Source organism: Electrophorus electricus, chromosome 1 (genome assembly GCF_013358815.1).
Source record: "Electrophorus electricus isolate fEleEle1 chromosome 1, fEleEle1.pri, whole genome shotgun sequence".
In the NCBI taxonomy this organism is placed as follows: domain Eukaryota; kingdom Metazoa; phylum Chordata; class Actinopteri; order Gymnotiformes; family Gymnotidae; genus Electrophorus; species Electrophorus electricus.
This window is the reverse complement of record NC_049535.1, coordinates 7171060-7292449: the sequence shown is the minus strand read 5'-3', so window position 1 is coordinate 7292449 and position 121390 is coordinate 7171060. Positions and strand designations below refer to the sequence as shown.

General features: G+C 38.7%; 7 protein-coding genes across 9 annotated transcripts; 1 reads left to right on the top strand and 6 right to left on the bottom strand.

The window, feature by feature from the left end:
- Window positions 1-1838: 1838 nt before the first annotated feature.
- On the bottom strand, window positions 1839-8773 carry slc35c1 (solute carrier family 35 member C1). Of its 3 annotated transcripts, none has more exons than XM_027023917.2 (3): window positions 8069-8349; window positions 7461-7972; window positions 1839-4512 (listed from the first exon to the last, which is right to left on the bottom strand). In XM_027023917.2, coding segments are annotated over exons 1-3 (1086 nt in total). In that variant the 5' UTR covers window positions 8071-8349; the 3' UTR covers window positions 1839-3940. The 3 variants fall into 3 exon arrangements, with proteins under 3 accessions (XP_026879718.2, XP_026879717.2, XP_026879719.2); XM_027023918.2 differs by lacking the exon at window positions 8069-8349 and adding an exon at window positions 8696-8773 and having other exon boundaries at window positions 1840-4512; XM_027023916.2 differs by having other exon boundaries at window positions 7461-8349.
- Window positions 8774-17321: 8548 nt separating this feature from the next.
- tollip (toll interacting protein) lies at window positions 17322-23757 on the top strand. The gene is made up of 6 exons (XM_027023926.2): window positions 17322-17441; window positions 18399-18548; window positions 19178-19360; window positions 19465-19617; window positions 19903-19993; window positions 21562-23757. The coding sequence occupies exons 1-6, from the start codon at window positions 17409-17411 to the stop codon at window positions 21780-21782; spliced, it is 831 nt and encodes a 276-aa protein (XP_026879727.1). The 5' UTR covers window positions 17322-17408; the 3' UTR covers window positions 21783-23757.
- Window positions 23758-24257: 500 nt separating this feature from the next.
- On the bottom strand, window positions 24258-57261 carry LOC113586059 (mucin-5AC-like). The gene is made up of 40 exons (XM_035533674.1): window positions 57258-57261; window positions 56538-56793; window positions 56099-56213; window positions 55851-55941; window positions 55651-55757; window positions 55276-55489; window positions 54976-55098; window positions 54615-54735; window positions 54360-54498; window positions 53906-54013; window positions 53669-53738; window positions 53307-53447; window positions 52373-52537; window positions 52152-52246; window positions 51928-52054; window positions 50798-51053; window positions 50652-50701; window positions 50292-50392; window positions 49987-50138; window positions 49760-49898; window positions 49319-49429; window positions 49048-49227; window positions 48720-48959; window positions 48459-48615; window positions 48224-48352; window positions 47598-47745; window positions 42797-43002; window positions 28845-42643; window positions 28250-28348; window positions 27952-28123; window positions 27588-27826; window positions 27186-27369; window positions 26869-27064; window positions 26296-26468; window positions 25862-25931; window positions 25574-25695; window positions 25411-25442; window positions 25075-25243; window positions 24735-24855; window positions 24258-24435 (listed from the first exon to the last, which is right to left on the bottom strand). Exons 1-40 carry the CDS (start codon window positions 57259-57261, stop codon window positions 24258-24260), a joined length of 19299 nt encoding a protein of 6432 aa, XP_035389567.1.
- Window positions 57262-62081: 4820 nt separating this feature from the next.
- LOC113586058 (intestinal mucin-like protein) lies at window positions 62082-69887 on the bottom strand. The gene is made up of 15 exons (XM_035533628.1): window positions 69740-69887; window positions 68949-69132; window positions 68602-68780; window positions 68445-68514; window positions 68186-68316; window positions 67999-68033; window positions 67740-67908; window positions 67212-67310; window positions 67077-67117; window positions 66514-66636; window positions 66221-66316; window positions 63974-64102; window positions 63629-63668; window positions 63381-63504; window positions 62082-62467 (listed from the first exon to the last, which is right to left on the bottom strand). Exons 1-15 carry the CDS (start codon window positions 69885-69887, stop codon window positions 62248-62250), a joined length of 1788 nt encoding a protein of 595 aa, XP_035389521.1. The 3' UTR covers window positions 62082-62247.
- Window positions 69888-77436: 7549 nt separating this feature from the next.
- LOC118242190 (mucin-2-like) lies at window positions 77437-78184 on the bottom strand (the record flags this gene model as incomplete). The annotated part of the gene is made up of 1 exon (XM_035531238.1): window positions 77437-78184. A coding segment is annotated over exon 1 (636 nt), but the record flags the coding sequence as incomplete, so codon positions are not given.
- Window positions 78185-85629: 7445 nt separating this feature from the next.
- LOC118242426 (mucin-2-like) lies at window positions 85630-87125 on the bottom strand. Its single transcript, XM_035533593.1, has 2 exons — window positions 86081-87125; window positions 85630-85635 (listed from the first exon to the last, which is right to left on the bottom strand). Exons 1-2 carry the CDS (start codon window positions 87011-87013, stop codon window positions 85630-85632), a joined length of 939 nt encoding a protein of 312 aa, XP_035389486.1. The 5' UTR covers window positions 87014-87125.
- A 7418-nt stretch (window positions 87126-94543) lies between these two features.
- On the bottom strand, window positions 94544-108053 carry LOC113586057 (mucin-5B-like). Its single transcript, XM_035533582.1, has 27 exons — window positions 108035-108053; window positions 107669-107722; window positions 106789-107050; window positions 106555-106669; window positions 105276-105366; window positions 104680-104798; window positions 104348-104564; window positions 103949-104077; window positions 103339-103456; window positions 103104-103242; window positions 101149-101259; window positions 100727-100796; window positions 100312-100449; window positions 99962-100126; window positions 99746-99840; window positions 99484-99610; window positions 99082-99334; window positions 98926-98978; window positions 98031-98131; window positions 97724-97875; window positions 97406-97544; window positions 97149-97259; window positions 96868-97047; window positions 96503-96742; window positions 96237-96393; window positions 96017-96145; window positions 94544-94710 (listed from the first exon to the last, which is right to left on the bottom strand). The coding sequence occupies exons 1-27, from the start codon at window positions 108051-108053 to the stop codon at window positions 94544-94546; spliced, it is 3651 nt and encodes a 1216-aa protein (XP_035389475.1).
- Between the last annotated feature and the right edge of the window lie 13337 nt (window positions 108054-121390).

Below are 121390 nucleotides of genomic sequence, written 5' to 3'. Positions count from 1 at the left end.
AGCGTTCCATTAGCAGCTTTCTTGCCATACAGATGGGTGTTTCAAATTGGGGCCCCCCAGTTCTTCTTAGTAAATGCTGACACATTTCTTTAATCATAACTGCATCTTACAATGCAGTAAATCTGTAGTCATGCTTCTCCTGTTTATGGCCTGTTTTGATTAACTAAGTTCCTTGAATAAATTGCTTTGCTGTCAAGAAAGGATCAAGTTCTGTGACCATAATCAACTGTAGTCCTTTTTTAAACACCATTAATATTAGATTTCTTTTAAGCTGTTATGTGCATCTTTATATATGGTCATGGAAGATCAAATTCATTAATAAATGCATAAAATCTCTGTGTGTAGTGTGTGTACATTCTGGGGCTCACAAGACAGTGAGGGAAGAGAACACAGAATTTGAAACACATAGACGGCTATTAAAACACTCAAGAAATAGGATTTGTTGGATATTTAACCAACATTTGCCAGATAACTGTCAGGAGAACATCTTTTAAAACCTTAAACTGCATAAAAGGGTTTGCCAAGTTATTGATATGAAATGCATAAAACCTGAAAAAAAAGAATGATGAAGAAAATGCCAATCATTGTGAGATGTAAATAATCAAACAAATCCTCCTCAAATATGTTATGACCCTCTGTCCTTGTTTCCTGTCCCAGCAGGAAGTGCAGAGTGGTATTAGTGGGGCAGCTGTCTCTGGAACCAAACCACCAGGTACGTCTGCAATGGTTATGACTGCAATTTGACTTTAATAAGTGCTAATTTGCAAAACTACCCATCAGACTGGGGGTGTACATTTAGAGTCTTATTTTAAACACACACACACACACACACACACACACACACACATCCCAATTATTTTCTTCCACATGGGTTTTAAACAATTACTTACATTTCCATCAGTGGGCTATTTACAGGGGTTTAGTTCACCATTGATGATAAAAGTGATTATAAAGATATTTTAATTAAGTTATCAATGTATAGGAAACATTTGTATTATAATGTCAAATACTGGTGTACTACAAAATTAAACCCAAATTAAGAAATATTTAACTGTCAAGAATATACAGTAGAAGAGAAGCCAAAAACCATTTCATGAAAATAAATCAGTGCAGTTATATCATATCAACAGCATTAGTCAAAAGATTTGATGGTAAGGTATCTTATGAGTGAGAATATTAAAAGGAAGCCACAGGTTAAAGTGAGTGTCAAATAACATGTGCTGGAAATGGCATTGAAAGAAAATCTTCATCTTGAGATTTGTAGCATCTTTGAGTCTTCAGGCTTGTGGGTCTCCACATGAAGAACCTGGGAGTTCTACTACACCTACAATGGATAGTTTTTGTCAGCTAGGAAAACTAACAAGCGAGTAAGCCTGTAGACTGCAGGACATGGTTAGAAGAATCAGGCAGAAATGCTGTTTAAACAGAAGGAGCATTAATGTCTACGATTGCTCAGCATTTCCTGACTCTATCAAAATTAAATTGCTGGTATCTAGCAGGCCACCAGGGGGCTATGAAGATCACATGACATAGACATACATCACCATATAGAGCTTCAGTGTCACAGACACGATTTGGCTATGCAAACTATGAAAAAAAAAAAAAAAAAAAAAAAAGTCTAATTAAATTAGAGTACTTCCATCCCATTCCCACTATGCAAAAATAAATTTAAACCCCATACAAACTTCCACCCTATGTAAACCTGACTGAGGGGTTGGCCTCTTGCTCCAGTAATGACTCTTAGGGGAAAACAGTGGAACAGAAATGCATTTTACTTGTGGTTCTGTGTTCTGGCACTTAGACCCTTGAGGCATACAATAAAAAAAACTATAAATTTAAAACTGTCACATTTGTCCTATATACTTTTGAGAATGTAATTTCTTTTTGGAATAATGACACTTTGTCCTTACACTTTGACACTTTGTGAACAGATACAGAGACAATATAATGCCAAATAAATTAGCACAGCGGACAAGAGAGCTCATCTTTTATTGAAAAAAAAGATAGAAACATAATGAAATAGCCCAGATAGTTAAGAATAAACAATATCAAATTTAACGTGTTTTTTAATAAATATGTTTTCTTGGGTAGGATTGGTGTCGAAACCAGAGTGCGCTGCAAAAACCTGCACTGTCAAGCAATTCAAGCTATATGGTTAGGTCACGCTTGCCACCTAGTGGCAGTAAATATGAATTATTTATATATCTGCTGGTAACTGGGCTTAATTTAGACGCATATTGGAACAGCAATGCTGATCCCAAGTCTTTTGAGTTTCTTTATAAATACCAGACCTGACAATGCTTTAATGATGAACATTCTTAAACATCATGTGTATACATACATTGGAAAGGGGCCTAACCACTAAAGGTGTACCAAAAGAAAGTCAAAGATTTGTAATTTTGTTTAGCAACAACAACAACAAAAAAACCCCACACAAAATTCAGTTAAAGGGCAGTATAATTTAAATTATGATAAAATTAATGTAGTTGTAGATATGCAGATGTGAACAACACTACATTAGTAGTACTAATCAATATGATGACAAGCAGGAGCAGTTTGATGAACAGTGAAGAAATACCAGTAGAGAACTTTAAAACGCATTATGTTGATTGGTACCACTGGTAATATGTCTCCTTAGACCCACCCACATGGTGAGAGTGGGCTATTTGTCCTTTAACAGTCTGATGAATGGGTGCCAGTGGGGAAGCCATGGAGATTAATCAAAACTACATTTCAGGTTGTTTGTTGTTCACTGTTCCCTTTTGATTAATATAATGCTCAAACTTTAGTTACTGTGACAATGCTAACATGACAAAGGTTGTGAGCTTCAAATTGCCCTGTTGAAGAACATTCACTTTGTGTCCCATAATTCTGCTACTGGCCATAAAGACTCCAGAGAGACTTTTTGCACACTCTCACACGAACTAGAAAGACTACCTGCACAAAGAACACAACCCCACAACACACAAAAGGAAAAAAAACTCAAGTAAAAAAATCTTCACCTTACAGAGCATAAAACACAAATCAATCATACTTCTACTACAAACTGAAACCTGACATTCATGTGTAGTGTAGACACTACTTCAGTTGCAGAACTGGTACTACAAAAATCTAATAATCTTGGAAAAGGCAACACAACCCTAATAAAGAAGGTCAGCCATGTGGAGAGTTCAAACTCACGGCTGGAATTATTGCATTTTCCTTCACCACTTCAGACTGAGAAGTGTAATTGTACTGGCCCATCATAAATCTACCACCGCTCGAGGCCAGTCTGATATATTAGTGAATAATCTAACACTTACAATGAGGGACAAGGCCTCATAAATAAGATGATCATATGAAAGTACTTAAAAACAGTGTCCCACGGTCATAGGTGCTGTCTATACGATGTGCCTCCTACTTATTTAAGCTTTTAATTACTTCAAGCTGATTTACTTAAAGGAAGGCCTGCTCCTCTATATTGTTCACAGGTAAACACTTAAGCATCTGGTAGTTATGGCCCTAAACTCCAGATTACAGTTGTTTGCTTCTCAATTCACTGTCTAGCATGTGCACATTACCATTCTTTAGAAGGACAATATAAGCACATTAAGCTTTTCTGCTCAGTTGTTCTTCCATGTAAAATCTGAAAAGGACATTTAAATCTGTTAAGAAAATATATTCCTGAAGGCATGTTTAAAAGTGTTCACATAAGTAAGATGCATTTCATCATCTTTAAATTATGGTACAAATAAACATACACACACACAGTACACAAAGTCACACAAATATGCAGTATAACATCTATATAAACTATAAACTTTTTTCCATAAATCACCATTATAAAAACATTATAAACATAATGTTCTTCCCCAATATTCCCAGTAATAAAGTTAATTTCAGAACATCATCCCAGTAACATAGGCATTTATATCCGATCTCAGTTTGAAACATTTCTTCTTCATACCCCTGAGTCTTCTCTACTTTGCTTCTCTTCTGTTGATGATGAGTCCTCAGGAATCTGTGTCTTCTTCATCTCCAGGCCTTTGACCCAAGTGTAGGCAAATGACCCACCGAGGACCATCAGGTTGCTAGTCCACCACAGCAGGCTCTTGCTAGTGGCATAATATGCAACAGCCAGCACAGTCTGAGCACAGGCTTTGGCTGTGCCCGACACATTGTGTGTCAACGGACTGGTGTACTTGATCTGGAGACCTGTTACATAGCCAATAGCAAAGCCAAACATGCCACCTATGACCATCATGCCCCAGAAATGCAAATCCCCCAGACGGGAGAACCCAGCAACATGGCCCAGCTCTCCGAAAAGGACGAGGAGTGGTATAAATAGGACACAGGCGTTCAGGTTGTTGTAGTAAGAGAGCTTCCAAATGCTGCCATCCACCACTGGCATCACCTTCTTAGTGTAGATGGCATTCAGGGAGACGCAGGCACTGGCAATAACACCGAAAATGACTCCAGACCAGGAGAGGGAGCCTGCTTCACCCTCCTGATCCACTCCAAGCCAGAAACCTCCTGGAGAAGAAGAAGCAGACCGGCTTACAGTTATGCTAATGAAATGATGAAGTTCCTCCTTCCTCCTTCTCTGCTTTTCTAAATTCTCGCACCTGAGCAGTTGCTCAGGTTTCTGCTGCATGCCATGTTTCCTCCTGCTGCTCATGAATATAAACTAATAATCAATCACCACTCTGGCAATGTGGCCTAATTAAATGCTTTCCACGAATCACCTGACCCGAGCTGCCGTTGTATCTACTCTATCATGTCCCTATGCTCCAATGCTCTTAGCCTTCAATGCCCTCTCTTCCCCCCCCCCCACTTTTGTGACTAGTGAAGCCACATTATCACCACATCCTTAGACCCTAACAAAATCACCATGTGACTTGCATTAGCACATTTATATTCTTTAACTAAGCTTGCCAGCAGCCACTCCAGTATCCCTCTCCCATCCCATGCCATGCCACTCTACTTCAACAGCATGGCTCATCTAGTCATTTCCCTATAGCCTTATACACCATCCTTATATACCATCCTCATAAACTGTCAGTAGCCACCTTATACCAGGCAGCAAGCAAAACCGTAGACAACAACTTCAATATGCCTGGCAAAAATTACATATTAATGCTATTAACAGCCTTCAACATCTCCTTCAGCCCCAAAACTTGCTCTTTACCATTCAATGCTGCACCATACCTTCTGCCTAAACCCTTAAATGTTTTTTATAGTATGAAAGCTAATCAATTCTCCCTCCATCAAAAAACCTTCCTACACAAGCGTTCCTTTCACAACTAATACACTTCTAGACTTACTGGGTTTAACCTTTATCCTTGCCCACCTAAGATAATCATTTAACTTCTCTATGATCTGCCAGCTACATGGCACAGTAAGTTGCCCATGCCATTATGTCTACCATGAATCTCCTGATTGGAGGGAGCCAGGTACCATCCTGCAGCCTCTCTTCACCTAAAGCCCATTTAGAAGCCCTAATGATCATCTCCATCATAAAAGCTGATGGTCAAAAATTCAACTTGCCATTATGCCTATTTTCATACTAATTGCTGCCAGGATGTAATATACACCTCTGTATTAAAATAAAACTGAATATCTTCAAAATAAACCTCAACTGTAATCCTATGTGGTACCTGGAAAAACTCAAATGTTTTCCCTAAGAGATCATGAGGTACAGAGCCAAATGCATTAGCCAAGTCTAAGAATACCAAGAATACATCGGTAGGTCTCTCAACTCCTTCTTTGCTGTCTGAATCTGATGTCAGATCACACCAATATGCTCCAAACAACTTGCAAAGCGTGACATCTCTGCCTTTTTCACTGATGTGTCAAATTGCATTAGTCAACCCCTTTTTTTAATTCAAGTAAACTGTGAAGTATATAGGACATGATTTTAAAAATATTTTAACAATGGCATCAGCACACTGTGTATTAGGTCCCTGAGAAAACCTGTTTGAAAAACTGCTTTCCTAACTTGAGTCTTATCTGTGTTTACATTGACCTCCTGTTAGTCACTTCATGAGACACTCCGTATCACCCCATTACTCCACCCCATCTCTGTCTGTTTGGCAAAGAAAACATAGAAAAATTCGGTAAACATTGTGCACCACCAGGTGTGGATTAAAGCACGCTGTGCTGCCAAAAATCCATCATGACGAAAAATGAACTAAAGAAAGTTAACACTAGAAGTGTCTTTCCAAAATGGAGAGAATTACATGAGAGAAAACAGAGAGAATACATGCAAAGGGGATGAAGTTGGATGCATATTAAGTGACGTTCATCCTGGCTCAGGACAAAAATTTGTATAATGCATTGGACTGTTTGAATGACAGACATTACATAATGAATCATAGATCTTCACCACTTACATATATTACTGTGAAGCATTTTCAGAGAAATATATGCAAGGATGGCCAACTGCAACAAACACCTTTGCAGCTAACAAAGTGAACTAGCTAACAAAAGCAATGACTGATAAACCCATGGGAGCTGATTATAAAGAAATGCTGGAAATATATAGTATAAGTCCATACATTCATCCTCTGTATTTAAATATGAAGTGTTTATTGATAAACAGCCTACCTCATCGTTTAAAAGCAAAGTAATGACAACTTTGGTAATACTAGTAAATCATAAACTGAGCTCCACTGGACACCGAAGATCTTAGAGGCACACTATGTTCATCTGCAGGAATGGAAGGCAAATGCAAAGAGTAAAAATATCTTTCTAAGGAGAACTGTAAACATTCATTCATTGAATATTTATTTATTCATTAAACCACATTCCATTTCCCTGTATCTCTCCTCACCCATGGACAGAGCAGTTATAAAAAGCATATCAGGCAATGAAATACCATGTATGACTATGCATGTGACAAACTTGAACAGTTTTGTTGTGCTCCCTCCCCCTTTGCGCTTAACCTGACAGCAAGTTATACCTTGGACAGAATGTGACATTTCATCATAAGACATCAAGACCTAAAACTCCAGTAGAAGTTAGAGACGATATTCATAACATTTAGCTGGTGGTGCTAAAAATACTACTGGCCTGACATTTTCCCATGACATATATAAATTGCTTCTAAGTTTTGTGGACATGGTCAATGCCAGAGAAAGCATGTTGCAAGGATAACATTATTTTAAATAACAATCCTTGCAAAATACATTTTGCATTGTATTGCTGGGTATCAAAGTTATTGTTGGGTTGCTGCTTGCAGAAAAAAAAAATTGTCAGTACTAAGTTAAGGGTACACTGATCATCTCAAATCAGAGTAAAACAATAGAGTGTTGGACTTTAAGATGTAGGCCTATTCATATCAGCTGTCAGGAAGTAGTGGTCCTCATGTGATATATGAACTTGAGTTTAGGAGTCATTCTACAACATGAAGATTAATGTCCCCGAGGGAGGGTTAAGTGGGTATTCTACAGATCACATACTTAGAAAGTAATATAACTTACCTAAAATGACTCCACAACACAAGAGTGCGTAAAGAGAAGTAGTCTGCTTGAGAATAACGTAAGACAATAAAACGTTAAAAACCGTGCTAAGTGAGCGTCCAACTGTGTAGAAGGCGACTCCCACGTTCTTCAGGCACAGGTTGTTAAACGTGATCATTGCAATAAATACGACAGACAGCGGTAGAATCTCTCGGGAAACTTTTAGATCCAGTTTTATGGACGGGAAATCCACGTAGCCTGGCCACAATTTCGAGAAAATGTTCATAAGCCAACAGAGACAGACGCTTATGACACACTGGAAGAATGTTACAAAAAGTGGGGCATCTAGCTCCTTGCTGTCCAGCAGATAATTATTGATAAACACCATGGTAATTGAAACAAACCAGTAGAGCGCCACTACCAGCGCAATCTTTATAGCGCGTAGGATAAACGGCTCTCCTTTTATATCTTGGTCCATTGCGTCTGTATCAGTCAGCGCCATTCTTAAAATTCTTGATCTCTTCAGCTGTGTCCTGTTCATTGTTAAAGAGACAACAGAAAGAACGAAAAGCGTAAAGACCAAGTGAAAGTCCTTAGATATGTAATATTACGAAGTAACTATAGCTCACATCCAATGTATCCGAAACCCGTATCAGTGAACTGATGACACAAAAATGTGTTCGAGAAAAGAAGTCTGCGCAAATCATTACATAGTCCAAAAATGTATTATACGTAAAATGAAGTAGGAGAATAGTACATAGTCACAGTATTTATTTCCTACAATTAATCATTTATAGATCGGCACCTAATACTAATAACAATATTAAGCGTTATTTGTGTAGCACTTTTAGGTGCTATCCTAAAATTCACGCTAGAAGTAAAATAAAATAAAGAAATCTGCGCTGCTTGAACGAACCCTAAAACAGTGCATGACGATTTCCGGGTCTAAAAGCGTGACCTCTTAAAGTGGTAGCGTTAGTTTGCCTGTTAGGCTACTCATTGCGATCGCATTTGCTATTGAACACAATAGTTACACAGAATATACTACAATAAAATCCAGAATAATGAGAATAGAAAAGAGCAATAAAGCCAGTTACATTAAGTCATATGATCAGGACTATAGGCTTAGATGTGCCGTTAGTAGCGTATAAAGAAAAACAGCCCTGTGTAATTCAACCATGCTTATATTGGAGATCTTCACAAGATATAATTTGAAGCAAGATCATTTCGAAGAGGTACATCAACTTATATATTACCTTAATGAATTATTCACTCATCGATGGCGCGCGTTGTTGACTACTCCAAGTCAAAACGAGGAAGTAAGTTTATTTTCTTAACTCCTCCTTCACACACCAGTCAGGTAGGCTAACCACTGCTTCCATTAGAGACTGACTTTCCTGAATAGCCAGGTATGTAAAATTCTCTCTGCACAAATATGTAAGCCTATTGTATACTGACGTGTTGCCTGTCTGTTTCACAATACAGCAGTATTGATTGGATGTGGTTGTGTAAATTTATGCATATCCTGTATGACTCCCAGTCACGTTTAAGATGCCCTCTTTTACAACTTGGGTTTACTTATTAAAACATGACTATGACAACAGAAACACATATATCATCTTGGTATCCATGTTGAAAGGTCATGAAGACTTCAATGAGTTCTTAAGGGTTACGGAGCTGTCGTAAGTAGCATGCATAGTAATAAAAAATTTATTTCACCAGGACAGTGACAGAAAAAGAAAAACGTGTAGGCCATCTGTGGAATGGAGACAGGGAAATGACAAAAGGGGGTGTGTGCAATGTAATATGGCCGGTTATGTCAGCACGCATTGTAAAGAGGACCATGCTCCCCAGGGCATGGCTAGCCAGATCCACACTACAGTCGACTGGCTGATAACCAAATGCTCAAAAGTTTGATCATTGCCCTGAATTTCCAAGTACTTATGAAGTACTTAAGGTTATATTAAGCAGCCAAGAAAGGTTTGTCTTTCTCTCCCAAGATGATCAAAGTGCCTTATTGAAATTGGCTTCAAGATCAGTATTTTTTAATGAATTTTACTTACAACCTGTTTAATTGGAAATATGTATTAATCATAGGGCCTTATATTTAGTACATTTAGAGGCTAAAGCCCTTCTGTTCTTCAGTTCTTTAAATCAGTGGTCAGTTTCTGACCATAGAAGCAGTGTTGGCTGGATATTCTTGTGTGACAGAACTCTCGCCCCAGTACAAACATGAAAATATTCTGGTATGATGAATATCAGTTACATTTTGCATCTAAACATGAATGCATAGTGTTATTATAACTCAAATAATCAAGTATCAAGAAAATATAATTTATTTCTTGTAGACACAACTTTAAACTACTTTCCTTGAAACTACTCAGTGCAATTACTTCTGTTGGACAAAACCTGATACCACCCCGGATAAGTCTTCATAGCCTGCAAATTTTGCATCAGTGGCATCTCAGGGAATGTGAAACATTACAAAATTGACTTTCATCTGTCTAAATACATGCCAACTGATATGTTTATCTTATGATATTGCTTTAAATTGTTCTTTGGCTGAATAATATTAACATTTCACTGTTGTGTTCTATTTTGTTTCCGTATTCAATGGTTTATATGTACCCAAAGCCCTTAAAAGTGTTTTGGTGCAAAATGCCCCTTTCTAGAGAAATGTAACAAATCATAATTGTTCACAATTTTAATAGGCCTATGATGGCCAAAGCATTTAATAGCTCTAAAAGCTATATTTTGTTAAGTTGTTACACAGAATGGTTATGAATACTTTGCTTGATGCCTGGCACAATGTATTTGCATTAGTTTTGTTATAAGGATTCGGCCAAAAATGTATTGAATGTATAATTTATTACTCATGGATTATGTCCATGTTTGCTCTCAACAGCACGTTCCCAAATGAGATTAATGCATGCAAGCACACATGCTTTTTTAGCCTGTAGGTACAGCCTTTCAACATGGCTAACCCCAGCAATGAAGTGTCTTTAAATATATCCAATAGTGGCCCATTGTCACTGCCTGTGGGAGTGTCACCAAACATCCAAGGTGGCCAAGTCTGCCACCTGGAACAAAGTTGCCTGGCAACTATGTTCTCAGTAATGGACCTGGCACTTGACTTCAATAGAAGATTGTGATTCCAGCAACTCTTGGCAGGAATTATGAAAACTAAAACCTCAAAGTAATGTAGCCAGAAAATACAGTTTTGTGCTGTCACAGTCAGGTAACTTGAAACTTTAAGAAAAAATGCAATTTGAATTAAAACTGGGAGTACATCTACTACTAGGTGATGAGTCAAAAAGAGGGTATGTCATGACGTATAATAATATATAAATAATATATAATATAATAATAACAATAATAATAATACATAATATCTATTATATAATATGTAGATATATGCAAATGTGCAAAACATAATAACATAACTATGCAACATGTTTAAGATTATTTAAATGAATACAGTAGGCCTACATGGTGCTTGAATGTTGCATAGCAGTGCTACTACACTGGGCAGAGGACGAAGCAGCTGGCACTTCAGCGGTTATGAAGACTGTAATGAAGTCAGATTCTTAAACAATTCTGTGAATGTTTCCAGGCTCAAATGATTCTCAATTTTACATGGATTAGCAATGAAAATTAATAAAACCAACATCACGCAAGCCTCCAGTACTGCCTTGCTGGAAGTTTCTATCAGTTAGTCTGACTCTCCTCATAATCCGTGATAGAACTAAGTTGGCCATAGTCAGAGTTTAACGGTTGCCTACACTTAGACAGCGTGGCCTAATCTTGTGTGCACATCACAGTGGAGAAATGAGCACATTCTTTTACCGTAACATCTGTTAAGTGCACGTTGTACTATGAAACAATACTTGGTGCTGTCTCAGAAAAGCTCAGTGTACATTATCTTTACCTTCATATCCATGTGCAATTCAAGCTGATTAACATTACAAGGTGTGATTACATTTTTACTAGCAGAAAGTATACTTTTACTAGCTAAAAATGTATTCTTACTTGTAAAAAATAAATTATTACTAGTAAATATTTAATTTTTGATATAAAAAATATAATTTTCACTAGTAATAAATGTAAATGTTCCGTTCCAAGGGTGAAGAGTATATAAGGAGTGAGGTATAGGAAGAGGCGCTCCCAGGGGCACTGGCAGATTTTTTTTTTTGTAGTTTTCTTTTGAAACATTGTTTTATTTGTCTTTCTCTGGCATGATACCCTTGAGGAAGGTGTGATGGAGACTGTCACTCTCTGAAGGGGATGTTGGTGTGATGATGACTGTCATTTAGGAAGGTTAAATGGGTGCTCTGACTTTGTGTCCCTGGTGTGAACAGATGGAGTGGCAGGCTGGCCAGGTGCCTAAACAGTCTCTAGGTCTTTGATTAACTGTGTTTATCGCTGATACAGTAGTCCTACAGTAGTGGTTAGCTAATTAACAGGCTTCTCTTTCTTTGTTAGATTTCTCTCCCACTCTCTCTCTCTGTCTGTTTATCTCCCGCTCCCTCATCCTGTCTTTTCACAGGGATTATGAGGGTCAGGGATGAACCAGTACAGTTACAAGCTAGTCTCCTCTATCTTTACTGAGGCCAATCACAAATGAAAGAAGCAGCCAGACAACTTCTGGCCAGCAGCTCAGACAATGACCTGGATTCTGTCTTTCCTAAGAAGGAGCTCCCCAAGAAGAACCAGGGCCAGTAGGCTGCCACAGGAGACACCAGCCCCATCACACATAATCGTCTTGCCACTGGAGCATGGGAAAAATGGAGAAATGACACAGAAGAGCCAGCAGGAGCACAGAAACTGCCCACACAGTCATCACCCTCCCCAAAACAATCCATATCTCACCCAACCTCAACTACCTCGGCTTCCTCCAAGAACTCCATCTCTGACCCCCCCTTCCCAGATGGAAAAGCCTACCTCAGATCTGGGCACCATGAGCTCTGGAGCATCCTTGCCCAGGAGCAGGCCCAGGAGATGTGGCAAAGTACCCCCTGCTGTTCTGAAGCTGCCTCCAGCAGAGCCTGCGGGAACATCAGCCACTGCAAAGGTAAGCTCTATTGCCTCAGACTCCTCCAACACCTTCCTGACAGGGGTGGAGTCGAGCACGCCCAGTCCACAAGTGTGGTCAGTGGCTCATCAGTGAAGGATGACCCATGGAGACAAACAGTGAGAGCGAGTTCCCTCTGTCTTCAACAGCAGGGGTGCTGCCAGTCTTGCCCTGGTCTGCCTGCCTGGCAAGGCTGAGCCTACTAAAGAAGTGGACAGCAATGGCCAAAAGAAAGAAAGATATCGCCTCCTGCCATGGCATAAGATGATGGTGTGGCATGGTTAGGAGGTTAGAATAGGTTCAAGTCACATGGTTAGGGACAGAGACTGACATATTCTGGGGAGCCCAGGTGACTCACTTACCTGGGGCTCGATTTGATTCACCTGTGAGCTATAAAGAATCACAGGAACAAGAATGATTCAAGGTTTTTGGCATGTGGGGAGATATGGGCTTTTTCTTTTTTCCTCCGAGTACATCTGGAATTTCTTTCCTGGTGACTGTTTTATATGGTATTTGCATCCACTAATTAGAAAATGTAAAAATGAAATAAAACTGAACAGATTAGTCAGGTAGCGAGAAAAGCGGTGGTGCTGTCCCTCTTTGGCAACCTGAAGACCTGGAAGATGTTGGGGCAGGGAAGTCAATGCTGACTTCTCTGTGACTTCCGTGACTCATGTGACAGACTGACTTTCATGTACTTACCTCACGTAAGGATAGTATTCACATTACGAGCTGGCCAATGTATTTAGTTGCTAGAGACCAGTAGCTGTATTATTAGGAAGGAAAGGGGTTCGTAACAGACATGTACAGGAGACGTTCTCAGACAGTGAGTCATCCACTGAGGGTGGGGCTAGCTGTGGGGGGTGGGGCCATGTCGGACTGAACCGAACCATCTCTCTCGTTTTCTGGAGGCGATGAAGAAAGGATGATCCAGCAGCAGCCTGAGCTCTACCTCCTCGTTCCCCAGTGAATCAGAACACAGCAAGCCAGTGAGTTGCCTCAAAATTACAGAGAGCCTCAATTCGTACCACCAGTCATCTACTGATGACATGTTCGAGACTAGATTGTGTGCAAGTATTGGCGGGGAGGAGTTTTTGGGCCACCATGCAGTCCAGTGGGTCAGAGGTCAAGGCAGGCGGTGGGGCCTGAACCTGGGCACCCTGGGCACTGACACATACCCACACAAACTGTCAGGGGCACACGTTCGTTCCCAATTCTACCAATGCCTATAAACAACTGCAGTCGTCTGTGAGCGAGTGTACATGTGAGCATGCATGAGGGCAAAAGTGAGTTTGTGTATGTCTGTGTGGATTAGAGAAACTGAGAAATTTTGTAGTGTTTTCGTATTTTTTTCTGGAGCTGTGTGTGTGTGTGTGTCTCTCTCTCTCTCTCTCTCTCTCTCTCTCTCTCTCTCTCGCTCTCATATATATATATATATATATACATACGTGTGTGTGTGCATATACAAAAAGAATGTGATACAATTTACTGAAGCTATCAGGCATTCTTTTTATGAGTCTATATGTCATATATATATATATATATATATATATATATATATATATATATATATATATATATATATATATATATATATATATATACACACACACACACACACACACACACACACACACACACACACACACACACACACACACACACACACAGAGCTCAGGAAAAAAATTAGACCACTCCAATTTTTTTCTTAAATCAGCATCTCCACATGTACAGCAGCCATTCCATTCAAGTGTTTGTTGAATTCCTTCACAGACATATCTCATTCTACTTAATGAAATGTTGTTTAGGTGATCACCTGAACAAAATCCTATTCTAACAAGCAACAGAATAAAAACCACTGTTGCTGTCATCACTATTCTCTTGTTATAGAACCAGCTGGATGGGAAAAGCAGTGCTACGACTACCCAAAAAGTAAGTGTAGTCAAAATACAGCTACAGACCATGCCAAACGAGTTGATAAGAGAAGGGTTCAATTGTAGCTTTACTGGCAAATGGATACAGTGAGCGTTAGGTTGCTTCCATCTTGAACATTTGAATAACTGCAGTTCACAAGAACAAGGTTAAGCAGCAAACACATGGGACAACAACAGCTACAAACTGGCAGAGGTAGAAACTGACTCTCTACTGTCTGTGATGATCGCCACCTCATTCAAATGTTACTTAACAACTAAGATGATGTCGAGTGACCTACAAAAAGAATGGCATGCGGCAGCTGGGGTGAATTGCACAGCATTGACAGTTTGAAACAGGCTTCTGAGGCAGGGCTGAAGTTGTGCAAAGCTAGAAAAAAGCCCTTCATCAATGAGAAGCAAAAAAGAGCCAGACTGAAGTTTGTGAAAGATTATAAGGATTGGACTGTGGAGGACTGCAGTAAGGTCATCTTCTCTGATGAGTGCAGTTTTCAGCTTTGTCCAACACCTGGTTGTATAATGGTTAGATGGAGACCTAGAGAGGCCTACTAGCCAGAGTGTCTCGCACCCACTGTGAAATTTGGTGCTGGATCGGTGATGATCTTGGGGTGTTTCAGCAAGGCTGGAATTGGGCAGATTTGACTTTGTGAAGGACACATGAATCAAGCCACTTACAAAACTCTTCTGGAAGAAAAATTGCTTCTTTTTGCTCTGACAATTTTCCCCAACTCTGAATGTTTTTTTCAACAGGACAATGCTCCATGTCACACAACCAGGTCAAAGTGTGCATGAGGGACCACCAGATCAAGACCCTATCATGGACAGCCCAATCTCCAGCCCTGAACCCCATTGAAAACCTCTGGAATGTGTTCAAGAGGAAGATGGATGCCATCAAACAAAGCCAAGCTTCTGAAATTTCTGTGCCAGGAGTGGCATAAAGTTACCCAACAGCAATGTGAAAGACTGGTGGAAAGCATGCCAAGACACATGATTAAAAATCAGGGTTATTCTACCTAATATTGATTTCTTGACTCATCCTAAGTTGAAATATTAATACTATGTTGTTTATAAATGAATATGAGATTGTTTAGTCATTTTCATTAAAATAAAATGCTCTAAAATACAATATTCTATCTTGGATTTGGAAAAAATGTTGCCACTAGTTTACAGAATAAAACAAAACTGCTCAGCCTGGTCAAACACATACCCATCAATTGTAAAACTAGAGAAACTGATCATTTTGTAGTGATGTCTTATTTTTTTCTAGAGCTGTGTGTGTAATTGATAACGAGTAAAGTGTATCGGATGTGTGCACCATTAACAGTCTTTCCCAGGTAACCACTACCAGTTCTTTGGTGAATATGGCACTGTTAGGGACACTCAGTAGAGCCAAGCTGCCCTTTGAGTTATTAATGGCCTTCTACCAGTGCAATACAGAGCATACTGCATATTGGTATAGTATGCCAATAACACATCAGAAGAAAAGAACGCTTTGTCAGTGGCAACACCCAGAAAAGTATTTGGCTCCAACTTCTACCCTTGTATCATCTGTATACAATTTTGCCATTTGGCAGATGTTGCAGGACCATTTATAACGGCACCTCCATCTTTTTTTATCCAGGACCATGACTCTGCTGAATCATTTATTCAGTCATCTTCTAAACTACTTAATCCAGTTCAGGGTCAGGGCAGCACAGCACAGCAAGCCGGGCACACTTCCATGCACTCATTTACACTGGACCATAGGCATTGGGGATATGTCCACATCTCTTTCTGAAGATTTTGTCTGCTTTTAAAAATGTACTCTGAAAATATTTTATATAATAGCTTGCCGCAGACATCTGTCCAACTAGTTTGTGAAAATGACAGTATCAGATAATGTTTGTGCTTATATTTTGTCACACAATGCCAAGATAATAAACACAGCACAACTGACATTTTCTGAAATTAAACAAATTGTACTACAAAACAATTGTACTATAAATAGTTATGTTAGTGCTGATTTCTTGTATTGTTCAGTGCTGATAGGCTTTACAACGCAGCCATAAATCCTTTCCTGAACCTTTTCAGTAAACGCATGTGCCTGAAGACCTGATTTCTTAAAGAGAACATGAATCTGAGGGGCAGCTGTATTGAATGCAATAACTGGTTCCTAACACTTTTCAAAGCAAAGTTATACCCATGCACTGGGCCAATTTAGAGATGCCAATTGACCTATCTTGCACATCTTTGGAACCAGATTATTAGGAAGAAATCCATGCAAACACAGAGAGAACATGTAAACTCCATGCAGGCAGCAGCCAGGCCAGAATTGAACCCAGATCACTGTAACTGTGAGGCATATATTGAATTGAGCTTCAAATAATTTATCTTGAACCACTGTAAGATGTAAAGTGGTGAATAATTCATACACAAAAATATTTGTATGTGCTGGACATCGTTGGTAGTTGGGAACAGCGCTAGCTCAGTGGCTAAGGTACTTACCCAGTAATGGGAAACTTGCTAGTTGAAGCCCCACCACCAATTTAACACTGTTGGACCCCTGAGCAAAGCCCGTATTCCTCAATTGCTCATGTTGTATTCAGTCATAATTGTAAGTTGCTTTGGTTAAAATAACATCAGTGATAGTTATATGCTATCTGCTGTTTGCATTCTACACAAGGCCTCTGGGTCTGTTTTCTTCATCTAGCATTTGATCGATAACCTGCGACTGTGACTGTTTCCTGTGACTAAATTTGCAGGTCATTTCATCTGAGAGACCAAGCCGGGTTTAGCACAGGGCGGCACTACCCCTTTCTTGTGAAATCTTCCCGTGCAAAGGTATGTGCTACAAAAAGGATACAGTAGGTGGCAGTAAGTTTCTGGTTTGCAACTCTATGCTGTAACCATAAAAGAGAAGGAACATCACAACACTTAATAAATTGGTTCACTCCTTCGAGAATTCTCCTTTTTACATTGTTAAGTAAGATGGCTACAACAATCAGCACTCAGCGAGGACAGGTTAGTAGCTATGCTTTAGATTTACACAAATCAGAGGTAGAGCGAACGTCAAGTCTGCTTATTTATATGAAGAGCAGCTTCTAGGTAGCTAGTTAGGTAACCTAAGTTAGCTAGCGCTAGCTAGTTAGCTACCCAGTAACGCTAGTACCCTACCAGTCAGACTAATAGCTAGCTACCAAACTATAAGCTAACTAACTATATTAGCTAATTAGCTATCATTCTAGCTAACTGTCTTACGTTGGTTTTTGTTGTGCATGTAAAGACTTCACTGATAATCTTTGTTAAAAATGTCAAAATTGAGTTGTTTTAATTTGTCGTGTTTATGGCAAGTCTCACTGTCTAACGCTCTTCCGTGTTTAACGAGCTAACCTAGCTAGCTGAATGTTTGGCCAGCTGGCTATATGACATTTAGCTAGCTAGGTTAGCTTAGCGAACTTGCTAGTTACCCGATGCGGCGTTCGGAGACTCGATTAGGTTAGTTAGCTAGTAGTTAAATACCTAGTTAGCTACATAGCTAGGTAGTTACTTGGGTTAGTTAGTTGGACACTGAGACTGAACTGTGAGCAAATCTAACATTAACTGTTGGGTAAAATAGTAACTATTACACGGTTGATCACCCTGTTGCACAAAACTGTGTTTATTATCCGAAAGGATTTAGACTTCAGTGTTCTATTCGGGGTTTTTTGGTGTTTTGTCTCAGCGATTATATTTTACATGCAACTTCACAGCATTTTTTAATCATAGGTTAGCTAGCCAAGTACGTGTAACACATTACACGTCGTGGGTGTTGCCAAAGAGGCTGTGTTATAGCTCTGAAAAGGGTCTTAGTTGCTTGTCTGTATTATTTTTGTTGACCTAAGGGAAGAGGTACTAGCATCAAACAAATTGGGAAAGAAACAGTACTCCAAATGTCTATATTTTAAGCACAAGTGAGTCCTTCTCACTTCCTGTGTTCAGGTGTACATTGGTGAGTTGCCTCAGGACTTCCTAAGGATCACTCCCACCCAACAACAGCAGCAGGTGCAGATGGATGCTCAGGCAGCACAGCAGTTGCAGTATGGAGGCTCAATTGGAACAGTTGGCAGACTGAGCATCACTGTGGTCCAGGTACTTCAGCAGCAGTGTATACAAACAATGGTGGTTCTGGGAACTTAAAAGATTAAACCATGAATTAGTGTATTTTTCATAGTTCAGGATTTCACTGAAATTTGTTCCCATTTCATCTCAAATCAGTGGTGTTCAAATAGAAAACATCAGGAATGTTGATCAGACTTTTTCATAATGTTGCAAATGCATTGTTCAAGTCAAATTTTAAAATTATTAACTGTACTGTTTTTAACATTTGTCTGCGTCAGTTATTTGGGGTTACATGCATGGTGATATTTCATGTTCCTGGCTTATTTACTAAAATACTCATGATTAGAGATATCTGCTGTGATGGAGATTGTTTTAATGACATTCATCTCCACCTGGACTATAAATTGTGCCATTTAAATCATATACTCGTTGCCTGAAACTGTCCATAAGTGTAAACTCAAAAATGTATTGATTTTTGTCATGGCGATATGTTGTTCATTCTTGTCATGACTCATCACATTTTTATTGTTAGCTACACTTTAGCCAGCATGTATTCAGTCTGTTTGAAAAGGGCAAATGATGAGTCAGACCTTTTGATAAGAAGTTAAACATAACATCTGTGGATTTAGTTATTGAATTCCTTCTCCTTTCTTAACCAGGCAAAGCTTGCCAAAAACTATGGCATGACGCGCATGGACCCTTATTGTAGGATTCGACTTGGGTATGCTGTGTATGAGACTCCCACTGCTCACAACGGTGCAAAGAATCCCCGCTGGAACAAAATTATCCAATGCACTGTCCCACCTGGAGTGGACTCCTTCTACTTAGAGATTTTTGATGAGGTTAGGGTCCTTATAGACAAACAAACTGAATACAACACTAGAAAGGGTCTGTGTTTACAGAGGCCTACACTATGCCTAAACAGCTATTGTGTTTTGGTTTTCAGAGGGCGTTTTCTATGGACGACCGCATTGCATGGACACATGTGACCATCCCTGAGAGCTTGAGGGAGGGCAGCGTGGTGGACGAATGGTTTAGCCTAAGCGGCAGACAGGGGGATGATAAGGAGGGCATGATCAATCTTGTCATGTCCTACACTGTGAGTCTGAGCTTCATCTTACCCTCATTCTTAAACTGACCGAGAGGCTTACACCCCTGTCACAGTGATGGCCACTTGGAACAGCTTGGACAAAAACATTCTGCAAGCATGACCTTGAAAAATAACATGCATACATTTCTGCTGACTAAAGAGTTAAATTTATAGGAAAGCCTGATGAATTACAGCTGTCATGAATGTGTCCTGAACAAAAAACGTTTCTTTCATAAGATCAAGGATTCTCTTACCTTCAATTTCTTGTGCTCCTTTGTTCCTTCTTTGCCAAAGTCTCTGCCAGCAGGGATGATGATGGCATCACAGCCTGTGGTCCTAATGCCTACCGTGTACCAGCAGGGTGTTGGCTATGTGCCCATTGCAGGTGTGTATATTTTCTCAATGCACACTCTGTTTACTTTATTCATGCTGTAATTATATAACCTGTCTATAATTTGGGTATAACGTGTCACAACATTGTCACAAACTTCAGCAACAGCAACAGCCACAGTTAACATGGTTATTCATTGTGAGGCACTCAGCCTACAAGGGTCAACACACATGGGCACAATGTGAAGTCCCCAACCTGCAGCCCTGGGGGGAAATTTTAGTGAACTATTCGACAATGTGGGGAAAACTATGGAGACAGCCGGACAACCCCCACCTTGGCACAGTTCACCCAGGAAAGTGTAATGAGGGAGGGCAGCCAGAATAATAAGGAGCCTGAGCTTAGTGCTCTGCAGCACACAGCCCAGTCCCATGGGTTTCAGTTATCTTGGATCAATAGATGAAGCAAAGGAAAATGGAAACATTAAGACTACATTCACCTTACAAGGCACATTGTTCATTTCCAATTTCTTTGCTCAGATCGGGATTTGTCTAACTGGACTGCTCATATTAATAAGTGCAAGTGACCTGTGTCCATCTGCAATGTGAACACATATCTCTCTTTCTTGAAACAGCACACATGTGCACATTTATGCATTTTGCAAGTCATCTATGTCACGAACAACAAAAAACATTTGTGAGATGACTCATTATATTAAAATGGGCATGCTAGTAGCTTATGTATTGCATCAAATTTTGCTCTGGTTCACAGCTACCAGTTCATCTGCTGTACTTGATCAAGTCAAGAAGGTCGGGGGAACGACACTATAAGGCTAGCTTTAACTATTTTTAAGACTGGGGTGATAGAAATCAGACAAACACTGTCTGAGAAGTGTAATTGTAGGAGGATCTTGTTTGCATGTCATAGAATTAGTTTGATGCATTAGCTCAACAGTAGATGTGGTATGTGAGTAAACATGGAATGTCGTGAGCAGGAAGCAAAAGATAAGTCCTTCAAGTCATATGTCAGAGGGTCAAGTTTGGGCTTAAGGGCCAAGATGATCATTGGGTGCAAATATATATAGAGGTAAGGCTAACAAGGAGCCAGGGTGCAAACACTGAAATGGGAATTAATGAAATGGGAATTAATACCTAAAATAAGCATGTTCACTATCTTGTATTCACCATGTTGTTCACTATGTTGGCAGCACATCTAGCTGAGCAGTAAGAACACCAAAAAAACAACAACCCCGGATCGAATCGGCACCAATGCGTGCTGCAAGTGAGCAGTCATGGAGGGTGGGGGGTGATGGCATAGTGGTGGTGATTGCTGGTAGAATGGGTGTGATTCAGACAACAGAGTTGGAGAATCTGCAAGAACAGTCCCTGATAGAGATGGCATGGATAAGCGTTGTGTGTTTGAACAGTCGTTCCGAACAATGAAGGCACACAATATTTTCAGGAGGAAGCAAGACAGTCACAGGCTAAACTGTACAGTGAAAAATGGTAGACACACATGCATTGTATTCTCTCACTGAATGTAATGGAATAACCCACAAATGTATAAATCTAAAGTATGATTCTTCAAGCACTCATAATCTCTCCTGCCTGTAATTGCTGCTGCAGGTGTACCAGGTGTCTATAACCAGGGTGTGGTGCCCATGGGGATGCCTGCAGTTCCTACTGCCATACCTCACAATACCCCCTGTAGCGAGGAGGATCTGAAGGCCCTTCATGACATGTTCCCCAACCTGGATAAGGAAGTGATCCGCACAGTGTTGGAGGCTCAACAGGGTAACAAGGACGCTGCCATTAACTCCCTCTTGCAGATGGCTGAGGAGGTGTAACCTCCTGGCTGTCCCAGACTGGAGAGATCTAGAAAACCAACATTTGTCCACCACACCATCATCTTGTAAACATGTACCCCAGTCCACAGGCTATGCTTTACGGTTCCCAAAATGCATTGCTTGTCCCCAAAGTCAGGACAGTGGACAGCTTCCCCCAGTGTGATTATATAACTTTTTATTTGCCATTTGTGAGTTAGATAGTATGTAGGTTTCTGCGTTTTGGCCGCATGTGTCTGCGGATTTGGCCATGTTTTCACTGAACCCTCCAGTCTGTCTTGTATATGTCTGTCCTGTATATGTCTGTTTTGTGTTTAAAATGTGCTTTTATCTGTATAAATATAGCTATATATATTTAAAGGACTATAATTTATTTTGAGGATGATTAAAATTATATTAAAAGCTGTCACATTTTAGAGATGGCATGGGCAGTGGGAAATTTTAAAATGATACAGACAATGATTTAACAGTTCAATGTTAGAACTTTTTTCAAATGGCCATCATATTATATGCTGGTTGTTCACCTAATATTGCTTTAAAGGTATGCATTTATATATTGCTCTACCTAGATTCACAACTATATTACTATACACACCCTCTGACACATTCAGTAGTATCGGTAATTAAACTTTAGTGTAAACACTGCTTTCGATTTATAAACAAGCACCAAGTCCTGTACCCAACAGATACATAATTTCATCTTAACTTAAGATCATCTCAGAATCCTGTTAGATATTCACACTTGGATCCATATAGTTTATAGCATCAATTAAAATGTTCAACATACTCATGTGACATTATATCTTTATCTTAATTTAGAGAGTTGGATATGGGATTACAGGTGGTGGTCTGAACAAATGTAGCCAGAGTTGTCTCATAGGAGGTGTCCTATGAACCTATGAAGGTGCGTTCAAGTGAGATGGCTTAATTTAAGGCTGTCTGAACTTAACCATGATTTAAGCCCACGGCTACCTTTAATTCTGGATTTAGCTAGTGCTTATGTTAAAAACCTGCCAAAATAATTTGGAAATCCTGATTTTTGTGTGTTTATCTATTTTTATTAACCAAAATTCTTCTGCTCAGCTTTTACCTATACCAACAGTCCCAGGTATACAAGCTAGACACTGTTTAGTGATAATGTTGCTTGTGGTGGTCAATGTCAGAGTACATTTATTTCTATGGCTTGTTTACATATGTGAAATTGATTTCTTGCAAAATGCCAAAGGTGATAAAATTATTGTGTGAAGAAAAATTCTATAATAATTCCATGTTGATTTCTATAAATGTTTATTTTAAAGGAGGATTTTGATTTCAGAAATGATTCCATGTTCTTTGGAAGTTATGTAAGACAGCAAAAACATTGTCTCTCTGAAATGCAACTCACTACACACATCTTATGTCCAAGTGGTGACCGTGGCCATATTAATGAAAAACAGAATGCAAATCTTGTTTTGATATTTCTCTCTCTCTCTCTCTCTCTCTCTCTCTCTCTCTCTCTCTCTCTCTCTCTCTCACACACACACACACATGCACCCTTTTTTTTAATTATTACACAAGAGTAATTTGTAGTAATTGACTTGGTAGTCCAACTAAATTAAACTTTCAAGGTGATGGATATGGATTTTTATCCATCTATATTCTCACTGAAATGCATTGTAGTATGGGACATTTAGAGCTGTTTACTATTTTCCTAATGTCACATGCAGTTGTCCTCAACTATGGGTTGTTAAGTGGTCACATCAATACAACGGCCTGGTGCCTCGGACCATAAGCAAAATTACAATATATTTAGCAACCCCTGATGAAGGTACTCACTTGCATTAACAAGTAATTATGTAATGTTGGCTCGGGTCAAAGAAATGTTGTTAGGCTGTTCAGCACTTTACTCTTTCAGAGCCAGAAATGTATGATTTTACTTCTCTAAGTTTCTGTTGAACAGTACACATGAGAATAAATAAAATAAACTTCTTGGATGTGGTGTGCTGTGTAAGCATGTAATCACTCAGATGTCATAGTAGTCTCTACATCATTTAGGTTTAAGAATGTTTTCATGTAAATGTAACATTTTATTTCATGCTATTCATCATTTGCATGCATTTTAGGTAATGAGTTCAATTGCCCTTGCAATGTTTTAAGTACAATGCAGTTAATGCTCATATATGAAAAAGAAAATTGCTAATTGAAAGTACAGTACCAAGTATGCTTTAAATTGCAGCAGTTTATTATGAAGTAAAAGACAATGAAGAAGTTACTCTCATGCACATACATTGCCAAAAATAATGATCATGTTAAAATATTTATTTTCTTAATTTTACCACTATTACATGCACTTTCAGGGAAAGATTAATAAGCCCACAGCAATTCTCAAGAAAATCTAGGAAATGCAAATCTTCAAAATTATACCAATGTCTGCCATTGATAAGAATGAGCAGCTTGCTTTAGTTGGTGTTATAAGTGAACTCAGCTTACTGTCTCATATCACTTGTAGGACATGTCAACACATTCTGTGTTTGTGCAGCCACAGGACTCAATATAGGTATATATGTGATTTGTCTTTGATCCATTGGGGCAAATCATCTCCACTTCCTTTTGACTTATGGCCTGCTCTTGACAGCAAGAGCAAGAGTGCATAAGAGAATTGGCCTTTGCAGAGTATCTGAAATAAGACACAAGATATGGCTCAATCAAAAATATAAGTGAAACTATAATGCACCCTCTAAGCTAATAGAGCTGGATTCTTCCTAATATGAACTTTGATGATGCAGTCTGAAGTCACTCTTTATGCCTCCTTGTTTGCCCATCAATGCATGCATGAGCCTGTGTTTCCTTTGACCTCTTGTAGATGGATATAAACTCCTGAACTAATATGGGTGCCAACTAACTTAGCATGACCTGCATGGGTTTTTTCTTGTATGAGAACACTGGGCCAAACCTGATTTGTATTTTTATACTTACATGGAGAATGTTTCACATGAGCCTGCACAGGAAGTGATTTCCACAGGCACAGTGCTGGTGCAACCATTGCTTACCAGGACGGTGGTGTTCTTCTGAATGTTACAGCCACTTGATGGCATATCTGGAGTGCAGTAAAAGAGAACATTGGTCTTTACCAATTAAATTCTTAGTGACAAAATGGAATGTATAGCCTACTTTCAAAAAATGATTTGATTTCTGCAGCCATTTGTTATAGGTTATAGGATAAATTTGGTTCTTAGGTTGTTTGACCAAACAGTGGTGAAATGAGACCACTGGTCTTTAGATCATTCGTTCAGAAATGGGTCTTCAGATTACTCACAGCATTCATGACTTATGCAGCATCCATCTGATTTGTTGACAAGAACTTCTCCAGGATTATCACATACAGGGGTGGACACAGTGGGGCAGGTAACAGACCAACACTGGATGCTCAGAGTTTCATTGTCACACTCACACATTTGGCATCCATTCTGCCATTTTTCATTTGGCTAAAAGGGCAGTGAAATGTCAGCAGTGCTTGAAAAGAAGCTGTCAAGTTTATTTGTAGCATGTCTCACGAAGTCGACATATAAAAAGTACATAATAGAGGAGAAAACATTCCAAATAGATTTAAACAAACCATCAAATAAGCAGAACTAAGTATAAGAATACTCACCATTTTGGGGCTCCCATCAGAGCCTGTGCAAGCTAGAAGACAAACACCTATTATTTTTGTGGAAAATATGGAAACTGGCACCCCAGTAAAGTCAACAAAGAACTATGAACCCCAACTCTTGTGATCCTGCAAAGCTATAGAGTGCCAGAGTTAGATGTTTTACCGCATGATGTGACACAGACATCCGAGTTTGTGTTGAATAGGGTAGTTCCTGGTTGACAGAAGCATCCCTCATGCATTACTGTGTTGTTTGTCTGAATTTGGACCTGGTATTGGCTGTTATACCTGAAACAATAATACACATACTTAAAAAAGTTTCTTCCTTAAGAGTATTTATAATCCAATAACAACTGATGCTAAAAGAAGTTTTTAAAAAAAATAAATACTGCCAAAATGGAATGACCATTTCTAAATATTTGTTCACTTTGGAGTGGGTGGACATAGACATTACTGTGCATTGCAGGTTGGTTGTACAGCTGGTCCACAGGCTTGGTAGACCTTATTCAGAGGACATTTAACCTCTGTAAAATATCAGTAACAATGATTCATCACCAGCAGTTACAACTGTTCACTATCCACATTTAAACATTAATTAATTTTAATTAGTAATAGGCAGTAATATACACTATTCTAACTAATAAAGTAGTGTAGATTTAGTAATTTGGAGTGCTCATAATAGACACTCTAAACAAACAAACCAAGCTACAGTATGGCAGTGTGCAGTATGTAATGACATGTAAATATGTTTTTGTAGTTTTCCTTTGATATGTAATAACAAACTTTTTTGCGACATAAATAGAGCTAATAAAGGTGTTATGAATAAGCTACCTGATAACGGACTTCTCATTTTACCAAGAGGTACAGAGATGCAGGCTGTCCACTCACCACATGTCTCATTTGTGTACTTCCTCCAGTCCACACAGAAGCCCTTGTTAGCACATGCTGATGCGTAGGCCTGCAGGCTGGTGCAGCCCGAGGCTGCTGTCGTGCACTCATCATGCCTGCAGCTTTCTACATACGACTCTGGAGGAACAGCCTCACGGCACTGCTCAAACACTCTAAAATGTAGACAAAAGGAGACATTTTAAAGGAGCTGCTCATAATCTACACACATGGCACGGTTGGTGTAGTGTAGTAGGTAACACTATACCAACACTTCCTCTAACATGAATAACTGGGCTTCAATTGCCCATCTGGGCAAGTGTGCCCTCCTGTACCAATAAGAGTCCTTGGGCAAGACTCCTAACACCACACTTGCCTGTCTCTGTAACATTACTGAAATTTTAAGTTGCTCTTGAAAACAGTGTCTACCAAACACACCAAATGTAACAGAAATGTTACATGGATGCAATAATTAAACAAAGAGTTCTCCTGGTTACAGATGCATGCTATCCCACTATATTGTGCCATAGTTACAAAGACAGAATAGGATTACAGTAGCATATTTCTATTACTCACTGGCTATAGATGAGCTCACAGATTGATGGCCTGCATGGGGAGGGTGTGCTCTTGGTGTATGTAGTAGTTGGAGATGGGGTGGTGGGCTGTATACATGGCTTATTGGAATCCAGCCAGTTGGGAGCTGTTTGGGAGCAGAGCGCGATCTTACCAGAGGGTAACTGGCAGTCATTCTCTTGGTCGTTATCACATGTACCTGGGCAAAATAATGAATGATTAAAATGGTGTCTTTTGATGAGTCATCACATTGTTAATAAAACCTTCACTTTCCAAATAGATTTTAATTTGACTAAGCATAAGGGAGAGAATTCACTCACCACACAGACCCTCTGTTTTGCTGTAGAAGAGTGAGAATGGCAAATCAATGTTAAATGTGGAACCAGCATAGGTAACTTGAGCCTCTATCTGTGGAATCATCACCATGACTTCCATCCCTGTACTTGTGATGATGAAATTACCATTTTTGAATGCAGGATAGATTTGCTTGTTGTCCACCATTACCTATGATGTTTTAGAAAAACGTCATGAAATAAGAGTCATAATAATATAATGATCTAGATGGCAGCTGGTGGAACTATTCCCAGTAACAAGACATTTCTTAAAACTGTAACAAAAATACATTTCCTGGGGACTGGCTTCACAGACAAGCCTTAAGGATTAAAATGCAGGGCCAGTGGAGAAAATTTAGTGTATAAAGTATAGAGGAGAGACTTATTTACCACATTGGTTATGCCACCTGTAGTCATTTTTTGGGTGAGAACAACCTCTTGACCTTCGTATGTAATGATCAGGCTCTGTGGACAGAATGAGCTTCCAGTGCTGCAGGGCTGTCTGTCAAGGACTATTTTCAAATTTGCACTAACTCCTTTAACCAAAATGTATGAACAACTATCACTGAATGAGTAGTTTTTTCCATCAAATGTTACATAATGAGAACCACCCCATCCAGTACAAGTGCCTGCAGAAAAACATATAGTATATTCATATCACTTGAATTTGAATAACACTTGAAAAGCAGCATGAACATTCACACACAAATATAACATAATTATATACATATACTTTGTAAAAGTTTTAACTTACATTCACATTCATATCTGTAGCAGCAGCCAGTCTCATTATATATTTTTTGAGGGGGTTGGCCATTTTCACATTTTATGGGTCCAAGTGTTCCACAAATGGTTGGGGTGTGGATAACTTTGCCATCAGTACATGTGGCTGTAGTGCAATTCTCCAGTTTCCAGGATTCACCATTCTGTCATTTTAGAATAAAAACGGATAGTAACAGACAAAGCTGCAATATCTATATAATTTTTTCTGTAACATGTCAACATATCAGTTTTTAGATTTATTTGAAAATAAAAGTTGAACATTGGGGTACCTTTCTTGGTGGATTAAGACTGGCACAATCTGGGCCTAGAGATGTAAGCAGTGATCCTGTGACAGTGGCTGAAGTACTCTTAAATGTTGTGGTGGATGTCTGAGGGGATGGTGTTGTTGAACAAGAATATGACCTCTTCTCAACAACACATGCATCACTGCAGTATGCAGTAAAGCACCATCCAGAGCCATCTGATATGTTGTAAATTATTTGCCCTATAATAAAAAAATATATATACACATACATGTGTGTGTAGATAGATAGATAGATCAGATGTATATTTAGAAATATATATATATATATATATATATATATATATATATATATATATATATATATATATATATATATATATATATATATATATATGTGTGTGTGTGTGTGTGTGTGTGTGTAGAGGATTCGAACTCCTACCTGGTTGAACATCTGTGCCATTTATGAAGCAACATACTCTCTTAGTTGACATGAAAGGTAATGTAATAGTGATATTTGACAGTGTTTGAGGTATAGTTGCGATACTAGTCTCAGTTGTAGGTGCAGATGTGGAGGCTGTACTAAATTTTGTAACAGGAGTTGTTGAGACAGCAGACGTTACTATCACTTGGGGCTCAGTTTTTAAAGGTACAGTACTTCCAGTTATAACTTCATGTGTTGTCATTGAAGTTTCAGCAGTTCTTGCTGCAGCAGTGGTTTCTGTTGGTGGTGTTGTTGTTTCTAAAGCTCTGGTGGTGAATTCAGGAGTTCCGGGTGTTGTCTGTGTCACAGTCGTTGGTTTGGAGCCCGTGGAAATGGATGGTGTAGACGCCATACTGGGAGCCGTTGTTTCTGTTGATGCTGGAAGAGATGTGGTGATCTCAGGAGCACCGGTAGTATATGATGTTTGAACTCCTATTGTTGCAGCAGTGGTTTCTTTTGGTGGTGTTTCTAATCTTGGAGTGGTGAATTCAGGTGGTGTTGGTGGTACTGCTGTAGATTTCGTAATGATGGAACTCTGAGAGGTGGTTACTTCTGGTGTCTCGGGTGTTGTCTTTACAGCACCAGTGATCAAATGTGTTGTTTGTTCTGATAATGTGGATGGTTCTATTGCTGGGGTTTTTGATATTTCAGCTGTGGTTGTTGTAATAACAACTGTTGTTGATGGTACTACAGTAGATTCGGTGATGGTGGAAGGCTGAGTCGCAGTTATTACTGGTGTCTCTGTTGATTTTTCAGCAGCAGTGCTTGGCTGTGTTGGTTTTTCTGCGGATGTGGTACTCTCTTGGGCAGTAGGACTTGTGGCTTTAGTGCTTGTTTCAACAGATGTTACAACATGTACTGTGATAGGCTGTGGTGTTGTCTGTGTCACAGTCGTTGGTATGGAGCCCGTGGAAATGGATGGTGTAGACGCCAAACCCGGAGCCGCTGTTTCTGTTGATGCTGGAAGAGATGTGGTGATCTCAGGAGCACCGGTAGTAGATGATGTTTGAACTCCTATTGTTGCAGCAGTGGTTTCTTTTGGTGGTGTTTCTAATCTTGGTGTGGTGAATTCAGGTGGTGTTGGTGGTACTGCTGTAGATTTGGTAATGATGGAACTCTGAGAGGTGGTTACTTCTGGTGTCTCGGGTGTTGTCTTTACAGCACCAGTGATCAAATGTGTTGTTTGTTCTGATAATGTGGATGGTTCTTTTCCTGGGGTTTTTGATATTTCAGATGTGGTTGTTGTAATAACAACTGTTGTTGATGGTACTACAGTAGATTCGGTGATGGTGGAAGGCTGAGTCGCAGTTATTACTGGTGTCTCTGTTGATTTTTCAGCAGCAGTGCTTGGCTGTGTTGGTTTTTCTGCAGATGTGGTAGTCTCTTGAGCAGTAGGACTTGTGGCTTTAGTGCTTGTTTCAACAGATGTTACAACATTTGTTGTGATAGGCTGTGGTGTTGTCTGTGTCACAGTCGTTGGTATGGAGCCCGTGGAAATGGATGGTGTAGACGCCATACTGGGAGCCGTTGTTTCTGTTGATGCTGAAAGAGATGTGGTGATCTCAGGAGCACCGGTAGTAGATGATGTTTCAACTCTTCTTGTTGCAGCAGTAGTTTCTTTTGGTGGTGTTTCTAATCTTGGAGTGGGGAATTCAGGTGGTGTTGGTGGTACTGCTGTAGATTTGGTAATGATGGAACTCTGAGAGGTGGTTACTTCTGGTGTCTCGGGTGTTGTCTTTGCAGCACCAGTGATCAAATGTGTTGTTTGTTCTGATAGTGTGGATGGTTCTTTTCCTGGGGTTTTTGATATTTCAGCTGTGGTTGTTGTAATAACAACTGTTGTTGATGGTACTACAGTAGATTCGGTGATGGTGGAAGGCTGAGTCGCAGTTATTACTGGTGTCTCTTTTGATTTTTCAGCAGCAGTGCTTGGCTGTGTTGGTTTTTCTGCAGATGTGGTAGTCTCTTGAGCAGTAGGACTTGTGGCTTTAGTGCTTGTTTCAACAGATGTTACAACATTTGTTGTGATAGGCTGTGGTGTTGTCTGTGTCACAGTCGTTGGTATGGAGCCCGTGGAAATGGATGGTGTAGACGCCAAACCGGGAGTCGCTGTTTCTGTTGATGCTGGAAGAGATGTGGTGATCTCAGGAGCACCGGTAGTAGATGATGTTTGAACTCCTATTGTTGCAGCAGTGGTTTCTTTTGGTGGTGTTTCTAATCTTGGAGTGGTGAATTCAGGTGGTGTTGGTGGTACTGCTGTAGATTTGGTAATGATGGAACTCTGAGAGGTGGTTACTTCTGGTGTCTCGGGTGTTGTCTTTACAACACCAGTGATCAAATGTGTTGTTTGTTCTGATAGTGTGGATGGTTCTTTTCCTGGGGTTTTTGATATTTCAGCTGTGGTTGTTGTAATAACAACTGTTGTTGATGGTACTACAGTAGATTCGGTGATGGTGGAAGGCTGAGTCGCAGTTATTACTGGTGTCTCTTTTGATTTTTCAGCAGCAGTGCTTGGCTGTGTTGGTTTTTCTGCGGATGTGGTAGTCTCTTGAGCAGTAGGACTTGTGGCTTTAGTGCTTGTTTCAACAGATGTTACAACATTTGTTGTGATAGGCTGTGATGTTGTCTGTGTCACAGTCGTTGGTATGGAGCCCGTGGAAATGGATGGTGTAGACGCCAAACCGGGAGTCGCTGTTTCTGTTGATGCTGGAAGAGATGTGGTGATCTCAGGAGCACCGGTAGTAGATGATGTTTGAACTCCTATTGTTGCAGCAGTGGTTTCTTTTGGTGGTGTTTCTAATCTTGGTGTGGTGAATTCAGGTGGTGTTGGTGGTACTGCTGTAGATTTGGTAATGATGGAACTCTGAGAGGTGGTTACTTCTGGTGTCTCGGGTGTTGTCTTTACAGCACCAGTGATCAAATGTGTTGTTTGTTCTGATAATGTGGATGGTTCTTTTCCTGGGGTTTTTGATATTTCAGATGTGGTTGTTGTAATAACAACTGTTGTTGATGGTACTACAGTAGATTCGGTGATGGTGGAAGGCTGAGTCGCAGTTATTACTGGTGTCTCTGTTGATTTTTCAGCAGCAGTGCTTGGCTGTGTTGGTTTTTCTGCAGATGTGGTAGTCTCTTGAGCAGTAGGACTTGTGGCTTTAGTGCTTGTTTCAACAGATGTTACAACATTTGTTGTGATAGGCTGTGGTGTTGTCTGTGTCACAGTCGTTGGTATGGAGCCCGTGGAAATGGATGGTGTAGACGCCATACTGGGAGCCGTTGTTTCTGTTGATGCTGAAAGAGATGTGGTGATCTCAGGAGCACCGGTAGTAGATGATGTTTCAACTCTTCTTGTTGCAGCAGTAGTTTCTTTTGGTGGTGTTTCTAATCTTGGAGTGGGGAATTCAGGTGGTGTTGGTGGTACTGCTGTAGATTTGGTAATGATGGAACTCTGAGAGGTGGTTACTTCTGGTGTCTCGGGTGTTGTCTTTGCAGCACCAGTGATCAAATGTGTTGTTTGTTCTGATAGTGTGGATGGTTCTTTTCCTGGGGTTTTTGATATTTCAGCTGTGGTTGTTGTAATAACAACTGTTGTTGATGGTACTACAGTAGATTCGGTGATGGTGGAAGGCTGAGTCGCAGTTATTACTGGTGTCTCTTTTGATTTTTCAGCAGCAGTGCTTGGCTGTGTTGGTTTTTCTGCAGATGTGGTAGTCTCTTGAGCAGTAGGACTTGTGGCTTTAGTGCTTGTTTCAACAGATGTTACAACATTTGTTGTGATAGGCTGTGGTGTTGTCTGTGTCACAGTCGTTGGTATGGAGCCCGTGGAAATGGATGGTGTAGACGCCAAACCGGGAGTCGCTGTTTCTGTTGATGCTGGAAGAGATGTGGTGATCTCAGGAGCACCGGTAGTAGATGATGTTTGAACTCCTATTGTTGCAGCAGTGGTTTCTTTTGGTGGTGTTTCTAATCTTGGAGTGGTGAATTCAGGTGGTGTTGGTGGTACTGCTGTAGATTTGGTAATGATGGAACTCTGAGAGGTGGTTACTTCTGGTGTCTCGGGTGTTGTCTTTACAACACCAGTGATCAAATGTGTTGTTTGTTCTGATAGTGTGGATGGTTCTTTTCCTGGGGTTTTTGATATTTCAGCTGTGGTTGTTGTAATAACAACTGTTGTTGATGGTACTACAGTAGATTCGGTGATGGTGGAAGGCTGAGTCGCAGTTATTACTGGTGTCTCTTTTGATTTTTCAGCAGCAGTGCTTGGCTGTGTTGGTTTTTCTGCGGATGTGGTAGTCTCTTGAGCAGTAGGACTTGTGGCTTTAGTGCTTGTTTCAACAGATGTTACAACATTTGTTGTGATAGGCTGTGATGTTGTCTGTGTCACAGTCGTTGGTATGGAGCCCGTGGAAATGGATGGTGTAGACGCCAAACCGGGAGTCGCTGTTTCTGTTGATGCTGGAAGAGATGTGGTGATCTCAGGAGCACCGGTAGTAGATGATGTTTGAACTCCTATTGTTGCAGCAGTGGTTTCTTTTGGTGGTGTTTCTAATCTTGGAGTGGTGAATTCAGGTGGTGTTGGTGGTACTGCTGTAGATTTGGTAATGATGGAACTCTGAGAGGTGGTTACTTCTGGTGTCTCGGGTGTTGTCTTTACAACACCAGTGATCAAATGTGTTGTTTGTTCTGATAGTGTGGATGGTTCTTTTCCTGGGGTTTTTGATATTTCAGCTGTGGTTGTTGTAATAACAACTGTTGTTGATGGTACTACAGTAGATTCGGTGATGGTGGAAGGCTGAGTCGCAGTTATTACTGGTGTCTCTTTTGATTTTTCAGCAGCAGTGCTTGGCTGTGTTGGTTTTTCTGCGGATGTGGTAGTCTCTTGAGCAGTAGGACTTGTGGCTTTAGTGCTTGTTTCAACAGATGTTACAACATTTGTTGTGATAGGCTGTGGTGTTGTCTGTGTCACAGTCGTTGGTATGGAGCCCGTGGAAATGGATGGTGTAGACGCCAAACCGGGAGTCGCTGTTTCTGTTGATGCTAGAAGAGATGTGGTGATCTCAGGAGCACCGGTAGTAGATGATGTTTGAACTCCTATTGTTGCAGCAGTGGTTTCTTTTGGTGGTGTTTCTAATCTTGGAGTGGTGAATTCAGGTGGTGTTGGTGGTACTGCTGTAGATTTGGTAATGATGGAACTCTGAGAGGTGGTTACTTCTGGTGTCTCGGGTGTTGTCTTTACAACACCAGTGATCAAATGTGTTGTTTGTTCTGATAGTGTGGATGGTTCTTTTCCTGGGGTTTTTGATATTTCAGCTGTGGTTGTTGTAATAACAACTGTTGTTGATGGTACTACAGTAGATTCGGTGATGGTGGAAGGCTGAGTCGCAGTTATTACTGGTGTCTCTTTTGATTTTTCAGCAGCAGTGCTTGGCTGTGTTGGTTTTTCTGCAGATGTGGTAGTCTCTTGAGCAGTAGGACTTGTGGCTTTAGTGCTTGTTTCAACAGATGTTACAACATTTGTTGTGATAGGCTGTGGTGTTGTCTGTGTCACAGTCGTTGGTATGGAGCCCGTGGAAATGGATGGTGTAAACGCCAAACCGGGAGTCGCTGTTTCTGTTGATGCTGGAAGAGATGTGGTGATCTCAGGAGCACCGGTAGTAGATGATGTTTGAACTCCTATTGTTGCAGCAGTGGTTTCTTTTGGTGGTGTTTCTAATCTTGGAGTGGTGAATTCAGGTGGTGTTGGTGGTACTGCTGTAGATTTGGTAATGATGGAACTCTGAGAGGTGGTTACTTCTGGTGTCTCGGGTGTTGTCTTTACAGCACCAGTGATCAAATGTGTTGTTTGTTCTGATAGTGTGGATGGTTCTTTTCCTGGGGTTTTTGATATTTCAGCTGTGGTTGTTGTAATAACAACTGTTGTTGATGGTACTACAGTAGATTCGGTGATGGTGGAAGGCTGAGTCGCAGTTATTACTGGTGTCTCTTTTGATTTTTCAGCAGCAGTGCTTGGCTGTGTTGGTTTTTCTGCGGATGTGGTAGTCTCTTGAGCAGTAGGACTTGTGGCTTTAGTGCTTGTTTCAACAGATGTTACAACATTTGTTGTGATAGGCTGTGGTGTTGTCTGTGTCACAGTCGTTGGTATGGAGCCCGTGGAAATGGATGGTGTAGACGCCAAACCGGGAGTCGCTGTTTCTGTTGATGGTGGAAGAGATGTGGTGATCTCAGGAGCACCGGTAGTATATGATGTTTGAACTCCTATTGTTGCAGCAGTGGTTTCTTTTGGTGGTGTTTCTAATCTTGGAGTGGTGAATTCAGGTGGTGTTGGTGGTACTGCTGTAGATTTGGTAATGATGGAACTCTGAGAGGTGGTTACTTCTGGTGTCTCGGGTGTTGTCTTTACAGCACCAGTGATCAAATGTGTTGTTTGTTCTGATAGTGTGGATGGTTCTTTTCCTGGGGTTTTTGATATTTCAGCTGTGGTTGTTGTAATAACAACTGTTGTTGATGGTACTACAGTAGATTCGGTGATGGTGGAAGGCTGAGTCGCAGTTATTACTGGTGTCTCTTTTGATTTTTCAGCAGCAGTGCTTGGCTGTGTTGGTTTTTCTGCGGATGTGGTAGTCTCTTGAGCAGTAGGACTTGTGGCTTTAGTGCTTGTTTCAACAGATGTTACAACATTTGTTGTGATAGGCTGTGGTGTTGTCTGTGTCACAGTCGTTGGTATGGAGCCCGTGGAAATGGATGGTGTAGACACCAAACCGGGAGTCGCTGTTTCTGTTGATGCTGGAAGAGATGTGGTGATCTCAGGAGCACCGGTAGTATATGATGTTTGAACTCCTATTGTTGCAGCAGTGGTTTCTTTTGGTGGTGTTTCTAATCTTGGAGTGGTGAATTCAGGTGGTGTTGGTGGTACTGCTGTAGATTTGGTAATGATGGAACTCTGAGAGGTGGTTACTTCTGGTGTCTCGGGTGTTGTCTTTACAGCACCAGTGATCAAATGTGTTGTTTGTTCTGATAGTGTGGATGGTTCTTTTCCTGGGGTTTTTGATATTTCAGCTGTGGTTGTTGTAATAACAACTGTTGTTGATGGTACTACAGTAGATTCGGTGATGGTGGAAGGCTGAGTCCCAGTTATTCCTGGTGTCTCTTTTGATTTTTCAGCAGCAGTGCTTGGCTGTGTTGGTTTTTCTGCGGATGTGGTAGTCTCTTGAGCAGTAGGACTTGTGGCTTTAGTGCTTGTTTCAACAGATGTTACAACATTTGTTGTGATAGGCTGTGGTGTTGTCTGTGTCACAGTCGTTGGTATGGAGCCCGTGGAAATGGATGGTGTAGACGCCAAACCGGGAGTCGCTGTTTCTGTTGATGGTGGAAGAGATGTGGTGATCTCAGGAGCACCGGTAGTATATGATGTTTGAACTCCTATTGTTGCAGCAGTGGTTTCTTTTGGTGGTGTTTCTAATCTTGGAGTGGTGAATTCAGGTGGTGTTGGTGGTACTGCTGTAGATTTGGTAATGATGGAACTCTGAGAGGTGGTTACTTCTGGTGTCTCGGGTGTTGTCTTTACAACACCAGTGATCAAATGTGTTGTTTGTTCTGATAGTGTGGATGGTTCTTTTCCTGGGGTTTTTGATATTTCAGCTGTGGTTGTTGTAATAACAACTGTTGTTGATGGTACTACAGTAGATTCGGTGATGGTGGAAGGCTGAGTCGCAGTTATTACTGGTGTCTCTTTTGATTTTTCAGCAGCAGTGCTTGGCTGTGTTGGTTTTTCTGCGGATGTGGTAGTCTCTTGAGCAGTAGGACTTGTGGCTTTAGTGCTTGTTTCAACAGATGTTACAACATTTGTTGTGATAGGCTGTGGTGTTGTCTGTGTCACAGTCGTTGGTATGGAGCCCGTGGAAATGGATGGTGTAGACGCCAAACCGGGAGTCGCTGTTTCTGTTGATGGTGGAAGAGATGTGGTGATCTCAGGAGCACCGGTAGTATATGATGTTTGAACTCCTATTGTTGCAGCAGTGGTTTCTTTTGGTGGTGTTTCTAATCTTGGAGTGGTGAATTCAGGTGGTGTTGGTGGTACTGCTGTAGATTTGGTAATGATGGAACTCTGAGAGGTGGTTACTTCTGGTGTCTCGGGTGTTGTCTTTACAGCACCAGTGATCAAATGTGTTGTTTGTTCTGATAGTGTGGATGGTTCTTTTCCTGGGGTTTTTGATATTTCAGCTGTGGTTGTTGTAATAACAACTGTTGTTGATGGTACTACAGTAGATTCGGTGATGGTGGAAGGCTGAGTCGCAGTTATTACTGGTGTCTCTTTTGATTTTTCAGCAGCAGTGCTTGGCTGTGTTGGTTTTTCTGCGGATGTGGTAGTCTCTTGAGCAGTAGGACTTGTGGCTTTAGTGCTTGTTTCAACAGATGTTACAACATTTGTTGTGATAGGCTGTGGTGTTGTCTGTGTCACAGTCGTTGGTATGGAGCCCGTGGAAATGGATGGTGTAGACGCCAAACCGGGAGTCGCTGTTTCTGTTGATGGTGGAAGAGATGTGGTGATCTCAGGAGCACCGGTAGTATATGATGTTTGAACTCCTATTGTTGCAGCAGTGGTTTCTTTTGGTGGTGTTTCTAATCTTGGAGTGGTGAATTCAGGTGGTGTTGGTGGTACTGCTGTAGATTTGGTAATGATGGAACTCTGAGAGGTGGTTACTTCTGGTGTCTCGGGTGTTGTCTTTACAGCACCAGTGATCAAATGTGTTGTTTGTTCTGATAGTGTGGATGGTTCTTTTCCTGGGGTTTTTGATATTTCAGCTGTGGTTGTTGTAATAACAACTGTTGTTGATGGTACTACAGTAGATTCGGTGATGGTGGAAGGCTGAGTCCCAGTTATTCCTGGTGTCTCTTTTGATTTTTCAGCAGCAGTGCTTGGCTGTGTTGGTTTTTCTGCGGATGTGGTAGTCTCTTGAGCAGTAGGACTTGTGGCTTTAGTGCTTGTTTCAACAGATGTTACAACATTTGTTGTGATAGGCTGTGGTGTTGTCTGTGTCACAGTCGTTGGTATGGAGCCCGTGGAAATGGATGGTGTAGACGCCAAACCGGGAGTCGCTGTTTCTGTTGATGGTGGAAGAGATGTGGTGATCTCAGGAGCACCGGTAGTATATGATGTTTGAACTCCTATTGTTGCAGCAGTGGTTTCTTTTGGTGGTGTTTCTAATCTTGGAGTGGTGAATTCAGGTGGTGTTGGTGGTACTGCTGTAGATTTGGTAATGATGGAACTCTGAGAGGTGGTTACTTCTGGTGTCTCGGGTGTTGTCTTTACAACACCAGTGATCAAATGTGTTGTTTGTTCTGATAGTGTGGATGGTTCTTTTCCTGGGGTTTTTGATATTTCAGCTGTGGTTGTTGTAATAACAACTGTTGTTGATGGTACTACAGTAGATTCGGTGATGGTGGAAGGCTGAGTCGCAGTTATTACTGGTGTCTCTTTTGATTTTTCAGCAGCAGTGCTTGGCTGTGTTGGTTTTTCTGCGGATGTGGTAGTCTCTTGAGCAGTAGGACTTGTGGCTTTAGTGCTTGTTTCAACAGATGTTACAACATTTGTTGTGATAGGCTGTGGTGTTGTCTGTGTCACAGTCGTTGGTATGGAGCCCGTGGAAATGGATGGTGTAGACGCCAAACCGGGACCCGCTGTTTCTGTTGATGCTGGAAGAGATGTGGTGATCTCAGGAGCACCGGTAGTAGATGATGTTTCAACTCTTCTTGTTGCAGCAGTGGTTTCTTTTGGTGGTGTTTCTAATCTTGGAGTGGTGAATTCAGGTGGTGTTGGTGGTACTGCTGTAGATTTGGTAATGATGGAACTCTGAGAGGTGGTTACTTCTGGTGTCTCGGGTGTTGTCTTTACAGCACCAGTGATCAAATGTGTTGTTTGTTCTGATAATGTGGATGGTTCTTTTCCTGGGGTTTTTGATATTTCAGCTGTGGTTGTTGTAATAACAACTGTTGTTGATGGTACTACAGTAGATTCGGTGATGGTGGAAGGCTGAGTCCCAGTTATTACTGGTGTCTCTTTTGATTTTTCAGCAGCAGTGCTTGGCTGTGTTGGTTTTTCTGCAGATGTGGTAGTCTCTTGAGCAGTAGGACTTGTGGCTTTAGTGCTTGTTTCAACAGATGTTACAACATTTGTTGTGATAGGCTGTGGTGTTGTCTGTGTCACAGTCGTTGGTATGGAGCCCGTGGAAATGGATGGTGTAGACGCCAAACCGGGAGTCGCTGTTTCTGTTGATGGTGGAAGAGATGTGGTGATCTCAGGAGCACCGGTAGTATATGATGTTTGAACTCCTATTGTTGCAGCAGTGGTTTCTTTTGGTGGTGTTTCTAATCTTGGAGTGGTGAATTCAGGTGGTGTTGGTGGTACTGCTGTAGATTTGGTAATGATGGAACTCTGAGAGGTGGTTACTTCTGGTGTCTCGGGTGTTGTCTTTACAACACCAGTGATCAAATGTGTTGTTTGTTCTGATAGTGTGGATGGTTCTTTTCCTGGGGTTTTTGATATTTCAGCTGTGGTTGTTGTAATAACAACTGTTGTTGATGGTACTACAGTAGATTCGGTGATGGTGGAAGGCTGAGTCGCAGTTATTACTGGTGTCTCTTTTGATTTTTCAGCAGCAGTGCTTGGCTGTGTTGGTTTTTCTGCGGATGTGGTAGTCTCTTGAGCAGTAGGACTTGTGGCTTTAGTGCTTGTTTCAACAGATGTTACAACATTTGTTGTGATAGGCTGTGGTGTTGTCTGTGTCACAGTCGTTGGTATGGAGCCCGTGGAAATGGATGGTGTAGACGCCAAACCGGGAGTCGCTGTTTCTGTTGATGGTGGAAGAGATGTGGTGATCTCAGGAGCACCGGTAGTATATGATGTTTGAACTCCTATTGTTGCAGCAGTGGTTTCTTTTGGTGGTGTTTCTAATCTTGGAGTGGTGAATTCAGGTGGTGTTGGTGGTACTGCTGTAGATTTGGTAATGATGGAACTCTGAGAGGTGGTTACTTCTGGTGTCTCGGGTGTTGTCTTTACAGCACCAGTGATCAAATGTGTTGTTTGTTCTGATAGTGTGGATGGTTCTTTTCCTGGGGTTTTTGATATTTCAGCTGTGGTTGTTGTAATAACAACTGTTGTTGATGGTACTACAGTAGATTCGGTGATGGTGGAAGGCTGAGTCCCAGTTATTCCTGGTGTCTCTTTTGATTTTTCAGCAGCAGTGCTTGGCTGTGTTGGTTTTTCTGCGGATGTGGTAGTCTCTTGAGCAGTAGGACTTGTGGCTTTAGTGCTTGTTTCAACAGATGTTACAACATTTGTTGTGATAGGCTGTGGTGTTGTCTGTGTCACAGTCGTTGGTATGGAGCCCGTGGAAATGGATGGTGTAGACGCCAAACCGGGAGTCGCTGTTTCTGTTGATGGTGGAAGAGATGTGGTGATCTCAGGAGCACCGGTAGTATATGATGTTTGAACTCCTATTGTTGCAGCAGTGGTTTCTTTTGGTGGTGTTTCTAATCTTGGAGTGGTGAATTCAGGTGGTGTTGGTGGTACTGCTGTAGATTTGGTAATGATGGAACTCTGAGAGGTGGTTACTTCTGGTGTCTCGGGTGTTGTCTTTACAACACCAGTGATCAAATGTGTTGTTTGTTCTGATAGTGTGGATGGTTCTTTTCCTGGGGTTTTTGATATTTCAGCTGTGGTTGTTGTAATAACAACTGTTGTTGATGGTACTACAGTAGATTCGGTGATGGTGGAAGGCTGAGTCGCAGTTATTACTGGTGTCTCTTTTGATTTTTCAGCAGCAGTGCTTGGCTGTGTTGGTTTTTCTGCGGATGTGGTAGTCTCTTGAGCAGTAGGACTTGTGGCTTTAGTGCTTGTTTCAACAGATGTTACAACATTTGTTGTGATAGGCTGTGGTGTTGTCTGTGTCACAGTCGTTGGTATGGAGCCCGTGGAAATGGATGGTGTAGACGCCAAACCGGGACCCGCTGTTTCTGTTGATGCTGGAAGAGATGTGGTGATCTCAGGAGCACCGGTAGTAGATGATGTTTCAACTCTTCTTGTTGCAGCAGTGGTTTCTTTTGGTGGTGTTTCTAATCTTGGAGTGGTGAATTCAGGTGGTGTTGGTGGTACTGCTGTAGATTTGGTAATGATGGAACTCTGAGAGGTGGTTACTTCTGGTGTCTCGGGTGTTGTCTTTACAGCACCAGTGATCAAATGTGTTGTTTGTTCTGATAATGTGGATGGTTCTTTTCCTGGGGTTTTTGATATTTCAGCTGTGGTTGTTGTAATAACAACTGTTGTTGATGGTACTACAGTAGATTCGGTGATGGTGGAAGGCTGAGTCCCAGTTATTACTGGTGTCTCTTTTGATTTTTCAGCAGCAGTGCTTGGCTGTGTTGGTTTTTCTGCAGATGTGGTAGTCTCTTGAGCAGTAGGACTTGTGGCTTTAGTGCTTGTTTCAACAGATGTTACAACATTTGTTGTGATAGGCTGTGGTGTTGTCTGTGTCACAGTCGTTGGTATGGAGCCCGTGGAAATGGATGGTGTAGACGCCAAACCGGGAGTCGCTGTTTCTGTTGATGGTGGAAGAGATGTGGTGATCTCAGGAGCACCGGTAGTATATGATGTTTGAACTCCTATTGTTGCAGCAGTGGTTTCTTTTGGTGGTGTTTCTAATCTTGGAGTGGTGAATTCAGGTGGTGTTGGTGGTACTGCTGTAGATTTGGTAATGATGGAACTCTGAGAGGTGGTTACTTCTGGTGTCTCGGGTGTTGTCTTTACAACACCAGTGATCAAATGTGTTGTTTGTTCTGATAGTGTGGATGGTTCTTTTCCTGGGGTTTTTGATATTTCAGCTGTGGTTGTTGTAATAACAACTGTTGTTGATGGTACTACAGTAGATTCGGTGATGGTGGAAGGCTGAGTCGCAGTTATTACTGGTGTCTCTTTTGATTTTTCAGCAGCAGTGCTTGGCTGTGTTGGTTTTTCTGCGGATGTGGTAGTCTCTTGAGCAGTAGGACTTGTGGCTTTAGTGCTTGTTTCAACAGATGTTACAACATTTGTTGTGATAGGCTGTGGTGTTGTCTGTGTCACAGTCGTTGGTATGGAGCCCGTGGAAATGGATGGTGTAGACGCCAAACCGGGAGTCGCTGTTTCTGTTGATGGTGGAAGAGATGTGGTGATCTCAGGAGCACCGGTAGTATATGATGTTTGAACTCCTATTGTTGCAGCAGTGGTTTCTTTTGGTGGTGTTTCTAATCTTGGAGTGGTGAATTCAGGTGGTGTTGGTGGTACTGCTGTAGATTTGGTAATGATGGAACTCTGAGAGGTGGTTACTTCTGGTGTCTCGGGTGTTGTCTTTACAACACCAGTGATCAAATGTGTTGTTTGTTCTGATAGTGTGGATGGTTCTTTTCCTGGGGTTTTTGATATTTCAGCTGTGGTTGTTGTAATAACAACTGTTGTTGATGGTACTACAGTAGATTCGGTGATGGTGGAAGGCTGAGTCGCAGTTATTACTGGTGTCTCTTTTGATTTTTCAGCAGCAGTGCTTGGCTGTGTTGGTTTTTCTGCGGATGTGGTAGTCTCTTGAGCAGTAGGACTTGTGGCTTTAGTGCTTGTTTCAACAGATGTTACAACATTTGTTGTGATAGGCTGTGGTGTTGTCTGTGTCACAGTCGTTGGTATGGAGCCCGTGGAAATGGATGGTGTAGACGCCAAACCGGGAGTCGCTGTTTCTGTTGATGGTGGAAGAGATGTGGTGATCTCAGGAGCACCGGTAGTATATGATGTTTGAACTCCTATTGTTGCAGCAGTGGTTTCTTTTGGTGGTGTTTCTAATCTTGGAGTGGTGAATTCAGGTGGTGTTGGTGGTACTGCTGTAGATTTGGTAATGATGGAACTCTGAGAGGTGGTTACTTCTGGTGAATATAAAAATTGTATTAATCTTTATTATGCTAAATCTACACATGCAGTTCTTGCTTTGGCTCATACAGATATAAGAAATATATATTTCTGGTCAATACACATGAACAATTTAAACAGAATAGCCTTTTGTTTCTTAAGAATCACACCTGGTTTTGTAAAGACAAACACAGTTGTAGGCACTGGTGTGGTAGTCCATTTCTGTGTTGTGGTTACTGATGTTGGGGAAACTGTGGTTTCACAAGGTGTCAGTGTCCTTTTAATTGTTCCATTCTCAGAACAAACAGCTGTAATACAACCTCCAAGTCCGTCTGTTGTGTGGTAAATGATTTCCCCATAATGGTGCATATTATTACTGTAGTGGCACATACAAGCTGCAAGAGCAGAATAAAGTTGCTTTTAGATGACTGATAACATTTACTTAAAAACAAACTGCAAATGTTTATATTATACAAAGAAATTACCCTGCACATCATGGTTGCATTTCTTTCCATTTGTTGTGCACCGACTAGCAGAAAAGAAACCAAATAATGTTTAATGCATGCTGCCAGATTGTATAGTCAAAAACAATGAAAGGATTTACAACAACCATCATTATAAATGTATTGCTAATAATAAAATACACCTACCACTGTGACAATAAATACTTGTTAATGTACTGTTTAATTATGAATGGCTTGATTATTGATAATTTGTGCTTTATAGTATATATATTTATAGTATTATCCTTCTTTTAACAGCATAGAGGTTTCTAGACAGATATCCTTTGCAAGCATTAAATATCAAACCTGTGCCTCTGCAAAGAAAAAAATGTTACAACCTTTTAATTTGTCTCTTATTTCCTGCTTCAGTATGATAGAATTTTACCCAATGATTATTTAAAAAATAAATAAATAAAAACTATGCATCATATTTTAAGTGTTACTATACTAATCTGTTTCTAGTATGTCTACCTTTTGTCTTTTACAGCATTTTTAATTTTAGTAACATTTCAGTGGGACAGTGTCTTCTTGTAAATATCTTTCAGCTTTACTAAAAACCAGCCTTGCTAATGGTTGTCTAATGTCCACCACACATCTTTTTTCTTACTAAAAGTGTATGATATTAGCTACCTGTACAATTAATCACAAGTCTCCTGATTTCATTTTTTATGTTGATACAGCCTCAGACAAAAAAGCACTGAATTCATGCAATTTAAGCATTTTTGACTTGACTCAGAAACAGTTTCTTGCACAATCATGGTCACATATTAGATTTAGTCATGCTATGAGATTTATGTTTCAGTATAACTGAAATTGTGGCTGTTGCACTTTCTAATCACTATCGCATATCTACTTCTATTGACTTTAAAGACAGTGTAACCAAAATTAAGAAAAACGGTATTTTACTACATTAAGAGCTGCATTTTTTACCTATGTGTTACAATATAGATATTCTTTATATGTAAATTCAACAGTGCACAATATGGTTAGCCATTTTAATGGTTGGTTGAGATTTGCTCTAAATAGTTTGGCACCAGAAATGAGGGAAATGAATGAATATATCAATTGAAAAGGGTATTGTTTTAAAGGCAATGGCAATGGAAGAAAATCTAACTAGCTATTCACTGTAACCTTCTTAGAAATCATATTAACAATAATAGCAACGTAGACCGAACAGAGACCAGCCACCCATCATGGACAGCCTAAATCTGGGGACAGTGAGGAGACCTGAATCAGAGGACCTTAATGAGCCAGATGGAATGTACAGATGGAGTAAGTTAGCAATATAAGAGGCCACAAGGCCATGGAGTGCTTTAATGGAAATAATAATTTTTTATTGAATATGTTTAACTATGGGTAACCAGTGTAACTGTTGAAGGATGGGGATGATATGCAACGATTTCTTAGAGGGGACCAAGACTTGGGCTGCAGCATTTTGTATATGCTGAATGGGGCAGAGAGACTTAGAGGGTAAACCATAGAGATGTGAATTGCAATAATCTAACCTAGAGGTAAGGAATGCTGAACCAGGATCTCAGAGTCTTTAAGCGTCACCATTAAACACAGGTGGGCAATTTTGCAAAGATGGAAGTATGTAGACTTAGTCAGCAATTTCATTTGTAGTTCGAATGACAGACACAGGTCAAAAAGAATTCCAAGGTTTGGTGCAGTGGTGGAGGGGCTAATAGGAGTGTTGTTGACAACCAGTGCAGTGTTGGAAAATGAAGAAATAACAGATTTAGTGCCTATTAATAGAAATTAGGTCTTGTGCGCATTAGCTGTAAAAAATTTGAACAAAGTCAGGAATTTAGATATTGAATACAAGAGGTCAGGGAATTGGTCAGAAAGATAAATATTCCCCAACATTTTTGCATCCTCAGCATAGCAATGAAATTTAAGCTTGCGATGATGAATGATATAACAAAGGGGCAGGATGTACATGATAAAAAGCAGATCCTTGGAGAATACTCTGACTAACAATGTTGGTGTTGGATTTATGCTTCCCTATACAAAATATTTGGTGCTTATGGGTTAGATACAATTTAAAACAGGACAGAACCGTGCCAGTAAATCCAACTGGAAAGTCATGAAATTAAAATGGTATGGTTAATTGTGTCAAAAGCTGCAGTGACGTGAAGTAATAACAGGATGGCAGTGGAACCAGAGTCAGAGTACAGAAGAAGATAATTGAAAATATAAAGAAGAGTTGTTTCGATGCTATGATGGGGGCATAAGCCTGAGTGAAAAGTCTCACAGAGATTGGTGGAGTTTAGAGAGTCAACCAGCTCGGATGCCATGACTCTCTCTATGACATTGAAGGCAAACAGCAAATTGGATGAGTCTGAAATTTTCTATGGCTGAACTATCAAGTCCTGATTTCTTAATAATGGGGGTGACAGTTGCTACTTTCAGAGCAGGGGGAGGTTGAAGGGAAAGATTGATCATGCGACAGATAGGATAAGAAATGTTGGGGTGACAACACTTTAAGGGCATTTTCACACTTGTCCTGAATACTTAATTCATTTGACTAAATGGTCAGAGTATGCAAGGGAATGCACATGCAATACACTTTTCTTAACTTAATGTTCAAGGCATCTGCCAGTGCTAATAAGCCGAAAAGGACAGAGGCTCGACAGCAGAGATGTTACGATAAGCGAGACCTTAGAAGAGGGTTTTGAATAGGGACAAGAGAGCATAGCAGTGATTAGTTTATGATCTGAAGTGCCAGCATATAAACTGGAAACAAGAGTTTACAACAGTAGGGCAAATTACATCCAAAATATGACCATGCATATGGGTAAGGAAGTCAAAAGGTTGCGTTAAACCAAAACAATTTAGCAGAGCCACAAAGTCCATAAATAAGGAGGACACCGAATCCAGATGAATATTGAAGTCAACAAGAACAACCAGAGTCTTAGTAAAAGGAACTGATACTATTCAGCACTTTACTGAATTCTGACTGGAATTCAGTTGCAGAACATTTAGGGTGCCAATATACAAGTAAAAATTATAGAGGTAGTGGTGTTAGACACCTTAAGCGCCATAAGTTCAAAAGAAAATGTCTCCTGAAGTTTACAAAAGCTGAGTCTCAACTTCATGAAATATGACCGCCAGGCCACCACCCTACCCAATGGCCTGAGGGTACAAAGGTAACTGTAGCCCAGAGGAGTGGACCTGTAAAGGTAATTGAAGCCCTGAGGAGTGGCCACATTCAGATAGATGTATTCATCCAGCACTTGCCAGGTTTCAGTTAAGAAGAGTAGATCCAGTTTGTAGTGACCAGTGAGTTCATGAAGCAATGCAGTTTTGTCCTTAAGAGATCCACAAGCAAGGCTAGGTTAACCATGCATGAGGACACAGAGGGGGAAGAACCAGACTGCAGCAAGTCATTTGATTAAGGAAGAGCACAAAGAACACTGATATCCATTCCCTGGCTAGTTCCTCCAATAGTCCAGAGAGTAGGAATACTGGTGTCTGAAGATCAGAAGGTAGTAGGTTTGCATTTTGTCCACTGATGGATGTAGCGAGGTCATCTAGCGATACCAATGGAGCTGCAGGGGTTGTAAACAGACGTGTTGAGACGTAGGTGGGATCATAAACAGTGATGATCTGATGATGAGTAGGTAAACTGAAGTCCATCAAAGTAGTCAGATAGTCAATGCGTAGCGGAGCCCAGGCCAAGGATGTCAAAAAGGCAAACCACAAAAAAAAAGAAACCCTGAAAAGCGTATAGTTGCCAGTGCAACTCCTACTCACTGAATGCAATGCTAGCGCTACGTTAAACAAACACCACAACCCAACACCTCTCAATCAGTTCAACGGCAAGCAAAAGTTGACAGCTAGCAGCCGAGTCAGAGAGAAGCCAATCTCACTCAACACAGCTGCAGAGGACGGATAGGGAAGTGTGAAGAGGGCTCGCAGCCACCGCAAAAGCAGCTGGTGGTGTGTACACAGTGGACAAATTGTGGAAGCTGCACTAGCGTGCAGACCCTCCATAGCAGGCAGCAGAGTATCCACAGAGGATGACAGTAGAAAAAGCACAATTATATCCAGTAGCAAACGGATAACACTATCCACTGTCAGTATTGAAAAGTGAAACCACAGTTTTGCTCAGGAATACCAATGACAGGCGGTATTAAAGGCAGGGAAAGGAAAAAATTAAAAAAGTAAACCCGGGGAGGAGCAGCAGCACAGACGCACATAGCGTTCCCGCACCCGGAAATATTCAAATTCCCTTCTTTAATATTCAAGACTCTGTGAAACCTATTCATGCTCTTTGTTTCTTTGTTTTTTTTCCTGCATTACAATAGTCGAGGTGAAAAAAATACATAATATTCAATAAAATATACAGTATACAATACAATTTTCTAGCATTGAGTAGCATCATTATAAAACTGTATTTCTTATACAGATGATTTAATAAGTAAGTGCATGATTACACAAAATAGACATGCTTAAATAGACATACCATGTCTCGCAGTTATTCGTAGATGGGATTGTTTTGCCAATCTTATATTGCTGCATTCCGTCATAGCACCCACATTGTTCTTGTGCCACACATTTCATGTTATCTTCATCAAAGAAGGGGAGTTCAGCTGGGCAATTGGGATAGCAACCTGCAAAGAAGGAGCAATCAGTAGGATTGTAATTTTGATAGCATGCACTCTCTAACAATTAATTAATTGGAAGGTCTTTTGTCCTATATTAATCCAAATATATACACAGTATTGCACAAAAATAATATTTACTATACACCATAACCTTCTCTAACCTTTAACATATTTTTTGTGCACTGTATATGCACTCTATAATTGGTATTTAAAAATATACTAAAAAAAAATTTCATAGGTACCTATCCCCAGAAAACAAGAATTTAATTTGAAATGAGAAACAATGATTCACCTACATTCACCCAGTCATGGCTGATGTGATGTTTAGGTGTGAAACCAATTATTATCATCTTTTCATTTTTCTGGTGGTTGGTATTACTCAAGTACACAAGCACTTCCAATACACAATATACTAACACTGCTGTCAGTCTGTTGATGGTATAATACTGTAGTAGCCATAGTTGTTATAAACATAAACTCCTACCTTCAAGGGCTGGAATATGAACAGAACAATTTCCTTGGGGGTTCCTGCAGGTCTTCATACAGGGGGCGCCACAAGGCTGGTAGTGCCACTCACACTCATCAGGAGGGTTGAAGTATTCACAGAACAGTGCTGCAAAAAACATCATGATTTAAAACTCAAGTGTTTGCACTTATTTAGTTTTAGGCATGATCTTAGAGTGGGTTAAAAGAAACTGAAATGGTTATCTGTGACTCACGGCAAACTTTAGGAGTTCTCCACTGAACACAGCTTCCAGCTGCATTACAGGCTTCTGCATATGCCGCTACAGCAGTACAGAAACACTCACAATCTCCACCGGTATTACAAGCACACGCATCGCTCACACAATTATCATAGTAAGTAGATGGGTCCACCTATGAATTTTGCAAATCAGAAAATCCAATGTGAATATCTGTTCACAGATTTGATATTCACTGACAAATTCATTTTTTACTAAGGTTATGTGTTTTGATGCTACCTGTGAATGGCAGCTTGAGAAGACATTGCTGTTTATAATGCTGCACTGTTTCTGTGCCCACGCTTCTCTGTAGGGATTACTGGTACACGGCTTTTGGATAGCCAATGCCTCTGGGCACATGGGTGAGAACTTCCAACTATTGCCAAAGTCCAGGCTATCAACTACAACTTCTTGGCTTCTTGTGGTGAAGTCATTGTTTGCATTGCCATCATAGTTTCCACACAGACCACATACATTTCCCTGTGAGTAAGGAAGTGAAAGACATCAATCCTGTATAGAGTTTAAATGTATGAAAATGCAATGGTCCACATAATGCACAATTACTCACATTAAAGTCAGGGCTCAGCTTGATATATATGCTCGTTTTCCTATCCCATATAATGATCAAACCATTGTCAGCCTCAATCACCAAGTAAATTCCCATGGTCCGAATTTGGTAAGGGATGTCCTCCCCTGTATTTCTTTGGACCAGTTGGTAGGTTCCATCACTCAATGTAATTTCATTGCTCTAGAAGACAATAATCTTTGCTAAGTGCATGTGTATTGCTGATTTATTCCATGGCAGAGCACTTGTGTGCACTAAGCTAAAGCTGACTCACCCCCAAGAAGATGTTGATAGCCTTGGAGCAAGTGGTGCCTGTGGTTCCACATGGAATGTTTACAGAGATTATTCTAAAAGTGCCATTGCCATTGCTGCTGCTACAGTAGTCCTGTAAATTATAAAAGGATTAGAGTCTAGCTATTGAACCTACAAATGATTAATCTTTGATGGTACTACAGTACACATACTTTAATACATATGCTCATCTACAATAGGAATACTGATTACACAGAGTATCACTATTCTAAATAAAATATAGCCAGAAATACTTAAGAAAGGAGATCACAAGGTTTCATTTGAGGCAAAATCACTTATTTTGCCTTAAATCTGCTTTTATATAGAATTCAAAATTACAGAGTACCAGCTAATTTGAACTCATTTGTTCCTGTATTTCTTGTATTGTATCACAAATTTCTTGGTGCTGGCATTAGACCAATACCTGTGCAAGTGTATATTCACAGTTTCCACTAAAAACATATTTTTTGTCATCAAAGGTTATGTAGTGTCCATTCCCATACACACTGCAGGTTCCACTACATTGCTTTGTGGTACACTGCCATTTTCTGTCCTTACATGTGCTGTAAGAAAATAAATAGAATTTCGTTTTCAGGTGGCACACAATGAATGAAAACATGTTAGAAAGAATTTTGAAAATGTTGAACATACCAGTAGTTACAATCAAATTTAACACTGCTCCCAGATTGATAGGTTAGTCCATTATGGATACAAGGACAAAGGTCCTCAGTAATGCAACCACCTTCTCCATCTGACACAAGTCCAGAGGGACACACACAGCCAGACACACATTCTGTGCTGATCTGTAATGATGCAATAAGATAAAAATTGAATCACAAAAAAAATATCTAGATTATAGTTTATTAAAATATATATTGGGAAGCTAATAAGTATAATCAACATCAGTTTTATTTTAGTTATTACATGGCAGGTTATCCTACTTATTAGTAACTTACACAGGCCATGTCAAGTGTTTTGCAGCTCTTTTGACATTCAGACCCGGTCGTTTCAGGAGGAGACGTGGAACAGTTGAAGAATGTCATTGGTGCAGTACATACTAAAATTAAAAATACATACAGAGATAAATATACAGATGAACTCTTAGAATTCTATCATTTATATTTTTAGCATTTGGGAGATGCTTTTAACATTACTTTTCAATTTCATCAGATTAATAACTGCATGCATATATTTTTAGCTTTGCACCCTGTCAGATTTTATTTTATATTTTTGTCATCCTTGTGCATATTAAGTGTACATTAAGTAACATAAATAACAATATTAATAATTATTGTTCCTTCATTATGTTTATATACCTTCTGCCTTAAATTCACCAATGCAATCCAGTCTTCCCTGTTTGCAAGTGCTGAAATTGAATGAGAAATTAAAATCAAAATTATACACTGCTAATATCACTTGTTAAATTATTTTCATTCTTTTACACTAACAGATCAGACCTTACCATGTGGTCCCATCTTTGCTAATGACTTCACCAGCTGGGATCAATGTATTGAAATCATAACATGGGCAGCTGGCTGGAGGAACACAGGTGCCAATCTCATTCAGGTATGTCCCCTCTGCACAGCCACAGCCATCTACTGGTACAAAGCTCATGGTGCAGATGTAGTCCTTCTGGCTCAGAGACTGACAAGTACGGTCACAGCTAGTCATGTTGTAGGAATACACCATGGTGCTTGGGCAGGAAGTACTAAAAGATTCTGATGACAGATTACAACAACAGTTAGTTATGTTAGTTTAAATAATGGCTTGATATATTTTTCATTTATCTTCCAGAAAATAATTCACATTCATTTGTATTAATAAAATTCTGTTAAAAGACAAGATGTTACTGCGCAAGACCAAATCAGAAATCCTAACAATTATTCCTCCAGAATATTAGCTTGAACTGAAGATATCCACTTCTTAAGATTCTGAAAATATTTTTACAAACATAATTAGGAAGTTTTTTTTCCAAAACACATTTATTTTAATTGTTTAGAAATGTACCAAAGGCATTTACCATAGGTATTTATGCTGCAGATGCTTGTGACATGTAAATGTAAAATATAAAACCATCCCCTTTGGGAAATGTCTTATTTTCTCCCCACCACCTTTTGAAAGAGTAATCTGAAAATATTTTATATAGCAGCTTGCTGCAGATATGGTGGTGCTAAGATAATGTGGAAAAGTGTATTTGGTCAGGTCACACCTCTAATATGACATGTGACTAGTGGCTGGCATTGCATGGGAAAAAGCCCAGATACTTCTTGTTGTACTTATTGTTCAATGTGCAGTGATTTTTTGTTTTTTGTTTTTTAAGTGAATGAACTTGTCTAAGGAATTGATTTCTTAAAACAAACACAAACTTAAGGGGCAACTGAACACAGCACCCAGTCCCCATTCTTGTCCCCAGTGCTTTTCAAAGCCAAATAATGCTCATGCCATTTACTCTTAAGAGCCTGCATCTTTGGCCACATATTTACACTTCAACGTTTAAAGCTCTCCTAAATATATAGCCTCAGCCAAAGAAACATGTTTGGGTCTTTTAAGACATGGTAAGATAGTTTCACACTGATAGTAAATTTGACTCACTGCAGGCAGCTTCTCTCCAACCAGTAAGATGTATGCCCCTCTCAGCACATGCATACACGTATGATGATAAAGCAGCACACATACAGTCCTCTGTTTTTTCACAGTTACAGGTGTCATATATGCAGTTCTATGAGTAAAAAAAAAGGCAGAGTAAAGTGAAATAACTTTGAGGAAGGATTATGTTTCTTTTCCCAATAATATTTCCAAGTATATGGTGAACTCACTGCTGTGTAGATGTCTGGACTAATTTCAGAATGGCACAATGAGAAGACTCCTAAAGGATCTGATAGCAGGGAGCACCAGTATTGTGCATATTTCTCTGTAAAAAACAGGAACAGGTGCTTACCCTTATTTACAAAAAAAAAATAAAAATTCAGTATCAACATGATGAATTGTATATAGAGTGTTATACAGGTCAAAGGTGAGAAAACTACATTATCCATACCATTTTCAGAGCTTAAACTGCATGGATTCTCAAAGCTTCTCTTGATCTCATTGCAGTCTGCTCTCATCTTCCAAGTGTTGGCAAAATCCACAGCAGTTGCTTGTATAAGTCCTCCGCGGATCTTGAAGTCATCTGTCTGCATGTTGTTGAAATTGCTGCAAAGACCTGTTGGATGCGAGAAAATAGCTTATTCTACATTATTCCCAAATGTTTTAGAGAGTATGATCCTTTTTAAATGTTTAACTTTGGAACATTTTACAGAGTTCTACAGTGCAAGTAAAATATTTGCATTTGAATTCATTATGCATGAATACAAATGTGTTCAGTGATCAATAAAACTGGAAAAATCAAATGTTGCTATTTTGACAAGTCATGACCAGAAAATTAGCTAGCATGCTTGGGACAATGTGCAATGCTTATGTCAAGTGATATATAAATACCTGCTAAATTGAGGAGACTAACTAATGAGTAGTAATGCGTAAAATTATGGATTGCAGAAGTAGCTAGATATCTTACCTGTAAGTTGTTTAGCTAGCTTGGCTAAAGACACATTAATGTTAGGTGGCATTTTAAGAAAGTTGAATGATATTGTTTAGCTTGCTTTTATGTTCAAATATTATGTGTGTAACAAGCACAAACACACACACGGTATGCTACACAGCTTGTGTTCTAGATGAATATTAGTTAATTACTCTATTAGTGTAATTGGATTTGATTTTCAGTCTAGCCCAAATAAACGGTTGTCATCTCTCTGCATCACGAATAAAAAGGCATGTCAAGTTGGTGCTCAAAATTTTTTTTGTGTGATTCAATATTTTTTCTGTCAGGAGCACCAGGCTTATCATAGAACCCTGCTTTAGTTTTTTTTTTAAAGAGTATTCACATAAAATCTGTGCTAGAAACTATGCAGAAGTGTTAGAAGGCATATACACACCACATGTTTGTCCTTGAAATGTTGAGTTTACTGTGATGAAAACCTGCATGATGGGCACAAGTTGTATTTTCAGTTGAAGCCCAAACTTAAAAGAATGGATGATGATGAAGAAACTGGATGGCATGAAGATGCTGACATCAGCTGTAAAACGAAATCAAACAAATTACTTTTTTTTGTTATATAAAAACTGTAGTTAATTGAATCTTTTATATATATATATATATATATATATATATATATATATATATATATATATATATATATATATATATATATATATATATATAAAGATTAAATTAGATATAATGACAGATCAACCCCAATAACAAAGAGAGAATCCCGTAATAAACGAATAAACTTACATGTAGAATGTGGTAATTGTGTCACTATTCTGTTGATGGAAACATCTCCATTTCGGCCCACAACGATCACCTGTATTGTGAATATGCATACATATACTGTGTGTTTATATATATACATACATACACACACATGTGTGTGTGTGTGTAAATAAGTCAATAATCATATATATATATATATATATATATATATATATATATATATATATATATATATATATATATATATTAGAACCCTACATTGGATCCTGATAATGCCAAGATGATTGCCTTCAAACAGGTCTCAGTGTTAGTAATACCACATTTCCTAAGCTCTCCAAGAACTGTGAAATATGTGTCTGTGCAGTCCTGTGGGGAAGCAGAATGTTAAAGGTAAATTAAGAAATCTGAAAATATCCCCATTCCCCACATCCTATATTGAGCATGAGATAGATATCGATCTTATCTATTACATATTTTATTTGATCAGATAAAAAGTAAAACAACTAAAGACCAAGAGGTCTGACATCTAATTCTCTGTGCTTTTTTTAAATTTTGCATTAATATTGTAAATGTATATAATGGCCATCATCGCTAGAACTGACAAATCTGACTCTCAGGAAGTTAACTGGCAATTATTCTGGTGTTTAAGCCCTTAATCACTCTTCTCATTAAGGCTGGAAAGGAAGTTCACCTTAAAACCATATTAGCATACCTTTGACAGGACATATGTGCAATCTCCATGAAATGTGTATGGTTTTCCATCATAGGTTATGAAGTGTGCTCCTCCTTGCAATGAACAGGTAGCAGGACAGTTTTTCTCTGTACAGTTCCACTGACCCCCATTGCAGGTGCTAGGTGATACACAATAATTGAGTCTCACACTTGCAATGACTAGTTATTTTTGTATGATGCCTAAAAATAGCAGGCAGAACTATTTTATTTGAGACTTACCACAGTTACCACTTACCACTTACTACCGCAGCTGGTAGTGTAACTTTCACCAGAGGCATACACTTTCCCTCCATGAGTGCAGGAACACTCACTGAGTGGTATACATCCAGATTTTGTTACATCATCAAAAACAGTGCCTTATAAGATAAAATAAATATTCAGAGAAATTGACGAAAGTTTCCAATATGTTTTGCAATCCAGTTTCCAATAAACTGTTTCATATTTTGTTCATATAAATGGCTAAGATTAAGGATCTTTGGACTACAGATTAAAGCTCTATCAATCAAAGCTATGATTAGCAAATCACTTTTATGTCTATATGCATCAGGGACACCTCAAGCATTAAGGTGAGGCAAGGCCTCTTAAACAAACATTACCTGGGGGGCAAAAGCATCCATCAATGCAATGTTGTGTACAATCCTTTTTCTCTGAGTTAGAACAGGTATCAATACATGGATTTCCACACTCCATATACACCATGCTTGCTGGGCATGACATTGCTGTAACAGACCCAGATAAATATATCAATATACTCAGATTAATATAAAGTTAGATATGGTGATCATGAGTCAATACATTGTACCATATATATATTTTAGTACAAAAACACAAACACCCAGGAATCCTCACAGAAATCAGCAGACACAAAATAAACCAGGCACAGCCCATGTACTCACAGCAAAAATCTTTTTTCCTCCAGTTCTCTGGTACCCCTCCTGCATACGCACACTGTCGAGAGTATTCTGCTATGGTTTGGCATAGGCAGGAAAATCCAGAGGTTGTGTTACATTGGCAGAGATCCTTCATGCAGACTTTGACAAATGATTCAACTGATACAGCAGCACTGCAGTTGCTGAAATGGTTGCTGAGGAACAGACTTTCGCAGATGTTCTGCAGAGAATGATATCATTTGATGAAATACATAGTCTGCAGTATCTGTATTTGAGATGCTTTAATAAAACATGTTTTTGTAACTGTTACAAGCACTAATGCATCACTGTGCTTTCTTGTTGCACTCTGTATTCATATGATGCCAAGGTAGCTTTTGGTACCTCATCTCCGCAGTTGTCATTAACTATTGCAGCTTGTTCCTCACAGTGCTCTGTTGGGTCATCCATCTTCCATAGATTTCCATAGTCAGGAGCAGAAAGGTTCACTCCTAAACCACACAGAAATACATATTACAATTCAACTGAACACTCCCTTCCCCAACATTTAGATAGCAAGAAGAGTATCTGTAATTTTACTTTACCGTCCTTGATAAATTCATTGTAAATTGGGACTCCGTTGAAGTCACCACAAAGCCCACAAGTCTGATTTTTGTACTTTTGATTTAATTCAACCTGTAGAGAAAAAAACAACATTGGTTTTATAACCATATTTATATTTCAGCAATGTTACTTTATTTAAAATACCTGTAGTCTACTGATATTTCGTGTAAGACAGTATTATGAAGGTTTCAATATATATTTGCTTTCATTGTGATTAATAATAAGTTACCATGAAGGCATCGTCTAGGTTCCATATGGCTGTTACCCCCATTGTAGCTTTGACTGTGAGGTAATAGCTGATTTTCTCAATAAAAACACCTGGCCCATTGTATGGGACTGTTATCCTTAAAGAGAACACAACAACAACAAGAATGTAATTTGGACATTTTCCCCAATTCTACCTCACACAATTTTAAAGATGTAGAATGAATTAATTATTTTAGATTATTACATTTTTCAAGAGTCCCCTTGTTTAAGAGAAATGAGTAAATCTGCTCCACATTTATTTAAAAAACAGTGACAATCTAAGACATTTTTGATCATGGACATAAATAATTGAATGTTTTAGTCTACCTTTCCTCTTATAGTAAGATAACTACTTACTATAATAGTAGTTTTGGAACTACTATTGATACAGTTACTATGTAGCTTCAAAAAAATTCACTCACGTTTCTCCATTGACATTTATGGCAGAACTAGTCAGTTCCACTATTGTCCCTTCTAGCTTCATCGTGACCTTCATGATGGTGGTTTCATTGTTCTGGGTCTGCCGCCTTAGCTGAATGTTAAAGCCCTCATAGTTGCTCCTACACTGTGAGGCCAGGATGTGGTTGCAGGTGGATTGGAGTTGGAAGATATCTCCATCGAAGGTCTTGATCTGGTAGTTACCCCATGTGCTGCAGACCCCATTGCTTTCTGAAACTCCTGAAAAATGACATTATGAATTTAGCCTTCATACAACTTTAGTAACAAATATGGATCATATTAAAATCATTTTTGTTGTAGTTATTTTGTTGGATGATGCTTACTCTTGTGGGCAATGCTAAAGGATTTACAGGAAAGCATATTTATTTAACAATTCAATGGATTTTAATACAGGGCATTTTAACATCAATTCTATCAATTTTAAAGTCATTTCCATTTCAAATATTTATTTCCCTCTAAATAATCTCAGAAATGTACCTGTACAAATAATCTATCTGAAATTACTTGAAGGGATAATATTAAAACAATTTAAATTATATATAAAATGTATTATTCAGCACATTGTCATACTGTCAGTATGTGCATTAAATGCAAGAATAAAGTGTACTGTATCAAAGGTCATTGATATTTAAAGTTATGAACTTACTATAATGTGCTGCGACCAGTCCAATAGATAAGGTTACCCATATTAGCAGTTTTGTAGGTATTATATTTAATGTCCCCATGATGATGGTGTGGAGTGGCAGGTGCCCCACGGATTCAGTGAGATCAGGTCCATGCTGTGTTCAGATTTATACTGCTTGTCTTTAAGGAGGGACGTCAGACTGTTCAACTTTGGTAAAGGCGGGGCCATAGTTAATTTAACTTTCCTAAAGATAAATCCCTTCACGGAGTTTACTAGAAGAAACCATCTATGAGCACCGTGGCTTCAAGAGAGGGTTTTCACATATGGGTTAAAGGTTTAATCATGTTAGACATTATAGTGGCATTAAAATGATAGACTATCATATATTGTAATGTTCATAGTAATTAATTCATAGGTATTGCTTAGAGGTTTTTGCTATCAGTGAATATGAGTGAACATATTGCTTGAGTGACAATACCCAGTGACATTTTTTTAAGCAAATGATATATATCAGTGCCCATCCTATAGCCAAGTTTTGAATAATGACTGCATTAATGTGGAACAATGACTCATAATACATGAATCTGGAACACAGTCCCAAATCCTATAGTCTGCACTGAAACTTTAGGAAAGGAGATTATTAAGATTCCAAGTAGGATTAAATTGTGTTTGGATCAAAAGGCTGAGTCATGTCTTTCCAGGATCTGCATCCTGATCTACAGAAATGGCTCCTAGTAGCATAATTATCCCTAATGTATAAGCAGTAGTGTAAGAATAGTTACACTACTATAGTTTCTTGGTTTCTTTTAATGATATTCTTATGTTAACATATAACAGAAGGAGTCTATACTCCAGTTGTTCAGGAGACATTCTGGACTAATTGTAAATTAATCTCTATGTACCATTACTGCAGTGAACTGGCTGTGACCACAAAAAAAATACATGTATCATTATACACTTTGAACTGCATAGAAAACTTACTTTAGGTGTTTCTATGGAACCAAACAAGACAAGAGCAACTTAAGATATTAAATACAAGAATATATGAACCTGTATGAGAATGTCTTAAAGTCTACAAGTATTCTTTTTAACAGTAAAAGTTTCCGTTTCTCTTGCTACATTGTTTACAGACAACCACGAATTCTTCCTATGAGAAGAATCACTGAATTACAATGGTCCACATCTTAATTTACAAATACTGTTGAGAAAAAAGCAATATTGTACCACAAAATGTGTTCAACTTTTTTGTTTGTTTTATACTTTTACAATTTACAATACTACATTCACAATACTACATGCATTCTTAATGGTTTCCATTCTGTTCTAAGTATTTGAAGATGTGTTCAATTGTTTTCTGAGGTAATAGGCTACAATTCAGGGCTCTGTTTGGGAAACTTGGCCCCGTACAGTTGCAGTGAATATAGATTAAATTACAATTATCCTAGAATACCCCTATAAATCTGTGTGGACCAATTCACCTCAACAATAACTCTCTTCATGTAGTCCCAACATTATCTATGTATGACCTCTGTGTTATGCAGCCATCATTGGCTGGTAAATACATATACAACTAGTTTCTTCTTCGCTAATTATCCTCCAGTCCTCCAGCTTGACACTTGGGAAGCAGAAGGTAATGATAGCTTTAAAAAACAAAAATTAGAATCCTAATAATTGGACATTGTTTTAATTTTGGTTCATCATTTTATCTTTACAAAGAATATAATTTGATAAAAGTGTTGGTCATAGAGAAATGGTCATGGAGAATTTCATTTGAGAAATTTGTTTTATTTTCACACTTTAACAAAAAATGGCACTGTCCAAGGTTTCGGATATCATGTGCAATATTAACAAATGTGTGTTAAGATTATTTATTTAAGTAATGAGAGTGTAAATAGCGTCAGATAGAGATTTTCAGATCTTGGGGCCTTAGTAATTTATTCACTGAATTGCTGATGACCAGAGAGGTCTATGTGAATTATATCTAAAACTAATTTTTGCCAAGATGTAGAGGAACAAGACCATGAAATTGTTTTCTATAGATAAGCTGTGCATATTCTTTTATATTGTGCATATCCAGTTATATTGGCAATAAATGCTGAATGTCCACGTAGTGTCTTCAGGATATGCAGAAATGCATGAAATCTGCTGTGTAAATAGAGCACATGCTCTATTTACAACTATTTACATCTATATTTAACTTAAGTGTTTGTAGACAGTGAGTGTTAAAGTCTTTGGGGTTCCCTACCTTAAAGATATTCCCTCACAGCACACCATGCTGCATATGACCAGTTGTGATATACTTTGCATAACATACAGTATATGCATTCACTGCATATAAAGCTATAGTTTATGATGTAGTGAATTGTGCAAATGTCATGCATGAAGCAAGGAGCTAGCTATGAGGAAATAAAACACAGTCTTAATCAAACCAATAAACCTATTTTCTCCCTTTGAACTGTACAAACACTTAACTCTTAGGTAATCTGGCTGTGGTAGACAGCATTCTCTTTGGTGTGGTCTCTGACTAAGCAGTCTTTCATAGGTGGGTGAGGTGTGCCTTAAAATTTTCTTATTAACTATCAGTGCAGGGCTTCAGTTATACTTATACATTATTGCAGCTTTGACGTTTACCTGTGCTGCTATATTAATTAAATACAGTTAAGGCCTGCTTTTTTTAGAAACAATGTTCAGAAGCTGGTGATTCAAAGAGTGAACATTGGAGACAAACTGTGCAGAGTAAAAGCCATGATACTTTCAGAGAACTTGATTAGAGCAGTGGGTCTAAAAAGGCTTGTATTACTCAAAACCCATTTGTTTTTCACAGTGTGGATACCCTAAAGTCCTTAATGTTGTATTATTGATTCATACACATGTAGTTTAATGTTATACTGAGTTTTATAATTATTATAAAGCTCCATGTATCAGTTTTCCCAACATGGAAAAAAAGATAATAGTAATTAATAGAGTATGCCGCAACAGCTCCCATAGCCCTTGTCCTCAGTAATTAGAGCTATTAAGTTGCTAGAGGCTATGTGCATAGTGAAACAGTGCCTGTTTGTTCAAAACAAACTCTGAGGCATATTTGGTCACTCAGGTGTAGGGTGTTGGGTAATGCAATTATTTCACAGGCACTAGGTAAATAGATGAAGCTTAATATCCTCTTGGACTAAACTCAGTTAAGGATGCGGGACTGAAATCAATAGCTCGGCAGTGTAATTCAAACACGTAAGGTAAAGATTGATGTACTGCACTGCCATGTGCCAATAAAGATTAAATTGAGGAGACAGAGGTGAACAGAGAAAATATATTATGTAAATGTTACTTTGTAAGGCTTTTAATTGTATAAATATGTACCAGGGGTGGTACAGAGGGAGGGCCACTTTACACAAGTGATTTATCATGTTTGAGTTATGTGGTGCTGTTGGTGATTTTTGATGTGGTATTTAAAGTCACAATCATTAAACAACAGGTTTCAAACTGAGTTTGAAACACCAAAAACCAAAACTAGGACAAATTGTATTTTTGGGTTGGGGGTTGTCAAAAGTTACAATGGTTTAAAAAGGCATGAACTGCCTTTTTAAGGTCATGCCACAGCATCACAGCATCGGATTCAGGTCAGGCTTTTGACTAGGGCACTCAAAAGTCTTCATTTTGTTTTTCTTAAGCCATTCAGAGGTGGAGTTGCTGGTGTGTTTTGGATCATTGTCCTGCTGCAGAACCCAAGTGTGCTTCATCTTGAGGTCATGGAGGGGAGAACCACTTTTTCACACAGGGCCATGCAGATAGGTTTTATCTTTGTCCAATATTTAAATTTGTTTTATGATCTGAAACATTTAAGTGTGACAAACATGTAAAAAATAAGATATCAGGAAGGGGGCAAACAATTTTTCACATGACTGTATATTATATTTATATGAGGTAGGCTGTAAAATACATTGGAGAATGGATTATTAAATGTAAAACACTCATTAAAATGTAGTGATTGACTAAGAGCAGTAAGACTTAAACGTGCTGTGCAATAAACCCAAAGTAAAGTGTAAAGTGTCCTGTGCATAGTGTGCAAATGCAGTCCAGAGTTCAACAGCAAAAAGCATTTGTGTGTGTGTGTATGTGTGTGCATGTGTGTGCATTGGAGTGCATTATACTGTTGAACAAATAGAGAAAGTGGTAGTTGTTCACAAGTCTGATGGCCTGTGCATAAAAACTATTCCTGAGCTAGATGATGTAATGTCTCCCTGAGAGCCTTAGAATCCTGTAAGAGCAAATCCCAAACCAGACTGTGAGGTTGCTGATGAGGATATTCTTGAAGGTACCCCTATAGAACTTGCTAATAATTTCAGCTGGTATGCCAAATTTCTTCAGCCTTCTCAGAAAGTACAAGCATTGCTGTAACTTCTTTACTAGATAAGATATATTGTGTGACTAGGAAAGATCTTCACTGAATGCTGAGGAATTTGAAGGTGTTCACCCTTTCCACCTACGCTTTAGCATGTAGTGGTGTGTGTCAATGATATAATGAACACCGTATAAATTATTTGAAGCTTATTTGCTAACTAAAAAAAGACTTTCAGATCTTCATGGAGTCATTTTCCCCCATTTCTGGCTCTATATGATAAAATTAATCATACAAAAAACAAAAACTTTAGAAATGCCTTATTTTTAGAGGTAATGTTCATTTTTAATAGTACTAATATGCTAATATGAATATACCAGTGTAACTAGAACATTCTTTTAAATTCCTGACTACCATCTCATTCTTTTTTATGATCATTGCATTCTTCAGCATTCTTCAATGCTGAAACATAATTTCTGTGCATCATTAACTTCAATTCATATCTCTTAAATATATTGTCCTTTTATGCAAATGAGAGTTGACAACATGTTTATTGCTAACATTTATTGAATTTTAAGCATCAGAAAAATATAATAATAAATGAAAGATAAAAACAAAATACACCTTATCTTGATGTGGTCAGATGAACCAGAAAAGCAAAATGAACTGTAAGCAAAGTCATAGTTGGATTAATATTGATTTGAACAGAGTGAGGTTACTCCAAACGGGACCATCGGCGTCTGCGCTGCTGCCTCCCTGCAGCTGTCTCCTTCACTGTGCATTCTGTCTCCAGGCAACCACACTTTTCAATAAAGATGTAGCTGTGTATGGCCGTTGACCCATCTGGACACAACAGTTCTGCTTCTTTCTTGCTGGTCGCCAATTCCTGGCAACAGGAGCATGAATGCTGGACTGTCTTGGCTTGCATCGAGTATCTGAGGAGGTTTGAAAAGAGGGTGTAAATGTGTAGTCCCAGATAATACCAAATAATACTAAAGAAGCTCCACTGCAAAATGATATTTCACTTGTTAACCTAGCAGGTTTTTCCCTCTGATTTTCTCGCAATAACTGTGCCAAGTGTATAACTTTGAATCCTGAGGACTCCAGAATGTAGTTTTGACCACCCAGTGTGACTGGAGCAATGTGCATGTATAGTGCCCCTTAGTGACATTGCTTGGCCACTGCATTTTTTTCAGGCCATAGAAAATAGTTTTACAGTGTTTATTTGCCCAGTGCCTGGTTTAAGATGTTGGTTCTATGTGGTTCAAAAACTTTTCTTGTATAATTATCCACTTCATTAAACATTATATTCTCTGTAATTCACTTTGAGAATTTAGCCTTCATCTCCACTAATTCATATTCTACTTCAAATAAATACAAGTTTTCTTCATATTGAAACATTTCTACATTGTCGTCAGACATGTTTGCTTATGTAAGGGTAAAATGTCAATCTTGTAAATTGCCCGAAAGATACAATTGTAACAACAGTATTGAATAAAACTTGGTGTATGGCTACTTGGTATCTGATTAACTAATATGTAAATTATTATCTAATATAGTGATTTATAGTTAAATGTTTGGCCAAGTAAGTTAAAACTATTCACAAAATATCTTGAGCATGCACTATTGCTAAAATGGTTTTATGCATACAGTAACAATCATTGCTTTTATGCCATGAGGAAATCTATGAGAGATGATTTTTGAAAGGAATACCACTGATAAAATAATGAAAGTAAAAGATGTAAAATTACCCTAAATGCCAAAAATGCATGTTTTTTTAAGGTTTAGTACAGGAATATTTAAAAATATTTTTAATGAAGTTCCGATGATGCTTTTGTTGTCGCTTACACAGAAGATGTCCTACAGTTGCCTTCACAAGTGGTCATCTCTACTTGTTTCGTAGTCCTGCAGCCGTTACTCTCAAGAAATGTGGAGGACTTGCTAACATGGCAAATCTTAGTCTTGTTTATACCTGGAGAGACCAAGCAGTTTTATGATTTTATATTTCAGTGTAAATACAGTTTTGCTAAAAATATAATATAATTTTTTCCTAATGGTGGAATATCATCTAAAAGGGCAGAATTCAAATATCTTACAGGTTTTGCAGCAATCATTAGGACCAAAAACAGTTGTTCCCTGCATGAGATAAAGAAAAATCATTATGCTGCAGGAATAATGTCTTTTAAATTGCTGGCAGTTTAATTAGCTGTACTGTGTTTATCCAAAAATAAATAAATAAAAACAAGTTAAATAAAAAAACTAAAAACAAACTGAGCATTTGTGGTGATCATCATCTTTCATATATTATGATATGGTACACTAATACTTAAAGAGTCATTATGACATGTTGATTGTGGAAACTCAAAGAACTGAGTAACTGTCACAGTTCATTCCTATTTTTTTGTGGGTTATGTTCCTGTCTGTGTATATGATCAACTCACAGGAATGCAGTCATCTTCATTGTAATATGGACAAACAATTTTGGCCTCAATTACAATGAATTGTGTGGCAGTCTTCACACATTCAAACTTCAGACACTTATTCCCAGGTGGAGTCCAGACTTGATCGGGCTAAAGAGATACAGGAAAACTCAAAAAGTGTATTGCAAGCAACATAAGAGGAAATAGACTGAATATGAGAAAAGTTTACTATTCGATTACTATTATGATTACTATTATGATTTCTGTTTGAAATGTCACACGGTTGTGTACAGATGTGCAAATACTCAAGGTTACTAGAGCATTTATTAATAAAATAAATGACATTCAAGTGGAATTTGTTTATCATGTTGTCCATAGGATAGTCCCTTACCAAGGTGGAATGTTATGACCTAAGTATAGCATTTACATATGATTTATTGCTCTGGTCAATATCTTAAAAAACATTTGAGAATGTGAATAACAATAAATTAGAAATAAAAATGCATGGAGCACCTAAGTTGACATGGTGGCTGTGTTAATAAGGCATGGCCACAAATGATATATTAAGGCCATGAAATCATATATTGAGGCCATAAATTACTATCTTGTGGCCACTAGATAATATATTGTGGCAATAATATAAAACATTTCAACCTAAAATTAAGTTTCTCATGGGTATAAATTAATGTTATTTAATGTATTTTAAAATGAATGAGTGATAATATTACATTTTACTTCAATCTTGGACAACATACTGCAGTCACTGGCATTGCAGCATGGATATACCATCAACTTGCATCATTAAGCAAATTCTCAAAGCGAATAAACTTTTTTGAGGTTGATTAGCTGATCTTGAGAATAGTGTCAGTTTTATAGTCTTTATAAGTTTACACGGATAGCATGGATATGTTTACATGGATAGCTTTATATGTTTACATAGATACTGCTGGATGCATGTAAGGGTAATTCTCACAGCACTGGAAAGTTCAGCTATGTGTCGTAGTCACAGACTCAACCACAGGCAGTATTTGTCTAAGGGACCGAATTTTATCAAGGTGAAATATATTTGCCACAAATAAAACAAACCACAAACAAACCTACATTCATGTAGTCTACATTCTGATAGACTACCTACAAACTATGCTAAAATGAAATGCTGATAACCTATTTATAACCAACCAGCCCAAAATACCAATGCCCCCAGCAGAATTAAATATGTCATGTTTGCTGCTCCTGTTTTGGGGCAGAGAGAATAGGTGTCCATGGCCAGTGCTGATATACCGAAATGCATAAAGGAGGATGTGTGTTCCTTTCTCCAATGTGTTGTGACATTAATGTATTTGACTTATGTGCAATAATAATGAAAAAACAAATGTTTCTAAATGACCTGTATCAGGCTGTGGATCTGTGCATCTTAATGATTAATGCCCTCCAGCTAAAGTAACTTGAGAAACATATGGTAGACTCTGGATCGGGACTAAGGTCTAAAATTAGTCCTATATTGACATGTTAGAAAAAGAACAAAATGTTTTTGTTATTGCAGTATTTCTCACCCTGATATTTTGAACAGAATATTCAATTATCAGGCAAATTCTGAATCCACATTTTTCTTGTTGTTTCATTAATACTCAAATTGATTAATGTTGAAGGACCTCGTTTAAAGAACCCATTTCTGTCTGCAAATATCATACCATTTTGTAGAATGCATTGTATCGGATACTTAGCAAAAGCTGAGCAACCCCTGCTCCAGGTTTCATGTCAGCACCATGGATAACAGGCACAATTCTATACAGCCTCAGAGATTAAATAAAAATGTATTTGTGAAGGACCAGGCAGTCACAAAAAGTCCATAAAAATTCCTTAAAACTATGTATCTCAGCAGTGAGTGTATACTATACACTATACAACATTTGAATAAACTCTAATAAACATGAAGTCAGTGGTCAGAATATTCTGTTGGTCAAGTTATTGATATGTTGGTTAGAACAATGAAGCCACAAAAGTATGTCATTCCCATAACATATTAAGACATTGCCTCAAATCACACAATTTATGACCATGACCATGATCTTTTGGACACAGCATAATAATCTTTGGCCTCAATATATTATTCTGTGACTATGCCTTATTAAAAAAACAATCACCACATCACCTTTGGGGCTCCCTAAAAATTTGACCTGATTCAAGAGAAATAAAAAAACTGCAGGACGAACTATGACTGTGAGCATTCAAAAAGTGGCATTATGTTTACATTGCTTAAGAACTCACCTGGATGGTTTCAGTGATGTTATAAAACCTGACGACACAGCTGATCTGCACACATTTTCCACAGCATTTCCCTAGAACTGGTTGGTATGCATACCCCTTAAAAACAGAAAAAAAAAACAGACAGAATGCAAGATGTACCAAATTTAAAGAAAAGCACATCTATGACTGCTTTGTTAGCACACACTTCATTTTTTTCTTGAGCATATTCAATAGTCAAATACATTTATGCAGGGTCTTTTAACTAGCAGGTGTGTTTTATCTAACAGTCAGATGGCATGGATGACTCTACTCACCAGTGGGCAGTTTGTTTCACATTGAAGAGGATGGCAGTCAATTTTGAGGAGGCCACTTTGGAAATCAGTCTGATTGGTACAAAGACACTGCTCACATTTCCTCATAGGAACAGGTACACCGGGCTGTAACAAACAGATAAAAACTGAAAACAGGATAGCATGTTTCTCCATCATCATTACATTAATAGATTGGGGGCAATAAATCCAATACTGGACACAATTCAAGCATTGCCTCAAGGAGGCTATTAAGGAGAAAGATGTTACATTTACCTGATGCTTTTGTCCAGAGCAACTTACAATTATGACTGAATATAACTTGAGCAATTTTGGGTTTATGGCCTTGCTCAGGAGCTCAACAGTGGCAACCTAGTTATACTGGGGCTTGACCTAGCAACCTTCCAATTACGCGTCAAGTACATTAGCCACTGAGCTACTACTGCCATCACAGCTACAATTTTAGGAAATTTTTCATTTTGCAGCCATTCTAGCTTTGAAATGCACTTTTCCATTTGTATAATCTTTTTTATCAATTACATTTTTGCTGTACCTCAAAAGAGTCTTACCATATATTCAGAGATATTGAACACACAGACTTTTTTAGGCTCTGCAAAAGACAAAAGAAATAATTTTACATGTCCAAGTGTATTCAATGTTTTCTAGAAATAATCCAACAGTTACACATACTAATGTGCCCTCACCACAGCTGTAGGATGGACAGCAAACTCCCATTTTAATCATTTGATTGAATCCAACAGGGCAAGTGTGGTTTTCATTGGGACAAAGACGGCCATCACACACTGTGAATGGATTATCATAATTATATTAATACACACATATAAGTTGCATTGATTCTATTAATGCTAGATTCTTTTAATATGTATGATGCATTAAATATATCAGATGTTATTATGCAGTATATGTTTGTTTGTTTTTTCAGAAGAATCAGAAGGCAAAACCTTTGTTTGCATTTGGTCTTTTAAAAAAAGGTATTACTACTCTGCAGTTTGTAAACCCATTATATTTAACAGCATCTATCTGTCACTTTTGTCCAAAGTGACTTACAATTATGAGTGACTATAACTTTGAGTAATTGAGGGTCTTGCTCTGAGACCCAACAGTGGGGACCTGACAGTGGTGGAGGTTGAACTGGTAACCATTTGAGTACTAGTGGATTATCTTAACCACTCAGCTACCAGTGCCACTGCTGTTCCTGCCCTGTTACTTACCACATATTGCTTTCTGGCAGCAGCCAATTGTCTCTGTGATCTCCAACTGACCCTTTTGATCACAGATAAGAGGTTCTTGGGTAGGACAGGTGAGAGCCTTACAGGACACAGTCAAACTGTCTGCATTGCAAGTACAGTTCTTACAATCTGCAACCCATGTCTCGCTGGCCTGAAGGGAATTAGGTGCATATTATTAGTAAAGCACACTAATAATACTGTCTGAAAAAGAACGCTATGCCGAAATCATCTTTTGTCTTACCATTTTCCATTGTTCATTAGGCAACATGCAAATGCCTAAAGTTTAAAAATACAAATTATTAATTCAACATGTTTGGGGGTGTTAAAATTTAAAAAAAAAAATCTACCTCTAACATACTTGCAATGATAAACCAATTATACATTGTAGAGTTAGTTTCAACTTTGATCATACCACTGTAAGAACTTACTGCAGTTAGGAACACAGTTATTCTTATCTGGGGCCAGTAATATAGTGTCTTCTGGGCAGTAGCACCCTTCCCAGAGCATGGTTTCCAAAGCACTGAAAGCATTCTTCTCACTTATAAATTTCATGTTAAACCTGTATTGGACAAATAAAAGTAACTGGCTGGACACATATGCTTTAAAAACATAATTTCTTTACTTATGTGATTTATTTTTAATCCCTTTTTCAAAGGAATCGTGTATGTATGTTTTATTTCAGAGTACCTTGCATCACAAGTTGGTGCAACTTGAGGACCACAAGGTTTGTACACAGCAGGGGCTTCACACTTGAAACCTGCATGTGTAATATATAGATGCTTGTGACTGCTGTGAGTGAACTGTAAAACTGAACTTCCATACACGATTGCTTTAATGCACTTACCACACACTCCATTTGTAGCTCCTCTCCAGTCAATGCAGACTCCTGCCAGAGCACACTGCTCTGCATACATCTGCAAACTGACACAGCCAATCCATGTGCTGTTCATGTGGCAAACATCAAAGTTGCAGGCTATCTCATAATACTCATATGAAATAATATTGTGGCACATCTCAAAGACCCTGTTGAAAATAGGTTAAACACAAACCGAAAAGTAAATATTTCTGCAAGCATTTAAGATGAACTACATTTCTGTAGCAAAAAAAATCAAACTGGGTAAAATGTAATAAGATTATGTTGTAGTGAAAAAAAACAAGGATAAATGTTATGATTTTGGGAGGAGTACCTACTTGCTACTAATAATTTTACAGATTGGAGAAGGTGTGCATGGTTTTGGGGTAGGCACAGGTACTGGTGGTGGGCAGTAGCTATCATTGTCTTGAACTTGCCAGAAAGGGGCCATTTTTTGGCAGGATGAAATAAGGGTACCATTTGGTAAACGGCAATCATCTGTGCGGTTATTATCACATGTTCCTGAAACGCATAACAAAAGTGGTTGGCATACACACCTGCTGAGCTTTCACTTTTCGTATGTACTATAAATGGTAGAATTATACATTATTTTCACCAAAATGCATGGTTATCTGAAATACATTTTTAAATATTTTTTTGTAGTTCTGCCAGCAAAGAGTTATTGCTGGAATAAATTTATCGGAATAAATTTAATCAAAAACAAATATGTTAGGAAGAACATAATATTCTGTAAGTGAAATAATTATGAAGATGACTACTGAGTTACTTGGGCCGTTACTTTAAAACATTTTTTGTTTTACAGGAAGGCAAAAAATATCACAGCTAATAGGAATCATATGTTACTGGAGATAGATGATAGGAGTTCAGAGGGAGGATAAGTCTTTAACTAGCAAATAAGTAATGACCATAAAGTCATTTGACTGAATGTTTTTAATGTTTCTGTATTATTGTTATAAAATATTTTGGAAGAGTGAAAGTGTCAAGCATGATGACACTATGATTAGAAAACAGATAAGCCTGAGTCTGTGGTTTTACAGAGGGTGGGAAAAAAGTGATTGAAGATTAAGTGCATGGAGCAGTTATCTGAACAAAACAACCATAAACTTACCACACTGTCCCTCAGTGTTACCATGGAAGTTCTGCCAGGAGAGGTTAATAAAAAACATCATACCAGTGAAGGTCACTTGTGCACCAATTTCTGGTATCACTAGCAGTGATTCAATGCCATTGTCTGTGACTCTGAAGTCTTTATTCATATATGGTAGTTTCTCTCGCTTGTGGTTGATATAAATCTATATCAGAAAAAAAGGGGATTTCTTTTTACTAAATTATCAATTAATCCTAGTATTTGTCAGAGCATATTCTGATCACCAAAGCACTCTACAAAATATGCAACTGTATCGTTACTTATGGGCCTGTCAATCACATTAAAAGGAAACACCATTCATAAAAAGAAGTTTTAATCTATCTCCTAAACAATATCTTTCCAAAATCACTTTTCATCAATCACTGCAGAATTAGTCATGATTTTCAAGAAAGAGTTTTTGTGAAATACATTAGGTTACAAAAGTGATGGAATATTATTGCAAAGAGATTTTATGAAACAATACTCAGACTAGCTAGAGTCATGCTGTCCTGCCCATTAACACAAATGTAACCAAATGGCCCACAGCTGCAAACAGCAAGTGCCATCACTGAGATTCAAATTATAGCAACAAAACCTAGTTTTGTAAACTAAAAAATGCCTTATTGGGTTGAGCTACTGTGATCTGTTTCAAAACAAGATAATTTTTTATTGAAACATACATTTTAGGTGATTTATGTTTCAACAATTCAAAACAAAACTACTTTTTAAATTAAACTATAGAAATTATTAATTTTGTTACCAAGTTTGTGACAATTCCATTGGAAATCTTCTGTGACATAGTAATCACATAGGATTTGTAGTAGACTATCAGAGACTTAGGACATGACAGACCATCTTCAGAACCACAATAGACATTGTTGATAATGACACTGAAGTTATATTTTGGATGTATTTCTTTGACTAGGACATAGGAGCAGTTTCCTTGAAATGGATAGTATGTTCCATCAAAAGTGATGTAATGTGGATCCCCAAAACCAGTGCAGATACCTAAACAAGCCAGAACACACCCATTCTATTTTAACATAGTAACCTTGTAGAGAGTATATTATAATGTGCAGAACAAGTTTTTATTGGATAGAGTTGATAAACTGAGGAAGTCAGTCATGTAACATGTACTCACATTGGCATTCATACTGAGAACAGCACCTAGATGAATCATTGACTTTCTGTGGTTTGTGATTGTTTACACACACTGGCAAAACTGTAGGCTCACAATGCACATGTTCATGCTTGATTATTCCATTGATGCATGTAATATTGGCACATTTCCCATCTGGAATAGTTTCATTATTCTGAAAAAAAAAATGAGTTAGACTTGGACATGTGTGAGGTGCAAGAGGCATATTAGTGCATCCTGAATAATACTGGAGAGGAAATTATAGGGTTGTCTACCAAAAGAGAAAAATACAAAAACAAGCACTGCACACTTGAGCATTGTAACAAAAGCTGAAGGCAGCCACCTTACCTAGGATTCAAACCCAGGTCTGAGAAAAAGTAAACATGAGCATTGTCCACTGGACCAAAGAGCCATAGCAAGGGGAACATCCATTTAACCTTCCTAAGTGACAGTCTTCGTCACATGCCTGCCTTATAGCGGTCCTCTCACAGTGCCAAAGCAAGCAATAACTCTTAGTACCAAGGCAGTGAGCAATGCACAGCACTGGAGGAGAGAACCAGTGGGCTTAAACAGAGGGGCAAACAAACTAGGCACAGGTGCAAAGGATCAATAATCAGGTGAATGGTCACAGAGGCTGTGTGTGTGTGTGTGTGTGTGTGTGTGTGTGTGTGTGTGTGGTTCTCCCTCGGGGTGCCATCTGCTCCATGACACCAGCCATAACCTATCTACATTATTATATTTATTATGTATTTCCAATAACACCTTTAAATGCATTGCATTTGTTAATTAAATGTATTACAGTAAAAGCTAATTTTGCAGGTTTATATTTTCTTTAAAACAAACAAAAAAAAACCCCAACAAAAACAATTAACAAACAAGCAAACAAAAACCAAACAAGTAGATTAAGTGTTTAAATATTACTTTAGTTTGTGCTTCAGGACACCCACAACTAACAAGTCATATATAAGAAATTTGCATCTTTGCATCCGTGTATTGAACAAATGAGGTGAGGTCAGTCATGTAAAATGACCCTAAAGTTATTCTTGCTAAAATATATGCTTAAAAGATCTTTTCCTACAGTGCTGGGCTGCAATAGCCAAGATATAGTTGAAGTAACTCAGCGTGTATATCTTACATTTAAGAAACATTCATTTGTGCTTATCATCCTCTGCTCACTTATGAGTTATGAGCTTATGAACTAAAAGTTGCTAGTGCTGTTCAAGAACAAAACTATAATACTTGTAATCATGGGCCTCATGATTGTAAACCATGTCACTGTAAACCATGCATGCCAGCACCAAGTTAATGTCAGAGAAATTCTTGTATGTAATTCAACCATATAAGTAAATAACTATAATTAAGTAATTAAAATGAGAAGTTGGACTTCAAAGGCAAATTTTTTTTTTTATTGAGTCTAGTTAAAATATTAACAACATTCTCAATACTGCTACCTACTGTAAAAATGTCCCTAGCACATAGAGGTACTAAGTGCCCTATGTGAGCCAATATCCTGCACATAGAGATTTGACCAATAGGAGTTTGTCAGTAAGTTAAAAAGAAAGTTCTAGGAAGACCTAAGTCATCGTTCCAGCCAAAAAGTAAAAGAAGCTTCAGAATACTGAGCAAAGATGTAAATATCAACATAAAAAAGACTAATCTAAATATTTTTGAGACCAGTCCTCATGGACTAAGGAAGAAATTAAAAGCCATAATTTGTGTGAATAGTCAAAGCTAACATTGTGATTTCCTAGTATACATAATAGGGTCAAGCAACTATAGTATGATCAATAATAATGACTGATGAGCACTAGTGAAAGCTTGATAAAAGTTGATTAAATGCAGACAGAAAGTAAAATGAATGATAGTAATTGTAAGAGATTTATGTATTAGCGTACCTTTAGGGGTGGCTTGTGTTTGTCACAGTTGAGATGCAAAGGAACTGTAGTTGGTGATGATGTAGTTGTGCTTACACCACATTGGGTCATGTTTGATTTAATAACACATACATCATCCTCAGTCTCAACACATGTTGCAACATAACACCAACCATCAGCATCACTTACATTGTAAATAATAGAACCTGTTAAAATAAGTTTAAAATTAGAAATTCATAAATAAATTGGTTAATAATATGACCACAACTTTAAACTTTTAATAATATATTATTTACAACTATAGAATTAATGATTGTAAATATGCTTATAATTAATACTTTTTCAAAAATAAAATTCATCATGACATTAAATACAAGAAAGTACTGGGAATTACCTGAAGATACATGTTTTCCGTTAACGATGCACACACATTGGGGAGAGGGAATCAATGTTGCTGCTGATCCAGTAATGACATTAAAAGTTGTAGATGAAGGTTTAAATTGTGTGACTGATGTCAGTGTTGATGGTATTGATGTTGCTGGAGATTTTGTTGTTATTGTGGATGTAGTTGTGGGTGTAGATTTTGGTAAAGATTGCGTGGTTGTTGTTGTTGTTGTTATTATTGTTGTAGGACTAGTACCAGCTGTTGGACAATTTGTTTCACAACAGAGTACTCTAATCTCATAGTCAAAGCATTGCTGTTGAAGACCCTGGTTTTGGTTCAGACAAATCAGTCCATTCTGTGCATTACAAATCACATCCTGTCCTATCTCGGAAAGTGGCAACGTCGGAAAAAGTTTTGCTCTGCATTCGACATTGGTTGGACTGGAACAGATGTTAGGATAAATGTCAGTTATCCTTTTAATTGGTACTATTTCACCACCATTGGGGCCTGTTGTAGGAGGGCCAAAGTCCATCCAATCTGACCAAATACATGACTTGGTGCATCTTCCTGTTGTTGGGGTAACTATTGGCATAGGTGTGGTTGTAATTGTTGTGGAAGTTGAGCTTGTTGGTAAAGGTGTTTTTTTGGTTGTGGTTGGTTCAGATGTGGTCTGAGTGGCAGTGGTAGTAATTGAGGTTTTTTCTGGAGGTGTTGGTTTTGTCGTGGGTGTTGTTGTAGATGTTGTTTTTGGTGAAGATAGTGTTGTTGTTGTTATTGTTGTAGGACTGGTACCAGTTGTTGGACAATTTGTTTCACAACAGAGTACTCTAATCTGATAATCAAAGCATTGCTGTTGAAGACCCTGGTTTTGGTTCAGACATATCAGTCCATTCTGTGCATTACAAATTACATCCTGTCCTAGCTGTGAAAGTGGCAATGCAGGGAAGAGTTTTGCTCTACATTCAACTTTTGTTGGACTGGAACAGATGTTAGGATAAATGTCAGTTATCCTTTTAATTGGTACTATTTCACCACCGTTGGGACCTGTTGTAGGAGGGCCAAAGTCCATCCAATCTGACCAAATACATGACTTGGTGCATTTTCCTATTGTTGGGGTAGGTGTTGGCGTAGGTGCAGTTGTTGCTGTTGTAGAAGTTGAGCTTGTTGGTAAACGTGTTTTTTTGGTTGTGGTTGGTTCAGATGTGGTCTGAGTGGCAGTGGTAGTAATTGAGGTTGTTGCTGGAGGAGTTGGTTTTGTGGTGGGTGTTGTTGTAGATGTTGTTTTTGGTGAAGATAGTGTTGTTGTTGTTGTTGTTGTTGTTGTTGTAGGACTGGTACCAGTTGTTGGACAGTTTGTTTCACAACAGAGAACTCTAATCTCATAGTCAAAGCATTGCTGTTGAAGACCCTGATTTTGGTTCAGACATATCAGTCCATTCTGTGCATTACAAATCACTATCTGACCTAGTTCTGAAAGTGGAAGCGTCGTAAAGAGTTTTGCTCTGCATTCAACTTTAGTTGGACTGGAACAGATGTTAGGATAAATGTCAGTTATCCTTTTAATTGGTACTATTTCACCACCATTGGGACCTGTTGTAGGAGGGCCAAAGTCCATCCAATCTGACCAAATACATGACTTGGTGCATTTTCCTGTTGTTGGGGTAGGTGTTGGCGTAGGTGCAGTTGTTGCTGTTGTAGAAGTTGAGCTTGTTGGTAAAGGTGTTTTTTTGGTTGTGGTTGGTTCAGATGTGGTCTGAGTGGCAGTGGTAGTAATTGAGGTTGTTTCTGGAGGAGTTGGTTTTGTGGTGGGTGTTGTTGTAGATGTTGTTTTTGGTGAAGATAGTGTTGTTGTTGTTGTTGTTGTAGGACTGGTACCAGTTGTTGGACAGTTTGTTTCACAACAGAGAACTCTAATCTCATAGTCAAAGCATTGCTGTTGAAGACCCTGGTTTTGGTTCAGACATATCAGACCATTCTGTGCATTACAAATCACTATCTGACCTAGTTCTGAAAGTGGAAGCGTTGTAAAGAGTTTTGCTCTGCATTCAACTTTGGTTGGACTGGAACAGATGTTAGGATAAATGTCAGTTATCCTTTTAATTGGTACTATTTCACCACCGTTGGGACCTGTTGTAGGAGGGCCAAAGTCCATCCAATCTGACCAAATGCATGATTTAGTGCATCTTTCTCTTGTTGGGGTAGGTGTTGGCAAAGGTGCAGTTGTTGTTGTTGTTGTGGAAGTTGAGCTTGTTGGTAAAGGTGTTTTTTTGGTTGTGGTTGGTTCAGATGTCGTCTGAGTGGCAGTGGTAGTAATTGAGGTTGTTTCTGGAGGTGTTGGTTTTGTGGGGGGTGTTGTTGTAGATGTTGTTTTTGGTGAAGACAGTGTTGTTCTTGTTGTTGTTGTTGTAGGACTGGTACCACTTGTTGGACAATTTGTTTCACAACAGAGTACTCTAATCTCATAGTCAAAGCATTGCTGTTGAAGTCCCTGGTTTTGGTTCAGACATATCAGTCCATTCTGTGCATTACAAACCACATCCTGTCCTATTTCTGAAAGAGGCAGTGTCGGAAAGAGTTTTGCTCTGCATTCAACTTTGGTTGGACTGGAACAGATGTTAGGATAAATGTCAGTTATCCTTTTAATTGGTACTATTTCACCACCGTTGGGACCTGTTGTAGGAGGGCCAAAGTCCATCCAATCTGACCAAATGCATGATTTAGTGCATCTTTCTCTTGTTGGGGTAGGTGTTGGCAAAGGTGCAGTTGTTGTTGTTGTTGTGGAAGTTGAGCTTGTTGGTAAAGGTGTTTTTTTGGTTGTGGTTGGTTCAGATGTCGTCTGAGTGGCAGTGGTAGTAATTACGGTTGTTTCTGGGGGTGTTGGTTTTGTTGTGGATGTTGTTGTAGATGTTGTTTTTGGTGAAGACAGCATTGTTGTTGAGCTTGTTGGTAAAGGTGTTTTTTTGGTTGTGGTTGGTGAAGATGTCGTCTGAGTGGCAGTGGTAGTAATTACGGTTGTTTCTGGGGGTGTTGGTTTTGTGGTGGATGTTGTAGATGTTGTTTTTGGTGAAGACAGCATTGTTGTTGAGCTTGTTGGTAAAGGTGTTTTTATGGCTGTGGTTGGTGAAGATGTGGTCATAGTGGCAGTGGTAGTAATTGAACTTGTTGCTGGAGATTTTGTTGTTGTTGTAGATGTTGTTGTGGATGTAGTTTTTGATGAAGATTGTGTGTTTGTTGTTGTTGTGATTGTTGTAGGACTGGTACCAGATGTTGGACAATTTGTTTCACAACAAAGCACTCTAATCTCATAATCAAAGCATTGCTGTTGAAGACCCTGGTTTTGGTTCAGACATATCAATCCATTCTGTGCATTACAAATCACATCCTGTCCTATTTCTGAAAGAGGCAGTGTCGGAAAGAGTTTTGCTCTGCATTCAACATTGGTTGGACTGGAACAGATGTTAGGATAAATGTCAGTTATCCTTTTAATTGGTACTATTTCACCACCGTTGGGACCTGTTGTAGGAGGGCCAAAGTCCATCCAATCTGACCAAATGCATGATTTAGTGCATCTTTCTCTTGTTGGGGTAGGTGTTGGCAAAGGTGCAGTTGTTGTTGTTGTTGTGGAAGTTGAGCTTGTTGGTAAAGGTGTTTTTTTGGTTGTGGTTGGTTCAGATGTCGTCTGAGTGGCAGTGGTAGTAATTGAGGTTGTTTCTGGAGGTGTTGGTTTTGTGGGGGGTGTTGTTGTAGATGTTGTTTTTGGTGAAGAAAGTGTTGTTCTTGTTGTTGTTGTTGTAGGACTGGTACCACTTGTTGGACAATTTGTTTCACAACAGAGTACTCTAATCTCATAGTCAAAGCATTGCTGTTGAAGTCCCTGGTTTTGGTTCAGACATATCAGTCCATTCTGTGCATTACAAACCACATCCTGTCCTATTTCTGAAAGAGGCAGTGTCGGAAAGAGTTTTGCTCTGCATTCAACATTGGTTGGACTGGAACAGATGTTAGGATAAATGTCAGTTATCCTTTTAATTGGTACTATTTCACCACCGTTGGGACCTGTTGTAGGAGGGCCAAAGTCCATCCAATCTGACCAAATGCATGATTTAGTGCATCTTTCTCTTGTTGGGGTAGGTGTTGGCAAAGGTGCAGTTGTTGTTGTTGTTGTGGAAGTTGAGCTTGTTGGTAAAGGTGTTTTTTTGGTTGTGGTTGGTTCAGATGTCATCTGAGTGGCAGTGGTAGTAATTACGGTTGTTTCTGGGGGTGTTGGTTTTGTTGTGGATGTTGTTGTAGATGTTGTTTTTGGTGAAGACAGCATTGTTGTTGAGCTTGTTGGTAAAGGTGTTTTTTTGGTTGTGGTTGGTGAAGATGTCGTCTGAGTGGCAGTGGTAGTAATTACGGTTGTTTCTGGGGGTGTTGGTTTTGTGGTGGATGTTGTAGATGTTTTTGGTGAAGACAGCATTGTTGTTGAGCTTGTTGGTAAAGGTGTTTTTATGGCTGTGGTTGGTGAAGATGTGGTCTGAGTGGCAGTGGTAGTAATTGAGGTTGTTTCTGGAGGTGTTGGTTTTGTGGGGGGTGTTGTTGTAGATGTTGTTTTTGGTGAAGAAAGTGTTGTTCTTGTTGTTGTTGTTGTAGGACTGGTACCACTTGTTGGACAATTTGTTTCACAACAGAGTACTCTAATCTCATAGTCAAAGCATTGCTGTTGAAGTCCCTGGTTTTGGTTCAGACATATCAGTCCATTCTGTGCATTACAAACCACATCCTGTCCTATTTCTGAAAGAGGCAGTGTCGGAAAGAGTTTTGCTCTGCATTCAACATTGGTTGGACTGGAACAGATGTTAGGATAAATGTCAGTTATCCTTTTAATTGGTACTATTTCACCACCGTTGGGACCTGTTGTAGGAGGGCCAAAGTCCATCCAATCTGACCAAATGCATGATTTAGTGCATCTTTCTCTTGTTGGGGTAGGTGTTGGCAAAGGTGCAGTTGTTGTTGTTGTTGTGGAAGTTGAGCTTGTTGGTAAAGGTGTTTTTTTGGTTGTGGTTGGTTCAGATGTCATCTGAGTGGCAGTGGTAGTAATTACGGTTGTTTCTGGGGGTGTTGGTTTTGTTGTGGATGTTGTTGTAGATGTTGTTTTTGGTGAAGACAGCATTGTTGTTGAGCTTGTTGGTAAAGGTGTTTTTTTGGTTGTGGTTGGTGAAGATGTCGTCTGAGTGGCAGTGGTAGTAATTACGGTTGTTTCTGGGGGTGTTGGTTTTGTGGTGGATGTTGTAGATGTTTTTGGTGAAGACAGCATTGTTGTTGAGCTTGTTGGTAAAGGTGTTTTTATGGCTGTGGTTGGTGAAGATGTGGTCATAGTGGCAGTGGTAGTAATTGAACTTGTTGCTGGAGATTTTGTTGTTGTTGTAGATGTTGTTGTGGATGTAGTTTTTGATGAAGATTGTGTGTTTGTTGTTGTTGTGATTGTTGTAGGACTGGTACCAGATGTTGGACAATTTGTTTCACAACAAAGCACTCTAATCTCATAATCAAAGCATTGCTGTTGAAGACCCTGGTTTTGGTTCAGACATATCAGTCCATTCTGTGCATTACAAACCACATCCTGTCCTATTTCTGAAAGAAGCAGTGTCGGAAAGAGTTTTGCTCTGCATTCAACTTTGGTTGGACTGGAACAGATGTTAGGATAAATGTCAGTTATCCTTTTAATTGGTACTATTTCACCACCGTTGGGACCTGTTGTAGGAGGGCCAAAGTCCATCCAATCTGACCAAATGCATGATTTAGTGCATCTTTCTCTTGTTGGGGTAGGTGTTGGCAAAGGTGCAGTTGTTGTTGTTGTTGTGGAAGTTGAGCTTGTTGGTAAAGGTGTTTTTTTGGTTGTGGTTGGTTCAGATGTCGTCTGAGTGGCAGTGGTAGTAATTACGGTTGTTTCTGGGGGTGTTGGTTTTGTTGTGGATGTTGTTGTAGATGTTGTTTTTGGTGAAGACAGCATTGTTGTTGAGCTTGTTGGTAAAGGTGTTTTTTTGGTTGTGGTTGGTGAAGATGTCGTCTGAGTGGCAGTGGTAGTAATTACGGTTGTTTCTGGGGGTGTTGGTTTTGTGGTGGATGTTGTAGATGTTTTTGGTGAAGACAGCATTGTTGTTGAGCTTGTTGGTAAAGGTGTTTTTATGGCTGTGGTTGGTGAAGATGTGGTCATAGTGGCAGTGGTAGTAATTGAACTTGTTGCTGGAGATTTTGTTGTTGTTGTAGATGTTGTTGTGGATGTAGTTTTTGATGAAGATTGTGTGTTTGTTGTTGTTGTGATTGTTGTAGGACTGGTACCAGATGTTGGACAATTTGTTTCACAACAAAGCACTCTAATCTCATAATCAAAGCATTGCTGTTGAAGACCCTGGTTTTGGTTCAGACATATCAATCCATTCTGTGCATTACAAACCACATCCTGTCCTATTTCTGAAAGAGGCAGTGTCGGAAAGAGTTTTGCTCTGCATTCAACATTGGTTGGACTGGAACAGATGTTAGGATAAATGTCAGTTATCCTTTTAATTGGTACTATTTCACCACCGTTGGGACCTGTTGTAGGAGGGCCAAAGTCCATCCAATCTGACCAAATGCATGATTTAGTGCATCTTTCTCTTGTTGGGGTAGGTGTTGGCAAAAGTGCAGTTGTTGTTGTTGTTGTGGAAGTTGAGCTTGTTGGTAAAGGTGTTTTTTTGGTTGTGGTTGGTTCAGATGTCGTCTGAGTGGCAGTGGTAGTAATTACGGTTGTTTCTGGGGGTGTTGGTTTTGTTGTGGATGTTGTTGTAGATGTTGTTTTTGGTGAAGACAGCATTGTTGTTGAGCTTGTTGGTAAAGGTGTTTTTTTGGTTGTGGTTGGTGAAGATGTCGTCTGAGTGGCAGTGGTAGTAATTACGGTTGTTTCTGGGGGTGTTGGTTTTGTGGTGGATGTTGTAGATGTTTTTGGTGAAGACAGCATTGTTGTTGAGCTTGTTGGTAAAGGTGTTTTTATGGCTGTGGTTGGTGAATATGTGGTCTGAGTGGCAGTGGTAGTAATTGAGGTTGTTTCTGGAGGTGTTGGTTTTGTGGGGGGTGTTGTTGTAGATGTTGTTTTTGGTGAAGAAAGTGTTGTTCTTGTTGTTGTTGTTGTAGGACTGGTACCACTTGTTGGACAATTTGTTTCACAACAGAGTACTCTAATCTCATAGTCAAAGCATTGCTGTTGAAGTCCCTGGTTTTGGTTCAGACATATCAGTCCATTCTGTGCATTACAAACCACATCCTGTCCTATTTCTGAAAGAGGCAGTGTCGGAAAGAGTTTTGCTCTGCATTCAACATTGGTTGGACTGGAACAGATGTTAGGATAAATGTCAGTTATCCTTTTAATTGGTACTATTTCACCACCGTTGGGACCTGTTGTAGGAGGGCCAAAGTCCATCCAATCTGACCAAATGCATGATTTAGTGCATCTTTCTCTTGTTGGGGTAGGTGTTGGCAAAGGTGCAGTTGTTGTTGTTGTTGTGGAAGTTGAGCTTGTTGGTAAAGGTGTTTTTTTTGGTTGTGGTTGGTTCAGATGTCGTCTGAGTGGCAGTGGTAGTAATTACGGTTGTTTCTGGGGGTGTTGGTTTTGTTGTGGATGTTGTTGTAGATGTTGTTTTTGGTGAAGACAGCATTGTTGTTGAGCTTGTTGGTAAAGGTGTTTTTTTGGTTGTGGTTGGTGAAGATGTCGTCTGAGTGGCAGTGGTAGTAATTACGGTTGTTTCTGGGGGTGTTGGTTTTGTGGTGGATGTTGTAGATGTTTTTGGTGAAGACAGCATTGTTGTTGAGCTTGTTGGTAAAGGTGTTTTTATGGCTGTGGTTGGTGAAGATGTGGTCATAGTGGCAGTGGTAGTAATTGAACTTGTTGCTGGAGATTTTGTTGTTGTTGTAGATGTTGTTGTGGATGTAGTTTTTGATGAAGATTGTGTGTTTGTTGTTGTTGTGATTGTTGTAGGACTGGTACCAGATGTTGGACAATTTGTTTCACAACAAAGCACTCTAATCTCATAATCAAAGCATTGCTGTTGAAGACCCTGGTTTTGGTTCAGACATATCAGTCCATTCTGTGCATTACAAACCACATCCTGTCCTATTTCTGAAAGAAGCAGTGTCGGAAAGAGTTTTGCTCTGCATTCAACTTTGGTTGGACTGGAACAGATGTTAGGATAAATGTCAGTTATCCTTTTAATTGGTACTATTTCACCACCGTTGGGACCTGTTGTAGGAGGGCCAAAGTCCATCCAATCTGACCAAATGCATGATTTAGTGCATCTTTCTCTTGTTGGGGTAGGTGTTGGCAAAGGTGCAGTTGTTGTTGTTGTTGTGGAAGTTGAGCTTGTTGGTAAAGGTGTTTTTTTGGTTGTGGTTGGTTCAGATGTCGTCTGAGTGGCAGTGGTAGTAATTACGGTTGTTTCTGGGGGTGTTGGTTTTGTTGTGGATGTTGTTGTAGATGTTGTTTTTGGTGAAGACAGCATTGTTGTTGAGCTTGTTGGTAAAGGTGTTTTTTTGGTTGTGGTTGGTGAAGATGTCGTCTGAGTGGCAGTGGTAGTAATTACGGTTGTTTCTGGGGGTGTTGGTTTTGTGGTGGATGTTGTAGATGTTTTTGGTGAAGACAGCATTGTTGTTGAGCTTGTTGGTAAAGGTGTTTTTATGGCTGTGGTTGGTGAAGATGTGGTCATAGTGGCAGTGGTAGTAATTGAACTTGTTGCTGGAGATTTTGTTGTTGTTGTAGATGTTGTTGTGGATGTAGTTTTTGATGAAGATTGTGTGTTTGTTGTTGTTGTGATTGTTGTAGGACTGGTACCAGATGTTGGACAATTTGTTTCACAACAAAGCACTCTAATCTCATAATCAAAGCATTGCTGTTGAAGACCCTGGTTTTGGTTCAGACATATCAATCCATTCTGTGCATTACAAACCACATCCTGTCCTATTTCTGAAAGAGGCAGTGTCGGAAAGAGTTTTGCTCTGCATTCAACATTGGTTGGACTGGAACAGATGTTAGGATAAATGTCAGTTATCCTTTTAATTGGTACTATTTCACCACCGTTGGGACCTGTTGTAGGAGGGCCAAAGTCCATCCAATCTGACCAAATGCATGATTTAGTGCATCTTTCTCTTGTTGGGGTAGGTGTTGGCAAAAGTGCAGTTGTTGTTGTTGTTGTGGAAGTTGAGCTTGTTGGTAAAGGTGTTTTTTTGGTTGTGGTTGGTTCAGATGTCGTCTGAGTGGCAGTGGTAGTAATTACGGTTGTTTCTGGGGGTGTTGGTTTTGTTGTGGATGTTGTTGTAGATGTTGTTTTTGGTGAAGACAGCATTGTTGTTGAGCTTGTTGGCAAAGGTGTTTTTTTGGTTGTGGTTGGTTCAGATGTCGTCTGAGTGGCAGTGGTAGTAATTACGGTTGTTTCTGGGGGTGTTGGTTTTGTTGTGGATGTTGTTGTAGATGTTGTTTTTGGTGAAGACAGCATTGTTGTTGAGCTTGTTGGTAAAGGTGTTTTTTTGGTTGTGGTTGGTGAAGATGTCGTCTGAGTGGCAGTGGTAGTAATTACGGTTGTTTCTGGGGGTGTTGGTTTTGTGGTGGATGTTGTAGATGTTTTTGGTGAAGACAGCATTGTTGTTGAGCTTGTTGGTAAAGGTGTTTTTATGGCTGTGGTTGGTGAAGATGTGGTCATAGTGGTAGTGGTAGTAATTGAACTTGTTGCTGGAGATTTTGTTGTTGTTGTAGATGTTGTTGTGGATGTAGTTTTTGATGAAGATTGTGTGCTTGTTGTTGTTGTGATTGTTGTAGGACTGGTACCAGATGTTGGACAATTTGTTTCACAACAAAGCACTCTAATCTCATAATCAAAGCACTGCTGTTGAAGACCCTGGTTTTGGTTCAGACATATCAGTCCATTCTGTGCATTACAAACCACATCCTGTCCTATTTCTGAAAGAGGCAGTGTCGGAAAGAGTTTTGCTCTGCATTCAACTTTGGTTGGACTGGAACAGATGTTAGGATAAATGTCAGTTATCCTTTTAATTGGTACTATTTCACCACCGTTGGGACCTGTTGTAGGAGGGCCAAAGTCCATCCAATCTGACCAAATGCATGATTTAGTGCATCTTTCTCTTGTTGGGGTAGGTGTTGGCAAAGGTGCAGTTGTTGTTGTTGTTGTGGAAGTTGAGCTTGTTGGTAAAGGTGTTTTTTTGGTTGTGGTTGGTTCAGATGTCGTCTGAGTGGCAGTGGTAGTAATTACGGTTGTTTCTGGGGGTGTTGGTTTTGTTGTGGATGTTGTTGTAGATGTTGTTTTTGGTGAAGACAGCATTGTTGTTGAGCTTGTTGGTAAAGGTGTTTTTTTGGTTGTGGTTGGTGAAGATGTCGTCTGAGTGGCAGTGGTAGTAATTACGGTTGTTTCTGGGGGTGTTGGTTTTGTGGTGGATGTTGTAGATGTTTTTGGTGAAGACAGCATTGTTGTTGAGCTTGTTGGTAAAGGTGTTTTTATGGCTGTGGTTGGTGAAGATGTGGTCATAGTGGCAGTGGTAGTAATTGAACTTGTTGCTGGAGATTTTGTTGTTGTTGTAGATGTTGTTGTGGATGTAGTTTTTGATGAAGATTGTGTGTTTGTTGTTGTTGTGATTGTTGTAGGACTGGTACCAGATGTTGGACAATTTGTTTCACAACAAAGCACTCTAATCTCATAATCAAAGCATTGCTGTTGAAGACCCTGGTTTTGGTTCAGACATATCAGTCCATTCTGTGCATTACAAACCACATCCTGTCCTATTTCTGAAAGAGGCAGTGTCGGAAAGAGTTTTGCTCTGCATTCAACTTTGGTTGGACTGGAACAGATGTTAGGATAAATGTCAGTTATCCTTTTAATTGGTACTATTTCACCACCGTTGGGACCTGTTGTAGGAGAGCCAAAGTCCATCCAATCTGACCAAATGCATGATTTAGTGCATCTTTCTCTTGTTGGGGTAGGTGTTGGCAAAGGTGTAGTTGTTGTTTTTGTTGTGGAAGTTGAGCTTGTTGGTAAAGGTGTTTTTTTGGTTGTGGTTGGTTCAGATGTCGTCTGAGTGGCAGTGGTAGTAATTACGGTTGTTTCTGGGGGTGTTGGTTTTGTTGTGGATGTTGTTGTAGATGTTGTTTTTGGTGAAGACAGCATTGTTGTTGAGCTTGTTGGTAAAGGTGTTTTTTTGGTTGTGGTTGGTGAAGATGTCGTCTGAGTGGCAGTGGTAGTAATTACGGTTGTTTCTGGGGGTGTTGGTTTTGTGGTGGATGTTGTAGATGTTTTTGGTGAAGACAGCATTGTTGTTGAGCTTGTTGGTTTAGGTGTTTTTATGGCTGTGGTTGGTGAAGATGTGGTCATAGTGGCAGTGGTAGTAATTGAACTTGTTGCTGGAGATTTTGTTGTTGTTGTAGATGTTGTTGTGGATGTAGTTTTTGATGAAGATTGTGTGTTTGTTGTTGTTGTGATTGTTGTAGGACTGGTACCAGATGTTGGACAATTTGTTTCACAACAAAGCACTCTAATCTCATAATCAAAGCATTGCTGTTGAAGACCCTGGTTTTGGTTCAGACATATCAGTCCATTCTGTGCATTACAAACCACATCCTGTCCTATTTCTGAAAGAGGCAGTGTCGGAAAGAGTTTTGCTCTGCATTCAACTTTGGTTGGACTGGAACAGATGTTAGGATAAATGTCAGTTATCCTTTTAATTGGTACTATTTCACCACCGTTGGGACCTGTTGTAGGAGGGCCAAAGTCCATCCAATCTGACCAAATGCATGATTTAGTGCATCTTTCTCTTGTTGGGGTAGGTGTTGGCAAAGGTGTAGTTGTTGTTGTTGTTGTGGAAGTTGAGCTTGTTGGTAAAGGTGTTTTTTTGGTTGTGGTTGGTTCAGATGTCATCTGAGTGGCAGTGGTAGTAATTACGGTTGTTTCTGGGGGTGTTGGTTTTGTTGTGGATGTTGTTGTAGATGTTGTTTTTGGTGAAGACAGCATTGTTGTTGAGCTTGTTGGTAAAGGTGTTTTTTTGGTTGTGGTTGGTGAAGATGTCGTCTGAGTGGCAGTGGTAGTAATTACGGTTGTTTCTGGGGGTGTTGGTTTTGTGGTGGATGTTGTAGATGTTTTTGGTGAAGACAGCATTGTTGTTGAGCTTGTTGGTAAAGGTGTTTTTATGGCTGTGGTTGGTGAAGATGTGGTCATAGTGGCAGTGGTAGTAATTGAACTTGTTGCTGGAGATTTTGTTGTTGTTGTAGATGTTGTTGTGGATGTAGTTTTTGATGAAGATTGTGTGTTTGTTGTTGTTGTGATTGTTGTAGGACTGGTACCAGATGTTGGACAATTTGTTTCACAACAAAGCACTCTAATCTCATAATCAAAGCATTGCTGTTGAAGACCCTGGTTTTGGTTCAGACATATCAATCCATTCTGTGCATTACAAATCACATCCTGTCCTATTTCTGAAAGAGGCAGTGTCGGAAAGAGTTTTGCTCTGCATTCAACATTGGTTGGACTGGAACAGATGTTAGGATAAATGTCAGTTATCCTTTTAATTGGTACTATTTCACCACCGTTGGGACCTGTTGTAGGAGGGCCAAAGTCCATCCAATCTGACCAAATGCATGATTTAGTGCATCTTTCTCTTGTTGGGGTAGGTGTTGGCAAAGGTGCAGTTGTTGTTGTTGTTGTGGAAGTTGAGCTTGTTGGTAAAGGTGTTTTTTTGGTTGTGGTTGGTTCAGATGTCGTCTGAGTGGCAGTGGTAGTAATTGAGGTTGTTTCTGGAGGTGTTGGTTTTGTGGGGGGTGTTGTTGTAGATGTTGTTTTTGGTGAAGACAGTGTTGTTCTTGTTGTTGTTGTTGTAGGACTGGTACCACTTGTTGGACAATTTGTTTCACAACAGAGTACTCTAATCTCATAGTCAAAGCATTGCTGTTGAAGTCCCTGGTTTTGGTTCAGACATATCAGTCCATTCTGTGCATTACAAACCACATCCTGTCCTATTTCTGAAAGAGGCAGTGTCGGAAAGAGTTTTGCTCTGCATTCAACATTGGTTGGACTGGAACAGATGTTAGGATAAATGTCAGTTATCCTTTTAATTGGTACTATTTCACCACCGTTGGGACCTGTTGTAGGAGGGCCAAAGTCCATCCAATCTGACCAAATGCATGATTTAGTGCATCTTTCTCTTGTTGGGGTAGGTGTTGGCAAAGGTGCAGTTGTTGTTGTTGTTGTGGAAGTTGAGCTTGTTGGTAAAGGTGTTTTTTTGGTTGTGGTTGGTGAAGATGTCGTCTGAGTGGCAGTGGTAGTAATTACGGTTGTTTCTGGGGGTGTTGGTTTTGTGGTGGATGTTGTAGATGTTTTTGGTGAAGACAGCATTGTTGTTGAGCTTGTTGGTAAAGGTGTTTTTATGGCTGTGGTTGGTGAAGATGTGGACATAGTGGCAGTGGTAGTAATTGAACTTGTTGCTGGAGATTTTGTTGTTGTTGTAGATGTTGTTGTGGATGTAGTTTTTGATGAAGATTGTGTGTTTGTTGCTGTTGTGATTGTTGTAGGACTGGTACCAGATGTTGGACAATTTGTTTCACAACAAAGCACTCTAATCTCATAATCAAAGCATTGCTGTTGAAGACCCTGGTTTTGGTTCAGACATATCAATCCATTCTGTGCATTACAAATCACATCCTGTCCTATTTCTGAAAGAGGCAGTGTCGGAAAGAGTTTTGCTCTGCATTCAACATTGGTTGGACTGGAACAGATGTTAGGATAAATGTCAGTTATCCTTTTAATTGGTACTATTTCACCACCGTTGGGACCTGTTGTAGGAGGGCCAAAGTCCATCCAATCTGACCAAATGCATGATTTAGTGCATCTTTCTCTTGTTGGGGTAGGTGTTGGCAAAGGTGCAGTTGTTGTTGTTGTTGTGGAAGTTGAGCTTGTTGGTAAAGGTGTTTTTTTGGTTGTGGTTGGTTCAGATGTCGTCTGAGTGGCAGTGGTAGTAATTGAGGTTGTTTCTGGAGGTGTTGGTTTTGTGGGGGGTGTTGTTGTAGATGTTGTTTTTGGTGAAGACAGTGTTGTTCTTGTTGTTGTTGTTGTAGGACTGGTACCACTTGTTGGACAATTTGTTTCACAACAGAGTACTCTAATCTCATAGTCAAAGCATTGCTGTTGAAGTCCCTGGTTTTGGTTCAGACATATCAGTCCATTCTGTGCATTACAAACCACATCCTGTCCTATTTCTGAAAGAGGCAGTGTCGGAAAGAGTTTTGCTCTGCATTCAACATTGGTTGGACTGGAACAGATGTTAGGATAAATGTCAGTTATCCTTTTAATTGGTACTATTTCACCACCGTTGGGACCTGTTGTAGGAGGGCCAAAGTCCATCCAATCTGACCAAATGCATGATTTAGTGCATCTTTCTCTTGTTGGGGTAGGTGTTGGCAAAGGTGCAGTTGTTGTTGTTGTTGTGGAAGTTGAGCTTGTTGGTAAAGGTGTTTTTTTGGTTGTGGTTGGTTCAGATGTCGTCTGAGTGGCAGTGGTAGTAATTACGGTTGTTTCTGGGGGTGTTGGTTTTGTTGTGGATGTTGTTGTAGATGTTGTTTTTGGTGAAGACAGCATTGTTGTTGAGCTTGTTGGTAAAGGTGTTTTTTTGGTTGTGGTTGGTGAAGATGTCGTCTGAGTGGCAGTGGTAGTAATTACGGTTGTTTCTGGGGGTGGTGGTTTTGTGGTGGATGTAGATGTTTTTGGTGAAGACAGCATTGTTGTTGAGCTTGTTGGTAAAGGTGTTTTTATGGCTGTGTTTGGTGAAGATGTGGTCATAGTGGCAGTGGTAGTAATTGAACTTGTTGCTGGAGATTTTGTTGTTGTTGTAGATGTTGTTGTGGATGTAGTTTTTGATGAAGATTGTGTGTTTGTTGTTGTTGTGATTGTTGTAGGACTGGTACCAGATGTTGGACAATTTGTTTCACAACAAAGCACTCTAATCTCATAATCAAAGCATTGCTGTTGAAGACCCTGGTTTTGGTTCAGACATATCAGTCCATTCTGTGCATTACAAACCACATCCTGTCCTATTTCTGAAAGAGGCAGTGTCGGAAAGAGTTTTGCTCTGCATTCAACTTTGGTTGGACTGGAACAGATGTTAGGATAAATGTCAGTTATCCTTTTAATTGGTACTATTTCACCACCGTTGGGACCTGTTGTAGGAGGGCCAAAGTCCATCCAATCTGACCAAATGCATGATTTAGTGCATCTTTCTCTTGTTGGGGTAGGTGTTGGCAAAGGTGTAGTTGTTGTTGTTGTTGTGGAAGTTGAGCTTGTTGGTAAAGGTGTTTTTTTGGTTGTGGTTGGTTCAGATGTCATCTGAGTGGCAGTGGTAGTAATTACGGTTGTTTCTGGGGGTGTTGGTTTTGTTGTGGATGTTGTTGTAGATGTTGTTTTTGGTGAAGACAGCATTGTTGTTGAGCTTGTTGGTAAAGGTGTTTTTTTGGTTGTGGTTGATGAAGATGTCGTCTGAGTGGCAGTGGTAGTAATTACGGTTGTTTCTGGGGGTGTTGGTTTAGTGGTGGATGTTGTAGATGTTTTTGGTGAAGACAGCATTGTTGTTGAGCTTGTTGGTAAAGGTGTTTTTTTGGCTGTGGTTGGTGAAGATGTGGTCATAGTGGTAGTGGTAGTAATTGAACTTGTTGCTGGAGATTTTTTTGTTGTTGTAGATGTTGTTGTGGATGTAGTTTTTGATGAAGATTGTGTGTTTGTTGTTGTTGTGATTGTTGTAGGACTGGTACCAGATGTTGGACAATTTGTTTCACAACAGAGTACTCTAATCTCATAATCAAAGCATTGCTGTTGAAGACCCTGGTTTTGGTTCAGACATATCAATCCATTCTGTGCATTACAAATCACATCCTGTCCTATTTCTGAAAGAGGCAGTGTCGGAAAGAGTTTTGCTCTGCATTCAACATTGGTTGGACTGGAACAGATGTTAGGATAAATGTCAGTTATCCTTTTAATTGGTACTATTTCACCACTGTTGGGACCTGTTGTAGGAGGACCAAAGTCCATCCAATCTGACCAAATGCATGACTTGGTGCATTTTCCTGTTGTTGGGGTAGGTGTTGGTTTAGGTGTGGTTGTAATTGTTGTGGAAGTTGAGCTTGTTGGTAAAGGTGTTTTTTTGGTTGTGGTTGGTTCAAATGTCGTCTGAGTGGCAGTGGTACTAATTGAGGTTGTTTCTGGAGGTGTTGGTTTTGTGGTGGGTGTTGTTGTAGATGTTGTTTTTGGTGAAGATAGTGTTGTTCTTGTTGTTGTTGTTGTAGGGCTGGTACCACTTGTTGGACAATTTGTTTCACAACAGAGTACTCTAATCTCATAGTCAAAGCATTGCTGTTGAAGTCCCTGGTTTTGGTTCAGACATATCAGTCCATTCTGTGCATTACAAACCACATCCTGTCCTATCTCTGAAAGAGGCAGCGTCGGAAAGAGTTTTGCTCTGCATTCCACTTCAGTTGGACTGGAACAGATGTTAGGATAAATGTCAGTTATCCTTTTAATTGGTACTATTTCACCACCGTTGGGACCTGTTGTAGGAGGGCCAAAGTCCATCCAATCTGACCAAATGCATGACTTATTGCATCTTCCTCTTGTTGGGGTAGGTGTTGGCAAAGGTGCAGTTGTTGTTGTGGTTGTGGAAGTTGAGCTTGTTGGTAAAGGTGTTTTTTTGGTTGTGGTTGGTTCAGATGTCATCTGAGTGGCAGTGGTAGTAATTACGGTTGTTTCTGGGGGTGTTGGTTTTGTTGTGGATGTTGTTGTAGATGTTGTTTTTGGTGAAGACAGCATTGTTGTTGAGCTTGTTGGTAAAGGTGTTTTTTTGGCTGTGGTTGGTGAAGATGTGGTCTGAGTGGCAGTGGTAGTAACTGAACTTGTTTCTGGAGATTTTGTTGTTGTAGATGTTGTAGATTTTGTTTTTGGTGAAGATACCGTTGTTGTTGTTGTTGTACATTCTATGTCTTGACAACATTTGGCTTTTATTTCATAATCAAGACATATTAGAGTTTGATATTTATTCTCACAAATTAGACCAGAGTTAGTGCATGTAACATTTTGGTGTAATTCCGATAATTTCACACCTGGATAGCGCACTGCTTGACATTTGACTTCAACTGGTTTTTTACATACTTTGTAGCGTCCAGACTTAATTATATTGTTTATTGTTTCATTGTCACCTCCATTTGGCCCATATTCAGGATAGTCAACATTCATCCATGGTGTCCAGGAGCAGACTTTACAGTGCTGTGGTATGTGAGTTGTTACCTTTTTTGTAGTTGTTGATTGTTTTGGTTCCTTTGTTATACAATGCCTGTTGTCACAGCAATAAACTCGTATTTGGTAGTTGAGACATAATGGAAAAGGGCCAGTTTGTTCTTTGTTCTTACATATCAATCCTATGTTCACATTACATTCAGCAACTTGTCCAACTTCATTTATGCTTTTATTTGGATACTTTTCAGCTTGACACTGTATTTTGCTTGGGTCATCACAGATTTTGTAGCCAGCTGCCCTAATATTTTTGTATGTCTCAGAGTCACCTCCATTAAGACCAGGGGTAGGGAATGTTGTGTCAAACCATTGTGACCATTCACATGATTTGTGACATGTAGTCTGAGGTGGCCCAAAAGTTGTTGGTTGTGGTGTTGTTGTAGATGTTTTTGGTGAAGACAGCATTGTTGTTGAGCTTGTTGGTAAAGGTGTTTTTTTGGCTGTGGTTGGTGAAGATGTGGTCATAGTGGTAGTGGTAGTAATTGAACTTGTTGCTGGAGATTTTGTTGTTGTTGTAGATGTTGTTGTGGATGTAGTTTTTGATGAAGATTGTGTGTTTGTTGTTGTTGTGATTGTTGTAGGACTGGTACCAGATGTTGGACAATTTGTTTCACAACAGAGTACTCTAATCTCATAATCAAAGCATTGCTGTTGAAGACCCTGGTTTTGGTTGAGACATATCAATCCATTCTGTGCATTACAAATCACATCCTGTCCTATTTCTGAAAGAGGCAGTGTCGGAAAGAGTTTTGCTCTGCATTCAACTTTGGTTGGACTGGAACAGATGTTAGGATAAATGTCAGTTATCCTTTTAATTGGTACTATTTCACCACCATTGGGACCTGTTGTAGGAGGTCCAAAGTCCATCCAATCTGACCAAATGCATGACTTGGTGCATCTTCCTGTTGTTGGGGTAGCTGTTTGCTTAGGTGTGGTTGTTGTTGTAGAAGTTGAGCTTGTTGGTAAAGGTGTTTTTTTGGCTGTGGTTGGTGAAAATGTAGTCCAAGTGGCAGTGGTAGTAATTGAGGTTGTTTCTGGAGGTGTTGGTTTTGTGGTGGATGTTGTTGTAGATGTTGTTTTTGGTGAAGACAGCACTGTTGTTGAGCTTGTTGGTAAAGGTGTTTTTTTGGCTGTGGTTGGTGAAGATGTGGTCTGAGTGGCAGTGGTAGTAACTGAACTTGTTTCTGGAGATTTTGTTGTTGTAGATGTAGATTTTGTTTTTGGTGAAGATACCGTTGTTGTTGTTGTTGTTGTTGTTGTTGTTGTTGTTGTTGTTGTTGTACATTCTATGGCTTGACAACATTTGGCTTTTATTTCATAATCAAGACATATTAGAGTTTGATATTTATTCTCACAAATTAGACCAGAGTTAGTGCATGTAACATTTTGGTGTAATTCCGATAATTTCACACCTGGATAGCGCACTGCTTGACATTTGACTTCAACTGGTTTTTTACATACTTTGTAGCGTCCAGACTTAATTATATTGTTTATTGTTTCATTGTCACCTCCATTTGGCCCATATTCAGGATAGTCAACATTCATCCATGGTGTCCAGGAGCAGACTTTACAGTGCTGTGGTATGTGAGTTGTTACCTTTTTTGTAGTTGTTGATTGTTTTGGTTCCTTTGTTATACAATGCCTGTTGTCACAGCAATAAACTCGTATTTGGTAGTTGAGACATAATGGAAAAGGGCCAGTTTGTTCTTTGTTCTTACATATCAATCCTATGTTCACATTACATTCAGCAACTTGTCCAACTTCATTTATGCTTTTATTTGGATACTTTTCAGCTTGACACTGTATTTTGCTTGGGTCATCACAGATTTTGTAGCCAGCTGCCCTAATATTTTTGTATGTCTCAGAGTCACCTCCATTAAGACCAGGGGTAGGGAATGTTGTGTCAAACCATTGTGACCATTCACATGATTTGTGACATGTAGTCTGAGGTGGCCCAAATGTTGTTGGTTGTGGTGTTGTTGTAGTACCAGGCTCTATAGTTGACACTGAAAAATGAATAATTTACATGGCATTCAGAATGTTGTATGCTATTACACACTTATTAACCTAAACCAAACTTTCTCTTCCTAATGTAACCCCTTCTTTTTAATCTTTTTTAGCCTTGCCTTTTTCTATTGCATTGTTTCTGAGTGCAAACCTCAGTTGGTTACAGTTTAAAGAGAGTTTAATGTGAGGATGTGAATTCTGGAAGGAGGAAAAGAACTCTGAGAACTTGGACTGAAATTCAGGGTGGCTTTTGCTTTGTATTAGAAGGCCAGACCCCTTTTCCTATAAAACTGAGATATAGGAGCACAGGTTCAGGGTCAGCCAGCTTCTTTCAGAGTAAGGAGAATTGGGGAGCAGAGAAAGGTTGTGGGGTATAAAACTTAGAAATGAAGGTCAGAATAGAAATTGGGAATATATATTGGAATTTTGCTAGGTGGTAGGAGTTTCAGATATGGTCTTTCTCCCAAACCTCTGGGGATATATAACTCAAATATGACTAAAGAATAGGTGAAATAGTGTCATTGATTGACATTGCTTGCATTGATTGACATTGCATTTACATTTCCTCGTCTTTCTTGTCAGCAATTTTGCTGTATATGATTCATATTTTGATGTGACATAGTATGTATTCTGATTAACTTTTGACCTGTATAAATGCCAGTATCTGTTTTTTAAATTTAGATTTGAGAAAATAAGTAAGATCTGCTAATGAGTAACATAGCTTATGTTATGTTATATACTATAATTTTATATGTCTTGTGTCCTTTAATGCAATGGCCTTCAAACTGTAATGTTTATACACATTTTAGTCTTTGATTTTATATACATACATTAGAAATGCATTCTTTTTAATCATTTATTAATGCTTTGTAAAAAAATATCTATACTAAATGCTCTTGTGCTCTCTTGGAAAGGCATAGTTTAACTAAATGAGTTAGAATTCTGTTTCATCGCATAGCTGGTTAGTTGCAATAGCTTTGCTATCTTAAATTGCTTATTATAGCTAATATCTTGGTGACATGACTGAGTGTTCTGCTACTCATTCACAATTTTATCTCTGACCTGTTAACGCTACTTGAACTACATCCAAATGAATGATTGAAATTAAAGGATACAGGATATTGTAGTTATTTTAAAAAGTAATTTTTTTCTGTTAAATACCATTTTTGCCAGTTAGTGCCTGGTGTCAAACTTTCCATAGCTAGAGTGATTTAAAAAGAAATTACCCTGTTCAATCTCTATGTCACCTACTGTATTTCTGTTATATTCTATTATGTTCTAAGGTGAGTAGTACAAAACATATCAAGCTGTAAATTTGATTTGTATTGGTAAAAAAATTAATTCTGATTTAATGTGTCCCTGGTCAAATGGCTGAGCAAGAACAAAAATAAAAATAAAAGTTGTGGCTCACACAAAAGTTTCAGCACAGTAATATATATCCACAGTAAAGATATCTCAAATTGTAGCATTTACCTGGTACACTTGTGGAAAAATTAAATGTAGTTGTTGAAATAAATGTTGGTGGTAGAGATGTAGGACAAGGATATAGTTGTCTTTTTGTTTTTCCATTCTCTTTACAGATAGCTGTTATACAGTTGCCAAGACCATCTGTAGTGTTATAGATTGTGTGTCCATATGGATATGTTTTTCCATCATATGTACAGGTACAAGCTGCAAAGTCAGAAGTGAAGTTAGTTCTTAAACTAATTAACAGCTAGTTTTAACTTAAAGATAATTTTGAAATGTCACTTACCTTTTACATCTGTTTTGCAGTTGATTTTCATAGAATTGCAATGGCTTCATGCAATACAAAAATTGTTTTTTATTTATAGTTAATAATAATAACAATTATTAAATTGCTAATAATAATAGCATAAAGATCTAACATAAGATCATTAGTTTAAACACCACCATTGTAACATATCTTGGAAAATGCTTTATTCATAGGAGACCAAATACATTCATTTAAAATGCAATTCAAAGTCCTTTATGTTAGCTTATGTTCATGAAATAAGAATAAAACAAAAATTTAATAATTATGTTCTGGTATCAAGTATAAACATACCATATCTGACAGTTTTCTGTAGTGGGGACGTCCTCTCCATTGCTATAATGCTTCCCTTGCTGGTCATAGCAACCGCAGTTTTCTTTCACCACACATTTCATTTTGTCCTCGTGAAAGTATGGCTGATCAGCAGGACAAATGGGATAACAGCCTGAAGAAACAAACGTGTGTCAACAAATATTGTCATTTAAATTAGTTAAACAGCAAAATGTGGTTCCATTCTACACCATGTTTTGACTAATCACCAGCATGGTTTTTTTTTTCCAGTAGTTTAACAGACGATTTTTTTTATTTAATGGATGTTACACAATCATATTATCAATCAATTATTAACTCTCAAAAAAATTACAGGCATGTAACAAATATACTAGAACATATTTTCAGACAATTTATATGTAAACATTGCAAAAATGTAAAATGTATAACAGGATATTATTGAATTATACTATAAATTAACCTTGAAATGCCATGTGTATCAAATATGACGCACATGTTTGGGAGGATTGGATTTTCTCATCTAACGAAATGCCAGAGACATCTATTTCATTTCGTTGGAATGTGTTATGCCCCTTACAGGGAAATTAGTGTACTGTAAATGTGCTTACTATATGTACAATTCAAAATGGTTGCTCACACATGTAAATTGCACAAGAATTTCTCAAAATGAATTAGCTGAATTGAAGCTATATATATATATATATATATATATATGTATATGTGTGTGTGTGTGTGTGTGTGTGTGTGTACAATATTTTAATATGAGTACTTAGTACATTAAACTATCTTTTAAAAAAAGGTTTAGTAATTTGTTGATGAAAATGTGCATATAAAATGTGATACTATGTTTTGTGTGAAAATGTGCTTATTAAATGTGATGCTGTAGATATTATGTGTAATAAACGACAAGTTCATCTTTTTGTTGCATTTCATTGCAGATTGGTGGTTTTAGCTATCAAGTAGTATTTAAGTGTTTAAATGACTGTTCTTTTGAGCAGTAAAATAATAGTTTTTTTTTTTTTTATTTACTGACTATCCTGATGCGGTTCCAAAGCTTATCTCCCACAACATTGATTGAACATATATTCAGGTCTGGAAAAAATAAGGGAAGACAGAAGACCATCACTTATGAAGGTTAAATGGGTGTTCTGGCCACTGTGCTAAAGAGCTGGCTTGTTGGTGTGGTGGTTAGAAGCTCATGGGTACCTTCTTTATACGTTTTGTGTATTAGGTTTTACAGAGTTTACAGAGTATTTTTTCTCTCCCTCTCTATTTTTTTCTGTTTACTCTGATCAGTGGATCAGAGATGATTATTAAATAAATTTTACAGATCAAACATGAAAACAATTAAATGTAATAATCTCACCTGCTTTCACTCTTTCATAGTTAATTGTTTGCATTTTAAAGTCTATCTGTTAATCAGTTTTAGCTGTTAATTAATCTAAAAATAATTTGTATACCTTCCAGGGGTGGTATCTGACTAGAACAATTCCCAGAGGGGTTCCTGCAGGTCTTCATACAGGGGACGCCACAAGCCTTGTAGTGCCACTCACACTCATGAGGAGAGTTGTAGTAGTCACAGAACAATGCTGGAAGAACAATATAATTTTACGTTGAAATGATTTTTTAATTATATTGTTCCTGTTGTCCAGCAACACTAAATTCTATTAAGTGACTTACGGCAGACTTTAGGGGTTCTCCAAGAAACACAGACTCCAGCCTCAATACAGGCTTTTGCGTATGCAGCTACAGCAGTGCAGTAACACTCACAATCTCCACCAGTATCACAAGCACATGTATCTCTCACACAAGCATCATAGAAAGGAGCTGCATCCACCTTGTCAGGAAAATGCATAAAATCAACAATTTAATGCATGCAAAAATAAAAATCAGCAAACTAAAAAACAACTTAGTCTGATAAAAAAATAGCAATTAAAATAACTTACTTGAGTGTGGCAGGTTGTAAAACCTTCACCCATAATGATGCTACATTGTTTCTGGGCCCAAGCTTGGCGGTACAGGTTATAGAAACAGGGGTTGCTGATGTTGGTAGAATCAGGACAGCTTGAAGACTGTTTCCAGCTGTTTCCAAAATCTAAGGCATTATTTACCACTCCCTGATTTCTTAAGGTGAAGTCATTGTTTGCATTCCCATCATAATTTCCACAGAGACCACAAACAGCACCCTGTCATGAGAAGTCAAAATAAATGCAAAGTTTAGAAAATACTGGATCATTGTTTCTGGGCAGAGCAGAATAATCTTAATAATTATAATAACGGTTCATATTTCTGTTCTGTTCTAAAATATCACCTTGAATTCTGGACTAAGCTTGATGAATATACTGGTCTTTTGGTCCCACATAAGAATAAGGCCATTTTTAGCCTCAATCACCAAATAAATTCCCATAAACATGATCTGGTAGGGAATTCCATCTCCTCCATCTCTTTGGATAACTTGATAGCCTCCATCTGTTAGTATGATCTCATTACTCTGAAAGAAGGAAGTTAGTTAATTAGGTATTTAGTGTCACTATGCTAAATACTAATTGTGTAACTCAGTATGCACTACAGCAGAAGTAAGCCAACTCTTACCCCCAGGAAGAGCTTGACTGCCTTTGAGCAGGTGGTACCAGTGGTTCCACAGGGAAGGTTTTCAGAGATGACTCTAAAAGTGCCACTGGTATTGCTATGACCACAGTGATCCTGATCATGCCAAAAATTGTATTCTATCATTTTTATCAATTCAATCAATTTTGGGCTGATTCCTTTACCATTAATGTGATGTTTTAATTTATGAACATGAAAATAAAAGTACTCAGTGCATTGTTAATGGGTTGTTATTTACTTACTTTGACAAGGGTATATTCACAATTTCCATCAAAAATGTATCTTTTGCCATCAAATGTGGTATAATGTCCATCACCATAAGTTGCACAGGTTCCATGGCACAAGTCTGTAGTGCACTGCCACTTCCTATTTTTGCATGAGCTGTATTCAAAATAGAAACAGAAACTTTGATTTTTGCACCTTTTTTAAAATATAAAATTCAGAAATATAAAATAAAGCCAAAACTAAAGCTGAATTCAGTGAATGCAAGGTTAACCCTTTTGGCTAACAAATTAGGCAATATCTATACATAGATAATATGAAAACTAGGATCTCTTTACCAGGTATTGCAATCAATATTGATGGTATCTCCTGGTTGGTAAAGAATACTGTTATGAACACAAGGGCAAAGGTCTTCCTTGATGCAGTTTCCTTTTCCATCAGATAAAAGCCCAGAGGGACACATGCAGCCTGAAATGCACTCTGTGCTGATCTGTTGTGGAATGGTTTACTCTTAGTATACACACTTCACATGCAACATCAATATCTGTAATTATCACGACTTTAAATTGTTCTTATGTATTTATAATAGCGCCATCATTATATTATTATTATGGTATGTCCTCTTCACATAACTCCATTACTCACACAGGCCATGTCTAGCGTGTTACAGCTTTTCTGGCACTCAGAGCCTGTAGATCCTGGGCTGGCCTCTGAGCAGTTGAAGAATACCATTGGTGAGGAACAAGCTGAAATTAAACGTTGCATATCTCAGTAACAAGATTCTGTCTATGGTGAGAAAATGGGGTGTCAGTAGTCTCTGAATTTCTCCTAGACATAACACTAACCACCAGTTAATTTAGAAGAGTTTTTTTCTTAACTGGCTACCCTGACTTCTAGACCCAAGGCACTACAACAGGAAGTGAAAAGAGCCCAGTTCCTCACTTCAGCATCACTATTACACATACTGGACATATACAGTATGAATTGCTTTACTCATTTTGAACAGAATATCAGTTTGTAGCCATCTGGCATTCAGTACCAAAGTATTTTGGCTAATGCCAGGAAGAGTTTCTACCCTCTAGCTGTAAAGCAGCTGATGCACTCAGTGGGCTGTGACCTCCATTATTTTCCCATTCCTCTAGGTTACATACTTCATAGTACCTCTGCTGTACACAGCAAACTATATCTCTGTATTATTTAGACATATGACATTTTTCCTCTTTTGACCTCAGCAGACTCACACAACTCACACAACATACACCGTTTGAATTACCCCTCAGTTGTACCAACCTTACCAATCTTTTTGTCTTTTCTGGTCCTGCATATTGTAGATTTATATTTACAATGTAGGCTGTATATTGTGTGTTACGTATTTATCTATAATAACATTTTTAATTTTACAGATTTTAATCCCAATTTTGTTTTTACATACACGGATAGAAAAAGGATGTGATGGAAGGAAAGCTTTTCAAAAAGCAGAAATTCTGAAGAAAGCTAAATTTAATTTAATTAATGGATGTTAAATTGTGGGAGCACTCACATGGGACATCAGTGGAATGTCCGATGCAGCTGAGAATGCCATTCTTGCAGGTGCTGAAACAAATTCATTAATTTTTAAGGTAAATCAGCCATCAGGTTCTAATCTGCATCAAGATATGTAAAGATGCAGTTTGCAGACACTGTAAAGAAGCCCTACCACATGGTCCCATCCTTAGTGATGACCTCCCCAGGAGGAATCACTGATCCTTTGTAGTAGCAGGAACATTTAGCTGTTGGAACACATTTCCCCTCCTCATCAAGATATGTTCCCTGAGTACAGATGCACCCATCCACAGGCTCAAAAGTGATTGCACAAGTGAAGTCTGGGTCATTATGGCAGCGGCAGGACTGGGTACTGTTTTGAACATCATAGGAGTAGACCATGGTGCTGGGGCAATTGGCATATTTCCCTGTGAACAATAATTGCCCTGTATTAGTAGCAACACATTTTGTGCATATCCATACTAGCTATACTGGCAGGAGTGAGCAATGTTATTTATACTAAGCACACAATTTACAAATGTTTGTGAGTGATAACATTTAGCAAATAATTACTTACTGCATGCTGCATTCCTCCAGCCATTGAGAATTATACCTTTAGAAGCACAAGCATGGGCATATGCAGAAAGTGCTGCACACATACAGCTCTCACTCTTCTCACAATTACATGTGTCATACATGCAATTCTGCTCAGTTAAAACAAGCAAAAAATGAACATGGTTAGGTCTTAATCTTATTTCCTAAGCCTACCTCCTAAACATCCACAGGAAATATTTATATACACATGAAATATAGTGAACCAACTATCCACTGTGGTATACCTTTTGATAGATATCTGGACTGATCTCACTGTGGCAAGGCGCAAACACACCATTAGGGTCTGATAGCAGCGAGCACCAGTGCTGAGCATATTTCTCTATAAACAAAGGTAGAAGCAAAGAGATTAAAGATGTTTACTGTAGCAGGAGAATATGCTGCAACAGTGTTAATGAACACTGAAGAAACTGCATGAAAATGAGACAAAAATTGAGATGTACCATTCTCCAAGCTCAGACTGCAGGGGTTTTCAAAGGTGTTCTTCACTTCCCGGCAGTTAGCTCTGGTCCTCCAGCTGTTGGCAAAACCTACACCAGTACCCTCACGGGATCCAGACATCGTTGTGAAATCGTCACTTTGGATGTTGTTAAAGTTTCCACAAAGGCCTAGGAATAGTGAAAGACGAGTTGACAATATTCAGTATAAGTAATAATACTGTAATTATTCAAAGTACTACAGCATAAAAATAGTACTTTGTTATTTAATGTCTTCACTTATTTATAATATGTAATACTTAATAACATACAAGAGTTAGATGAAATAATGTATGAATAGTGGGCCTTTAACCTACCAAGTACATTTTGCTTGTGAGTAACATCTAAGGTTATATAAACCTGCATAACAGGTATAAGCTGGATCTCTATCTGAAGTCCAAAGGATGTCTGGACAATGATGTAAAAAGTGGTCGGTCTGAAAATATTCACACCCGCTGCAAAGGTTTTGTAAAGAGGATAAATATATGATCAATATGGACAGTTTTATCATGAAATACTATGAAATATGAACCATTTTTTCATACTTATTCATCAATTTTCAAAATTACAACAATATCCACCCCCTAATTCATTTATACCTACCCCTCCCACCTCCAAAAATGAATCACTTGTTGGTTTTCTTTGGATTACATATATGATAGCTGTGCACATTTCCTTTGCATTTATATGTATCAAGCTTTCAGAAATAATTTTACTATTATAATTACCCACCTGTAGAAATTGGCAGCTGAGAAAAGATTCTGTTGACAAAAACCTTTCCATCAGGCAGGATGTTGAACACCTGTAAAGTGATATGTCTTTTTCAAATTATGATAACCTTAAAAGATCCTTAAAATAAAGTTTTTTTAGAGAAAATTACGTAGTGGTTAATAGTGTGTGTGCTCACAGGTGCACAAATGCACTTGCATGCACATGTGTGTGTGTATGCGCATGAAATCATCTGAAGTGTATTTTCTGTTTAGAATGAATGTTTTAATCTCAAAGCAAAATTGAGCAGGTAATGTACCACAAGAAGCCAATGGCTTTGACCAGCTTCCTCAATATTTTTTATTACTCTAACATATTCCCCATGAAACCCCCATGAGGTTATATAAATAGTCCTTGATTTTTTTTAATATATAGAAAGTATTTACCGTGATGCCTGAAGACAGAGCCAGGGTAATTCCCTTCAGACAAGTCTCTGTATCAGTCAGACCACATTTCACCAGGTCTCCTACAACTGTGAACTCTGTACCATTGGTTTGCTAGGGAAAAACAAATAATGGCAATTCTGAACTAATATAAAGGAAAAGGCTATACATTTTGCAGGACATTTAGACTATACCTTCAAATTAAATTCGTTAAAGTGCTTTTTAGTGGATATACATGCAAACACAAACTACCGAACAATGAGCAATCAAAGATCAAAAGTCACAACTTCACAATGTGTTTCAGTTGGCAGACTGGTATTTGGCACTCCAACAGCAGAAGGCTTTGAAACAATAGCAAGGAAAATATACAACACTATATATAGATCATTTTCTGTCAGGAAGCATAATTGATATGCCAACGCATCTACCGAAATATTTCAGCAAATTTATATGCATTTTTAGTTGTCTCTTGAAAGAAAGGATGTGATCTCACGAATGAAACAGAGATTGCACTTATTGCAAGTGGCAGAACAGAAGCCTTGTGGTATCATGGAGTTTTATAGAGTTCCTATAAATATTTCAATAATATATTTTTTAAAAAGCTTAAAGAAAGAAAATGGGCATCAATGAAATCTCACAGACTTTAAAAAAAGACCTGATGACAAGAGAAATTTGATACTGAGTAGAAGTGTGTAACATTGATGCTATGGAATTGATAAGAATTGATAAAAGCTGAAACCAAAACAGAGTAAGGACAGCTTCTAAAAGTTGGCACAAATATACTTGTATAGAATATGTGTAGAATTCAGAATTATCTGTTCTATTATAGTCCAGAAAATGTAATGGAATGTGGGAAAATAAAAGTACACAATTAAGAAAGGAAAAGGTATTTAAGAACCTTTTTAAGAACCAGAAAAATGCTGAGGACAAGAATGCAGACTGGGTGGAGTATTAAATTCAAGTTAGTGTTTCCTTTAATAAATCAAGTGATCAGGTACACACATTCACTGAAAAGAAATCAGCGCTGGAACTGAAAGGAAGAGGATCACGAAAGGTTTGATGTCTATGCTTGTCAACTCTGTCAACATTAAAGAAAACAAGAAGGTTATCAGCACTATGGTTTAAAATATATTTGTAGTACAATTGTTTTCTATTTATTTTGAGAAAAAAAATAATTTTACATTTTAATATATGTCACATTTATTATCGGTAAATAATACATGTGACAGGCTAAAATATAAGCATGAACATCTGATTCTGTCATTAGGGGCATAATACATTTCATTTTATTGATTAAAGCAAGCATGTTATTACTTGAATTACTATTGAATAAATAAAGCATAGACAGCTAAAATTTCTTTTTATCTAGGATGCGTGTTGGAGGTGATGCCTTTGCCAACAGATTCACAAATGAGTTGTAAAGGAGGTGGAAAAGCTAATGAATGAGACCTTGACACAAAAAGACTGACAGAAGTAAAATGGTCAAAGAAACTGAAAATAGTATCTGGAATGCAAAGTGGTCACTGAGATGGAGGGAGGACATGAGCCCTATTAAGAAAGTAAAGTATATGGCCATTGACCCATGGTAAAGAAAATCTAAATGTGTGTCAATGTGCCCATATCAGATGTGATAATAACAAGACGTTTGTTATGCATAGTCCCACAGACATGGGACTGTGCAGAAAGCTCTGGAGCAATTTTTGGAATGATGTATGAAAATAAAGCTCATTTTGGAATCTAACCAAGATCAATATGTTTGGTTAGGGAATATCTCAAGTAGCAATAAGCTGTAATGATCATCTATCATTCCAAAGGTTTTGGATCAATGCAGAATTAAACAACCCTTAAACTAAATTACAAACACCCTCAGTCCACTAATAGAAGAGCTGCCAGTTTTCTAAGCGCAATACCACCAATATTATTGACACCATCCAAAAATATGGCACTGTTACACTGACCTTGGTGAAGATGTATGTACAGTCACCATGGAAATTGTATGTCTTTCCATCAAATGTAATAATGTGAGAGCCTCCCTCCACGGAACATATCCCAGGGCAGTCTGTCTCTTTGCAGGTCCACCTATTAGAGGTACATGTGCTACAAAGAAAAAAAAAAATGCGTAAACTAAAAGGTCACATAAAGACCTTTAAAGAATATATATATATATATGGCAGGGAGAAGTTTCTTACTGACCATTCCTTACAGTTGCCAGTGAAGGTCTGACCAGGATGATAGATTTTTCCTTTGTGGGTGCAGGAGCATTGTGTCTTATCAATGCAGCCTTTACCAGTGAGGTCATCAAACACATAATCTGGGATGCAACACAATATTTAAGGTATTATATGTATTAAATCCATTTGAAGTTAAATATAGGACTGTTTGCATTCAACTACTAATCAAACTAAAACAAGTAATTCATAGCAATTTTATTAAGTGAGCTAGTGAGACCTTTCAGACAGTGCTGGTATTACATACACTGAAGGATTAATGAAATAAAGGGAAATATTTATGTCATGGGTGGAGAACGTGTGTAAAAAAGAGGAAGCAAGAGTGAGTTTCAAATCAAGGATTTAATGAAACAAAGGAAAACTCAAAACTACTGCTGAATCTAAATGTAACAAACCCACAGTCATATCAATAACCAATGAAGAGGTTATAACAGAAAGTGGTCTTATAAGGAAGAAAATATAAAAGTAATGCCACAGAGTAGTGTGATATTACGAATGCTGGCATTAAAAAATAACACACTTTTCCAAGTTATAAGAATGTTGTACTATAATGCTATTTTTGAAGCTGATAGTACCTGCAGGGCAGAAGCATCCATCGATACAGTGGTCCTCACAAACCTGACCTCTATCAGGATTTGAACATGTATCAATGCAGGGGTTCCCACACTCCTGGTGCACCATGTTTTGCTGAGGACATGTTTTGGCTGTAAAACAAGTGTTGTCAGTTGATTAATAGCAAGGATTACCGTCACAAAAATGTACGAGGTATTGAAAACAATGGGAATGCACAGAAAAAGCACACGATGCAACTTGTAGAACAGAACAGCATTTGAAATGGCAATGCTTTAGAAAAACAGATCAGCACTGTTTTGGGAATTAAACAAAATGTTGAACTAACATCATCAGCTGTGATGCTGTATGATTCTTAAATGAGTTGAAACCACACTTTAGTCTAAACATTTGGTAAGACTTACAGCAGAACTGTTCTGTCCTCCATTGGCTAGGTTTCCCTCCAGCATGTACACACTGGCGAGAGAACTCTGAGATGGTGCTGCACAAGCAGAAAATGCTGGAATTACTGCTGCATTGGCACATGTCTGATTCACATGCCTTGATGAAGAAATCAAGGGCCACAAGGTTTTTGCAGCTACTGAAGGCTGGCCCTGAGAGTAGTTGCTCACACACTGAGGTCTACAGACAGCAGAAGACAGGAATGCAAATTACTGAACACTACATCCATAACTTTTGTAATGCAATGAAAAGGGTTTTTATATAAAATATGAAACAAAACTAACAGAGATTGTACCAGTTTTGTGCAATTTGTACTAATCTCCTCTTCTGATGTAGGGGCTAATGCAGTACAACTCTCAGTTGGATGATCCATCTTTGCAAAGTATCCATACTCAGATGGAGAGATCTCAACGCCTTGATGGTTCAAGAGAAAACATCAAATGGTTATTGTCATTGTTCTCACAACCATCTGTAAAGGTGATAACACTTTCAACACTACCATCTAAAGTTAATTACATGTAGCATTGTATTAGTATATTAACTTGTAATGTCAGAGCAGAGCCTTGTAATATCTGCATGTTCTAGAACTTTGAATTGATAAGCAGCAGTTTGGGTTTACAACTGCAAAATCCAAATCATCCTAATGTATTGTATACTGCATAGCTAGAGTTTTGTTAGGCTTTAACCCTAATGTTAACCTACACACAACATTAATATTTGAAGTATTTTATAAACTTTCAATATCTAATTCTTTTTTTCATAGGACACAATATAAATGAAATCAATTATTGACATGAAGTATAAAAACACTAACACTATATTGACTTTGGAACATTTCACAATGAATGTCAACCTGGAGCCTAAATTCTTGTTCTGATCCAGAAAACCAACCATTTTTGATGAACTCATTGTAGAGTTGCACTCCATTAAAGTCACCACATAGTCCACAGGTTTGATTTTTGTATTTGTTGTCCAATTCCACCTGGAGAAATGAATGAACACAGAATTTTACATTTATGGCAAAAGGTATAGAGAACCAATGGTTATTCCACATTTAGAACCTAAGAATCTCAAGTTTTCTTTTTAAAGTTTACTTGATTGGGTGTACCACCCAATCAGTAATCTATAGAAAGCATCAGAAATATCAAGAAATACATCTTTTAGTTTGATGAAGGACAATATTATTCTTTTTATAAATTATATTTCTGTTCAAAACTATGATAGATATGTATTTCAGAAAATGTAAGAATTTGTAAGTTGTACATTTCATAGGAAATAGATATATACCTTGTATATTCCAGTGTGTTACAATACTGCAAGGAAACTCAATAGCAATATAGTGATGATATTATTTGCATAATAGCATTTTGCCAGCATTGTGCATGCTCTAGTCAAGTAATTGTGTAAGCACAAAGCTCATTGGAGATACCATTGTCATCCTCTGTGGAAACATTCTAACTGCATGCCAAGCCACAATAGACTACAAACTAATTTATGTACACTAGTCAGCAGGTGATTAATCATTTTGGGCTCACCCATTATCTAAGGCAGGAACAACAATTTTGTGAATATGGTCAAAAATAGATACTAGGGATCTCTGTTTATTATGACCTCATAAGCACTTACTGAAAGCTTTAGTGCTAAATGCCATGGTCAAAGATATGAATAAGTCATTGTTATTACTACTGCTTTCTTTCCTCCTTTTGTTTGAAGTGAAACTACTAAGACATCAATTCCTCTGAGAGTCAGTTGTAGCCTATATGAGTCAGCATTTCTTTGACTAGAAACCTTTTATTCATTATTCAAACTCAACTTTATACCTACACAATTTGAAGTCTGATATGCACCACAAATTGATATCCTTTACAACATTGTTTTCTCTTGAAATTCACCTGTGTATTACAGTCTTTTTTATTTAATTTATTTTGATAATGTGATTCAGGAAACTGTGCATTAATGGAACTTACTTTTAAAAGGCCAATGAATATTCCACTGAAAAATCTAAACACTTTCAAAAATCAAAAGACCCCTCCTCAATACAATAGATCAAAAATAGTAACAGTATTCACTGCAAAAACACACATAAAGTCCCACTGGGACACTTTTCTGGGAAATGCTCCTCCTGTTGTGTAGTAGTTAATTATCACAAACAACTGGATTTTCCACTCACCATGAGAGCATCATCCCCATTCCACAGTGCCACAAGCCCCAGCTTGGCTGTGACTTTGATGTAAGAGGGATTTTTCTCAATGAACACTCCAAAGTGTCCGAATGGCAGATTCACCCTGTGGAAAATGCACATTCACTCACAACCATTTCCAACTACAAAAGGAAGCACTTTGAGGCCCACCTAGGACCCTTAAAACACTTGATGGACACTTTGGACTTTAAAAGCACTACTCACTCATGGCCATCCACAATGATGGAGCTCTTGGTAATCTCCAGTGTTGTGCCATCCAGCTTCATGGTGATCCTGCTGATTGTGGGCTGGTCATTCACCACTTGCCGCCTCATCTGAATGTTAAAGTCTTCATAAGTGGCACCACACTGTGAGGTCAAGATGTAGTTGCAGGTCGATGGCAGCTGGAAGATGTCCCCATCAAATGTTTTGAAGTGGTAGTTACCCCATGTGCTGCAGACCCTTTCATTGTGAGCAGGCTTCACACCTGTGAAACCAGAGATAATACAGAATATAGTCTACTTTACTCCAATCAGGACGAAAACTGTAGCAAATTCCTGGCCATAAATATATCACTGACCAATAAATAAGTAAGCATTGTGAGAAATAGGAAGGTTTTGCCAGCAATGTTTTCCATTACATGATTTCAGTAGGACTAATTTGATTTCATTTGTATTTTAATTAATTTGGAATTTGTAACCAGCCATGAGAGCTGGTTAATTTTATCCATATTTACTCATGTATTTAAGTATAAATTGGGACATTTTGAATCTGTAGCACAAATCCTATTAAATACAACTCATTTATCTAAAGAAAGGAGCATGTAATCACTATACAGGATGTGTTACACAATAAACTCTGAAGGATGGTGTATACCTTGGATAACCTTTCTGTAATGAAATACATTCATTTGTTCCTTCATGCATTCATTTAATAATCCTGTTACATGCATTCCATTATTCTCTATCCATGCTCTATCAATCTCTTTTTAAGTACACTGACTCATTTGTCATATAGTCTTACAGGAACCTTGGTACAGTTAAGACCCAGGGACCTCTCAGTAGAGCTTATAAGGTGATTATCTTTCAGTGGATGTGTGACCCACCTGCTATCATGGATATCTTGGACACAGGTGGAATGATGTTGACTTGTCCGTCTGCTGTTGGAGCAAAGAGCAGAACAGTGATTCTCATGTATTTACACAAATAATGTACTCAGACCCCTAATGCCTTTCAAGGACTTTTATTCATTAATCATATTTCACAATAGAAGGATAACTGGAAAAACAGGACATGTGTTTTTCCAGGGGCTCTGCATTGGTGAAACAATTCAGCCACACTGTAGAACTTTAAATTCATAGAAGTAGTGCTGATTTGTAAGATTGCTGACAATGAACAAGTGGTATAGAGTACCAAATAGGCAAACGCATTATTCTACCTGTCTGAATGGTGCTTAATCCAATGGTAAGTACCATCCATCTGAGCATCCATGTCGGTATCTCTCTATATTTCCCCATGATGGTCCTGTGGGTTCAGTGATGGCCCACAGGTGTTTAAGATAGTTCACTTACCTGAGCTTTAGCTTTTATACCACCTGCTATTGTGTGAAGGCCAAGGAGGGGCAGAACTTGGCTCTTTACCAACATGTCAAGGGCTCCCTGATTTTAATGTACTTTATTCCTTATGAACTCACAATTTCAGTGTTGTGCACTGCCGAAGACGTACAAGGTTAATCTTTTTTCTTTTTTCTTTTTTTTTAAATACAGTATAGCCTTTTACTTTTCCTTGGAATTAATCACTGTTTCAAGATTTCAGAAAATAATTTGGACATCACTAACATCATCAAAATCTATGCTGGCTTTATTTCTGTTGGAATTTATTAGCATATCATATAGTCCTCCACTAATTGAAGTATTCACATATTTTAAAAGGTTCCTGTGGTATTTTTATGGGAGTTTATTAGTTTCATTTATCTTAATTTGACTCATTCTGTGCATACACATGCCTGTGCAGGCGTGTACCTGTTAAAAGATTAATTGCCAATTGTGTCTCATGACTTCACACTCTTCTTGGCATTCCCTTTTGTTATACTTATCTCTAACATCAAATTTACACAAAGAAATTAAAAGCTAGTCATTCAAAATGAATAAAACCCTAGGTATCCTTTTTGCTCCGTCATACACAAAGTATGCATCATATCAGTAACTGGCCATTGTTCTAATATATACCCATTCAGAGGGGTGTCTCAAGTAACAACACTTTTCTATCAATATGAGCATACCTACAAATAGTTATGGGTTTTCTTAAAAGGCTACAAAATTAATGTCTTCTGTAAGGGATTTTGTGTATGTGTGTGTGGGGGGTGGTGGTGGGGAGTCGGGGGGTGTCATGTGTGCCAACCTCACAGTATTTCTGGGAGAGGATAAAGTTATTTTAATTACATGAATTGCACCTAAAAGCACACACTTAATCTCATATCACTCGTGATGAAGTTCTGTATTTTATGAAAGCCATATTTATGTACTTATTAAAATATGAACTTACTGTATTATGCATTCTATTAAGTACCAAATGAAAGACCTATTCCATGAAAAACCTAAGTATGAATTTTAATTAGAAGTATTTGGTGCCATTTAAACTGCCCATTTGTTTGTTTTTGACTCATATCAAAGTCACACGTGCACTTAGGTTTGGTACTTATCACATTTATTTAATGCCACACCAAAATAAATCAAATAAGAGATTATATATTAATTAGATTCATTCCTACATCAAAGGTTCAAAGATTTGGGGTAGAAACCAAATATTTAGTGTACATGACTTCTTGTTTATTTGTGACCACTTCACATTAAATGTACAGAACGTCAGATTTATGGGCAGTACTCTTCTCTTACTAATGAGCACAATGTTCTTTGACTACAATGTTCTTTTTGTCTGGCCTCAGTGTGGTCATGAAGATGGCCTCAGGGAATTTAAGATGCTTTTCCAGGTTTCTCCTTAGCTTCCAGTCCCTTGCTGTTCCCACCTTCTTCTGGATCAGCTGCTGTCCTTCCCTATGGCCTTGCGGGTGTCTGGAAAGCTTCCGGCTTGCCCTGTGGCCACTGGCCTGATTACAGGATTGTGCCACATCTGGGGTTCAACTGCATTTCTAGCTCACCACTTTCTTCTTGTCAGAACATCAAAGCCAGCCTGTGATACCTTGGGGTCATTGGACTCTGTATTGGAGTACTTCTCTTGCTTGGATAACATGAATTCCTTAGTCAAGCTTCCATGTCAACGTTTTCTTGCCATACAAGGTGATACTGCTCAGACTACTGAGAAGGTGTAGGCACCTGAACAGGTGCTGGCTGACCTTCCTGTCAAGGTTCTTAACTGCTGACACTGGGACTTTATAGAGCAGCAATGGCCATAGGACCTGTGGGAGCATTCCTTACTGATCGAGACAGGTTTCCATCCCTTATTCATTGTTTCAGCTAGATTTTGACTGGTTTGAAGCTCATCCAAGCACAGCCACTGAGCCTTTTCAAGCCCTTGAGGATCCACCTGCATCTAGAAACTGATGTTGTTGCTATCATCAAGGGGCTCTACAAGTTTAATGACTTATAAAAGCTGTGCTCATTAGAAAAAGACCGGCTTAAATTCAACAAACAGTTCAATTCAGGCTCATTTCGCTAGACTTACAAAATCCAGGTGCATTCTGTTCCCACTCATTCAAGCCAGTAAGAGTAGAAGTCTGGCAACCCTCCATATCCAGAGCTCACACCATAACCACAAATTAAAAAAAAAAAAGTCTCAATATTTATTTTATTTCTGTCTTAAAGTAAGCAGGTGTTTGGTGTAATTTCAATATGCTTGTTTAGAAAACTCATTCATTCAATGTTTCTTGCACCACATGCTCAGCAAGATAATCAATAAAAAAAATTTGGAAAAAAGGGTGTGCCAGTGAACATGCATGAAATATTCTGGAGTCATGTGCTGAGCCATGGGCTAAGCCAGGCCATTTTGCATCAGTGGTGAGAAAGAGACATTCATGCAGTGCAGATCGTCTACAACAACTGGATAATGGCAACAGTGACAGAACAGTTGAAAGTTGTTGAAACTTATGAACCTAGAGTGCAGTCTATGTCATCAACAACATTTCGAAACCTGCTTAACTGAATGCAGTTTAACTCTTCCAAGTTACTGATTAAAGAAACACTACTTTTTCATTATACATAACAGCAGTTCCCAAAAAAAGCCTCTTTTTCTACTAAGGAAGCACCTGAATGAATGATACTATTGGTGATACATTTTGAACATTTATATTTAAAAATTATGAATATCTACTGTTTTTATATAGTTATATCCTTAATGCCAAAGATTATGAATTTTTGCATTTTTCTCTGTTAATGAAATTGATAAAGAACTTACATTTACTCAGGTATTGAGTAAATGTAAGTAGAAATAAGTATTCAGTTGTAATAATGCCAGAGTAAACTGTTAATCTCAAACATTGAATTCTCACATCCAGCAATTCGGGAAGGTCTGCCCTGTTCTGGACCAGTGCCTCAGATTGTAACTGAGGAGGTGACCACAGCTAGTATGAAGAACCAGAAGACCCCAGGCCCATATTATTTACAAGTAGACATTTGGAAGCTCAAGGATCTATGCACCAAGGCGGCAGCTTGGCTGACTGTGTTCTTCAACGTCATGGTCGCTGCCAGCCAACGAACTGGTCTACAAGCATCACCATACCGATCTTCAAGAATAAGGGGGAGTCAACGGCATGTTCCAACTACCGGCCAATATGCCTGCTCTCGCACACCATGAACATTTTTTAATGCATCCTAGACCAACATTTTTGTGACATCGTCCAGATCAGTGTCAACCCGTGTGGCCTCGTGAAAGGCTGTGGAACAAACTACACGATCTTCTCAGCCCGCCATTTGATGGAGAAGCACCGTGAAAAAAACTGGCCACTACACACTGCCTTTCTCAGCTTCAATCAACTTCAATTTTTTCAGGCCTTCAATCGCATATCCCATCATCTTATTTTGTATGCACTCCATGACCACGGCATGTCTGAATAACTTATCAGCTGGGTCAAATTGCTTTACATGAATACCAGCAGTCGGATGAGGTGCACAGCTGGAATGTCCAATAGCTTCCCAGTGCTCTGCATTGTTATTCTTGTCATGGACACCATCAGGCGGGATCTGTAGGGCAGAGTGCCATGGACACTGCTTTACGTCAACAATGTCAAGCTGCCATTCACCACCCAAGAGGAGCTGCAGCGTCAGGTGCAAGCCTGGAGCGAACGACTGAAGCAAAGATGGCAAGATGCATTTAACACAATTTGCCGTACCTCCAGTGATGTTCCACAAACATTTTTCTCTTGGGAAGGATCCCTTATTCTGAATATGAAGGTTGGCTTACTAGTCATATAACACACTAGGCCTTACATTGGGAATTTTACCTCAAGTTAGTCATCTTGAATATTCTGCAGTGTGTCTACCAGTGTACTGGTAGATTCTATTATGTAAAAAAATTCATTTCAGGAGTCATTCACGCAGAAATACAAATGCTAACACTATCAAAGAAATCACAGGATTTTCTCACAATTGTACCAGAACTTTAAAACAGAAAGTTTGTTGTTGTAAAGTCTATAGATGCTGAGGTAATAAAATGTTTTGGGGTGAAGAAAAGGCCAAACATTGTACTGTATTTCCATGTGGTGATCTCTGATCTAATTATAATAGGATTTGAAGCTCTCTGTACCAGGTGCAGAGTGGTATAAGACTGTGTTTGAAAGCATAAAGATAAATAATGTTTCTGGCTCTGATGCAGGGGTACAAGTCTAAGGCAGATTACTCTGAACTGTTCCCATGAAAAATAACTTCATTAGTGTTGGAAAAGATCTCTGTTTTTGAAAGACTTGAAAGCCTCTTTGGGAGTTCTGTGGCTAAGCAAAGTTCGTTATCTTACCACAAAGGCAGGGTGATATTGACCTGAAACTTTATCTCGCAAGTGTTTGGTGGTGTGAGTTGATCATCTTTGTCAAAAAAAAAAGGAAAATCTTCCAATGGGATATAATGGTGTCAAGCTTCTATTTGCATAATGATGGCTCTCAATTTGCATATACTGAAAAATGTATGTTCCTAGGGTCCCAGGTTCCCCAGGTGAACATGTTTGTTCTCCCACAGTCCTATGTTTCCAGGTTCCCAATATCCCAAACTCTACATAGCATATATTGGGTACCTGAAAAAAATGTTCCCCAGCTCTGGATTCACTTAATGTGACATGAGCTGTTGTGTTCCCCAGCACTGCCATATGGCCTAGAGCTAGTGGCAGGGTTAGATTTAGGGTTAGGAGCACTGATCTGTAATTTAAAAGTAAACAACTGATGCAATAGTAAACTATATAATGAAAGGTGAGTCTGCCATATTGATATGCCCAATGGCAATATATCTTATATTGTTTCTTATATGTAGGAAGGCACGCTGCGCAGCTTTTTAGGGCAAATAGACCTTTTTCAAGGGATGTATCTAGCAAAAAGGGTCCACAGGTGGGCAATTGTGAAGATGTTTCAAGTAGGGGCACTGCCAACAGGGCTGGAGTAGGGGAGGGGCAGGGACGTGCCGCTGTTTTCATGTTGACCATTTATTGCTGACTGTGGCTATAACTAACAACTGCAAAGCACAAAGGGAACTAATATTTTAGCATTCTAAGCAGCAGAGATAACTTGCAAGCTTGCCAGTCTATAGGAACCAAAGCATTTTTCTCAGCAGTGAGACATAGAATATCTCAAATTATATGCTTCATTAAGAGATTTCCAACTCTCTTAAATGTAACACAGTCGACACTTGCATGAAAAATGCTCCGATTCTGGTCCAATAAAACTAGGCTCACCTAGATGTATTATAAAGGACAAAATGAAGTGAGATATTCTGGTAACTCTAAACAGACCTGGGATTTGAGTTTAGGCAATCAGCAAACACAGCTGTGTACATAATCACTCACAGGTTTTACCAAGCCCTTTTCATATTCCACACCCTATTTCTTACCACAAGGCACTGTTCTATACCTACTGTTCTGAGTTTATTTTAAACACTCCACCCTAACTGCTTCCCACCCCTCCCCAATCAGAAGTTTATAACTAAGAGAATAAAATTGGAATTATTATATAATTATTGGATATAAATGTTAAAATATACCAATAAAACAGTTGACAGCATCATGTCATGGCTGGGCGTCAATGAGTAAATATTATACAACCCATTCTAAGGCAAATATTTGCACACACGTTGATGCCTCCAAATTCCATGACAGCAAACCAAACTGAGGGATTTATTTTATGTTCTCATCTTCACAACAGTCATTATCACTCATGTGCTATGGCATTTAAATATGTGATTGCTACTGAATTCTTTAGCATCTGTGAGTATGTCTAAAGAAGCTTACCTTAACTTTATTTACGAAACCTTCTACAACATGACAGGGGATACAAAGCATATTCTATGCCAGTTTTTCTATTTGTAACAAGAATACACAGCAATCAGTGATGCTCAAAATTATGGGTTCTATACTTGTGACCCAGCCATGCAAAATGCATATTGTTTGTTTGGTAGGTGAACATTTCTTGATAGGTTGTAAATCAAGTATATTGATTGCCAAATAATTTATGTAAAACAAAAAGTAATGGAAAATTTGTTTCTATTGGAATTGTATCATCGAAATAGTTCTTTAGCCCACCTGGAGCACGTCAGGAAGTGGTAACATAAAGGTTCAGTCTGCAGTGTTCCCCAGTTCTCAATGACCAAAATAGTGAAATATTTAAATATTGAAAAGATTTCTTTCTTTCTAACATTATTATCTCCAGCTAGTTCAGTCTAAAGTTAAGGATTTGTAAGTATGCATTAAGGGCCTCATGTCGATAGGTAGACTAAACAGACCTTTGTAACATGGCTGGACCAAAGAAATTCATTGATTTTTCAACCTGAACCTTCCTGCCCACCTAGGTGTGTGAGCAATCCTTCTGTGTATTTATGTCAATTACAAAAGGCCACTCCTTGTTCATATAATATATCTGAAAACAATCATTTGTTTCCATATTTTTAACCTCTGAAGTGTTACACTGTAAATTCTGCAACTGGTAAACAAATCCAAAGTAATTTTGTGTATTTCATTCTTAGAATCAATTAATCATGATATACTTACACAATATGGTTTCCCTTTGTGTTGAGATGTGACATTCTTTTTCAGTTCTGAAGGTGCAGTCAGGTCATGAACTGGGTAGCCCTTTAATTTTCATTACCTGGAATTTAAGGTTTTCAAAAAGAGATTTTTTGATAGTTTAGTTGGTTAGATGTCTTCCTTAGAAGCAGTATCCATTTTACTGGTTAAGTATGCAATACACACAAGGAATTTGTTTTTGGCTCTTGGTAGAGTGCTCAATACGTACACTCAATATGAAAATTACAGAAGCCACAAAGATTACAGCAACATCAAACAAAATAATTCTAAGTACATTGTTGTAGCTTATTTTACTTAGGTACATACTATATTGCATATCAATGAATGGAGTTGTGTTAAGGCACAATTATAAACACTGAAAAGGTGAACTTGTGCTCTTTTCATGATGGACGTTATGTTGGTCTCCCCCTGGACCTCCCTTCTGTATGCTGACTTGAACTATTATGAATTATGACAATGACTTTCAGGTCCTCTGCAAATATCACAATCTTGACAGAGGTGTCACCAGAGGAACATTCTGTAAAAGTCAGTGCCAGGCCGAGGCCCCCTCCGGCCACCAGAGGGAGGCCTGGAGTCAGCCACACCACTAATCAGGCTTAATGCCCAACAGCTGTGCTAGGCCTATATAAGCCCAGTGACCCAGTCACTCAGTGCTGGGTCTTTGCCAAAGTTCTGAGCAAAGCTCCTAGCTGGTATTGAGGTCTCTGAGCTCTTGTGCTGTGAGGGTGTCCATGTTTTTTTCCTCTAGTTTTGTTGTCCTCATTTCCTCTGAAGGCCAACACATGAAGGGGGCATTTTATAGCTGTCACAGTCTAGTGGGTCTTTGTTTGCCTTGCAACAAAGTGGCCAGGGTTCAACTCCCCTTTGGTTATTTACTTTTCTTGTTTTACCTGTTCCATGATCTAACTGTTCTGCACATGGGCCCACCATTAGAGTGTGGTTGCTCACCCAGTAGGCTGTCGGTGTCATCACCTAGCTGACCTGGGTTTAAGCCTGCCTTACACATTTGTTTGTAGAAGGAGAAAATAAGCAGGTTACACATTTGTAGTGTTAATCATGGATAAGATGGGTGCTGGATAAATATCACCCCCATTCTTCCATGCTGCAATCTGTCTGGCAGGAAGCTGTTTAAAAGAGTTTAAAGTGGAGAATTCCTGGGGCTTGAACGCAGAACTAAAATCCACAAACAGGACCTTGGAATAGGTACATGGGTCATCAAGGTGTTACAGTACGAATCCAGTAATGGTCCTGTGATAATCTTAAAGTAAGCCATCACCAGTCTTTTGAAAGACTTCACCACAGATGTTGGGGCAAGAGACCTGCTGTCATTCAGTCCTGAGGTGCAGGGATTTCTGGGCACTGTTGTGATTGTGGAGTCTTTGAAACAGAGACTCTATTGGTAATTTGAAGACCTTTATGAAGCCTGGAGTCATCTTGTCAGCACAAGTTTTCAGGCAGGAAGGGGAGATCTGGTCTGGGCTTGAAGCTTTCCTGGTCTTTTGCCTACTGAGGAACTGACACACATAATCTTTAGATATAGACTAACTGGCAATGGGGTACTTGAAGAATAAGCAAGGTTGATGGTTGAAGAAAAAGCTGAATAAGTGGTGATGCATTTGGGGTTCCAAATGCTATTTTCCATGTCTCCCATTGTATTCAAAAATAATTTTTAAAAATGTAAGTAACCAAAACTCATACTTACCTATACTCAACATTTATAATATTGGTTTTAGATTTTTGTGGTTTGTGCATGAGGCACTAAACATATTTTGCTTTATACCAGGATGTGTCAGGACTCTGGAACAGCTTGGGGTTAAAGACTAAGTAACACTAAGCATTGAGCCCTCCAGTGCTAAGTCACTGTCCATGGCTTTCACCCATTGATTGAACTAGGAACCCTATATCTCTGTGTTCACCTTTCAGGAAAGTTTTCTAAACTACTAAATCTTTTTAAGGTCAGCCCTTGAGTAAACTTGACAAGTCCTTTTCCACTTTATATCTAGTTATGAATTTTTACATGAATTTTCCTAAATGTCTATCATTTACTCAGTGAAAACTCATGGATAATTTGTACAACAAATGTGACTGTAACAGAATGGAGCAATTGTATTGTATAAGGTGGTGCACTAATGACCAAAAATGAATATATTTTCTAATAGGCTTTTTATTAAGTGGTAGAATGCATTGTTTAATGAATCATAAATTAAATGATCATGAACAACAATATACAGTAATGATAGCATGTTCATGATGATGATGATAATAGCCTGTTTCAGTTTTTTTGTATGAGTACATGTTAGGTCAGTACACTTCTAGGAATTATTGAGACATACCATAGACTCTTTAAATGGATTAGATCTCAAGTTGTGAAAGAATTGCTGATATTCAGTAATTGTTATAGTTATAGGTATTGAATGTATTGGAATCAAATGGCAAAGTTAAGTAAACTGCTCATTGCCAAACAACTGAAAGAATTTGTCCTACCCTGATACAAATATGGGAAAAATCATGACATGGTATTAACTGAATAAGGAAGTAGATATCTCATTATCTCAAAGCTTGAGGTTTGGCTTTAAGAACCACAGCCATTGCCCCCTAGAGCTATACTGGACCAATACCTTTTCAAAGTCTATCATGACAACCTGATAGCAGCCAAATATAGCCCAATGTACAAAAGGCACCGAGCTGTTTAGCAAACAGGAGTGGCTGAAGTCAGAGAGCGAAGCAGTGACTCATTTATGAGCACATATGGAAACCAAGACAAGTGAGTGGACAGTTCCGTTGGATCTTGCGCTTTGTTACAAGACAAGGATAAACACAAATAGGGAAAACTGTTTTCAGATGATGTGCTGTTCAAATTTAGTCATTTAAGTTCCTTTGTCAAATAAATCCAGTGATTGTCACTGCTGCAGCAGCCAGATATAGTGTTCTCCCCGACCTCTGTAAATAACAGTCCTTGGCTTAGACAAGCTGCAGAAAATATGAAATATAATGTCACATCTGCCACTGTATGCTACAGTACTTTGTAAATATGTACAGTGTAAATAGATAAATGGTAGTCACTTAAATGTGCAAAGCATTGCTTTTCATGTAGGATGATAGTAGGATGATATTTACCCTCACACTATACTAGGCATCTGCCTTTCCCATAATTGCTCAAACACTGACCAATTAAAAGGAATTGGTAGCTTACCTAATAATAGGCTTTAGTAGATTTATTGTGGATGTTGTCTGAAATGTTATTTTTTAAAGTTTCAAAGTGGGACAGAGTCCCTGTTTAAACCTTGCTGATCTCAGGGCGGAATATTTGCATCAATACTAACGGATTAACCTAAAAGTGTATGCTAAGCTCCATATTTGGACTGGTTGCTGATTGAATATGTTAATTAATGCCCTTCATAATGACGAGAAGATTGATCAAATGGGAAAATTATCACTGCAGAAGGTTTATTGAAAAAGGAATTTTAAAGTTGCCACATAATGGAAAACTGTATAAATAAGGAGAGTTTGGTCCACAAAACTGACATACCATAAACCTCAAACTGTGTTGTCATCTCCTTCAAATATAAATCCCACACAAGCAAAATGGGTTCATACAACAGAGCGATTTCAAAAAACCTAGACTGTTAAGTGACAGTCTTGAATAATGAATATTTACACCTCTAGAATTTGTATAGTTCAACCCTTGTTCTACCACAGATAATATTAGATAGCTAACATGGATCTGCACATTGGAAACTTAAATAGTTCTGCAGGTATTGTAGATAAAAAACAAAATGGTGAAAGCAGAGCAATGGGCATGGTTGACATTCTTATTTAACAGGATCCCGTCCTTAGTTTGGTATTCACATTTTGCTCTTCAGTGGGTGCAACACAGACAGAAAACAGCTCACTGCTCTCGTCGGATTTGCTGCTACAACCAGGCATGCTTCCTCACACCAAGAAAGGCAAATTGGACAACTGGAAAGAGACAATGGTCCGAGTAGCAGCCAAGTCTACATGAGATGGTGAAAGGGGCTCCAGTTCGTGGTGAGGGGTCTAAGCCAAGTGCACAAGTGCTGGTTGGTGGATCCCCTGTGGCAGGCTACGCTGTCAGGTTACAGGCACTATGGCAGGTGAAACCGCCAGTACTGCAGGAGCTGAACATCAGCACCAGTGCTGGTTGGTGCATTCACAAAGGCTGTGGGTTGTGCAGATGAAACCTTATCAGCATTGATGATGCAGCGGATGAGGGAGAAAACAGAAAGCATGTGGCTGCAGCTGGAAGTAAAGAGGAGGTTTGCATAAGACTGGGCATGGTGCATGAACTGTGGAAGCACAGTATTGTGAACTTTGACAGTGGGTTGGGAAAAGAGTGGCTGTGGGAACTTCTGTATTGTTATAATGACATCTTTGCGACCATGGAGAGAGACTGTACACAGAATGACTTAGTGCAACACAGCATTAACACTGGCGATGCCGCTTTGATTTGGCTGAATTGCCTTGTCTACAAAGGATGCCACAGAGTAAAGGAGATGAATGCTGCATTGTCTCAAACTGATGATGTTTAATTTGCTTTGAGTTACATCTGTGATATATTTTCATTTGTGTGCTTCTATTAATGTTTATATAATGTGTTAGTTTAAAGACGATTGATGTCACCACAGCCCAGTGGTGGTCCGCAGCCCACAGATTGAGAAATCATGATCTATAGAGTGGATATTTGTATGTGGCACTCGCTTCAGACACCAAAGAGAAAAGGGCACTTACAGTGGGAACATGGATATGGCACATCAAATGTATAGCTGTCAATCTGTGTAACGCACTGGCCACATTGTAGCACTTAATGGAGTAGCTAGCCAGCATCCCTAGCAACCAGTGCATCATCTACTTATGCACTGGATATGCTGGTCCACATACCCAACTTTAAAGGGGCACTCACATGCCTGGAACAGGTATTCCTCCAGCTGCATCCAAAAAACAGCAACCTCTTCCAGTCTCATTATGATGGGGTTAGCCCTGCCCCATCACCACGACTGTTTGGGACTGTACCAGCAGGTACTGTTATGCCTAATCGGCCTTGTGGCCTTACACCTTATCCTGTATTGAACTCAAGTCAGGAGGCCTTTTATTGGATGGCTGCATATGGAATCGAACGAGTCATTGTGCCCAGAAACTGTTTTTACTTTGTTTATATTCCTTTTTACATTTTTTCACTTCTCTCTTGTGTGAACACTAATAAATGTGCATTCTGAGTTGGAACTTACTTGGAAGTGACAGAGCAGTCCTTACTTGGCGAACCCCGGATTTCCACTCCGTACACTCTACCACACGTAAATCCCTTTACAGGTACATGAGCTTCCTGCTTCATGCTGTGAGCAGAGACAGAGTGGAGATTGACACAGGAAATGTGGACATGGTGTGGCAGTGGCCCACCACATGGAATGTTGCTGAGCTGTGTAAGTTCCTTGCTTTGGCTTTTGCTACTGGTGCTTTTGAACAGGTGTGCTGATATAGACAGACTGCTACACAGGTTGTGCTCCAGAGAGATGAGGGGGAAGAGGTGGTTGAGCACCGCTCTCCATGCTTGCCTATGTGAAGCACCAATGGTGGTATCTCCCAGGGCAGGCCGCGAGTTCATCATAGACACAGATGCCAGCAATAATGGCATCGGCACTATCCTTTCACGGATTTGGGACGAGATCAAGAGAGTCATCACATACTACAGCTGCTGATGAACAAACCAGAACATAACTAATGCATGATGAGGTGAGAGCTTCTGGTTGTCATGGTGCATTACACAATTTCAACCTTTACCTCTATGATGTCCCCTTTGTCCTGCATGCCAATCCTGCTTCACTGACTTAACTCATGCAGTACAGAGAGCCCAAGTGCCATGTCACAAAGTAGATCACAGCACAGAAATAGTATTACTTCACCATCCAACACAATGCCTAACTCCTACCTAGTAACATCAATGTCCCTTCTCACCAACCATGTTCCACCAAAGAATGTTGGTACTGTGCACTCCTTCAGGAAAGAGTTAAGGCAGCTGAGAAGGGGTGGTGCTTTTGCTTTCAATGACAAGCACAATGCGTCAGTGCCTGGTCAGCATGTGTGGCAGTTGCTGCCACTTCTCTCATTTTCTTCATGTTCATATAAATATTAGCAAAAACGGAAGATTTTCATTTCTGTCTTTTAACATTTTTTGTCTTTCCCAAACCATATACACATGCCAGTAGTTCAAAACTACATAATTTGGAATTGTTTGGACTATTTTTAGTGTTTTTATGTTTCCAAAAATGGCACAGGGCATGTTCCAAGAGCTAATGTTGGCAATTAGAGACAAAGCAACAAGAGGTTTACCTCTACTGTATAAAGTCAGTCAGTGAATCTCAATGTTATTAAGCCGGCACACCAAAACGGTGTTTTACAGCCCTTAACATAGTTAAACATAGTTAACCATCTTGGGAAAACTATGCTGAGCACAGTTTGTAAATATTCTGTGCTGAATCATGTTCATGTAGAAATGCAGCTGGAATAGTTACTATCCATACTCACAACTCAGCTCTACAGTGGAAAGAAGCTAATATGTGTGTGTTTTGTTTAGTAAGTCT

Excerpts from the sequence above, each read along its gene's own strand:
- LOC113586057 (XM_035533582.1), bottom strand. Across the intron at positions 99,335-99,483 it reads CTGGAGGAATGCAGCATGCA|GGAAATATGCCAATTGCCCC; the intron begins GTAAGTAATTAT and ends TATTGTTCACAG. Across the intron at positions 97,048-97,148 it reads CAGTCAAGCTCTTCCTGGGG|AGTAATGAGATCATACTAAC; the intron begins GTAAGAGTTGGC and ends TCCTTCTTTCAG.
- LOC113586058 (XM_035533628.1), bottom strand. The coding sequence starts at position 69,887 with ATGAATAAAGACTTCAGAGTCACAGACAATGGCATTGAATCACTGCTA. Across the intron at positions 68,317-68,444 it reads GCACCAACTTGTGATGCAAG|GTTTAACATGAAATTTATAA; the intron begins GTACTCTGAAAT and ends TGTCCAATACAG. Across the intron at positions 63,505-63,628 it reads TAATGATTGCTGCAAAACCT|GTATAAACAAGACTAAGATT; the intron begins GTAAGATATTTG and ends TGGTCTCTCCAG.
- slc35c1 (XM_027023916.2), bottom strand. The coding sequence starts at position 7,980 with ATGAACAGGACACAGCTGAAGAGATCAAGAATTTTAAGAATGGCGCTG. Across the intron at positions 4,513-7,460 it reads GTGTTGTGGAGTCATTTTAG|GAGGTTTCTGGCTTGGAGTG; the intron begins GTAAGTTATATT and ends CTTCTTCTCCAG.
- tollip (XM_027023926.2), top strand. The coding sequence starts at position 17,409 with ATGGCTACAACAATCAGCACTCAGCGAGGACAG. Across the intron at positions 18,549-19,177 it reads TGAGCATCACTGTGGTCCAG|GCAAAGCTTGCCAAAAACTA; the intron begins GTACTTCAGCAG and ends TTTCTTAACCAG. Across the intron at positions 19,618-19,902 it reads ATCTTGTCATGTCCTACACT|TCTCTGCCAGCAGGGATGAT; the intron begins GTGAGTCTGAGC and ends TCTTTGCCAAAG.
- LOC113586059 (XM_035533674.1), bottom strand. Across the intron at positions 47,746-48,223 it reads TCATATTCCAGCCCTTGAAG|GTTGCTATCCCAATTGCCCA; the intron begins GTAGGAGTTTAT and ends CCTTCTTTGCAG. Across the intron at positions 27,370-27,587 it reads CAGGTGGCATAACCAATGTG|GTAATGGTGGACAACAAGCA; the intron begins GTAAATAAGTCT and ends AAAACATCATAG.
- LOC118242426 (XM_035533593.1), bottom strand. The coding sequence starts at position 87,013 with ATGGACTTTGGCCCTCCTACAACAGGTCCCAACGGTGGTGAAATAGTA.